This window comes from Sciurus vulgaris, assembly GCF_902686455.1.
Source record: "Sciurus vulgaris genome assembly, chromosome: 2".
Lineage (NCBI taxonomy): Eukaryota > Metazoa > Chordata > Mammalia > Rodentia > Sciuridae > Sciurus > Sciurus vulgaris.
This window is the reverse complement of record NC_136462.1, coordinates 88,628,662-88,772,840: the sequence shown is the minus strand read 5'-3', so window position 1 is coordinate 88,772,840 and position 144,179 is coordinate 88,628,662.

Below are 144,179 nucleotides of genomic sequence, written 5' to 3'. Positions count from 1 at the left end.
TTTTTTGAGATTGGCTTATCTCACTTAGCATGATATTCTCCAATTTCATCCATTTGCCTGCAAATGCCATGATTTTATCGTACTTCATGGCAGAGTAATATTCCATTGTATATATATGCCACAGTTTCTTTATCCATTCATCAACTGAAGGGCATCTAGGTTGGTTCCACAATCTGGCTATGGTGAATTGAACAGCTATGAACATTGATGTGGCTGTATCTCTGAAGTATACTGATTTTAAGTCCTTTGGGTATAGGCCAAGGAGTGGGATAGCTGGGTCAAATGGTGGGTCCATTCCAAGCTTTCTGAGGAATCTCCATACTGCTTCCCAGAGTGGCTGCACTAATTTGCAACCCCACCAGCAATATATGAGTGTACCTTTTTCCCCACATCCTCGCCAACACCTATTGTTGCTTGTGTTCTTGATAATCGCCATTCTAATTGGGGTGAGATGAAATCTTAGGGTAGTTTTGATTTGCATTTCTCTTATTACTAGAGATGTTGAACATTTTTTCATATATCTATTGATTGCTTGTACATCTTCTTCTGTGAAGTGTCTGTTCATTTCCTTAGCCCATTTGTTGCTTGACACCATGTCCCAGCATAGTGCTGCTTGATTTTTTTGTGGAACTACTCTGGTTCTTTCATTTTCCATGGTTCGTCCTACATCTATGTGTGGCATTTCAACATATTCAAAACTATAAAGCACTTTGATCTGTCTTCACCGCAAACAAATGGATATTTTATATAAACATTTATTAATGAAATAATCTACATTAGAGTTGTAAAATAGAGTTTGGTTAGACTTGTGAAATGTTATTCATAATAGTAATTATTAAACATGAATTCAGGCTTCAATATGAGGTTTTAAGTTACCAGATGTAACAATCTTCAAATAAGAGAAAATATGATTTTTTTGGATGAGTAACTGATATTTCATGTTAAGACAACCGTGGACATGGATGGGTGAGGTTGCTGTTGAGTCTGATGTAGAAATTCTTAACTAATTCAAATGAATTACTTTTTAAATATGTCCTTTTAGAAAATACATTGAAAGTTGGTACTTATTTTCAAAAGTATTTTAAGATGAAGTGCATAATACAGACTTGGAGAAACAATATGCTAGTTATATACAGTCAAGGGTCTTGTAATGATGGGATATGTTCTGAGAAATGTATAATTTGGAGATTTTGTCATTGTGTGAGCATCACTGAGTGCATATACAAACCTAGATGATACAATCTCTTACACACATCTGTTTTAGTCAGCTTTTTTGCTGCTAAGACTAAATGACCCAACCAGTGCAACTATAGAGGAGGAAGAGTTTATTTGGGGGTTCACAGTTTCAGAGGTCTTAGTCCATAGAAGGCCGACTCTATTCCTCAGGGCTCGAGGTGAGGCTGAACACATGACAGAAGAATGTGGCAGAGGGAAGCAACTGGCAACATCAAGAAGTAGAGAAAGAGAGTCTCCACTCTCCAGATACAAAATATATACCCCATAGCCATGCCCCCAATGAACCCCTCCCTCCAGACATACCCTGCCTGCCTCCAGTTACCACTCAATTAATTCCATAATGGATTAATTCACGGATTCGGTTAAGACTCTCACAACCCAATCATTTCTTCTTTGAACCTTTTTGCATTGTCTCACATGTGAGCTTTTGGGGGACATCTCACATCCAAACCATAACAACATCTAAGCTATCTGGTAGATATCATCACTGCATGAAGCATTGTATGCAGCCTGTGGCAGTAGTTTGTGCCCCAGTCTTTATTCAGCACAGATTGAGTCAGCTTTAAAAGATGTTCTAGGATTCTGTGGCATGTAGCTAATCAACAATTGTATCCAGAAATCCTTTCTCATGCCTAAACTGAAGCCTGCTATTCTATATTTCAAATGAGTTTTTCTCCAATTGATAATAATAAATCATATCTATATATACTATAATTAAACACAATGTAGATGTGAGCTATGGCTGTGTATGTTGGTGCATACAAAGACTTTATTTCCTTAAAATGCAATATTAGCAGAATGAGAATTTTCATAGTAGCCTATTTTTGCTTGTCACATTTGATGAATAGAGTTCATTTATTAAAATTTTTGTATTCTTTTTAGTTATACATGAAAGTAGAATCTATTTTGATATATTTATGCAAACATGAAATTTATCTTATTTTAATTAGGATTCTATCCTGTGGATGCATACAATGTTGAGATTCACTGTCAGGCATTTGTATATGTACTTAGGAAAATTATGGCAGAATTATTCCACTGCCTTTCCTACTCTTATTCCCCCTTTCCTTCCCTTTATTTCCCTTTGTCTAATTCACTAAAATTCTATTCTTCTCTCCACCCTGAGCAACCACATATTAGAGTGAACATCTGATCTTTGATTTTTGAGGATTGGCTTATTTCACTTAGCATGATAGTCTCCAGATCAATCCATTTACTGGCAAATGTCATAAAGCCATTCTTTATGGTGAGTAACATGGTGAATACACCTATTATGTAAATATACCACATTGTCTTTATCCATTTATCTGTTGAAGGGCACCTAGATTGGTTCCATAGCTTAGCTATTTTGAATTGTGCTGTGGCTGCATCTATGTAGGACACTGATTTTAAATCCTTTGGAAAAAGGTGACCAAAACACTATCATACATACTTCATTTTGATAATTTGTACTTTATTCCACTTTACTGATAAAAATAATGTTTGTGATCCACTGAAGTAATTTCACAATTCACTGATGGGTTTCAACCTGAATTTCTAAAAACACTTAAGAAAATATTGAATTGATATTTTCATATGTGTGAAAAAGCATCCATTTATTTCAGGAAAAAAGAATGAAGTTCTGGCTATTGAATAATAAGAAAGGAGCAAGGATTAACATGATTCATTGAAGAAGTACACTCATTAAAGCAGAGAAACATCATTACAGAAGGCAGCTATGAAGACCTTGTGTGGAACAGACCCCAAAATTACCCCAAATTGACTTCATTAAAGTCAATAAGATAATTAATACACACTTTTACTGTATCTTCTGCAAGTAAAAAAAAAAAGAAGAAAGAAGGTAAGTTTTTTATTTCCTGTTGACTTGGGCAACATTTTCAAAAAGAAACCTTTATTTAATAATGAAGGAAGTGGATGTTCTAAGAATCAAAGCCAATTTCATCAATAATGTGCTCTTGTTTCCCAAATAACTTTTGTACTTTTTAATATGTGTTTCCTTCCCTGAGAAAAATGAGTTTAGCCAGGTGTGGTGGTGTATGCCTATAATCCTAGCAACTCAGGAGGCTGAGGCAGGAGGATGGTAAGTTTGAATCCAGCCTCAGCAACTTAGCGAGGCCCTAAGTGACTTAGTGAGACCCTGTCTCAAGATCAAAACTGGGGATGTAGCTCAGTGATAAAGCACCCCTGGGTTCAATCCCTTGAACAAGAAAATAAATAAATAAATAAAAGTAAAAGGGAAAAAACGTGTTTATTGTTTGAATAGTGTGTCATTTGCTCATTCCATAATTTTTTGCTGAGGTCCTTCTATATGACCCAAACTGGGATCTAAAGATAAATAAGATGGATGAATTTTCTGCCTTCATTAAACTTGCATTTCTATGAAACTTAGTAAATCTTCACATCTGTTCAATTAGATGAGGTACCACAACATTTTCATACATGCATATAGTATGAGAAATCTTAACTAAACCTCATACAATTTAATGCATAATGAATAATCCTCAGGATTTGGAGAGATCACTTAAGATGAAGAGAGTGCATGTGTATACACCTGAGATTTTTATGTTCTAGTGTTAATAATCTGATTTGCTGTGGACAGAGGTAGCTCAGTATTGAGGAGTGAGGTGAGGTGAGATTGGCAAGTATGAAGCACTAGAAGTGAGACCTGACAGAGTGCGTGAGGGAATGTTGAATGGATTTTACGAGGCACACAGGCAGCAGACAGCCACTCTCCAAGCTCAGGGTCTATAGCCTGGCTTTTCATGGAGTGAGTTTGTGAGTTTGGAAAGGAAGAAATTATATATTTATTTTCTTTGAACTTTCACTGAAATAGGACATTTTCTTAATAAATGTGGGTAACTCATCACATCTGAATTATAACTTATGACTTTTATGCCAATACGCATCACAGATATTTCTATATTCTATTATAGTAGCTGGAGGTATCTTAAAATATTGTCTGTATATTTAAAATATTGTCAGCATATTTAAATTTTGGCACTTGTAGGTCAAGTTCTAGATCTTGTTATTGGTTATATCTAAATTTTGTACTTCGGTTTTTTTTTTTTTTTTTTTGAGAACTGTATTTTGATATGATTGGTTTACTTTTGTCGTCTTGTGGATACTCCGTTTTGTTTTTAAAGGCATTACTCCAGAGTGGCCTGTAGATTTTCCAGATTGTCAAAGGCATTTATGTCACAAAAGGAGTTAAGATCTCCTTCTCTAGGTGTAGGGTTACAAACTCAAATGCCAGAGACATCAAGGTTTGAATGGAAAGAAAGGTCGGTTGGATGGTCAGGATAATAACCTGGAGGGGGAAAAAAAAAAAAAGGGAGTTTTGTGGTAATTGGAAAATCCCATCCTTGTTTTCTGCTCAAATTTGGATCCAACTGAAAGAAAGACGGAGAGGATATCTGATGGAGTTAAAAGTATCACCTTTTTAACTAACAAAACTGATTTTAGAGTGTGGTTTCTTTTTCCTGGCTGCCATATTTCTGGAGGCCCCTCTGAGGAGGATGGTGGAAGGAGGGAGCCCCCCAGGTCTCGGAGCACTGAATTGGCTTGGCGATAGCATGCTGCAGCCTGCTTCACGTCCACGGCCACAGATGCTGATCCTGCTGGACTTGAACCAACTTACCCAGCAGGACTGGTTTGGGCAGGCCTCCTTCTTCAGTGAGAAGATTTTTTGCCCCAGGCGGCTTTGAAATGGGTCAAAACAATGCATTATTTATATGGATTCCAAGACCAAAAATGTTCTCCCTATTCTGTTTCCTTTCCCAAGTTCTGTCCTGCTACAACTGCCTCGTAGAACCCATCAGAGGTTCTGCAGTAAAATCTAATAAAAACACAGAAACCTCATTAATAAAATACTGACAATGTGGAGATGTCCCGAATTTGAATATAGTTCCTCCCATTGTGAAATCCCCTCAGAAAAGTTAAAATCTGAAGACTAATTCCTTTACATGTTTAAGTCTAAAGATGAGAAAACCTGAAAGAATTAAAGTCTGAACTAAAATTCCATTGCTCCTGTGAATCATAGGTGCACAGTAACTGCTGTTGTCCTGGCTTCTCCTCAGTGCTAGGCTGAGGGGCTTCCGCAGCCTCAGCAGAATGAGAGGCTCTTCCCATGCCTGCAGTCAGAGCGCTTCCAGGACCCACTATGGTTCCTGTAAGGATGCTGGGCTTTTTATGAACATAACGAGTTAAAATCTTTTAAAAGTTGATATTGCTACTGGTAGATCACATTTTAATAAAAAAGCCAAACCTTGACCTTTAAAGGAATTATCTCAGAAAAAAATTACATTCCCAGAATGTGGGGCTTGGTATGTTGTCCAAGATTCTGGTCCAAAATGAGATGTCCACCTGAAGGAGAGGCCGGGTGTGTGCTGGTATAGTGGACACACTAAGGCAAGCCCCACCCCCCATCAAATGTTCACTTCCTAATCCCTTGGAATCTGTGATATGCTACTTCACAAGGCAAAAGACATTTTGTAGATATCTTTAACTTGAGGATTTTGAGATGAGAAGATTAATCTGAATTATCTAGGTGGGCTCAATATAGTCACAAGGGTATTTATAAAAGGAAGGCAAGAAGTCAGAATTAGATATTTGAGGATGCTATGCTAGTTTCTTGAGGCTAAATGAAGGCCATGAGCCAAGGAATACAGGTGGTTGCTAGAAGCTGGGGAAATCAAGCAAATAAAATTTTCTCCTACAGACATCAGCAAGATTGCAGCCTGGTCAACTCATTGATTTTAGACCAATAGGTCTCATTTTGGACTTCTGGCCTCAGGAACTAAAGAGAATAGATTTATATTACTATGCTTTTGTGGTAACTTGTGACAGAAGCAATTGAAGACTAATACACAGGTGGTTAGGAACTTGGATTCTGGAATAGAACCAGCCTGCTCAGATCCCAGCTTGACCAGTTGCTAAACACTAGGCGTTGAGGCCCAAGAGCATATGCTGAGGTCTCTGAATTGCCTGCACCTTGATGGTAAAACCAGTGTTAAGCCTTCAACATATGATGGCCTGCACCTACTAACACCCAGGAATTTTCTGGGTTTTGTGCAGTTGGTGCCATTGAGGTCATTCTCGTGTGTGCCTTGGCTGAGCCCCAGGTTTTAAGAGTCTCTCAGTCACCACATTATTGAAGCCTAATTGTCCCATATTATTTCTTTCCTGTGAGACATGGAACTTTGCTTTAGGATGTCATAGTTCATAAAATGAGTGAAGAGTCACCATGTAAAAAACAGTGCATATAAGTCAATCATAGGACAAGCTGTAATCATCTATCAGGGTTGAAATATCATGTAACCTAAAACTTTTAAGGCTCTTTTTCCAAGTCACAGAATTTTTAAAAATCCATGTGCAAAATTATAAAAAAAGCAGCTGCATGAGCCAATAAGAGCCTCTACCACCCACTGAGGTCAAAACATCTCTCCCATATACAAAAACTTTCCAAGCCCCAAACCCCTCAAGATCTTCTAACAGTTTTATTTTATTTCCCCAATTGCAGCCATTCATTATGTTTCTTTTTTCTTTTTTAATTTTTAGTGCCAGGGATTTTGGTAGGGGGGATTGAACCCTGGTGTGCTTTACCACTGAGCTGCATTCCAAGCCCTTTTCATTTTTTATTTTTAATTTTGAGGTAGGGTCTTGCTAAGTTGCTTAGGGCCTTGATAAGTTGCTGAGGCTAACTTTGAATTTGCAATCCTCCTGCCTCAGCCTCCCGAGCTGGTGGGATTACAGGCATGTGCCACCACACCCAGGCCATTTGTTATATTTCTCTGTTTTCAACTAATGCTCCAAATGTTGGGCTGTTCTAAGGAAAATTGTTGTTTTTGCTGCCCAAATTCAAACATAATTGAAAAATAGGACGAGGGAATAAGACAAATGTACACCAAATCATCATTCCTATTACTGAAAACCTGACAGTAGAGGATGTGGCTTACAGGTGCTGTCAAGGGAAGAGTGAGTGGGGGTGTGGAGGGAGGACAGAAGTGCAGTGATAATAATGCCTGTTCCTCCACACTCAAAAAAAAAAAAAAAATAGCAGCAGTGGCTAAAATTCCCCTTGATAAGGATAAAATTCTAGCCTCCATTGACCTGGGGGGGAAAAGAAAAAGACCCAGCTCAGGCAATAAGTTACTTGTGCTGTTCAGGTTAATCAGGTCAATGGCTATGATCTGAAGCCACTTCCCATGGCACAAGTTCCCACACTCGTGACTCCCTGTCCCTCTGAAATCCACCTGTTAGATCCAATCAAGATATTCTCATTATAGTGGAAAGACAGTTTGTGATACTGGTCAAGTGATAATGGCTTTTTATTATGACACAAATGAAGGCAAGAAGCAGCAATTTAGGCATAGTCGTATAACATGACAAGCAGGAACATAACTCAACCAGAAGTTCCCATTGGAGGTGACACTGGATTAAGCACAGCATTTATAGAACCCTTGTGGACTATAAAGATCAAATAGAATACATCCATTCCTAAAATTAATTTTTAAGATTTGTTTTAAAGATTTGTTTATTTTTCAATAGAATTTCATTTCCTAGCCCACATTCACCTAATTGTGCAGTGAAGATATTAGCTGAAGTGTGCAGGCCAATTTATATGAAGCTGCCTTAGCTTGAAGTTTGTAGTGAGTGACAGTTGTCATGGGTTCATCGATTCCCAAAGAGTCTGGAACTGGTTAAGATGGAGCTGCTCAGAGTATGTTTACAGCTGACAGGCTTCCTCTGGTAAATCTGAATCTTACTCATTACAGGAAATGCTTTACTGGTTGTGCATTTCAAGTCTTCTAGTGATATTGCATTGTCAGCTACAGCTTAAAAGTTTACTCATGGTTTACTGATTTAGTGCCAAGGTCCATTTGTATTCTCTGGTGATATCTGAGAGTAATTTATGTTGCTTGGACACATCTGAAACTCCTTGGTGCTCGTGGGCTCTGCAAGGACTGAGCTCAGGAATAATGAAAACCCCAGAAAGCTGCTTCGTTGCCAACATCAACCCAGGATGTTGATGTGGAAGGGTTTGGTAGCTTAAGAGAAACCCATTGCCACCACTAAAAAACTTGCACAACATGTGTGTTCAACCAAAACTCAGCAAGGAGCTGTCTCTCTATGATTTCCAGGGGAATTCATTAAAAGGGCTCTTTGTGGTATTTAAAATTGTATTTAAAAATTTGAAGATACTGCTTTAGATCTAGAGAACCCTTAAGATGGTTGCATCATTTTAAGTTTTATCACCACATTCTTTGAAATAGTTGTAGTATTTTAGGTTTTATCTCTGAGAGCTTTCAGGATCTTCTTGAGGGATTTCTGGAGATGTAGATTCCTTGTGAAAATTGTTGGTCTCACTGTATTAGAAAATGTTAAGTTTTGGTGATTATTTCCTATGCCTGAGGCACTTCTTTGTTCATTTCTTGGGAGTCTTTCTTGCATTATATACTCAGAATCTAATAGAACTAACTTAAAAAAAGAATCAAAATGCAAAAATAGAAGCTGAAACCAACGTGGTTGAGATTCCAACTCCCACCACCAACAATGTGATTTTACAGCAAAGTTGTTATGGTTCTTGCAGTAACATACTACTTCCAGCCCTGGTTTGGTATGGATATACCATGACTTCCAAATGCTTCATACATGCACCTGCCACTGTGTCACCCCCACCCATGACGTGTACTTTATGGTACTAAAAATCTGAATTAATTTCTTGAATGTGTAGATATTTGTGGACTGACTCATATCAACTAGTTTCCCTATCTGCCGTTTTGTCTGTCTTATTTTCTATTTTGGTTCAATCTGGAGTAAGGCCAAGAGGCCTAAGTTCTCCTGGAATTTACTTTCTCTGTCATGGCAGGGAAGCCTGGCACACCGTGCCTGGAGGCAGCATGTCATCCTGGCAAGATGCGTGGCTGCCCCTTCCAGGGATATGGTTATGGGTTTGTTCTCTACAACAGGGTTTAGGGAATGACTAGTCACATACCAGTTTGAAATAACTACAAGAAAGAAAGACATTATTTTGGTGGCTTATAAGAAATTACCATTGTTGTCGTAGAACAGTGTCCTAGATGGACTCATAATTCTAGGGCTTGGATTAAAGTGTCCGCCTTGTGCACAGCTGCCCTCAGCATAGCACTGAGTGTTGCTCCATTGGACATTATTCTCTCAAAGCATTTTGGGAGGTTATGGAACCTCAGTGACACAGATTTTATGAGTGAAGTGAGGAGAAATGACAGCCAGGTTAGGTAACATGACAGGATACAGGAATGAGCCCTGAGAAGGGCAGCCAGCAGTCCAGATTACAATATACAAAAGGACTGTATATCAGTCCTGCTTCCCTGAGTCTGCTCCTCAGGTATGATCTGTTAAGTAGGGGTTGGTAGTGGAGGTTTTCACAGCTATAATAATAGTAGCAATTAGATTGGTGATGACTTTGTGCATCCAGGAGGATAGGTCTCCAAATGGAGGTCCCGGGGAGGGTCCTGGCAAAAGCCAAGGAGTCAGACCAGAATCAATAGGCAGGGTTTGTGGCGAGTTCATCAGGAAAGAACCACAACCTGAAGCAGGCACATGAGGCAGGAATCAAACCAAGAAGGACAACACAATAGGGGGCTAAAGGAAAGCCTGACTCTGTGAGCATGGGTTCCCATGGCCTGTCTGTGGGACTAGGTCTACATCAGAATTTCTCACCCACACCACTATTTACATTTGGGACTAGATAATTATTTGGTGTGGGGGGTTGCCCTGTGCATTATAGGATATTTATTAGCATCCCTCACCTATGCCCACTGGGTGCTAGAAATGCTTCTCAGCTGTGACAACCTCATATGCTTCTAGTCATTAACAAATATTCTTGGGTGGAAAAAATGCCCCAGTTGAAAAAAAAAATAGTTGACACATAAAGACTAATTCCTGAGTTTACTGGCTGGAGGGACCACTTTATTTATTGGCTTTGGCTCAGGAATGGGCCCAGGTGAATGTGCCAATTGAGAATATCAGGGTCTGCGGATAAGCAAGATGAGTGCTTAACCAAAATATCCAAAGGACTCTAGGTGCAAAATGGAAGAGATCATCAGTTGTCAGAAGTGTCAGAAGAAGGAGAACTATAATTTTGTTTGGAATTAAGAAGAGAGGGGAGAAATCAGGGTGACATTAGGTCTAGAAGTTTGAACCAGGGTGAGAGTTTAAGGTAAAGGCTATGAATGCTCCCTTGGACTTGTCTGGAACAAGGTCTATTATTCAGAAACTATAGTCCTTAATTTTAAAGGGTCAAGTGAACTAAACATACGAAAAATCTAGGAAATTTCAGGGTGCTTTTCATGCTGATTCTTGACTAAATATCTCTTTTCCTGAGAGAGATGGTAGCTGACTCTGAAGTCAGTGAGATCTGTCCCTCAGTTTCATTCCCAGTAATGGTAGCCAACATTGGCCTTATTCATAACTTTTTATCCAGAGTGTATTCTCAAAGATGATCTCATGCAGTCTTCCTCAATAGATCTTCAACTCCTAGGAATTTCATCACTTCTAAATTCAATATTTCTACCACTTCCTGAGACAGTTTGATTCTTCACATGGCACATCTTTTCTTTTAGAGAAGGTGTTAAATATCCCTGGTCTAAGCAGAGAAGTCAAGTTCAGATACAAGAATGCCTGTCTGGGTACCACCCAGGAAGTAGTCTGTATTGCTTATATCATGAGCATACTCTGAAGTGCGGAGCTTATATAAAGCCGGCTCCCAAGGGTGCGAAAAGCCTTGGGACACCAGGTCAGAGTCCAGCATTTCAGGAGGCAAGGCTGCCTCCCCATGCCCACCACCACCATCTCATAGGAACAAATATGTGGCAGATCAAGGGAATTTAGGGCATGATTTTGTTCGTTAAGTGAAAATGAAAGTGTTCCTTTTAAAACTTTAAAGTATTGAGAATTTTAGGTAAGTGCCTGTGAATTTCAGGAGCTTTTGATGGGTTTAATTTCATTTCTACCCTCTGAGAATTCCAGAGCAGCAACAGCTGACTTTTCTTAGCTGAGCGATTAAGAAGTTATCAATTAACAAACAGGCTGGGGCGTTTTGGGGCTTCTTCTTTCTATATACTTTATGTTTATTTCTTTGATTCCTTGGCTTCTGTGCTATTTGTTTAGAAGAAAACATTCTTTTTATTTGAATATGATTTGGAAATATTGGATAAGTTTTCTGATCCATTAGGCACTTTCTTCCTACTGGTTAATATTTGTACACATTATAAAATTACATGTGAAGGAATAATAAAGGTAGAACTTTGCTTTAATTCTGCAAATTTCTTATTTTAGCCATATTAGAATTCTTTATACTCCGGATAGAATTTATTTCATACATTTAAATGCATATTTTTGCTTTTAGTTTTTTAGTTGTTTTTTGATATTTGTTTGAAGAGCATTGCGTGAATATATTTGTGTGTGTGTGTGTGTGTGTGTGTGTGTAAAAGAGAGGAGAGAAAGAGTTAGCAAGAGAGTTCCTTTCAGCATCTCAAAATGTTTAACTTGGTTATTCAGGAATGATCTCAATTTTGTTTTGCACATATTTTGCTCAGAATTTTATCCAGAAATTTAAGGCAATATTAACTCTTCTGTGGTTTAAAGTCTTTTTAATTCTAGCAACCTCAGTCTGGTATACATTAACAAGAAAGGTCTAATATACTCAGTACTCAACATTTAGACCCTAATTTCTACTTCTGTTCTTATATATTATGCATTATTTTCAGTGCCCTGGCATTCTGCTTGGTGGCCTTTGAAACATGCAGGCAGGGTATGAAAAGGGGACCAACAGAGGCTGTGCCTTTCCATGCTTGTCTTCCAGGACTCCGTCCTGACAGTGTGCCCCAAGCACTGGAACTGACTCATGATACTCCAACTAAAATAAAATAGTGCTCCACTCACATAGGTTTCTGACTGCTCTCCATTTACCACTTAGCTGTGTGGCCAGATACGGTGAATGCAAGTCTGGCTGGGTAGATTTGAGGCCTGCTTGTGGTCTCCTCTAAGAAGGTGGAAAATCTGCAGAGATTTAAAATTCATACATTGGTTCAACAAAAGATTGAAGACTCAAATAATTGTGATTGCTGGCTCAATCTCCATATTCTCACCAGAAACCAAAGGAATTAAGTAGAATTAATAATCTATTGAATTCCAAGTCATACTAAAAGGCAAGGAGTCTTATATAAAAGCTCAATTAATAGAGATGATCTCCCCCTGCCTCCTTATTTTTTTCTTTTGGTATTGGGGATTTAACTCAGGGATGATTTACCACTGAGCCACATCCCCAGTCCTTTTTATTTTTGTTTTGAGACAGTGCCTTTCTGAGTTGCTTAGGGCCTCACTAAGTTGTGCCCAATTTCTTCGTTATCTCCTATACCTAACTTGGCTCCTAGGAGGAAGTAGGTCTGTGCAGTATTATTCAGTGATGAAATGTGAAAAATCACATAAATGATTTCTTGAATGTGCCTGTTGCTGGTAGTTTGTGGGAGTACAAAAGGGGAAACCTAGTGAGAGATTCTGATTAAGTGAGAAGGGAGGATCCCAACCAGTTTCAGAGAGACAGTCACAGGTGGAAGAAACTGCTATTAATGTTATTGGAATAGCTGTCTCAGATTTTTCCCTAAATGTTTTCATGGGAAGGATATATATAACATATATATATTAATATATATAACATATATATATTACATACACACACACACATATATATAATATACATATTTAGTTATCAATGGACTTTTATTTTTATTTATGTCTTTATATGTGTTGCTGAAATTTGAACCCAGGGCCTCATACATGCTAAGCAAGTGATGTACCACTGAGCTACAACCCCAGGTCCATGGAGAGGATTTTTATAGATCTTTTATAACACTATTTGAGTAATTTTAATAGTCTTTGTGATGCAACCTAACTTAAATATAGCAAGTTTAAAAAATATTAATTTTTAGTGCTGCTAACCACATCATTGATTTATCGGTGGCAAATGTGCTAATTATAGTAATTATAGTCAGTTCTACCATAATGTAATATATGTGTTCTTACAGCATATGAAAAGTGGCACATTAAAAACCATACTATGGGGAAAATGAAATTAGAGGAATATCACACAAAAACTCTGTCAGTGTCATATAAGAAAGACAGGGACCTGATAAAAATGGTGGGACGGTTTTACTTGTGTTAAAATGTCAAGAAATGCATAAATACCATGAAAAAGGAAGTGAGTGTTCCAAGGGTTGCAGCTGATAAGTTATTATGAAATAATGGAAAGAGGTTATTTGAAGTCAAACCAGAAGTCATGACCCTGGATGGGTGTGGCCTGTCACACAGAGAACTGCAGTCATTGGTAGATGCTTCCGGTGTGCACCTGTGTGCATTTTGGGTTTTCTTACATAACTCAGTTCATTACAGTTTTCTGGGCTTTATTGGTATTTTTCACAGACAAAATTGTATGTGGTAAGATTGAAATTTGCATCATGTTCAAATCATTCCTATATATTATTTGCACTGGGTTAAGTTCATGTGTTCAAAACAAGCATTTATAGAAGAACTGATTATACAAAGTAGCTACCAATTATCAGAGTTAGCACATTCTGAGCCTTTGTCACATGCCTGGCACAGTTACAAGCTTTGACATGTATCAGCTAACTCAATAAATCCTATTAACAATCATTCAAAGTAGGTATTCTTATTCCTCCTTGATTGTAGATGAGGACACTAGGTACTGAGAGGTGAAATAACTTGCCCAAGTTCATAGAGCTACGTGGGCAAGACTCCAGCTCCCATTCTCTTATCCATTCTGCCTTTCTCTCTGTCACAAGGAGAGTGCCTACCTTTGGGTGCTAAGCTTGTAGTTCACAGAGTATCAAAAACTGTCTGATATTGTTGGCATATCATTTGCCATCTAACATCAATAGCAAAACACATCAAATTCTTCAAACCAGCAGGGCATTCATTGACTGACCTAAACAGCCAGAGAACCAAGGGACTTAAAGAAATGTCAGATGAACCTAATTCATTAACTCACCTGGTGCATTAGTCCGCTTGCTGTGCTATGCAGGGTTTTCACCAGGAGAGAGTGGAAAACACTGGGCAGGGGAAGGACAAATAAGTGCTTATAGAAAGGTTCATACCTGGACTTGGCCAGGACATATCTATATTTGGTAAGATTATACAGTTTTATTTCCATGCTTTAAAGTTACAGAATTGAAACTTGTACCTCAGGACAGGAATTTTCCATTTACATTCCAACATTCCTTGTCTCCTCAGCAAAACTGCTGCATTGAGGTCATCTAATCCCCTGTTTTTATATTTTCCCCTTTAGCTTGATACTCTCTCCTCTTCTTTCTGATCGTCTGACCACACTATGATGGGAACTGTTTTGTTTTGTTTTCTCTCCTCCACTTGCTTTACTTTGTTTTTACTGGTGAAGGGTTGTGGTGGTAGAAAGTGGAATGCAGAGAAGAGTAGAGAAGGAAAATCATGCTAGGCTTTGAAATAATGGTAAATAAAGGGTCTACTCTCACTCATTCTATTAAAAATGTATCTTTCTTGAAATAGTTATGTAAATGTCAAAATAATTAAAAATTATAAAAATTGACTTTTAATATCATAAGTAGAGAATATTTTCCTCTCTCTCTCTCTCTCTCTCTCTCTCAGTACCAAGGATTGAACCCAGAAGCACATTATCACTGAACCACATTCCCAGACATTTTTTAAAATTTTTTAATTTTGGGACAGGTTCTTGATAAGTTGCTTAGGGCCTGGTGAAGTTGCTGAGGCTGGCTTCAAACAAGAATGATTTCTTTTTTCTAAAAATACATGAAGACTCACATGTAACAAGAATTGGTTGCATGTTAGAATCAGTACTTGGGGAAAGTTTTAAAATTACTTGAAACACAATATTAACAATGCTCTCAAAATAAAAAAAAATAAAAATAAAACAGGACACTAAAATGAGTCGACCAAGGCAAGAATTTCCATCTCTATGACCATGCAAGGGCTGCACTGGATAGCAGTCTTTCATTCATGTTTACTGAGGTCTCACCAAGTGCCAAGCATAGTGAACAAACATAGACTCTGGAGCTAGAAGATGCAATGATCTGAAGGATGTGCAAGAATAAGCTGGGCGAAGGGAGGAGCAGCACCAGAGCATGCTGGGAAAGAGTAATTTGAACAAAGGGGAAAAACTCAGGTAGGAAGGGAAAGAGACTTGGGAGGAGGTTTTCCAAAAGGAAGTGTGACTGCGGATGGAGGACAGGAAGGCCCAGCTCTCACCTCTCAGGGGAGCTTTCTGCCTAATCTTGGGTCTGTGTTTACAAGCTGCCTGAGGGAAAACCCAGCAGGATATTCTTCCATCTCTGTGCCCTGAGTCTCCCTGGAGCCTCCCATCTGTCACAAGTTGCTTTCTTCACTGACTTTGTCTTAGCCTTTCTCTCTGCTGCTCTGCTCATTTTAGGTTTCCTCTGCAGTGCAGCAGCATCTTTTCCTCAACTAATCAAATACATATCAAAGGGTTTCATTTTGACATATTCATAGATGGATGTAGCTTCATTTGCTCCATTTCCATCATCAGAACTTCCCCTTTCTTGCTCCTCCTCCCTTCCCTGATCCCCTTCCTCTAGCTACTGGTCTTCATTCCATTTATTAGTTTTTAAATGATGCATCATAGTTATACATAAAAATGGAATTTATTATGATATAGTCAGACATACACTTAGCAACTTTTGGTCAATTTCATTCTGCAATCCTCCCTGTTCCCATCTCTCCTTCCTCCTCCTTGATTCCCTTCCTCTACTCCACTGCTTTCCCTTCAATTTTCATGAGATTTCTTTTAAAAAAAAAAAAAAAACTTAACTTCTTTCTAGCTTTCATGTATGTATGAGAGAAAACATTTGACTCTTGACTTTCTGAGTCTGGCTTATTTCACTTAGCATGATATTCTCCAGTTTCATTCACTTACCAGGAAATAACATAATTTCATTCTTTATGGCTGAGTAAAACTCCACTGTGTCTACACATTGTCTTTATCTGTTCATCTGTTATTGGGCACCAGGCTGGTTCCATAACTTGGCTATTGTGAACTGTGCTGCTATAAACATTAAGGTGCCTGTATATATCACTATAGCACGTTGATTTTAGTTCTTCTGGATAAATACCCAGAAGTGGGATAGGTGGGTCATATGGTAGTTCCATTCCTAGTCTTTTGAGGAGTCGTCATACTGCTTTCCAGGCTGGTTGTACTAATATGCAGTCCTGCCAACAATGTGTAAGTGACCCTTTTCCCCCATGTCCTCATCAGCATTTATTGTCATTTGTATTTTTGATGATTATTGTTCTAACTGGAGTGAGATGAAATCTCAGGGTAGTTTTGATTTGCATTTTCCTGATTGTTAAGGATGCTGAATTTTTTTTTCATAAATTTGTTAACTTGCACAATAATTCTAGAGATAAGAAGGACAGATAACTTTTCTCTTGTTTTATAGAAAGAAAACAGATTCAAAATTTGGTCCAAGGTCTCAGGGTTCATTCATGGTAGAGTTAGATCAGGTATGTAAACTTCTTCATCCAAGGGAGACAGTCCTTGTGGGAGCAGCTTTCATAGTGCCTGATGCATAGAGGTGCTCAAAAAATGTCCTCTGAAGCTGGATCACAGACAAGTGCCTTTCTAATCCCTAAAGGCTGTCATGTTGCTGTGAGAGTGAGAGACCATCTTCTCTGGTAATCTAATGTTCCTAATGGAACATGTGTATTTTCTCTTCATAGTGGAACAGAGATGAACCCTGATTTAAATGTCCTGGAAGCTGCCAAAATACCTGTGGAGAATTGCATAACATTGTCCCTCTAGGGCTTAGAAAAGAATGAATCAGACCCTCAATTCTCAAACTTAGTGCCCAGGAAAACAGGAAGGTTCACTTAGGCAGAAATCCATGTATGTGACCTTGGATAAATCACTGAACTTCTTTGGGAGCAATAGCTCGAAAGATGAATTTGAAACTCCAGACTTAGGACCATGTGATCCTTCTGTGGTTAGCCTTCTGAGACACCTAAATTTTATGTCTCCTGTACGTATCATTAGATTCTCAATATTTTCAAGGGCATTGGACTGCATTTCAAACTTGATGGTTCTTTTGGTATAATTTAAGATCAAAATTTACTTAATGTAATTTATAATTTAAATATGGATATGCTCAATATTCTGCCTGTCATCACAGTTCAGAAAGGAGATGAAACAACCAAGTGACATAAAGAAATCAGAGGCCATATCCAACTTCTTAACCGTGTTTCTTTAAAAAATGTACAATAGAATTTTCTGTGTCAACATAAAATTCCAGTTATTTATGATGTGGCTAAAGAAAAGATAAGAAGTCCTACAAATGGAATCTGTTATTGCTGGGATAATAAGAACTTAGGACCTTCTTTGGGGAAAAAATGGAGAACATAAAATGCTTTGATTTAGGGTTTGGCTGTGATGTCAAGGTCAGTCAATGAGCTCAGAAGGAATCTGAGAAAAATAAAGGGCTAAATAGAAACAGATGTTTGGAAAATCTTCTTGAATATTGCTAGTGAAACTGTATGATTAGAAATCAAAATTTTAGTGTTATACCCATCATCCAAAATAGGTTATAATAAAAGCCATTTAAATGGATATTCAAAATTCTCATTGGAACTGTGGTCAGCTATACTCTTTGATGAAGTGTGTTTTGAGCTGAAGTCCTTGTTAGGGTATTACTCAAGGAGGTTAGTTGTCATGGGATTCCTATTAACATAAGATCTCTATTTTAAAGAGAGAATTTTGATTAGAAAGGGAAAGGGAATAAAGATACAAAATATTTTGGCTTCTCATTGGTCAGAATTTATGTTCTCTGGAACAAATTTCATTTTGTCTATAGATGTTGCTGGTGGCAAGACATAGAAAAGTCCTATCTTATATGCAAGTTACCAAAGACTAAATTTGAGTACCTGATAGAGGATATAAATCACCGATAACTGAGTCAAAAAGGAATAAAAGCAGCTTAGAGAAAGGACCCCTGGAGGCACTCAGATTTGAAGGCTAGTCAAAAATCTAAGCACAAATGACCAAGAAGAGCTTCTGAATCCAATATAGGATTCAGGGAGTTTGAAAAAGAAAATGATCAAGTTTAGTGAGAAGGGTTTGAAAATATAGTGGTGATACTTATTTAACCATTTGCTTTAAAAATTTCATATTTGCTTTACTAATTATTTTTCAAACTTGCTAACTTTCATAAAAAGAAAGTAGAGGAACTATGATTATTTCTATCTTGATATAAAGTCTGGACTAATCCAATTGAATTCTTGCCCTAATACTAGCTTGAAGTGTTTAAAAAAGCTTCAAATTATAAATAAGATTTTATTTATCTTGTTTATACCATGACTTGCTTAAAAAATGATACTGAAGAAATTTTGATAAGGTTATTTTAAAATGAAAAAGGAATAAAGTTACAGAATTTATAGAGATGGAGCCAGAATAAAAGATAAAATAGAAAATGTGAACTAGTGGGTCTGTTCCAGTCAAAGACAACAGAAAATGGTTGACATTCAAAACAGGGTTATTTGAGGAACATTTATTTGCAAAGGGAATATTTACAAAGGTGGAATTACAGGAGAATCTTAAGGGATAATTTACTCCTTGACCTGAAAGAGGGTGAAGTTGCAGGATCCGTTGCCTTGAGTGAGCAGAAATGTCTGTTGAGGGATATAACCTGCCTGAGGTGACTTCTTGGGAAGGAACTGGAGAAATGCACACCTACCTGAATTCACTCTTTTCTTTCTTTCTTCCATCTGTTGGGTCTCCCCATTAACTGAAGAGAATCAGAAGTCAAAGAGAATTCCAGCCATTGTGTTATCCGCACAGAACCTCCTGTCTCTAGCAGCAGAGAGAGGATAGAGAAGGGTGGGCTGTGGATCCAAAGAACAAACAGAATCGTCTGCAGGGTGGGCCCATAAAATGCTAAATCAACATTGAAATCTTAACTAGAATCCAAAGCAGAAACAGGGTAGGATCATATACAAAGCCTGTCATCAACAAGTGATAAAAAACCAAAAGTGTCATTTCCTCTGGAACTTTTCTAGTTAATTCCAATTTTAAGTGACATTCTGCAAATTTCTCTCAGTTGCCAAGTGTTACCCAAAACTGATGACACCAATTAAATTTAGAATTTATTTAGAAAAAAATAATGATTTTTGTTTTAGAATTTTCCCCCATCTCTTGTTTCTGACAATGGATAATAAAAAGATCTATAAAGGTCACCCTTACATTGTGACAATAAAATGATTTATATTTTGTCAAGGAGATTTATTTTTTCATTCACTATCAATAATACAAGTTCAGTTCATGAAAAATACAGTTTCAGACCATTAAGACAGATATTGAAGAAAGGAGACCAAAACATACCTATTTATCACAACAAAATAGAGTATTCCTTAGGCCCAAGTCTCATGATGGTGAAATGCAAGAAAAGGCATTAGGAGACAGTTTTTAAGCTGAGTACACACAGGTGGGCCTGTGAGCTGTTCTGGCTCACAGAGATGAAATCTAAGTAAAAGTTATCAGCCAGTGTACACTGATAGTGAGGTCCTCCCTAGAGGTGAAGAGACAGCAAGAGGAGTCTGTGGTGGAAACAATATTCCCTGTACTTGTTCTGATATTTTAAAAACCAAATCTGACCTCTCCCTACCAAAAAATAAAATATAATAAAATAATAGGCCAATAGCACAGAGATTTGCATAGCTGCCTTTTGTAAACCTCTATTTCTTGTCAATCTGATATTGGATGGATGGGGGAAATCCAGAACTAGACACATGGTTGTTAGTACCACTAACAAATGACTTTTGCATATTGTGTTACACTTTATAAACACTTTAATAGATGGAATTATGGAAACCTCAGAACAATGCTGTGAGGCACTTCCCTCTTTAGAGGTTAGAATTGTAAAACTCGAGAAGACTGAGAACATTCTCCAGATCACCGACTGGTAAGGATTAATGTGGGAATGATGGGTCCAGGGGTGAGAATCAAGCGTGGGAACATAAACCAGTCTTCTAAATGTTTGTAAATCAAATCAAACATCTTGCTCTACCAATTTTTATCAAATGAATGCCTTTTGCATTCATGGTGAGCATATAATAAATATTTATTGCTGAATGAATAAGTGGTTGCATGACAGTTCTGTGCTCATTTAGTTCCTGAGAATGTGATTTCTGCAGACTACACACACAGATTTAGAGGCTCTGCAGGAAAGTTGCACTGGGAGAGGAAGAAAGTAGCCATGGCAGAGAGGGTAGCAGGAGCTCTGGGTGGTTCAGGCATTCAGGGGTTGTTGAAGCCTGCCAGCTTTCTGGAGTCAGTCAGGCAGGAGTTGCTTAAGTTAAGTCCAGGTCTCACTGTCTGGGAGGCCTGGAGGCCTAAATACCCCTCAATGATAGTCCCAGCCACAGGCAAGCATCACTCATCTGGTCACAAACTACCCATGCTCATTGTGCCGAAGACCACAGATCAGCTTGGCAGCCTTGATAAGCACTTACCTCTAGTGAGTTCTCTGTGTGAGGTGCAAATACAGGAATAACCAGAGTCTCTGTTGGCTCTTCTTGGATTCTGTACATGAGAATCCTTAGACAGCTGTCAATACATGTGCTTCTTATTCAAGGCAGGTAGGAGCTAGGTGACCATTCCTTTACAACCTTCCTCAGAATTTTGTAAAACAACTGGACTCGTAAATAGGCGTGTGGCATGCCTGGCCAGGGAGACACCTTCTGCCCTTGTTAATGGGCTTGTGGAGATCACTCAGGCTGCCAGATTATCTTGTGGGAATCCTTCCCTTTTAAAACAGGAACATGCCTTCAGTGATGAGGGTCTTGGGGAGGAGTTAAAGAAACAACTCTGCCTTGACTAATCCAAAACACTGCCTCTAATGCCACCATTGTGGCTCTGGATATTCCTTTGTGACTTTTTGATGGGACTTCTGCAGCCCCAGAATGATTTAGCTTGGTAATAAGACACTGTCTCCTTTACTGTGCTTAGCAAAGCCCCCTTGAGGAGCTAAAGGTCCAGAGAACCCCTCAAGCTCTTATGCCATGGCCTCCCTAGTGCTAGTGTAAATGAGAATGACCACAGAATGACAACAACTTATGAATGCCCCATGTTTTCCACCTGGAGGCCTTGGGTCCCTATGGGACTGAGGAATACACTCTTAGCTCAAAGTAGGCCCTGGATGGGATTCTAAGGAACTTCTCTGAGACTGCCATATGGAGTCACTTTGATTCCATGACCAATGTGGGCTTTGTTTTCTTGGTGGAATGGATAGGGTATGTGGAGCTGACAGATCTTGGTTTGAAGTCTTCTACCAGCACTTCAGAGGAGTAGTGTTTTAAGCAACTTCTTAGTTTTTCTAAGCTTCAATTTTTCATCAATAAAAATTAGAAATGGTAATACCTGACTTATCAGTGATTAAGTGCACCCTTATGGAGAGGGTGGGGACAAATGGATTCCCTAGGCATGTCTGACTATGGAATAAAGATAATCTCTTGAATCTCTGGAGCATCAGTTTGTTCTCCAGGTTCCCATAGCTTTAGCCTGTATGTTCTCTTTGAGCCTTACAGGACTCCCAGGACAGGGTTAAGAGCAGCTCTGGAACCTCATCATGTAAAAAGAGGAGTACATTACTGACAGATTCGATGACTTTTCCCAACATTAAAACATCAGGCGGAACGAGGACTGATTGCTCTTCCTACTACTTTATCCGGGAAACTTGGCCAAATTGTATTTTATAAATATTCCTATGCTATCTGAACAGGAGATATTCAGGTGAAACACAGCAAGAAGATCTGCTCTGCCCTGAGATTAACCACAAAGGGGAAATTTTAGTATCTTCTCTGAAGCCACAGAATTTAGGTAATACGAATCATGAAGGTGGGATTCCTATTGGAAAAATTACACTCACACCACTTCACTATTAATCTATTAAAATGATATAGTAAATTTTACTGTTAGAATCATATGCTATGAATTATTAAAATGGTATTATGTGATGTGATATTATGATATATGAGATAGTGACCTTATGAAATACTATGAAGCCATTAGAAATGAGACAGATCTATATAAACTGAGAATATGAGGGCATTTATGAGACATTGTTTACTGAAAAACACAGCAATATGTATAACAATTGCATTTTTGAAATAATAATATATGCAATTTGTATGATTCACATATTATAGGATGTTGATAAGAATGTACATCAAACTGTGGACTAGATTTATTCTAGAGAGTATCTTTGAAAGGCGGAATAATAAAGGGGCTTAAAATTTTACACATATATCTTGTTTGCATTTTTATAATGAAACGTATTAGTCTTTTTAAATTGTAGAACATCAAAAGTTGAAAAAAGTGAAAAAGTCATGTCCAGTATATGTTTATAGGTAAATATGTATTGAAAGTGAACTTGGTGAGTTCTGCAATAATTTCCTTACAAAATGTTATTATTATACTGTATATTTAATTCTGCTTTATAATATGTAAAGTCTCTTATATGTGTCATTTCATCTTGATTTTATATGAAATTCCAAGTTGGAAGAGAAGAACACCTTACAAAATAGAATTTGGAGGTTCTAGAAAGGTAGATCACCATTTGAAGATCATATGTAAGTGGTACTGGAAAAAAATGATCACTACTTGACTTTTTATTTATTCTTGTTTTCAAAAGATTTTTTGAGGGCTGGGGAGATAGCTCAGTTGGTAGAGTGCTTGCCTTGCAAGCACAAGGCCCTGGGTTTGATCCCCAGCACCCAAACCCCCCCAAAAAATAAAAGATTTTTTGAGACCACTCTGTACTTGAATTCCCTGCCCCCCCCATATACTGCAATTGGCAAATAAGGATGTTAAAATGTAGAAGCATCATATAAATTAAAGCCTGAAAATCTCCCTCAGCAATGGATAATGTTTAGATGCAAATTGTGTTTTGTTTACTTTCACCGTATGCCTTTCTAATAATGAGCCACAGAAGACTTTATTTACCAAGTCAAAGTTCTAGATTTTCTGAAGTTGGTTTCAACTTTTGATTTTCTTACCTATGTCATTCACTTAAAGAACAGTCCATGAAATGGTTTTTAGTTCATCTCCACTTTCAAATATAACCAAATGTCTGCACAATCCTTTGTTTCTCTTCCATAGCAGACTCTTTTTCCTTCGTTTTTGTACAGAGGAAGAGGAAAGGATTGAACTGAAAGGATGGGCCAGTCATCCCAGGAGACATGAGAAACTTATAAACTCATCCCTAAAGGAAAATTCTTCTGCCATAATGTCTCAATTAACTTAATGCTTGTGGTCTGGCTTTGCAAACAGAAACTTGAGTCCATGGATGTGCTCAAAGTTAAACACCAAGAAACTGCAAACAAGTGAACTGTAGGTGTTGACTCTGTACACACAGAGAGGAACCAGAGGGAGAACTCTGTCCACAGTCCTCCACTAGTGAAGGGCAATGCATGCAAATATGATTTTGAACCTCTACTACAGAAGCATAAGTAGGCAGGGGAAGGAGTCTTGCAATGCAATGGAGTTGAAGACAGCTGTTTCCTGAGGATGATATTTGTTTACACATTTGCTTTTTCGTCCTAGATACATAACCAAATAGCTAGCTAGCAAGACAGGTAGACAGACAGACAGATAGACAGACAATCTGTAGGTACTACCTGTGATACACACATAAAGATGACAAAACAGTTTTTGCCTTTCTGGTGCAGTTTTTCAGCATGAAGATGGGACAGCAAACCAATTTTTAACAATTCATTACAGATTGTGATAAATGTTAATTAAAAAATAAACAGTTCTGTCATGACTAATAACAATAGTGGAATGGAAGCAGGGACCTATTCAGATAGGGAGGTCAGGAAAAACCTGAAAGGCAAAATGACAAGCCTCTGCCATACCTCATTCTAAGCCCTCCCCTCTGGCAGACCTTCCTGGTGGTCTCTTCTAGAGGCTGGGAGTCAGGTGCCAAGTGGCACTTTTCTATAGTGCCAAGTGACCAGCTCCTGCCCAGTGTGGGCTGAGGTTGCGCTATGGACAGTCGAGGAATGCCGTCTGTGCTGGGGAGAGGCAGCGTTCTCACTTCTTTACGTTCACCCTTCTCCTCTGCTTCCATTCTGACCTCCCCACAAGGCAGCAAGAACTCTCTCTGTGGTGGCCATTGTGCAGTTGTGGGAATTTGGAGAGTGGCAGGCACCTGCTGGGCTTATGACTTTGTCCAGAAGTCTTGTACTCAGAGAAAGAAAAATGGGCTTAACAAGGAGGATATAGGTTCCTAACAGAAGAAGTCTTCATGACTGAAAAAAAAAAAAAAAAAAATCACAAGGATCCAAGATGAATGGCAACATAGAACTTTTTTTTCCTAATTTACAGAGAGTGAACTCTCTGGTAATTGTTTTGGTACAGTCCTACCTTGAGGCAGAGGACAATCCCCAGCAGAATTCAGGTGTCCCTTCAAATACTAGGAACAACACAGAGTGCCTTTTTTTTTTTTTTTTTTTTTTTTTCTTAACTGTAATATTGTGTTCCAAAGCTCTCCCTGAAGATAGAACCAACAATGAAGGGAAAAAAAAAATCAAAAACAAAAAAAACATATATTTGGAATTCCTTAAGATAGTCTTTCCTTAGTACACTGCTTAATTGCATGAACTTTTCCAGATGTGAGTTTCACTCCATGGGAAATAACAAAGAATTTGTGAATTAAGGAAATTATCCTGCTTTTATGCTATTTTTTTCCTGCATGGTTATATATTATAAACAGAATGTTGTGGTTAATCATCAAAATTTGTTCAAAAATGCACTCTCACAATTGTTTTGCTTAATAAAAATCAAATTTCTTAAGGAAAAAGAAACCAGCTGTTTTATACTTACAACAAAATTGGGGGTTACACATTTAAGATATCTGTGTTGAGTCATTTTAAACGAGGAAACTAGTTTTATTAAGATGAAAGAACATATCACAAAAGCTATAGTAAGTAGAAAATATTATAAAATATATTTTATATATCTCAATTTACAAAAGAAGGTTTCGACTATTATCTATTTTTCCTTTGAGATCTGCCTGGTTTTATTAAAAAAAAAAAAAAAAAAAAAAAAAACTGCTTCAGACAAATTTCACTTACTTGTGCTTGTTCTCTTTGTCATGATACAATGCTAAGTTTGTCCAATTCAGATTTGAAAATCTACTTTTTCCTGGCCCAAGTGATGATGATCCTTATGGTTCATTTAGATATAAGTAGTACTCAGAGCTCCTTGGTATGAAGAATCCACACAAATATTCTCAGCTGCTGGGTCCCATATCCTGAGGCTTCCCTCCTCTTTTGCCACAAGACATATGATTCCCTTGGATTTTGTCTGGAAGGTTACATAACCATAGGGTCTGTAGCCTTTCCAGCAGTTCTTCTCCTAAATGAACACCCAAGTCTTGGAACAAACTTTTAGACTTTTGTCTCTCAGGCAGAGGGTGAATTTATTCTGTATCATCCCTGAAATACATGAACAGTTGATCATTCTGAAGTTGATGACTTGTATCTCCCTCTTCCTTCAAACTAGATTCTAAGAAATGCAAGAAAGGAAAAAAAACTTCTATCTGCACATGTTGGACCAGGAGCACTACTTAGCCAGAGGTGTTGTGATGGTTCTTCCTGGTGTAGATAGCCAAATCCTGCAGAGATCAGGCCTGAGAGGCAGTAGCAAGAAACTCAAGGTGCAAAGCAGTCTCAATGTCTTTGAAAGTTTCTCTAGTGTGTTTTCCTGGAGACTTTTACCTGGGTGTTGTGCTCATATCTATTGAAGTACCGAATAGAATAAAGAAGGCAGGAATAGCACCCTTGGTAAAAACAGATGAAATGAATGCTAGTTTGGTGTGTAGATAAGATTCCTGTGATCCTAAGAGCATGAGACAGGTGGGATAGCTGCTTTGAAGCTACCACATGGAACCAGGTATTCATGCACTTGCATTCATATATTTCAATAACATTCTTGGCTTTCTAGCTCAGTGAAGAAAAATATGTTGGAATGTGAGTCCATTTAGGAAAAACACAAATGTTTTTGAACCATGTTTTTGTGTTTAAAATAAAAATAAGTTTATTTAATCCTGTGAAAAGTGAATGGTCATTTATTGAGATTACTAATGCAATAAATGTAGAATTTGAGTGGAAATATAGACACTGCCCTGACTAAAAAAATGAACATTTCACAGCTTTGAGAAGTAGAGTAGAGGCAGCGTTTCCATTTTTCCGTCTTGTTGCCGGAAGAGGCACAGAAAGCCAATTGTACAGATTGCTCATTATTTGACTGGGTTTTTCTCTCATTTTTTTGGATTACCCCTTGCCTCTCCTGCTAGAGAGAACTTGTAGTTTAAGTATCCACTTTGCCTCTCAGAGTTCAGTTGCTGTCTCAGAAAAAATTCTCAAGAGATCCTTCCATTTGTACCATTTAGTGTATTCATGGTTTAAAAAGGAAATTAAAGTCATAATTACGATCATTAGGACAAGTTGTCTCAATTGAATTGACTTAATGCTTCTTTGGACCCAAACAAGTCTCATCCACAAGCTTGGCCAGGAGGCATTAACTGAGGGAAAGCCAGAGAAGAGAGATTGCCAGAATGGACTGAAGCCAGAGCCTGGGTCTGAGAGCAAAGCTATCTAACCTGAATAAGACTCGCCAGACAGCCTGGAAGGTGAGCTGCCCCACCCAGCTCCCTGACCTGCCTCCCTTCATCTCAGACCAACCCACAACTTATCCTTTTTTTTTTTTTTTTTTTTTATTTATCTTTTAATTTTTTTTACAGACTGCAGTCTGATTCGTTGTACACAAATGGGGTACATCATTCCGTTTCTATGGTTGTGCAAGATGTAGATTCATACCATTCATGTAATCATACATGTACATAGGGTAATGATGTCTGTCTCATTCCACCATTTTTCATACCCCCCTCCCTCTCATTTCCTTCTACATAATCTAAAGTTCCCCCATTCTTCTCTCACTCCCCACCCACCCACCCCCATTATATATCATTCTCCACTTATCAGGGAAAACATTAGGCCTTTGGTTTTTGGGGATTGACTTATTTCACCTAGCATGATATTTTCCAATTCCATCCATTTATTTACAAATGCCAAAATATTATTCTCCTTTATGGCTGAATAAAAATCCATTGTGTATATATTCCACAGATTCTTTATCCGTTCATCTGTTGAAGGGCATCTAGATTGGTTCCACAATCTAGCTATTGTGAACTGAGCTGCTATAAACATTGACATGGCTGTGTTACTGCAGTATGCTGATTTTAAGTCCTTTGAGTATAAGCTGAGGAGTGGGATAACTGAGTCAAAAGGTGGGTCCATTCCAAGTTTTCTGAGGATTCTCCACAATGCTTTCCAGAGTGGCTGCACCATTTTGCAACTCCACTCCACTAGCAATGTAAAAGTGTGCCTTTTTCCCCACATCCACACTAACATCTATTATTGTTTGTGTTCTTGAAAATAGCCATTCTAATTGGAGTAAGATGAAATCTTAGAGTTGTTTTAATTTGCATTTCTCTAATTACTAGAGATGTTGAACACTTTTTCATATTTTTATTAATCGCCTTTATGTCTTCTTCTGTAAAGTATTTGTCCAGTTCCTTGACCCATTCATTGATTTGGTTCTTTGTATTTTAGGTGTAAAGTTTTGTAAGTTCTTTATAAATTTTGGAGATAAGTGCTTTATCTGAAGTACATGTGGAAAATATTTTCTCCCACTCTGTAGGCTCTCTTTTCACATTATTGATTGTTTCCTTTGCTGAGAAAAAGCTTTTCAGTTTGAGTTCATCCCCTTTAGTGATTCTTGCTTTGATTTCTTGTGCTATGGGAGTCTTTTTAAGAAAGTCTGACCCTAAATCAACATGATGAAGATTCGGGCCTACTTTGTCTTCTGTTAGGTACAGACTCTCTGGTCTAATTCCTAAGTTCTTGATCCATTTTGAGTTGAGTTTTGTGCAGGGTGAGAGATAGAGGTTTAATTTCCTTTTACTGCACATGGATTTCCAGTTTTGCCAGCACCATTTTTTGAACGAGCTATCTTTTCTCCATTGTATGTTTTTGGCTCCTTTGTGTAGTATGAGGTGACTATATTTATGTGGTTTTGTCTGTGTCTTCTATTCTGTACCATTGGTCTGCCTTTCTATTTTGGTGCCAATACCATGTTGCTTTTGTTATTATTGCTCTGTAGTATAGTTTAATGTCTGGTATTGTGATACCTCCTGTTTCACTTTTTCTGTTCATGATTATTTTGGGTATTTGAGGTCTCTTGTTCTTCCAGATGAAGTCCATGATTGCTTTCTCTATTTCTATGAGGAATGTCATTGGGATTTTCATTGGAATTGCTTTGAATCTGTATAGTGCTTTTGGTAGAATGGCCATTTTGACAATGTTAATTCTGCCTAAGAACATGGGAGATCTTTCCATCTTTGAAGGTTTTCTTCAGTTTCTTTCTTTAATGTTCTGTAGTTTTCACTGTAGAGGTCTTTCACCTCTTTTGTTAGATTAAGTCCCAAGTATTTTACTTTTTTTGAGGCTATTATGAATGGAGTGGTTTTCCTAATTTCTCTTTCAGAGGATTCATCACTTATGAATAGAAATGCATTAGATTTATGCATAGTGATTTTATATCCTGCTACTTTGCTGAATTCATTTATTAGTTCTAGAAGTTATCTAGTGGAGTTTTTTGGATCTTCTAAATATAGGATCATGTTATCAGCAAATAGTGACAACTTCAGTTCTTCTTTTCCTATTTGTATCCCTTCAATTTCTTTGGTTTGTCTAATTGCTCTGGCAAGTGTTTCAAGGATGATGTTGAATAGAAGTGGTGAAAGAGGGCATCCCTGTCTTGCTCCAGTTTTTAAAGGGAATGCTTTCAGTTTTTCTCCATTAAGAATGATGTGGGCTTAGCATAGATAGCCTTTACAATGTTGAGGTATGTTCCTACTATTTTTTTTTACCGTTTTACGCATGAAGGGGTGCTGTATTTTATCAAATGCTTTCTCAGCATCTATTGAAATAATCATGTGATTCTTAACTTTAAACCTATTGATGTGATGAATTACATTTATTAATTTCCAAATGTTGAACCAACCTTGCATCCCTGGGATAAACCCCACTCGATCATGGTGCACTATCTTTTTAATATGTTTTTATATGTGATTTGCCAGTATTAAGGATTTTTGCACCTATGTTCATCAGGGATATTGGTCTAAAGTTTTCTTTCCTTGACCTGTCTTTGTCTGGTTTTGGTATCAGAGTGATGCTAGCCTCATAGAATGAATTTGGAAGGGTTCCAAAGGAGGCTTTTCTATTTCCTGGAATACTTTGAGGAGTATTGGTATCAGTTCTTCCTTAAAGGTCTTGTAGAATTCGGCTGAGAATCCATCTGGTCATGGGCTTTTCTTGGTTGGTAGGCTTTTGATGGCTTCTTCTGTTTCAGTGCTTGAAATTGATCTGTTTAGATTGTATACGTCTTCCTGATTCAGTTTGGGAGGATCATACATCTCTAAAAATTTGTCGATGTCTTCTATATTTCTATTTTGTTGGAGTATAGATTTTCAAAGTAGCTTCTAATTATGTTATGTATTTCAATGGTGTCTGTTGTGATCTTTCCTTTTTCATCACTAATTCTAGTAGTTTGAGTTTTCTCTCTCCTCTTCATTAGTGTGGCTAGGGGTTTACCAATTTTGTTTACTTTGTCAAAGAACCAACTTTTTGAATTGTTTCTCTTGTTTCAATTTCATTGATTTTAGCTCTGATTTTAATTATTTCCTGTCTTCTACTTTTTTGGTGTTGTTCTGTTCTTCTTTTTATAGGGCTTTGAGATGTAATATTAGGTCATTTGCTGTTGACTTTTTATTTTATTTTTTTTAATGTATGAGCTCAATGCAATGAACTTTCCTCTTAGTACTGCGTTCAGAGTGTCCTAAAAATTTTGATATGTTGTGTCATTGTTCTCATTTACCTCTAAGAATTTTTTTATTTCTTCTCTGATATCTTCTGTTATCATCACATCATTCAATAGCATATTATTTAGTCTCTAGGTGTATGAGTAGTTTTTGTTTGTTATTTTATCCTTCATTTCCAATTGCATTCCATTATGGTCTGATAGGATACAGGGTAGGATCTCTATTTTTTTTTTTGTATTTATTAATGGCTTCTTTGTGGCATAGCATATGGTCTATTTTGGAGAAGAATCCATGAGCTGCTGAGAAGAAAGTATGTTTGCTTGATGACGGATGAAATATTCTGTAAATATCTATTAAGCCTATATCATTGATTGTATTATTTAGTTCTATAGTTTCTTTGTTCAGTTTTTGTTTGGAGGATTTTGTTTGTGGTGAGAACAGTGTGTTAAAGTACCCCATTATTAATGAGTTTTGGTCTATTTGATTCTTAAAATTGAGAAATGTTTGTTTGATATACATAGATGCTCCATTGTTTGGGGCATAAATATTTAAAATTGTTATATTGTGCTGTTTTATGCTTCTCTTAAGCAGTATGAAATGTCCTTCTTTATCCATTCTGACTTAGGTTTGAAGTCCACTTTATCTGATATGAGGTTGGAGACCCCTACTTTTTTACTAAGTCCATGTGCATGGTATGTTTTTCCCCATCCTTTTACCTTTAGTCTGTGGATGTCTTTTTCTATGAGATAAGTCTCTTGAAGGGTCCTTCTTTTTAATCCAATCTGCCAATCTATGTCTTTTCATTATTGAGTTTAGAACATTGACATTCAAGGTTATTATTGTGATATAATTTGTATTCCTGGTCATTTTGTCTTATTTTTGGTTTTTAACTTGACTTGGTTTCTCCTTTGATTGACTTTTCCTTTAGAGTATTTCCTCCCTATGTTGTCTTGTATTGTTGCCTTTCACTTCCTCCTCACACAATATTTTGCTGATAATGTTCTGTAGGGCAGGCTTTCTATTTGTAAATTCTTTTAACTTTTGTTTAACATGGAAAGATTTTATTTCATTGTCAAATCTGAAGGTTAGTTTTGCTGGTATAGGATTCTTGGTTGGCATCTGTGTTCTTTCAGAGCTTGAAATATATTGTTCCAGGCCCTTCTTGCTTTTAGAGTCTGGGTTGAGAAATCTGCTGATACCTCTATTGGTTTCCCCTTATATGTAATCTGACACTTTTCTCTCACAGCCTTTAAAAATCCTATCTTTATTTTGTATGTGAGGTATTTTCATTATAATGTGTCTTGGTGTGGATCTGTTGTAATTTTGTGCACCTGGTGTTCTGTAAGCCTCTTGTATTTGATTTTCCATTTCATTTTTCAGGTTTGGGAAATTTTCCGATATTATTTCATTGAACCGATTGTTCATGCCTTTGGTTTGTATCTCTGTGCCTTCCTCAATCCCAATAATTCTTAAATTCGGTCTTTTCATGATATCCCATAATTCTTGGAGGTTCCGTCCATGACTCCTTAACATCTTCTCAGTTTGTTCAACTTTATTTTCAAGATTAAATATTTTGTCTGCATTGTCTGAGATTCTGTCTTCCATGAGATCTATTCTTTGGTGATGCTTTCTATTGAGTTTTTAATTTGGTTTATCGTTTATTTCATTTCAAATATATTTTTTTTCAGAATCTCTATCTCTTTATTGAAGTGTTCTTTTTCTTCCTACATTTGCCCTTTTAACTGTTTACTGGAATGGTCATGCATTGTCTGCATTTGCTCTTTTCTCATCTTTTGCTTCACAGATCATTTTAAGTACACAGATTCTAAATTCTTTTTCTGTCATTTCTACTGTCATGCTGTCATTGGATTCTATCACAATAGCATCTTGGTTTGTTAGGGACACTTGCTTCCCCTGATTTTTCATAATTGTTTTTATATATTCCCCTCTAGCACTGAAGATCAGAGATACTGAAGTTCCCCCCTGCAGGCTAGTTATGACCCTGCACTTTTCCACTACCTCTCCTTTGAAGGGGAGATCAATACCAGTAGCACCCAAAACAGAGAAAATGCAGTCCTGAACTAGATAGCCCCTATAAAGGCTTTAACATCATTGCAATGGACAGGATGAGTTCAATTACTATTTACAGTATTTCTAGTTGTGAACAAGAGGATGGGGAAGGGTGTAGGAGGTAAGTGAGTAATAGAGGTACCTGTCAAAAGGCCTCCAGTCTCCTGTAGGTGTCTCAGGAAGGGAACCACCCTTACAATGATGATGGCCATGCCCTCAGGAATAATTCAAAATGCCTACACCAGCCTCCAAAGAAGCTGGGGAGCCCCAGCTAGGGTGTGCTGAGTCAACACAGAGGCAGGCACAGTGTCCCTCAGCAGTAGGGGGGCAGGTGGGCAGACTCAGCTACTGGCCTCCATCCTTGGTGTGGGGGCAGGCTGGGGGGCTCAGCGTTGGGTCCGTCTTCTGTGGGGGATGGGCTGAGTGATGGGAGTCCGACCTTGGTGTGGGGTGAAAGGCTCAGCCCACAACTTATCTTGATAGGGTATTGAGTTAATTAAGAAAAAAAATATTGTAGATATCCAACTGTACATAGACACTTTGTTTTATATATCTACCAATGAGGTAACGGCAATTATTTTTTATAGCATGGAAATGCATATAATAACTAATGAAATGAATAAATATGGAAAAAGAGATCTTTTAATTTCGGAAATGAATAAAGACAGCTTTGGAAGAGAAAGTAAAAGGAGATGGTAGTTTGCATCTTGAGACTCGGCTGATGCCGTTAGACCTGCTTGCTGTTTCTGCCAGGACTTGACTCTATGCCAGACAAATGTGTTAAAGGAGGCATCCAGGACACTGCAGGCACACCATGTATCTGAATCCTGTGGCACATAGGAGAAGTGAAGGGTTGTACAGTTACAGAGGGAGACAAGGTCTGGTTATGGGGAGTTATGCCAGGCTAACGGGTGGGCCTGTTTTGTAGGGTTGGATTTTTATGATTAAATGTTTCTTAGGAATTGACACTGAGTCAGATGGTGCTGATTTGACTGAATATTTTGACATTCTGGGTCATATCTACTGCAGAAAGTAACCCAGAGGGTTGCAACTATACTGAGAAATAGGTAAAGGAAAGTGCTCAAGAGACTTACAATAATCCCTTGTGTCTGCACATCTATAATCATAAACTTAAGAACAAAGGCAATGATCTTGAAAAAATAAATAATGAATAGCAAGTGCTCCTCTCTACACTAGGACTACATACTTGAGCTTTGACACTGATTATCTGCTAGGGATATTGGACCGAAGCATGGTTTTATGCAATTATGCCATTGACCTGGAAAATTACTTTTTCCTTTCTTTCTTTATAACTATGGATGAATCCAGTAACCTTTTCATACTCACACAATGGGTATTACTCAGAGAAGCTCATCCAAGTGTGGGAAACTGAGAGTGAAGCCCTTGCTCCAACATGAGTTAGAGAAACCACAAGCATCAACATGGCTTGCACCCGCCCAGTTGGCAAAACCATGGCCTTCGACAGGCCTTACTCCTGCCTCTGCTTGTTGGCGATTTCCAAAATGCCTTGGATGAATCAGCTGACTTTTCACTATAGCTTTCAGCGTGGGCTGGGCAATTCCTTGGAAAAGACTTGGTCTGATTTCTTTGTATGCCAGTTGGATAAAGTGATATGTGAAAATGGGGGAACTTCCCTCCTCTGTCCGAATACACGTGTGTTATAAGGAAATCCCTAGAGAAGAAATCGTGTTGACAATATACTATTGTTGGAAGTATACCTCTCCAATTAAAGGGGCAGTCTGATTACCCCTTACTCTTCTGTTCAGCTCTGATCTTCTGAAAAACTGCTTATTGAAATGACCCTTGGCACAACTTCCCCAAATTGCGCACCCATTGCCATTGACTGGGCCTTTTGTCAAGAAAGTTACTAAATGGATGATTAGTGACAAGAGCCGCAGAGGTGGATGTAAATGAATTCTTTCTTCTCTAGCAATAGGCATTTGCAATAGTCCAAACTGATGAGTAACCAAAACTTGTTTTCAATTGGTTTTCATCATTTCCTTAAATGACAGATAGCACATTGCTCTTAAAATAACGAAAACATGCAAATGTAAATTATTTTGAATATGATAAAATTATGAATTGGATTAGGCTGTGGACTGAGCCCCATATTTTATGGTAAACAAATCATTAGGTCCATAGATAATTTCTATTGTAGTTGTTTCAAAGTGTCCTCAGACCCTGGATGCTCCAAGTTTCTTCTGGGTGGTTCAATGAATCCAAATGCCTTTCATAATAATACATATTAATTTTTAGCTCTGTCAAACTTCCAACAACTGTACCAAAACAATTGTGTTGCCTGAAAGAAATCAAGGCAGTGATACCAAACCACTCATCAGTCATTGTATGCTCCACCATGTCATGCTTGCAGTAAAAATTGATGTTGCTCTATCTTAAAGATGTTTTAATAAAAATAGGAGGGCATAATTGATTTAACTAAATTTTGATATTGAATAACGGCTTTTAAAAACTATTTTATATAGCGACATGAGGAGTAGAATATATATAATACCTCTGCTATGTATTGGCACATGATGGTTGTTCCAAAACAAAAAACAAAAAACAAAACCTGTGCATTTAGTTCACTTCCAAGGTAAACTTGACCTTTTTTAATGGAGCACCAATTTTTACTGAATGACAAAATTATTCAAATTTGGGTATTTAGGAGACAAATTCTTTTCTTTAATGATGAAATTAGTCACTTTTATTTAAAGGAAACAGTACAAATAAATGTGCAAAATTAAAGTTCATGATTAAATACACATAGGTAACAGACATACTTGACAGGACCACACGACAGCAAGGAAACGGCAAAACTGAGAACTTGCCGCGACACAGATTTTTAACTTTACAACCTGAAATCAAAACCACGAAAGTAAGATTCTCTAACAGGAATTTAAGAAAATTAAACACGTAGCTCAACAGCACAGACAGTGTGAAGCCCATGACCTATCGCAGTCACCAAGTCGTGAAAAATTGGCGAGAGCCTTTGGCTTCACGAAGGTAGTGTGCAGCTACTCAGGCAAGTGCTAGTGAGGGAGGGTGGTAGGAGAGGGAGTGGGTAGGTGGGCAGAGGCATTCTGAAAATTAACGAAGTCAGTCTATCATTTCAAGGAAACAAAGCTATGTTACCAATGAGAGGGATTTATACTTTTAAGCAAATTTAATTTTTAAATGTGTAATATGTCACCAGGAGGCTCCATAACTCCCCATATTTAAGCTGTTTCTGATATATAGTATAATGAAATGTATCAAATCTGGAAGACTTGTACAACTCGGTGAACAATATTTTCTAAATGAACAATGTATGATGCTACAGATTCTAGTGGGGGTAAGAGCTCCTTCAAAGGGCACAAGAGACCCCTGGTTTGAGTGAAGTGTCAAAGGTTATCAGCAAACCACTGCCTATCAAATTTTGATAGTGTCATGATGGATCTGAAATGACCATTAACCCTCCTTCCTCCTCTAACTACATGTAAGCATAAGGCAGGATTTTACTCATGTTTCAACCCAAATCATAATTAGATTAGTATAGAAACTTGTATGGAAATCCTGCTGTCCCCTAATCAATTTTTTTTTTTGTTTAGAAAATGCAGCTCTTTTCATTAAATATGTTAATTATATTGACAATGGAATGTGTTTATATTATTCGCGTTAAAAATAAAATTAACAGATTGTTTTAAAATTAACTTTCAGTTTCTAGTGTGTTTAAACATCCACAGACATAACCCACATAAACTAAAGTCTTGGAATTCCTCAATAATCTTCAGAGTGTAAAGGGGCCCTAAGATCAAAACATTTGAGAAACTCTATTTTAAAACTAGCAGAACTGCAGCTACTATCATCTACTTATTAAAAAAAAAAAATCTTGCATTGAACTGAAATCAGAGACGTTCTATTGACTGATCAATTTAGTAACCATTTTTTTTGTTTTCTTTAAAGTTGGTCACAGAGTATCTGTTCACTGGGGCATGAATAGCAATCATTTGGAGATAATTATTGGAGGTAGGGAATTTAAAAAAATCTGATAGTCAAGATTATACTTATTGAAACAGACATTTAAACACTATTTTAGGCACTCTGAAATCTTTACTTCCTTAATCAATAATCAATGCTCTATAATCAATGATCAAACTTAGCTTGGAAGTAGAAATAGTTGCTAACTTTAAAGACTGAAGGTGCTCCTTGCCTCCACTCTCACTCTGCATTTCTGATTATGACTTTCCTCTGCTCAGACATTCAGATTCCTTCCAGGTTCGGAGAATAAAGCAGGTCTTATCTCCAGGGTCCTGCACGGTCAGATCTCAACCACCACCAGGCTGATCTGATGCTTTTCTTCTCACCCTCGTCCATTCCCCATCCCTTGGCCTCTATACCAGCTGTGCTACACTTTCTCCATTTACTCCCTTGCCTCATATGTCTTGGAACTTTTGAATCCCTTATTTTTGTTCTTGATGTATTTCTACTCTTTCTCTTCTCATTCAATGAATTCTCACTTATTCTTCAAGATCCAGGATAAATATGCCTCCAGTGACAAGTCATTGTTTTTCATTCACTCACTCAAAAAATGGGAGATACCAGGCAATGGTCAGACATGATCTCTGCATTCATGTGCTATATAAGTATCACATAAATGAAAAATAGTACAATCAAGAGGGATGCCTGTGTAGGGAAGATTACGGACACTGTGAGGACCTGTAAGGGAGGTCGGGGAAGACTCACATGAGGAAACAGCACTTGATCTGAACACCATATAATGATAGTGATAAACAGGGAAGGAGAGAAGGAAGGTGTTCAAGGTGGAAAATAGCTGTGGCAAGAAGGAACATCTAGATATAGGGACTTGAAGAAAAGCCACTACTCCTGGAGTGCAGTGCGTGCAATGAGTGAGTGGAACACAAAACACTTGAACTTAGAGGACATAGTACCCAGAGGAGGCAGGACCTTGTGAGCGAGTTAGTGAATTCTTTCTTTATTCTGAGAGATGTATGAAACTATTTAACTGGAAGGATGTAGATTTTTGATATGTAACTTGAAAAGATCACTGTGGTTGCTCTAGAATAGACTAGAAAAGGCACAATTGCTGCAGGGAAATCAGTCATTGAGGTTGGTGTAATAATCTGCTAGACTAACTTGGTTTCTTGGATCATGGAGATGAAGGAAGTGGTGGTTTAGGGATGTTAGGCAGAGAAATTGAGAGACAGTGCATATTGGGATTGGATATGTGGAGTAGGGAGAGGCAGGGGTCAAGATGTTATCTGGCATTCTAGCTTATGTACCTGCTTGTGTGAAGGGTCCCATTCATAGAGCCAGGGGGCCCCTGACAGAGGATGGGGCATAGGAGGGAGCTTTTCACTCTCCCATTAAAACGTATTGAGTTCCATGACCCTAGCGTTCATACCTCTATCACAACTCTCTCATTTTTATATGTGAATTTGTCAATTTTAATGTATTTTGGGCTGGGTTGCCCTTCCTACAACGGCACATCCATTGTTTTATACAGACAATACTTGTCAGAATGGAAAACCAAATACACCAGGTACAATTTTGGTCCACCCCTTCCTATTGTCTTTGACAGGAAAAATTGTGCTTCCCTGTAGGATTTCGAATTGGGGGACAAGTGAAGAAAAAGTGCATTTATAATTCATTCACTACAGCAGAGTACATGGAAATGGCCAGCTTAGATGGCAGTGGGTGTCCAGTATAACTAGTGACATGGTTCCAGGGCCAGCAGTTTCATCAGGCTGTTTCTGCAGCATAAACTTTGCTATAAATCCCACTTCTTAGCCTCCCTTGATGCTTACTCATTTTCCAAATCTTCTCCTATGGTCTTCTTGATGGAGGGATAAATTGATGATGACAATAGCTATATCTACTGAATGGTATAATACAAGACAGGCACTGCTCCAATTAGTTCAGGTATATTCATCATCTTTTAATTCTTATCAGGGATGCCTACTATCTTGGCCCTCATTTGACAAATGAGAGTCTGAGTCAGAGTGGTTATGTATTAGCATACAATCCTACAGCTAGTAACTGATAAAGGCAGAATGGAGACCTCGGAGCCCGGCTCCAGAGCCAGCCTTCTCACCAAGATGAATTCTGTGGCTTGTAACCAAGAATCCTGACGTACATTTGGTTTTGTGGTCTATTTCCTCCACTAAAGTCCTGAATATATTAAGGTCAAACATTGGGTATCACTTGCTCTCTGCCTGACACAATGTACATGCAGTTGACACACAGAATATCCCAGGGTAGCAGCAGAAATAGGTCTTCCTTTCCCCTTGTTTCCCTGCAAGCATGGCACATTCCAGCTACCTTCCTGTGCTCAGCTGCTGCCTGGGGCGGAGTCCCCAGCACTGTTCTCTTTACGAAGCACTGTCTCTGCTCTGTGGTGGTTGCTGTTTAACCCATGGCTGCAGGTGCCAAAGCAGGAGAAAGCTCCTATTGTACAAACTCTGTGCAGGGATGCGTGCTGAGGTTTCTGTGGGGACAAGGGAATGCTCAAGCCAGCTGACAACACAGCATGACAGTGAAACTGTGTGTTTCGATTCCCCCAAGCGGGGGAGCCCATTTGTTCAGAGCAGCTGCAACAGTCAGGAGACCAAGTCGTGTCCGCATTCCATGTGAACCAAGCTCTGTGCACCAGAGCCAGTGAGGCAGCAGTCCCTGAAGGAGACACTGCCCTTCCCCAGAGACCTCCTGCTGCACATTTGGCCCTTTAGTGCTGAGCTGGGAAGGTTAAAGAGACTGAGTTTGGGATGGAGGTTCATATGCTGAGAAACATCTCAGGGATGAAGGGGCTGGGAATCGGGGTTTGGGCTTACTCTGCAACCTCCAGGTTGCCCATGTGGGACGGTATGTGGCACAGTCTCTCTGAGGCTTCATTACCAGAGTTAGCTGTGTAGCTGCAGCTTCCCTGACATTTTGGGGTAACTATTGTTCTAAAAGCCATTCAAATCACGTTGGAGAGGCAGATTGATTGTCCCTGGCCTAACATCTCTGTGAAGTCTGAAGGATCCCCTTACTTTAACCTACTGATGAAGAGAAGTTCTGAGCTGTCCTTGCATTTTACTTCTCTTCCTAAAATTAAGACGGGGTGAGAGAGTGCATGTGCCTCTGTGATGGTAGGTTCGCATTCCCAGCTCCACCACCCTCACTTCTCCTAAAGGAGGGAGGCAGCTTGCCTAACTATTCTAATGTATGTGGTGCTCTCTGCTGGCAGCTGCAATCTTCTTGTTCCTTGGAGCAGGATGTCTTTGTAATCCTGTTCAGGGCTCTTACTAGGAGTTCCTGTACCATAGAAAGCAGCTTGGAGGGGATTTGATCAACAGCCAGTGTCTAAACCTGTCCCCTCCCTGCAGCATATCTTTTATCCCTGTTAGGATTAATTATCCTGCCTGCAAAGATTCAGTCAAAACGAAAATGAACTACTCCTTGACCTCTTCTCTCAGGAGCCTGCTCCTGGGGTTGCAATGTTCTCTCCACTGGGCCAAAACTGCAGTCCATCTTCTACAGGCAGGGGGCAGCAGGCAAGTCAGTCTCATTCTTGGTTTTTTCACCTCTCTTTTATTTTTCTAAATGGTAGTACAAAGGCAACAGTGACATCAGGCAGCGGTAGGGCCTAGGAATGCCTTGAAGGACAGGCAAAGAGGTATAGTGCCTCTCCCTCATAATTTCTATCAGCGAACATCCCCATTCTGTATTAAAACTAGGTGAAAACAGTATGTTTGCTATGAAAATGCAGCTCTAAGAAACCCCCATTGGCTGCTCCTTGCAAGTGGATCACTGACACTTTTTCCCTAGATAGAGAAATTCAAGGCACGGCCACAGTTAAGTAGATCAGAGATCAAAGCAATTTTCAAAGATCAGAACCTACGCTATCATTCGTTTTTCATTGACTGACTTTATTGATCTCATGTTGCTCCCAGAATAGTTGCTCCTCCTGAATTTCTATCTTAATAATGAGAAATGATAGAAAAGTGCATGAAACCTTTACTTTTCTGCAAGCAAAGACGAGAGAGCACTGGAAAAGCTGATTATGGGTTATATCAAAAGAATCTTTGTGTGTGGGTTTATTTTTAAATTATAGTTTTATGATTGTGATATGAGAAAATCAAGGTACTATTTGTTAAAAATGGAAAGGAGAAGGGAATGGGTGTGTTTTTATGACTATGTATCTGGAAATACGAATATAGTGTCTAGAAGGATATACAAAATTAATGGTAGTAAATATTTATTGGCACTTATTTTGTGATAGGTACTATTCTAAGTATTTTACATGTGTTAATTTAAACTACTCTTCACAAAAAATTCATGAAGAAGATGTTTCAATTTCCCCATTTTTCAGGCAGGAGAACCAATGCAAGCAAGATTAAGCATTCTTCTCAAAGCAATGTCTGGAGAGGGCAGAGCCAGAATTAGACCTGATGTTTTGTGTTGGCTGCCCCTAGGAAAAAACTGGCGGGAGGACAGGAGTGGGAAGGAGACTTTTCATTTTATAATTCTTTGTACCTTTCGAATTTTGAACTATAAATTTGTAACACATATTCAGTACCTAAATTAATATATGCTAACATTAGTTATAAAATAAGTTATAAAAGTAAAATTAGAAATGAATATTGAAAATGAAAGGAAACATTTTCTCTAGTGTCTGTATGATTGGAGAAATTTTCTGAGAGATTCAGTAACAGCAAAGTGGTTAGTGATTGAGAGACAGGCTGCCTGATTTCAAATCCTGTTTCTACCACTCATTGTGACTGAAACTGTTTTCTCTTGGTACCACTGATAGTTATTCTGAAGATTAAGTTAATGTGTGTTAAGTGTTTAAAAGAGTGCTTGGCACATACTAGCTGATAGGTACATACTAAATATCATTATCTAAAATTAAGAACCTAATATAATTGAATAGTCAATAAATATTAAGCATTTGCTATATACCAGGCCTTGTTTTCAGCTCTAGAGGTACTGCAGTAAACAAAACAAAACGAATAACGTTTGCCTTCATGGGGCTATTAACTTCTCAGAGACCAAGAAAGAACATTACTTGAAATGAGAAAATAAAGAGGCATAATAAAATAGGTGAATAAATGACTAAAAAATAATGTAACTTGGGTACTATGTATTCAAATCAGTGGTGTCTCATGACATATTCACCTTAGGCAACAAAGAGTATTCATATGTTACATAGTGTGAAATCATTATTCATTATTCACAGAATTTATATAAATCCCTATATAAATCTGTAACACCTAGAAAAAAGTAAATATAATTTGTATATTATTTATTTACATGCCTAATCTACTTCCAAAGGGTCTTAAACATGGAACATAACCCAAAATCTCATTTTTAAACAGAAAAAATAACTCATATAGTATATTTTGAACAAGAGAATATTCTAGAAAAATTCTAGTGGTAAATGGTCTTGTGAAGAATGAGACTCGTTCCATTTCTGTGTGATCCAATGGCCAAGAAAGCGCTGTGATGGTCATGTCTCAGAAACACAACAGGGGAATATATTAAGAGCTTTTCCGTGGCTTAGATGATCTAATAGCAACACACATTCATTAGTTTCACAGTCAATATTTCAGGGAGTGTTTTCTAAGGCTTCAGAAACTTCAAAACAAAAGTTGGAGAAATCAGACAGTAAAGGGATGGCTGTGGAAAATATTCTCTGGAGGAATCAGCCTGGGTTGATGGCCCCTCACTACCTCTTGTGGTATAGCTTTCTCCCATACCCAGGCATTCCCCAACCCAGTTCCTCTTTCATATCATCAGCTCTACCGAATACCCAGCAGGAACCATTGTAAGTAGCTGGCAGTTTCTCTGCTCCAATTTATACCCATATAGTTTCTTCTCTGAGATGGGCTAAAGAATTTTCTCCACGATTTATGCGAAGCATCACTAACTGAAGCTCTTATCTGAAGAGCAAGTTGAAGTAGAACACAGAGAAGACATATATGGTAGATGTATACTAATAGTGATGCTACTTCAAGAAGATTTCAAAATAGCATTTTGTTTGTTTCCATTACAAGAAAATAAGGTGAATCCATTTTTTTCTGCAATAGATGATGTACTATCCATGTAAGCTCCATTGGGCAAGAATTCTTGTCTCTTTTTTTTCACTGTTATAGCCCTAGCATTTAGAACAATGTTGTACACAGCAGGTGCTAAAAAAAAAATCTGTTGAATAAATGAATAAAATGGTAGAATCCACACAGTGTATGTTGTCAAGTTCACCGACAAGTTGAGGAAATTGAAACTCAAAGAGGTTACTAGACCTAGTCCAGGTCATATAACTAAAATACATCCCTTGGTGCATGAAGATCTGGAACCTACCCCCTCCTCTAAATGTCAGACGGCGTCATACCAACATCCTCTGGCTTCATCTTGGATATAGAAAAACAGAATGCCTACCTGGACTATGATGGTTCACTGGGGTTTAGTTTGTGCTGTTCTTTCATTAGATTGAGAATTAACTTATTTTTATCACAATACCCATGTTCTGCAGTGTATGTGTCTAGCTCACTTATTCCCCTGTGCATGCCCTTTTCCTGTGTGCAGAGAAAATACAGGTGCCATCGAAGGACAGCACCTATAGACCAAAGTGACAGAGCAGGTGTTTCTAGGAGTACCTGAACTGTATCAACACTACTAATTAAACACACAGGAGAAAGGGCAATGCAAACTCCATGAAGGCAAAGGTTTTGATTGCTGATGAATATGAAGCACCTGGAATAACATCTAGGACTCAATAAATATTTGTTAGAAGAATGAATGACTAAAATGAAAAGGAAAGAGGTAAAAAGGAAGAAAGAAATTAACAGTGTACAAGAGAAAGGGAGAAATGCTTATGTGCAAGAGGTAGAATATAAATCTTGAGGGGTGGTGAACCCACTTTTCCTCTGTTTCCTGAAGGACTTGTACTACCGGCACAAAAGAAAAACTTGACCTAAAAGACTGAGGGAAACATTTTTATGTGGAATTACTCACCTTGGTTTTAACTCCCTGCCAGAGCTAAAAAAGCTATTTGAATTCACTTAGCTCATTTTCTACACCTTGAAGGTTTTTTATTTTATTTATTTATTTTTTTGTTATGCATTAGAGAGCATCAGAAAAAGAGTCATTGAAAATTCACTGGAAGGGTTAAGAAATCCCTTTATGCTATTCTGATGGGTGATTCTGAAGCAGTCTCACAGATTTTGATATATTAGACATCAGTAGCATGATCAGTAGAAATTCTGCTCAATTTCTAAATAATATTTACTGAAGTTCTTGGTTGTGTTTCTTTTGTATCCAAGGCTGGTTTCAATATTGCTGCATGGCTTTTATCCCTGCGGGCCACTCCCTGAACCAGAATGTCTAATTCTGGAACTCAATCCCTTAGAGGTTAACAGTGCCACAAGCCCAACAGACCAAGGGGAACCTAGGTTGTGAAGTGCTTTCATTCAGTGGGAATTCATGGGACGTAGCCAACAGGTCATTTTATCTTTGACTAGAAATGATTGCTACGTTTGGCATTTATCCTTTGCTTGACCAAAATCCTACCACATAGCAGTGGGTTGCTTTTGCCAGTTGTGATAACCAGAAAAATTGTCCATACATACAGGTTAAAGAGCAGAGAGCTCAAGAAAAACAATTCTAGTCATGTAAGAGGTGGCCCTTGTGCAGAGGAGGGAGGTGCTGTGGGCTTTGGTCCCACCCCTGATTGGGACTTCATGTGACTCCAACAAAGGCTCCTAGCTCTTTCCTGGAAACAAGTGTGCTTGTTGGAAACAAGAAAGAACACAATGAGCCCCATCTATATCTAATAAAGTCCTCACTTCTGGCTTTGTTTCCTCTATAATCAAGACCAGTTTTGGCATTTGTTAAATGGCTGCAGACCTTCCTATTGAGGTGATAAAGAGGTGATTAGTTCATAAAGTCTGATGATTCATAAAGTATGGTAACATTTTAACAGTTCCTAAGCAATATTTTATTCTCATTAGAGTCCTTTGAATGGAGAATAAAAAATATGTAAGAGACTGATACATTATTTAATCTGCCACAAAGAATCATAATTCAACTGGAAACAGACATTGAGTTCATGTCTTTTAATTTTATGTCTACAATTATTTGTTCGTAAGACCACAGGTGATTTATAGAAAAAAATCCATGCTTGCTGACAATTACTTTGCTTAAAAATATGCCCTGTGCTCCCATTTCAAATATTGCATCAGTGAAAAAGAAAGAAAACATTTCATTGAAAATTCCCTTGTGCTTTCTGCTCCATCAATACCATGATTAATTTGCTTCATGAAGAACTAGGTGTCATCAAAATTTCAAAAATATTTTCCAACTGTTTTTAGCAATAGAAGGGCTGATTTTTCTGAGGCTTTTATTTTGAACAACCCAAACCAACTTCCAAGTGCATTTTTATGTAGTTTTGGGAGTATCTTTCTCTGCTTTTCATTACATCTTTCCAATTTTTGCCAAGCTGATTTTGAAATTATAAGAGGACAATCTAGCCACTTCAAAATCAATTGATATCTGGCAGTATTAGTTAAGCAGGCAGGTTTGTAATAGGTGAGGATTATGTTTTAATGTTGAGTTAATCACTTGTGAACAAGGAACTTGTAACCAGAACAAATATCCAGGAATCAATGAATATTATAAATTTGTGTATTGGTTTTGATATGTCTGAGAATTCTCACTCAATACTATTTTTCTTTCTTCATTATCTTTTTCACCATCTGGAGAGGAATGATATCATTGTCTGCTGACTTTAAGACCTTTAAATGATAAAATGACAATATTGTGCTTTTCTTTGGGGGCATAAATACTTCAGTGATGGACAACATTTTGGTAGTAATGAAAACCAGTAGTCCTATAAGAAGTCCTTTGCTATGGTAACCCAAAAGTAATAACAGACAGAGAGCTTCGACTCATCTACAAGTTTTTTTTTTTTTTAATGTATTTTTATTTATTGTAAACAAATGGGATACATGTTGTTTCTCTGTTTGTACATGGCGTAAAGGCATACCATTTGTGTAATCATAAATTTACATACAGTAATGTTGTTTGATTCATTCTGTTATTTTTTCCCTTCCCCCCACCCCTCCCACCCCTCTTTACCCTCTATACAGTACTTTCTTCCTCCATACTTGCCCCCCTCCCTAACCCTAACTCTAACCCTAACATTAACCCTTCCCTCCCCCCCTTTATGTGTCATCCTCCACTTATTAACGATATCATTCGTCCTTTGGCTTTTTGAGATTGGCTTATCTCACTTAGCATGATATTCTCCAATTTCATCCATTTGCCTGCAAATGCCATAATTTTGTCATTCTTTATGGCTGAGTAATATTCCATTGTGTATATATACCACAGTTTCTTTATCCACTCATCAATTGAAGGGCATCTAGGTTGGTTCCATAGTCTGGCTATTGTGAATTGAGCAGCTATGAACATTGATGTGGCTGTATCTCTGCAGTATGCTGATTTTAAGTCCTTTGGGTATAGACCAAGGAGTGGGATAGCTGGGTCAAATGGAGGGTCCATTCCAAGTTTTCTAAGGAATCTCCACACTGCTTTCCAGAGTGGCTGCACTAATTTGCAGCCCCACCAGCAATGTATGAGTGTACCTTTCTCCCCACATCCTCTCCAACACCTGTTGCTTGTATTTTTGATAATCGCCATTCTAATTGGGGTGAGATGGAATCTTAGGGTAGTTTTGATTTGCATTTCTCTTATTACTAGAGATGTTGAACATTTTTTCATGTGTTTATTGATTGCTTGTACATCTTCTTCTGTGAAGTGTCTGTTCATTTCCTTAGCCCATTTGTCGATTGGATTATTTGTATTGTTGGTGTAGAGTTTTTTGAGTTCTTTATAGATTCTGGAGATTAGTGCTCTATCTGAAGTATGATTGGCAAAGATATTCTCCCACTCTGTAGGCTCTTTCTTCACATTAATGATAGTTTCCTTTGCTGAGAGAAAGCTTTTTTAGTTTGAATCTATCCCAGTTATTGATTCTTGCTTTTATTTCTTGTGCTATGGGAGTCCTGTTGAGGAAGTCTGGTCCTAGCCCGACATGTTGAAGATCGGGACCTACTTTTTCTTCTATAATCTGCAGAGTCTCTGGTCTGATTCCAAGGTCCTTAATCCATTTTGAGTTGAGTTTTGTGCAGGGTGAGAGATATGGGTTTAGTTTCATTCTGTTGCATATGGATTTCCAATTCTCCCAGCACCATTTGTTGAAGAGGCTATCTTTTCTCCATTGCATATTTTTGGCGCCTTTGTCTAGTATTAGAAAGTTGTATTTATTTGGGTTTGTGTCCGTGTCCTCTATTCTGTACCATTGATCTACCTGTCTATTTTGGTACCAGTACCATGCCGTCTTTGTTACTATTGCTTTGTAATAAAGTTGAAGTTCGGGTATTGCGATACCCCCTGCTTCATTTTTCCTGCGAAAGATTGCTTTAGCTATTCTGGGTTTCTTATTCTTCCAGATGAATTTCATGATTGCTTGCTCTATTTCTGTAAGGTACGTCATTGGGATTTTAATTGGGATTGCATTGAATCTGTATAGCACTTTGGTAGTATGGCCATTTTGACAATATTAATTCGGCCTATCCAAGAACATGGGAGATCTTTCCATCTTCTAAGGTTTTCTTTAATTTCTTTCTTTAGTGTTCTGTAGTTCTCATTGTAGAGGTCTTTCACCTCTTTTGTGAGATTGATTCCCAAGTATTTTATTTTTTTCGATGTTATGGTGAATGGGGTAGTTTTCATAATTTCTCTTTCTGAGGATTCATCACTTATGTATAAAAATGCATTGGATTTATGAGCATTGATCTTGTAACCTGCCACTTTACTGAATTCACTTATGAGTTCTAACAGTTTTCTGGTGGAATTTCCTGGTTCCTCTAAGTATATAATCATATCATCCGCAAATAGGGATAGTTTGAGTTCTTCTTTTCCTATTCGTATTCCTTTAATTTCCTTGGTCTGTCTAATTGCTCTGGCTAGAGTCTCAAGAACAATATTGAATAGGAGTGGTGAAAGAGGACATCCCTGTCTTGTTCCAGTTTTTAGGGGGAATGCTTTCAGTTTTTCACCGTTTAGAATGATATTAGCCATGGGCTTAGCATAGATGGCCTTTACAATGTTAAGGAATGTTCCCACTATCCCTATTTTTTCTAGTGTTTTGAGCATGAAGGGGTGTTGTATTTTATCAAATGCTTTTTCTGCATCTATTGAAATAATCATGTGGTTCTTGACTTTAAGTCTATTGATATGGTGAATTACATTTATTGATTTCCGGATGTTGAACCAACCTTGCATCCCTGGGATAAAACCCACTTGATCATGGTGCACTATCTTTTTAATATATTTTTGTATGCGATTTGCTAAAATTTTATTGAGAATTTTTGCGTCAATGTTCATTAATGATATCGGTCTGAAATTTTCTTTCCTCGATTTGTCTCTGTCTGGCTTGGGTATCAGGGTAATATTGGTTTCATAGAATGAGTTTGGGAGGGTACCCTCCTCTTCTATTTCATGGAATACTTTGAGAAGTATTGGAATGAGCTCTTCTTTAAAGGTTTTGTAGAACTCGGCTGAGAACCCATCTGGTCCCAGACTTTTCTTTGTTGGTAGGCTTTTGATGACCTCTTCTACTTCATTACTTGAAATTGTTCTATTTAAATTGTGTATGTCCTCCTCGTTCAATTTAGGCAATTCATATATCTCTAGAAACCTGTTGCTGTCTTCGAAATTTTCTATTTGGTTAGAATAAAGATTTTCAAAATAGCTTCTAATTATGTTTTGTATTTCAATCGTGTCTGTTGTGATATTTCCTTGTTCATTCCGAATTTTGGTGATTTGGGTTTTCTCTCGTCTTCTCTTTGTTAGAGTGGCTAAGGGTTTATCAATTTTGTTTATTTTTTCAAAGAACCAACTATTTATTTTGTCAATTTTTTGTATAGTTTCTTTTGTTTCAATTTCGTTGATTTCAGCTCTGAGTTTAACTATTTCCTGTCTTCTACTAGTTTTGGTGCTGTTCTGTTCTTCTTTTTCTAGGGCTTTGAGCTGTAGTGTTAGGTCGTTTATTTGTTGATTTTTACTTCTTTTATTGAATGCGCTCCATGAAATAAATTTCCCTCTAAGTACTGCTTTCATAGTGTCCCAAAGATTTTGATATGATGTTTCTTTGTTCTCATTTACCTCTAAGAATTTTTTAATTTCCTTCCTAATATCTTCTGTTATCCATTCATCATGTAATAGCATATTGTTTAATCTCCAGGTGTTGGAGTAGCTTCTGTTTTTTACTCTTTCATTTATTTCTAACTTCAATCCATTATGATCTGATAGAATACAAGGTAGTGTCTCTATCTTCTTGTATTTGCTAACATTAGCTTTGTGGCATAATATATGGTCTATTTTAGAGAAGGACCCATGTGCTGCTGAGAAGAAAGTGTATTCGCTCTTGGTTGGATGGTATATTCTATAAATGTCCGTTAAGTCTAAATTATTGATTGTGTTATTGAGATCTATGGTTTCTTTGTTCAATTTTTGTTTGGAAAATCTGTCCAGTGGTGAGAGAGGCGTGTTAAAATCACCTAGTATTATTGTGTTATGGTCTATTTGGTTTCTGAAATTGAGAAGGATTTGTTTGACATACATGGATGAGCCACTGTTTGGGGCATAGATGTTTATGATTGTTATGTCTTGCTGATTTATGGTTCCCTTAAGCAGTATGTAATGTCCTTCTTTATCCCTTCTGACTAGTTTTGACTTGAAGTCCACATTATCTGAAATGAGGATGGATACCCCAGCTTTTTTGCTGAGTCCATGTGCATGGTATATTTTCCCCCATCCTTTCACCTTTAGTCTGTGGGTATCTCTTTCTACGAGGTGAGTCTCTTGTAGGCAACATATTGTTGGATCTTTCTTTTGATCCAATCTGCCAGTCTATGTCTTTTGATTGATGAGTTCAGGCCATTAATATTCAGGGTTATTATTGAGATATGATTAGTATTCCCGGTCATTTGGTTCATTTTATTTATTATTATTTATTTATTTATTTTGAGACGACTTGGGTTCTTCCTTTATTGACAATTCCTTTAGGATAGTTCCTCCCATTGCTGATTTGTTTCTTTGTTTTTCATCTCTTCCTCGTGGAATATTTTGCTGAGAATGTTCTGGTAATGCTGGCTTTCTTTTGTGAATTCTTTTAGCTTGTGTTTATCATGGAAGGATTTTATTTCATCATCAAATTTGAAGGTAAGTTTTGCTGGGTATAAGATTCTTGGTTGGCATCCATTGTTCTTTCAGGGCTTGAAAAATGTTGTTCCAGCCCTTCTAGCTTTTAGGGTCTGGATTGAGAAATCTGCTGATATCCGTCTTGGTTCCCCTGAATGTAATTTGATTCCTCTCTCTTGCAGCCTTTAAAATTCTGTCTTTATTTGTATGTTGGGGGCATTTCATTATAATGTGCCTTGGTGTGGGTCTGTTGTAATTTTTGTATATTTGGAGTCCTATAAGCCTCTTGTACTTGATCTTCCATTTCATTCTCAGATTTGGGAATTTTCTGATAGTATTTCATTGCTAAATTGTTCATTCCTTTGATCTGTTTCTCTAAGCCCTTCCTCAATTCCAATAATTCTTAAATTGGCCTCTTCATGATATCCCATAGTTCTTGGAGATTCTGTTCATGATTTCTTTCTTACCATCTTTCTCTGTTTGTTCAACTTGTTTTCAAGGTTAAATATTTTATCTTCAATGTCTGATGTTCTGTCCTCCAGGTGTTTCTATTCTATTGGTTATGCTTTCTATGGAGTTCTTAATTTGGTTGTTTATTGTTTCCTTCATTTCAAGGATTTCTGTTTGTTTTTTTTTTCAATATCTCTAACTCTTTATTGAAATGATCTTTTGCTTCCTGTATTTGCTCTTTTAACTGTCGATTGGTGCGATCATTCAGTGCCTGCATTTGCTCTTGCATCTCGTCATTGCTTCCCTGAGCATTTTAATTATGTACATTCTGAACTCCCTTTCTGTCATTTCTTCTACCAATGCTGTCGTTGGGTTTCATTGATGTAAACATCTAGATTTGTTTGCAGCATTTTCTTTCCTTGTTTTCTCATATTGTTAAGGTATCAGTTGACCGCTGTGATATTGCAGATTTCCTCTATTGTCTTATAATATCCTTGAAGATTTCTATTATATCCCCTCTTAGTCTTCAGTAGCCTGAAGTCTTGGAGAAAGTTGATAATGCAGTGCTCCACAAGGGAGCTGACTCCCTAGGGGTGGTGGCCTTCCGTGGGGTATATTCCCTGCTAGTGGGGCAGAGGTACCTTCACTTGCTGATGAATGGTCATCCCAAAAGGGAAGTAGGATGTGGGCTGATGCAAGACCAGTTTGGGCCTGTGTCTCTGATTTTACAGTCCTTTTGGGAGAACCTCACCCGACAGGGAGGAGTCACCCGGTGGGGAGGTCTAGCTGGTCGGTTTTCCTCCCAGAGGTTCCGTTCAATTCACAACTACTGCCTGGGCTGGGCAGCCTTCTTCTGCAATGTTCCCAGGGACCCGGACCTACCTCCTGGGCCTGGAAGCCTCACCCTTCGCAAACGAATCTCCTTAGGCTGCCTCTCCTCAGAGAAGCTGCCTGCAGTCCTGGAGCCTTCGCTCCGCCCCTCAGTTTGTCTGTGGGGCTCTTCCACCAAGAAGCTGTCTAGGACCCTGCTCTGCACTTTTCGCCTGGCTATGCGGCCCCTCCTCTAAGCAGCCACCCGGAGCCCCTTACAATCGCTCCGAGTCCCAGTGACCCGCCACACGCCTTTTCCTCCGGTAGCCACCTGTTGTTCCAAGCGGTCGCTCTAAATCCAAGTGACCCACCACGCACCTCTTTCTCCACCAGGCAGTCACCCAGAGATCTGGTGCGTCATGAGTCCCAAGAACTCACTGTGCACCTTCTTGTCCCGACTGCCACCCGTAGCCCTGGTGCAGTCACTTTGAGCCCAAGCACCCCGCCGCGCTCCTCCTCCTTCTCCAGACAACCCCCCTGTGTTCAGGAGCGGATGCTCTGGGACCAAACCACTCACCACGCTGTTCCACCGGATAGCCGCCCAGAGCCCTGGCGCAGCTGCTCCAATTCCAAGCGACGTGCCGAGCCCGTATTTCTCCTTCTCCTCTGGGCAGCCCCCTGTGTTCAGGGGTGGTCGCTTTCATTCCAAACAGCTCACCAAGCACCTACTCCTTTGGGCAGCCTCCCAGAGCCCGGGTGGGTTGCGCCGAGTCCAAGCGCTGTGATGAACAGCCACCTCTCCAATGCTCACAGTTGTCTGCGTTCACTGCTCCGGCGGGGGGAGGGGCGTCTCGCCGGCAGCTCTACTTCAGAAAGTTCCCTGCTTTCGGGGCTACCGCCCCTTCCGGGACGCCTGCCCAGTGGGAAACACTCACCCGGCTGCTTTGAGTTGGTCCCAAGTCTCTCAATATCTCCTCTTCTTGAGTCCTGAGTCCATGCTGCTCCTCCGAATAGCCGCCCGGAGCCCTGGCGCAGCTGCTCCAAGTCCAAGCAACGTGCCGAGCCCGTATTTCTCCTTCTCCTCTGGGCAGCCCCCTGTGTTCAGGGGTGGTCGCTTTCAGTCCAAACAGCTCACCAAGCACCTACTCCTTTGGGCAGCCTCCCAGAGCCCGGGTGGGTTGCGCCGAGTCCAAGCGCTGTGATGAACAGCCACCTCTCCAATGCTCCCAGTTGTCTGCGATCACTGCTCCGGCGGGGGGAGGGGCGCCTCGCCGGCAGCTCTACTTCGCAAAGATCCCTGCTTTCGGGGCTACCGCCCTGTCCGGGACTCCTGCCCCGTCTGGGACGCCTGCCCAGTGGGAGACGCTCCCCCGGCTGCTTCGAGTTGGTCCCAAGACTCTCTATATCTCCTCTTCTTGAGCCCTGTGTCCTGGAGCAACACGAAATGCAGCCACCCTCTAGTCCGCCATCTTGAATCCCCCTCATCTACAAGTTTTAAATGATGTCTTCCCCCTAATTCATACTGATCACAAAGGAAGTTAGATAAGGACCACCAAAACACAAATAAGAAGAAATTAGTTCTGGTTTCCTATGGCACAGTAGGTTATCTATTGGCCATATGATTTATGATACATTTCAAAATTGCTAGACTTGTATGAAATTTATTAACACATAGAAATAATTAAATATCTGAGGAGATGAAAGAGCTTCTTGTTCTGAGTGTTACACATTGTACAAATGCATTGAATTATTATATTATACTCCCTAAAGGTGTACAAATATTATGTCTTGAGTAAAAATCATGATACAAAGTCCATGTTGGTTTGAGGAATGCACATATGTAGACATACAAAGCAATTTTAATACATATAACTTCCCAAGTAGGGTCTATGTTCAGATTTATTTTTAGTGCAAACAATGTGGAAGTTACAAGAGTGGGGGAAATTTAATGTATTTCAAATAGACCTCAGTTCATGGACTTCTGTACACATATGAATCAGGAGCAAATTTTATTTTGATTTGTCTTGCTTTTCCTTTTTTATATGCTGAATAATGGAAGAAGAAAAAAGATAAATTATAGCCCCGAATGCATTTAAACTTCAAGTTTTTGCCATTTAAAATGAATTTTATCCAACTATTTTTTCAGAATACTTAGGATAAAGTCAATGGCCTTTGATAGTTCTGTTGATGTTGGAAAAACAGCAAAGAAGAGAAGAAAACAGCACTTACGAAATGATTTTTGAGGTCACAAAAGGAAGTTCACCTTTTCCCTTCTTCACTCTCTCAGCGTCCTTCTAGTAATGGCATCTAACATAGGAGATGGTGAGCTGGGCCAGTGATTTCTTACCAAAGGAGACTTTCAACACTGTGCACTCCAGCAGGAAGGGACAAAGGCAGTCCCCAGAGACTAAAGGCTCTGACTTTATTACTTACATCGTGATTTGCACCCTTCACAGAAGAAGATGTACAAGCAATCAACAGATATATGAAAAAATGTTCAACATCTCTAGTAATAAGAGAAATGCAAATCAAAACTACCCTAAGATTCCATCTCACCCCAATTAGAATGGCGATTATCAAGAACACAAGCAACAATAGGTGTTGGCGAGGATGTGGGGAAAAAGGTACACTCATACATTGCTGGTGGGGTTGCAAATTAGTGCAGCCACTCTGGAAAGCAGTATGGAGATTTCTCAGAAAGCTTGGAATGGAGCCAACATTTGACCCAGCTATCCCACTCCTTGGCCTATACTCAAGGGACTTAAAATCAGCATACTACAGAGATACAGCCACATCAATGTTCATAGCTGCTCAATTCACTATAGCCAGATTGTGGAACCAACCTAGATGCCCTTCAGTTGATGAATGAATAAAGAAACTGTGGCATATATATACAATGGAATATTACTCTGCCATGAATAATGATAAAATTATGATATTTGCAGGCAAATGGATGAAATTGGAGAATATCATGCTAAGTGAGATAAGCCAATCTCAAAAAACTAAAAGACGAATGATCTCGCTGATAAGCGGATGAGGACATATAATGAGGGGTAGGAGGGGTTAGGGTTAGGTTTAGGGTTAGGGATAAGGAGGGTGGTAAGAATGGAGGAAGGAAGGACTGTATAGAGGGAAAAGAGGGGTGGGAGGGGTGGGGGGGATGGAAAAATATCAGTATTAGTATTCTATTGCACAGTAGGGTGACTTACAAGATAATGATAATGTACCACATAATCCAAAAAATATAGAAGAGTTTTGAATATTTTCACCTGAAGATAATGACCAATGTTTAAAGAGATAGATATACTTACCATGATTTGAACATCATACATTATGCATACGTATTGAAACATTACATGACTCTCCATAAATATGCATATTTTATGTCAATTTTTAAAAGCTCAAAATATTTAAAAAATTACTTCTGTATTGAACATATTCAGACCTTTCTTGTCATTATTCCCTAAATAAAATAGTATAGCAACAAATTAAAAAAAAAAAAAAAAGAAAAGAAATGCTCAAAAGGAAACCAGCAAGGACATCAGAATTAAAAATGAAGAGAGGCGTGAGAGTGAGAATGAAATCAGAAAAAATAAATCGCAGGGAAATAAAACTTACTAGAAAATGCTTATACTAAATAGATGAAAACTATACTGCCACAGAATTTAGAACATAATTAAGAATGTCTATTTCTAGCAGTATGGCTGATTTTATACTTTGTCTAACCCTCTCAGTTGAAAAGTCTAATTTAAACATATATTTATGTATGTTAATATATAATATACATGTATAATATGTATATTCCGACATGAAATTATTTATATTATATATAAATAATTTAAATATATATGGCAATGAGCTAGCAGCAATGTAACTAATTCTTGGACACCAAAAAATAAATGAAAATGGGAATCTGGAGAGATAAGTAGGTCCGTTAAACTGGCTTCTACCGTAAGTGAATTTATAAAACCACTTCATTTTTTTGAGGCAGGCTCAAAATGCAGGAAAACAGACAAAAAGCCTAAAACTGCCTTAGGTAGGAGGCCTCAGAGGAGACTTCCTCCCATAAACAGGATACCTCAAATGGTACACATCAATATAAAGGTGAAGTAGCAAAAATCTGCTGCTTGCCCATTGGGAATGGAATGATAATTAAAATGACCTTTCTGTAATGCTGAGAAAGCAAATCAACTAAAGAAACAAATGAACCCGAACCCTTCTCTCACTATTCGACAAGAACCAACTAAAATAGATTTAACTGCTTAAACATAAACTCTGAAACTATAAAACTAGTGGCAGAAAACATAGAGGAAACTCCAGGATCTTGGACTGGGCAGTGATTTCTTGGATATGATCCCTAAAGCACAAATGCACAAAAGCAAAAATAGACAAATGGGATTGCATCAAACTAAAAAGTCCTTTATGCAATAATAAACAAACAGAGATAAGAGACAAGCTATAGACCGGAAAAAGATATCTGCAAACCGTACATCTGGCTTAGTATTCAAAATATATAAGGAACCTAAACACCTCAATAACAAGAAAACAAATACTTGGTTAAAAAACAAACAAAAGAACGGAATGAATACATTTCAAAGAAGACAGAGCCAGGTGTGGTGGTGCATGTTTATAATCCCAGTGGCTTGGGAGGCTGAGGCAGGAGGATCACGAGTTCAAAGCCAGCCTCAGCAAAAGTGAAAGGCTAAGCAACTCAGTGAGACCCTGTCTCTATATAAATTCAAAATAGGGCTGGAGATGTGACTCAGGGGTCGAGTGCTCCTAAGTTCAATCCCTGGTACCAAAACAAAAAAAACAAAAAAGTAAAAAAGGAAGGCAGAAATGACCAATAAATGTGAAAAAATGTCAATATCACTAATGCTTAGGACAATGAAAATTAAAACCCCATTGTACTATCACTACTTTTGACAGTAGTCAGTAGAATGACTACTATCAAAAAGACAAATGATAACCAATATTTGTGAGGATGTGGATTAAAGGAACCCTTGCACATTGTAGATGAGAAAAAAATTATTACAATCATAGAATCACTTAAATGACTTCATAATCCCATTTCTGTGAGTGTTTGTGTGTGTGTGTGTGTGTGTATCTCCAAAGCAATTGAAATTAGCATGTTGAAGAGATGTCTTTACTCCCATGTTCATTGTAGCATTTGTCACAATAGTTATAGGTAGTAAATATGGAAACAATCAATGAATAAGTTTTAAAAAGACACACACACACACACTTGAATACCACTTAGTTTTAAAAAAAGAAGTTCTGTCATTTGCAACAAGGTGAATGAATTGAGTGAAATGTCAGACATATAAATACAAACACTGCACAATATCACATACAGTTGTGAAATTTAAAATTTTGAACTATAGAAGTCAAGAGTAGAATGATGGTTACCATATGTAGGGGAAGAGGGGGATAAATTGGTGAAGGGGAAATGTTGGTCACTGGGTACAAAGTTTCAGTCAGACAGGAGAAATAAATTTTAGTGATCCACTGCACAGTGTGGCAACTATACTTAATAATGATGAATTGTATATTTTAAGATTGCTGAATGGATTTTAAATGTTCTCACCACTAAGAAATCATATGTAAGATGATCAATATATTAATTAGCCTAATTTGATCATTTCACAATGTATGCATGTATTAAAATATCATATGGTTTGGTATCACTTGACAAATAAACAGTTATTATTTGTCAATTAAAAGTTACATTAGAAAATATTGTGTCTGGGTCTGCTATGTCAGCATTATTTAAACACTTTGATATACATATATGTATGTGTGTGTATATATCCATATATATGCATATATATATGAATTAAGGAACAAGCTTCTAAATAAGCTGTAGATCAAAGAAAAACTAACAAGAAAAATTAGATCATAGACTGTATTTTGAACTGAATGTTAATTAAAAAGCATATTACCAAAATTTGTAGAATTGTAATTAGTCAGTAGAGGATGACTTATAAATTTAACTTTTAAATTGAAACAGAAGAAATGCTTAAAATCATTGATCTGTTTCCACATTGAGAAGGCCAATACATAAAAGTAAATTAAACCCCAAATAAGAAAAGAAATAGTATGGATAATATGATATATCTATAAAACATAAAATAGAAATATCACAGAGAAAACTAACACTTTTTTTCACACAGTTAACAACATTTTAAACCTTTAACCCTTTGAGTCTGAGATGGTATGGAGTCTGGCTAATGTAAGCCACAGGGTAGCACCCTGTCCTTTGTGATTTCCCTATATTTCCTTTCAGTTCAGTAGACCGTCCCTTCATTAAATGCTCCTTAAATTTTATATATTTCTCTAGGGTAAAAACTTATGATCTGAATTGATGGGATATATGATAAACACGTGTAACTTTATAGGATATTTCTAAACTCTATTCCAAAGCCACTGTGCCATTTTGTATTCACAGGAGCAATGTGTGAAAGTATGGTACTCCATGTTTCTATCAATATTTGGTATTGTTGAACTTTTTTATTGTATGTATGTGTAGCGGTAATTCATTATTTTGACAATTTGCAACTCTCTCATGACTAAAGATGTTGGTCATATGCTTACATATTTGTGTTTATTTAATTTTTTTAACTGAAGGTTAATTAAAAGGCAGGATTGAACCCAGGGGTACTTTACCATTGAGCTACATCCCCAACCCTTTTTATTTTTTTATTTTGAGACAGGGTCTCACTAAGTTGAGGCTAGCCTGCCTCAGACTCTCCAGTCACTGGGATTATAAGAGTGTATCACCATGAAAGCTAACTCTTATCTTTTATTTCCCACTGCAGTGATAGATTTTCCTAATGTCTATCATGATCTTTATAACTTTCATGCTAATACTTGACAAAGGTCAGATGAGAAAGGAAAATTAGAGGTTGATTTCTCTCGTAAATACACAGATCCAAAAAGTGTTAGCAGAACATATTTGGAAACCCAGGAAAGCATTAAAAATTTTTTGCAAACCAAAATTGCAGGCCAGCTTAATATTAGAATATTAAAGAAATCTATCATGTTAACAGAAAAACATTCTGATAAAATTCAGTGTTAATTTTTGATTAAAAGAAACTTTTATTCAAATAGGAGGACAAGACAACTTTCTATAAAGGGCATCTGAAAGACTAAAGCTACATTACACATGGTTCTGAAACACTGAAAACTCACCCTAAAATAGAAAAGGACAAGAGTGTTTGATATTTGAGTCTTCATTTATTGTGTTTCTATAAGGGCAGAGTAAGTTGAGCAAGGAGCAGAGATATTAGAAATAAAATTGTGATAAACCATATCAGTATAATTATCTATATTGAAGAGTCAAAAGAAACTTCAATTAAATCACTAGAAATGAAGAAACTAGTAAAGTTGGGCATGAAAAATGTAAGTATCCATAGACTTTCACATCAATAAGAAAATGTTTTAAAATATGATTTTTAAAAGATTCACTTATGTACATAGGAAATTAGATCAACTTTATTCCACTCTCTTTCTCTAGCCCATCTCTCCTCCCTTCCCTTCATTCCACTTGTCTAGTGCTCTGATCTTTCTTCTATTGTTTTTTCAAGAAAACATTCTACCTTTGACCTTTAGGGACTGGCTCATTTCACTTAGCTTGATAGTCTCCAGTTCCATCCATTTAACAGCAAATACCATAAAGATATTCTTCTTTGTAGCTGAGTAGTATTCCATCGTGTATATAGCACATTTTTAAAAAATTCATTCATCTTTTAAAGGGTACCTAGTTTGGCACTACAGCTTGACTATTGTGAATTGTGCTTCTATAAACATTGATGTGTCCTATGTATTTATATGAATATATCACAGTGAATATCAGGATCATGTACATCCACAAGAAACTAATTGAAAAAAACCTACCATAAATAGCAGAAAAATCAGTAGGGTAGAGGAAAGGGAACCAGGAGAGGGATAAGGAGAGGGGAAGGGGAAGTATTGAGGACTAAATTAGAACAAATTATATTCTATGCTTTTATAATTATGTCAAAATGAAACCTATTTTCTTGTTGTATAGCTGAAAGGAATCAATGAACAAGATTTACTTATAAAACAGCAAACATTGAAAATAACTGAGAATAAATCTAATGAAAGCCATAATATATTTATGATAAAATGATAAAACTTTATTGTAAATATTGAAGGAGACCTAAATAAATGGAGACGTATATCATGTGTGCACATTGGAATTCTAATGTGCCAGGAAAGTGTTAATCAGTTTCAAAAAAGTGTTAATTTACACAATCAAAATCCCGATGACAAGAACAAATCAACACCAAAAACAGTAGAAAAGAGGTAATAATTAAAATCAGAGCTGAAATCAATGAAATTGAAACCAAAGAAACAATTGAAAAAATTTGACAAAACAAAAAGTTGCTTCTTTGAAAAAATAAATAAAATTGATAGACTCCTAGCTAAGCTAATGAAGAGAAAGAGAAAATACTCGAATTACTAAAATAAATGATGAAAAAGGAAATATCACAACAGACATGACTGAAATACAGAAGATAGTTAGAAACTATTTTGTAAACTTATACTCCAAGAAAATAGAAAACCTGGAAGACATTGACAAATTTCTAGAGACATATGACTTACACAAACTGCATCAGGAGGATATACATGATTTAAACAGATAAATTTAAAACAATGAGTTAGAAGATGCCATCAAAAGCCTGCCAATTAAGAAAAGTCCAGGACAAGATGGAATATCAGCCAAGTTCTATAAGACCTTCAAAGAAGAATTAACACCAATACTCCTCAAAGTATTCCATGAGATAGAAAAGGAGGGAACTCTTCCAAACTCATTCTATGAGGCTAGTGTCATCCTGATACCCAAATGAGACAAAGACATATCAAGGAAAGAAAACTTCAGACCAATATCCTTGATAAATATAGATACAAAAGTTCTCAATAAAATTCTGGCAAATTGCATACAAAAACACACTAAAAGATAGTGCACCATGATCATCCCAGGGATGCAGGGTTGGTTCAACATACAGAAATCAATAAAACTAATTCATCACATCAACAGACTTAAAAACAAGAATCATATGATCACCTCAATAGATGCAGAGAAAGCATTTGAAACAATACAGCATCCCTTCATGTTCAAAACACTAGAAAAACTAGGAATAGATAGTAGAACATAACATCATAAAAGCCATATATGCCTATTCCAAGGTCAATATCATTCTAAATGGAGTAAAATCAAAAGCATTCCCTCTAAAAATTGGAACAAGACAAGAATGCCCTCTTTCACCACTTCTTTTAACATTGTCCTTAAATCTCTAGCCAAAGCAATTAGACAGAAGAAAGAAATTAAAGGGATATTAATAGGAAAAGAAGAAATCAAACTTTCACTGTTTGACAATGACACAATTCTATATTTAGAAGAGCCAAAAAATTCCACCAGAAAATTTGTAAAACTCATAAATGCATTCAGAAAAGTACTAGGGCATAAAATAAACACCCATAAATCAAAAGCTTTCCTATACATCAGTGACAAATAGAATGAAAGAGAAATTAGGAAAACTACCCCATTCACAATACCTTAAAAAAAAAAAATACTTGGAATCAATCTAACAAAAGAAGTAAAAGACCTCTACAATGAAAATTACAGAACACTAAAGAAAGAAATTAATGAAGTCCTTGGAAGTTGTAAAGACCTCCTAGCTCCTGGATAGGCAGAATTAATATTGTCAAATTAGCCATACTACCAAAAGCACTAGAAAAACTAGAGATAGTAGGAACATACCTCAACAGATTTAATGCAATTCCAATTAAAATCCCAATGACATTCTTCATAGAAGTAGAAAAAGCAATCATGAATTCATTTGGAAAAATTAGAGACCTAGAAGAGACAAAGCAATCCTCAGCAAGAAGAGTGAAGCAGGAGGCATCACAATACTAGACCTTAAACTATATTACAGAACCATAGTAACAAAAATGCCATGGTACTGGCACCATAATAGACACATAGACCAATAGTACAAAATAGAAGACACAGAGACACACCCACATCAATATGGTTATCTCATACTAGGCAAAGGTGCCAAAAATATTCACTGGAGAAAAGATAGCTTATTCAATAAATGGTGATGGGAAAATTGGAAATCCACATGTAACAAAATGAAATTAAACCTCTATCTATCACCCTGCACTAAACTCAAAGTGAATCAAGGATTTAGGTACTAGATCAAAGATCCTGCATCCAATAGAATAAAAGATAGGCCCAAATCTTCACCATGTCAGCTTAGGATTTGACTTGACTTCCTTAACAAGACTACTAAAGCACAAGAAGTAAAATTAATAATCAATAAATGGGGTGGATTCAAACTAAAAATCTTCTCAGCAAAGGAAACAATAATGTAAAGAGAAAGTCTGTAGAATGAGAAGAAATCTTTACCACATGCACATCAGATACAGCACTAATCTCCAGGACATATAAAGAACACAAAAAATTTAACACCAAAAAAAAAAAAAAGAAAAGAAGAAGAAAAGAAAAAAAAAACCCAATCAATAAATGGGCTAAGAAACTGAACAGACACTTCACAGAAGAAGATACACAATTGATCAATGAATGTATGAAAAAATGTTCAACATCTCATTTTTTTTCTATTTTGTATTTTATTTAGAGACAATTCTCACTGAGTTGCTTAGCACTCGCTTTTGCTGAGGCTGACTTTGAACTTGTGATCCTCCTGCCTGGGATTACGCCACTGTGCCTGGCTGTCCTCTTTTTATTAAAATTTTTTTAAAAAAATTTTTATTTTTTTACATACTGCATTTTGATCCACTGTGCACAAATGGTGTACAACTTTTTGTTTCTATGCTCGTACACAATGTAGATTCACACCACGCATGTAATCATACATGTACATAGGGTAATGATGTCTGTCTCATTCCACCATCTTTCATACCCCTGGCCCCTCCCTGCTTTCATTTCCCTCTACATAATCCAAAGTTCCTCTATTCTTCTTTTACCCCTCATCCCCCTACCCTTATTGGTATCATCATTTACTTATCAGGGAAAACATTCAGCCTTTGGTTTTTTGGGATTGGCTTATTTCACTTAGCATGATATTCTCCAATTCCATCCATTTACCTTTAAATGCTATAATTTTATTCTTTTTTATGGCTGAATAATATTCCATTGTGTATATATACCACAGTTTCTTTATGTGTTTATCTAGGTTGGTTCCAATCTAGTTATTGTGAATTGAGCTGCTATAAACACTGATGTGGCTGTGTTGATGTAGTGTGCTGACTTTAAGTCTTTTGGGTATAAAGTGAGGAGTGGGATAACTGGGTAAAAAGGTGGGTCTATTTCAAGTTTTCTGGAATCACCATACTACTTTCCAGAAGGGCTACAACAATTTGCAACTCCATAATGTACAAGTGTGCCTTTTTCCCCACATTCATGCCAACACCTATCATTGCTTGTGTTCTTCATAATAGCCATTTTAATTGGAATAAGATGAAATCTTAGGGTGGTTTTAATTTGCATTTCTCTAATTACTAGAGATTGTTCAATATCTTTAGCAATTAGAGAAATGCAAATCAAAAGTACTCTGAGATTTCATCTCATCCCAGTCAGAATGGTATCCTTCAACACATTAATGGATAAAAAAAATGTGATATATATATATATATATCAGATATATATATATAGATGTATTAGCCTTAAAAAGTATGAAAATATGGCATTTGCTGGTAAATGCATGGAGCTGGCATGCTAAGTGAAATAAGTCAATCCAGAAAAAACAAAGGCCAAATGTTTTCTCTGATAAGTGGATGCTAATTCACAATGTGGGGGTTTCTAGGGAAGAACAGAGTTAGTAGATTAGGTCGAGGGGAGTGAAGGAAGGGGGTGGGGTAGTAGAATGAATCAGACATTATTACCCTATGTACATATATAACTATACAACATGTGGTATTTACATCATGTAACCTGAAGAAGAAAACATTATATTCCATAATATATGATGTATCAAAGTTCATTCTGCCGTCATGTATAACTAATTAAAACAAATAAAAAAATCCCAATGACAGTTTTGAAAAACTTGAAATCTGACTAAATAACGTGGAAGTTCAGAGGGTCAAAAATAGGCAAAGCACTCTTGAGGAAGAACATACTGGAGTCTTATAACACCAATAAAACAACCAAAACTTATGATATTAAGACAAATCCATGCTGTCCAAATGATAGAGAAATTGACCACTGTAATAGAATCTAGAAACTGATTCGCACTTATGCAGATTTCTGACCTTACACTGCAGAGCAGATGAAGACTTTCAGAAAAGACTGGAGAAATAATTAATTATGTAAATCAAATTTTAATCTTATATGTAAATCAATTCCCATTAAATACCTAAATATAAAAGGCAAAACTAGGAAAGATTTAAAAAAACATAGGACAATATTTGTATGACCTTAGAGATGTGTGGAAACAATTCAAGAAAGAAAAAAAGGAAAAAAAGAAACAAGGGAGTAAAAAAGGGAGGGAGGGAGGGAAAGGAAAAAAGGAAGCATAAAGATAAAGACTGAAAAAATGAACTACCAATAAATGAAGTCCCCGGGCACGGTGGCACACACCTGTAATCTCAGGGTCTTGGGAGACTGAGGCAGGAAGATCTCGAGTTCAAAGTCAGTCTCAGTAACTTAGTGAGACCCTAAGCAACTCAGGAAGACCCTGTATCTAAATAAAATATAAAAAGGTCCAGGGTTGTGACTCAGTGGTTAAGTGCACCTGGGTTCAAACCCTGGTACAAAAAAAAACTAAACTAAACTGAACTAAACCCCAAACCCCCAAAAACAACAAAAAATGAAGTCATCAAAAGACACCTTACAGTGAAAACGCATGGTGTAAACTTGGAAAATATATTTGTAATATATAGGAATGATACAGGACAAAGATGCATGATATTTAAGCACCTCATAAAGACCTCATCAGAGTAAAGATTTTTGTCGTTCATCAGTGAATGAATGTATCATTATTCCCTTCTCTACCCTAAGTAAGCACAGTAAGTACTCTCGCAGATGTCCCTACAGTGTTCTGTCTAATCTGTCTATTTGGGTGTGTTTGCATGCATGTGTATATATTGAGAATATACTATATCTACAATTTTAGATTTGTGTTTTTTTCACTGAAAATAATATTGTGGCTGTAACTTCTAAACTTTAGGCATTCTGCCAAAAGATGATACTTAACAACAACTATTATAAATAGTATTAACATACTATTTTGTTTTGTCAATGTGCATTTATTTATTCAATCATCCCCTTCCACTTAGGAAATTAAAAGGTTTTGTTTGTTCTCATAACTAATTATTTCGTTAGGATCAATTCCAAGTATGGGAATATTGGGACAAAAATTTGGATCATTTTTAAGAACCTTATTTCATATTGTCAAATTGCTTCCCAGAAAAGTTACATTACTTCATGCTTCCATGAAAATTATATGCGAATGCCTATCTTGGAATCCCCTTTCACAAAATCTTAAGCATTTCTAAAATTTCTATTAAATGTGGAAACCACAGCTGTCAATGGAAAATGGAAGAGAAAGGAGGAAGTAGCTCTTTTGAAGGCTCTTGTGGCTTCAGACCTTTTAGAATTAAAATCAACTACATTCTTGCTCACAGAACCTCATGCCTTCTATGATCCAAAATGATAGGTAGCCTTTTCTTGACATGTCTAGAATCAGAGTCACTCAGAAACCAGACACGCCATGAATTTCTATGCTTGGCTTCAGTATTCTTTAGAAAAAAAATTTCCTGTCTGTCGCTCGTGTTTTCGTTTGGTGTAAAGTATTAATGCCAAATTTACTTTCCCATAAGAAATAACAAATCTAAACATTGACCCAACAATGATTGTTTCTCCCTCTCATTGAATTCTTGCTTTGGAGTGAAGAAAAGTAGGCTTAATTAGCATGACACAAAATGAGTGGGAGGGAAGGTTCAAGTTGACAAACTGGGCACAATGAGCTGGCTTTTGGGTTGCAGTAGAGTTCTATTTCTCACCTTCTGGGTACACTGAAAGTTATTCACAATGAGGAAAAGATTAGGGAATCATTTGCTATAGAGAAATGAAAGAATATCCCAGGTTGGTGCCCCCAAAATCAAGTTATGTTGTTTCAGGAGGCCTCGAGAGAGTCATGTTGGAAAAAAAAATCAAAGTTTATCCCTCAAAACGTGGGGTAATCGAAACTCTCACTCTCTAAATACAGACAGGAAAATACCACTGGGCATCTGTCTGCTGTCACCATGGAGATTTCCTGATGCACATCTGGTTACAGGCAGCAGAGCTTTTCATCAAGAGCATGACCATCGCTTCACCCTTCTCTAATCTCAATAGTATTTCATGGCCGTGCTCCAGGAGCTTATAAATTCTGTTTGTGTACTTTTCTTTTTATTTCCCTTTTAGATATTAGACTTCAACATATATAAGAGCAGACATGATCATTTAGATTTGCATCATTCATTCAGCTTTTAATTTTGCATGTGAATTTGTATTGTGTATGTGTGGGGGGTATTGGTGGATTGTTTGTGGGGAAATAAGATTCTTCATTATCCATATTTGAATGAATAGAAAATGTTCTCCATCCCTTGCCAATTTATAATATATTACAGGCAAATACTGGAATCCATTTCTTATGTCTTTTTGCCAAAGTTCCTTTCTATACTAAATTTGTTTCTTTTGATTGTTGAAAAACCATCATATAAGATTGTTCACTTACTCCCTCTTAGTTGAGAATTTTGTAAGCACCTCAGCTGCATACACTGAGGATCTGGGCTCCAGAAAACAGACTTTGTTCTATTGCTCTTTCTTTTTTGTAAAGTAAGTCTGAGTGAGCCTTGAATAGATTGAATAAGTATTTTGGACTCTGGAAGCCTGTATTAAATGCCAGATGTTGAAAGGGGAGTTCTGAGAAATGGTGATTGCCACCAGCTGGAGATTTTGGGTCCCTTGTATCTGCAAGACGTTGGGTTTGGGCAAGGTCTCTCTATCGTTGGCCAGGGAATCTAGGGTGCCGCTCTATGTTGTCAGTAAACCAAGTGATAACCCCTGGGGTCATTAATCAGAGAATCTGGCTTATTTCCATGCCCATTTCTGAACTGGAAATACACTGCTGACACCTATTTTCTTATTAAACCTCTATGTTGGTATAATTACATATCACAGATAGATGGTATTGATTTGTAAAAATTGGACTCTGCCATAACTGAAGTAGAATTCCATGCCATAGTATGCTGGTAAATGTTTAACAACTGGCTTGTGGGAGGATGTAGAGAGATGAAAAGGCCTGAATTGTGGTGTTTGCTAATTTCTCTGGTGTAAATGTAGACTGGTCCCCAGCTTGCGATTGTGTGAAAGTTTATCTACGCAACAATTCTGATTTTCACTTTCAGTACTGCATTCAATAAATTACATGAGAAAGTCAACAGTTTATTGAAAATATGCTTTGTTTTAGATAGTCAGGCCCAACTGTAGGCTAATATCAGAGTCCTGAGCACATTTAAGGTAAGCTAGGCTGAATTATGACATTCAGTAGTTAGGTGTATGAAATGCTCTTTTAGTTTTCAATATTTTCAACTTGTGATGGGTTCACAAGTCAAGAAGCATCTGCACTTTCATCATGGCCAATCTCAAGTTATTGATGTAAGATCACTGAATGCAAAATTGGGAAGAAAAACACCTACTCAGCTCCTGCTACCTGGTGCTAGTACTTCATTGATTCTGTTTTATCTGAGTCATTTTTCAGTGCTGGGTATCATTAGTAACAGCTAGTTATTATCTTTCTTTCTTCTTTTTGTGATGCTGGGGATTGAACCCAGGGCCTTGTGCTTGAATGACAAGCACTCTACCATATGAGCTTTATTCCCAGCCCATCTTTATTTCTTAAAATGCAGTGATTGATTTTCCATTAGAATTTTGTTTACTTATTTTTGGTATTCAGCTGTGATATAATTTTTTTGCTTTATAATTTAGCATTTTGGAGATCCTATTTTTATAAACATTAAGAAAGGAATATATAATTTCACTCACATCCTAAGTGAGTCTGTTCTGCTAACTATGGGAAATATTTTTAGATGTCTTAGGATAAAATCATCCCATTCCAGCTGCACTAAGCTCTTCATTTAAAAAGGAACGTTTAGGATGTTAGGAGTCATCTTTGTCTGTTTTGCTCAGGATTGCTTTAACTATTTAGAATCTTTTGTGGTTCCAAGTGAATTTTGGGGTTTTTTTTTTTCTATTTATGTGAAGGCTGTCATTGGTAGTTTTATGACAGTTGCACTGAATCTATAGATTACTTTGGTAGTATGGTTGTTATAACAATATTAACTCTTCCAATCTGTCAAAGTAGAAAAAACTGGAGGACATTTTGTTGGGTGAAATAAGTCAGGCATAGAAAGACAAATATTACATGTTATCACTAATTTGTGAAAACTAAAAAAATCAATCTCATAGAAGAAAAGAGTGAAAAGGGTAGGAGGGAGGAGGTACAGAGGGGTTAGATCAGAATAATTAGTTCTGATATTCTATTCCTAGTAGGGTAACTATAATTATCTATGATATACTTCAAAGTAGCTGGAAAGGAAAAGGCACTACTAATGAATGATCAATGTTTGAGGAAATGAAAATGCTAACCACCCTTATTTGATCATCGAACATCGTACACATGCGTTAGATGATTGTTACTATTCCCTGTAAATACGTATGAACATCATGAATTAATGAGATAAATAAATACATACCTAAGTAAGAGAAACATTTAGGTGAAACCTTTAGCTCTTATTAAATTAAAATATTTCTTTGAGTATTTGTTTTTACCTCTCTTCTTTTTTTTTTTTTTTACTCATAATCATGTAGATTCTACCTAGGAGATAATAAATAAAATTATGAGAGAAATGAATTTTTATCCAACATCTAAGTTGAGGGTGGCCCTCCTCAGGCCTCCATGCAGATCTTCCCTAATCACAAACTCTACAGGGAGAATGAGCACACAATTGATTGATTCAGTTGGACCAAGCATCTATTGCTCTATCAGAGAGCAATGGGCCTTAGGGGGGTGAAGCTGAGCCAGCAGGGCTCCAGCTATGACCTAATAACCTCAGTGCTGGTCTCAGGCACCAGCTGACCTCTGAGAAAGAGAGCTTGGAATTTTCTTTTCGTCTCAGCTCCAGGGTCAGCTCACATTGGCCAGTCTTTTCAGAGCTGTCTTCAAACTTGACTGGCTTTGTCTCAACATTTTTTTTCTTACTTGGGGAATTTCCCTTTTACCCTTTATGTCCTAATAGGGAAACATCTTTTACCCTTGCTCAGCCTTCACTGAGTTTCTTCAGACAGTTTAACCAACTTTGCTTATCTTTTCTCACTGAATATCCTCTCTCTGGTTTGTTCTTTCATGTGTGCACAGAGCAGATAAATGCCTCTGCTTATATGTTGTACTTGTCCATTCCTTTGCTGAAATTTCTGAGAAGTATCAAGAGCCTGATTCCTTGAATTGTAATCCTCTTAGTCTAAATCAGGGCATCACTAGGCTTGTAAGGATTCAGCTGATGCTCAAGAGAGGGTAGCCAGGACTAATACCACGTGATATGCTGTAGCAAGTTCTTACAACCCTATGTGATCTCTTCTTACAGGAGGATCCCTTTGCAACCTGAATGAGAGCTTGTGGTTCAGAAAGGCAAGGGTGTTCAAAGGAATGAATTATTGTTAAAAAAAAGTGCGTGTGTACATATATATATATATATATATATATATATATATATATATAATTACTAACTGCCAATATTTTTATCTTGACGTTGTTGGTCTTATGGTTTCATCTAATGACTTCCAGACCTGACCCGTGCCCTCTCAGCTGTGCTGAGCTGAGATTACTCACTGCCTTCGACTTTATTTGTAGGATGTCAAAATCTTGTGCTTCAATCTCAAAGTCCCTAGAGTCCTATGAGTTGACTGCAAACTACAAAAAGTAAATAAAAGATAAAATTATAAGGCAACAAGTCAAATAAGTCTCTGGCCCCACCCTGAGGAGGACTTACTTCACCTCCAATCAGTGGTCACATGTGGGAAAGAGAAAAGAGGCAATAATAAAAACTCATAAATCCTTCCTAGTGCTGACAAGGGTCTTGATAGTTTTTCTCTGAAAACTGGTTCCTTGAAAGTGTGGGCTGACCACTTTCCCTACTGATTGTCTCCACTTAAGAGGTTAGGAGGAGTTCATGGTAAAATGACCTTGAAAAACCCAACATCCTATCCAACCTGAGGGACTGAGCAAACTATGGAAATGAGGTATTCACTTAAACCTGAGTCAATCAGCTGTAGTTTTGTTGAACACATTGACTTATGTTTCCCCAAAGAGCAATTAAAGCTCATCCAAAAGACCTACAACCTCTGGGACTGGCCATTGCTTTCTATTTGTTACACAATTGAAGACCACACACCTGGACTCACTGAAGTTGAATAATCTGACCATGGGATTTGGTTTTATCCAATATTATAGAGTAGAGAGCTCAACAATGCTTTTAAACCAAAATTATGGGGAAAGTAATAAGATTTCAGACAATCTTGATGATCCCAGGACCCTAGACAACCCTAGACACAATGTACTTTTGCAGTAGTTATTTCTCTCCCATCTGATTCTTGATATCATCTTTTTCTTGCCTTAGAGAATTTATATGTGAGAATTCCTCATCTAACATATATTAATATATGAATCATTTTTTGTAGAACAAGATTTTTTATGCAATATTTCAGGATAATTATGAATTTAAAGATTAACTCTTTGCTGTGTCTTACTATGAGAATGGAATTGTACCTCAGTAAAGTGAGAAATTCCACTTCTTTTTCATTAATACTGGCAAGATTTTGTCCTGGATTCTTTAAGGATCGAAGGAAGATATATAAAATATTTCCAAAGATCATCAGTCTATCCCAAGAAAAGAATGTGGTATGTGTGCAAAATTTCCTTCTTAATTGTATTCTTATCAATAGATTGTTTGGCTGAAGTTACTTGTAGAAATACATTAACTTTGTCAATGTGGCCATTTACTTGATCTGTGGACCTTACTGTATGTATTAGTTAGCTTTTTTGTCTGTGACCAAAATATCTGATAAAAAACAACTTAGAGGAGGGAAAGTTGATTCGGGGCTAATATTTTCAGAGCTTTCAGTCCATGGTCAGCTGACTACATTGCTCTGTGTCTGAGGTGAGGCAGAACGTCATGATGGAAGGGTGTGGTGGAGGAAATCTTCTCAGTTCATGGCAGCTCAGAAGCAGAGAGAGAGGGAGCATGAAGATCCAGGAACAAAATGTAATCCCCAAGTGCACACCCCTAGTGACCTACTTAACCCAGCCGTGCCCCACCTACCTATAGTTACCACCCAGTATTCCATTCAAATTATTAATACATCAAATAGATTAATGTACTGATTAGGTTACAGCTCTCATAATCTAATCATCTCACCTCTAAACATTCCTGTATCATGTAACATGAATCTTGGGGATGCCACATATCCCAACCATAACACTGTAAATGACGAAATGGAGCGATGCAAAATACAACTGTCTCAAGAAAGCACCTTAGAGAAGTGAGGGAGCTGGGTATGGTGTCACATGCATATAATCCCAGCCACTCAGGAGGCTGAGGCAGGAGGATTACAAGTTTGAGACCAACCTCAGCAACTTCGTGAGGTCCTAAGGATGTAGTGAGACCCTATCTCAAAATAAAACATTAGAAAAGGGCTGTTTATGTGGCTCAGTGGTTAAGTGACATGTATCTCCTTTAAAAAAAAGAAAGAAAGAAAAGAAAACTGAGGAAAAAGCTGGTGTAGGTCAGGAAAGAAAGGGTAGTGACACTGGATAGGTTGATCTGATTGTGAGGAGATGTTCAGAAAATGGAGGAAAATTTTAAGGCAAAAGGAAGGTAGAAACAAATAAAGGTGAAACTAAGGGGACAGGTTTTTAAGCTGTCAGATTGGACTCTGAGCATAGTGTGACCGTGTCTTACACATGGCCCATGGCCTGTGCCCTCTAGTACAGGGGCTCTTGGGTGAGAAACAGCTCCTAGAGTGCCTAGTCCTCTGAAAACTCCTTATTCAGGAGACTTACTAAGCAGGATGAACAGCAAGACAAGTCCCAAGGGTGATCCAAAGAAGCAAATCTTTCTTATTCCTTGTTTGGTAGCAATATAGCTGACTAGAAGCTAGGACACCATGTTCTAACTACTGCCTCCAGAGACGAAGTCCAGAGTTCTTTTGCCAGAAACTATAGGCAAGAGCCACAGGTTCCTCTATCTGACATAGATGTTCTTTCTAGCAACACTAGCTATGTTGAACAAACTTCTTCCCCTCTAAGTGATGTAAAAAAATGTTTGTATTGCCATTGTTCATCATTTCTCTAATTTTAGGAACAAGAAAATTAAATTTCATGATAAAAATTTTTATACTTTTATTTCCATTTAGAAAACATTCTCTTTGATTTCTTAATTTTGTAGAGATTAGGGAATTTTAATAATGTCACATTCCAAGATGATAACAAGCTCTTAAACTGATGCATGCTTCAAGTTCAAACCTTGTGACAGGTTTGGCAGAAGGAAAAAGTTTATAGTATTAAGTGGCTTTGCCCATCCTGGTGCTCAGCAGAGTGAAGGGCTGAGGTAGTAAAAGTTTCCTGGTGATGGCCTTGACCAGTTCCAAACAAGTCTATTCCTGCTATCCATTTTCTGTGTTCAGGAGGTGGTAGACATAGTGCTTGTCTTTCCTGTAACACTTATGGAGGTTGTGAGTAATAAAAAGAATAACAGAGAAACACTCATCTTACATTGTCTATATTCTATCACCTGGTTTTAGCCTTCTTCATGTTTATTTATCTTAACACCTAAATTAGGACAGTTCTTTGATATTTTAAATCATCCATATTTAGTATGATTAGGTATTTCTTTAGTGGGAGCCAAGAAAATATTTTGTACTTAAAAAGCAAATGAATGTGTAATCTTAGATGCAATTGTGGATGATAAATAAACATTGTTGGGGCTAATAGTTTCGTAGTGATTTACAATTTGTAAAGCACTCAGGTATATTTGCTTACATAATATTTTCAGATTTCCAGAAGAGCATTCATTTTCATTTAATGCAATTTTTACAGGGGAATCTTTAGGGAAAAGGATCTATTGTCACTGATGAGATCCAACCACACTTCCCTTATCACCACTTCACTCCACCAGTACCATGTCCAGGAAAAAGCTAGACTTGTATAACAATCAGAAGAGACTATGTTAGCTGCAATATCATAAACCACCAAATATCAATGGTTATTAACAAAAAAGTTTATTCTTTAATCATGTTTCATGACCATCAGTTGAGGTCTGCTCTTTAGTCTTCATATTTTGGGGTACAGTCTAGGGAGACTCTACATTTAGCATTAGCAATTGCTATAGCATGGCTGGGAATGTGGCAATCACACTGGCTCTTTGAGATATTCACCTGGATATAACATGTCATTTCCCCTCATTTTGTGCCTCTGCCCATCCTGGTGCCAAGAGGTTTCACCAGACAAACAAGTCACTTAATCACACCTAACTTCAAGGAATTGGGAATGGCAATTCTCACAAGTGATAGAAGGGAAGGTAAGTGGAAATATCAGTGAATGATGCCAATGATTACCAGAGTTTCATTGACAGTAGGACTGCAACTTGGCAAAACTGTGAAGAAAGAAAATTTTATTTTGGGCCCCTGACATTCAAAGTAATTTCTCTTCTCTGTGCTCTATTCCTTCTCCTGGCCCCTTTGGAAACCCAAGGTCCTTTTTATTCCACCATCAGAACTGGTGACGTCAAATACGTTTTTGCTAGTTGGTCTCATTTTAGTCAATGCTCTATCGTCTAAGATTATTTGCATTTTTCGCTTTATCGTGGATGAAGAAATTGTTTGCCCCCTGGTAATGGTTGGGAAAATTTTCTTTTCTTGGAGTAGTTATAGGTCAAGAGGGAGAGGTAAGGCAGAGATCGCCTGACGTCACACTCTGTAGATGGAAGCACACACATAGCTGCCTCAGAGATCACCAGCTGTGGAATGACACAGTTCCTTTGCTCAGATTTTCCATTACAGTCATAAAGAAACACAAAGCCATGTCTATAAGTCAACATGACTTTTCTGAGAAAAGAAGAAGGACTTTTTTTAGTGTATCATAGAAAGAATAATGGCCTCCCAAAGATGCTAACCCCAGAATCTGTGAACATGTTATCCTACATGACATGTGGGACTTTTGCAGATGTGATAACATAAGTACCTTGAGAAAGGAAGATCTTCCTGGATTATTCAAGTGAGCCCAAAGAAATCACGGGGGTCTTCATAAGAGGGAGGCAGGAAGGTCACAGAGAGAGATGGAGATGTGACAACCACAGCAGAAGTTGGGGTGATGTGACCATGAGCCAAGGACTGTGAGCAACCTCTAGGTAACGGAAAAGTCAAGGAAAAATTTCCCCTTTGGAGCTTCCAGAATACATCCCACCAATACCTTGATTCTAGTTCCTAAGACTCATCTCATCTTCTGACTCCAGACCATAAGGTGATAGATTCATGTTGTTTTATGCCATTATTTGTGATGATTTGTTTTAGCAGAAATAGAAAACTATTACATAGACTTTAAAAAACATGGTTGCGTGATGAGTCTGAATCTTAGATTAGCCAATCCCTCATTGTGGATATTGGGGTCCACACACAGCTTCTCTATCCCTCAGTGTTCCTTCATCAGTAAAAGCAGAGCAGAGTAAACAGCTACCTATGAAGGCTATTGAGAGTAAGTCGAGTCATTCATTTCACCCACAAGGACCTCAGTGCCTGTTAAAATATAAACATAGACTCATCAGCATGAAATTTATGTGGCAACAGATGCATAATAATATATGTAATATAATGATGCTTCAATACTGCATAGAAATTTATAACTGCAGAGAATTTTTACTTACATAATCTCATTTAATCCCTAGTTATAACTATGTGTGATAAGCTAATCCTTCAAAGGTCAAATGGAAAAGAGCTCCCAGAATGATTTGAGACAGGTATGGACTGGCATGCGTAGCATAGGTGGAGGTCAGTCACCCTGAGCCGTTTTAATGGGAGGTATGCATTTCAGTTCAAAAACACCTACCTAACACAAAGCATACATTGTACATGCACTCTATGGGCTTCACTGTGTTGGGCCCTGATATGAAGGTTACAGGTGGCAGAGTGAAGCAAAGTGCATTAGGCAAGAGAATGGCATTTATGTAGATGGCCCAGCATCCCACACATCTTTGGTTAATGGGCTTCATTTCTGGCAGTCATTGCCTCTGAAGACTAAAAATGTTGCCTCCTGTGCTGTGGTTGGTTGCAATTTCAGCAAAACTTTCTTCATAAATGTGTTCCTGCATTTAAGTGTATGATGGCTCTGGAGAGTTAAAGGCAAGTCAAATGTAGCTAACAGGCTTTGCTGTTGATTAGAAGTTTATATTCAGGGTTCATTGTGTGCACTTTGATGTGAGATAGACCAGGACTCAAACCCAAGCTACTCTTTACTACTATGTGAATCCAAGAAAGTTGCTGAGCCTGAGCTTCCTCCTTGGGAAATAGGGCCAACGACAGTACCTATCCTCTCAGCCTGTTCTGCTGGCTATAGGAAGCACTCAAATGTCACACACTTTAATAATTTTTCCATGCCAGGACTTTAAGAAAGATGACAATTTATTAAAATGACTATAACAAAAAATGTCATGATGATACTTCTTAGGGTGACTTATTAGGAGAGAGTTTTCTATTTCCTTGCTCTATTTCTAAAAAAACATTCTGAAAGCACATTTCCTCTCTCATGTACTTCTCTAGTATCTATATTTGTTTCTTTCTGATTTGGGAGAAAGAAATTCAAGAAAACAAAATACTTTTTCTTAACTCCTTTGATTTCAGGGGTAAAATAAAGTCAATGACAACAAGAGTCGGGAACAGTTTGTTGTTATACTTTGTTTTTACTTGCTTCTATTAGAGATAATATCAAAATCATGTTGGAAACAACCCTACCACCCTTTTTATCTTTAAGTTTTGGTCTCCAGATTGAAACTTAATTTATATCTTTTTTCTGATTAGGACAATTAGACTTTTCATTCCTGGCTCTCAGACACTTGCTGAAATTGTATTGCTGAAATTCCTCTTCAAATCTGGGGGACTCACATGAGCATGGTTTTTTTGGCTTCCTTCTCCCCCCCCCCCCCTTTTGCCCCCACTGCCCCCAGTAATGCTGCATGTTAGGTAAACACTTCCAGTCTGCCTCACACAGATTCCCGTACATTTTCCTCCAGAAACTTGTTTTGAGCCTGAATACTTTCCATTTATGTCCATTCCACATTTCCTACCTCTTGGCCAATTTAGACCCCATGCCCTAGTGTTCTTTCCATTCCATGAGCTGGGTGACAGCTGACGGAGGTGAGTAATGGATGGGCAGCTCACTTCAGACCAAACTTCGTTGCAAAGCCGCCACATTGAGTGACCAAGTTGCAAAAAAGAAAACACTCCATCTTGTGGGGTCCCTCTCCTTTCTCTGGACCCCTCCTGGGTAGTGGGACCATTGCCACAGCCAAGTTGACAACACAGTGACTTGTCTATGAGCTGCTTCCTAAGATGAGTTCCCTCTGCTTATTTCTTTTTCTTAATTTTGCCATATAGACATATAATTAATGAATAAAAAAGAGACATACTCATGTGGTACAAGTGATGATTTGCTCTATGTATACATTGTAAAATGATTAACACAATCAAATTAAATAACACATCCATCACCTCATATAATTACTACATAATTACTATTTTCCCCCTTAGGGAAGAAAAAAATTAAGATCTACTTTCTTGGACTGGGGTTGTAGCACAGTGGTAGAGCACTTGCCTAACACATGTGAGGCACTGGGTTTGATCCTCAGCACCACATAAAAATAAATAAATAAAATAAAGGTTTTGTGTCCATCTGTAACTAAAAGAAGTTTTTTAAAAAGATATTCTTTCTTAGCAATTTGAGTTATACAATACAATTGAGTTAATATTATTAATCACAGTCATCATGATGTATATTAGATTCCCAGAGTTTGCTCATCTCAAAACTGAAGATTTTTACTCTTTGACTAATGTCTGTTTCTCCAATACCCTGACAAACACTGTTCTACTCTCTGCTTCTGGGTTCAACATTTCTAGATTCCACATACAGATGAGATCATGCAGTATTTGTCTTTCTGTGGCTAACATTGCAGTTAGCATAATGCCCTCCAGGTGTGTTCCTGTTGCCACCAAATGACAGAATTTCCTTTTTAAAGCATGAATAATATTCCATTGTGTGTATACACCTTATTTCCTTTATCCATTCATTCATTGATAGATGCTGAGATTATTGCCATATTTTGCTTATTGTGACTAGTGCCACAATGAATATGAAAGTGCTAATATCGCTTTGATATCTTTTCTTCAATTCCTTTGGATATATATCCAGAAGTGAAATTGCTGGGTGATATGGTAGTTCAAGTTTTAATTTTTGAGAAACTTTCATAATGCTTCCAGAATGTCTATAAGCCTATTTCTAACAGAATATCTTTGAGAGACCAGACACTGCTCACTGTTCCACCAGGATGTGGGTAAATCATACATGTGCATGTGTGATTTTAAGAAGATTAAAAAAAAATAACTACAGCCCTAAAGAAAATTTAATAAATTCAGTTTGGAGATATATGGAGGAGTCAGAGATTCTTCATTCTCAGCTTCTGAATCTTCATAGGTTTGCTTCTGAAGAGTCTCCTCCGCCAAACGTTCCACATGCAGTTTTGAAAATGAAGCTGTGTGTTAACATTTCCACCGAGTTGTGCTTCACATCTCAGCTAACACACCTCCTCAGTCGTGTGTGGAAGGAAATGGGACTAATCCATCCAGAAGGCAGAACACGTGAGGGATTCATTTAAGAATTGTTCATGAGAAACTATGAAAGCAGTTAATAGTTTTATGATAAAAATTAAACTAGCTACATTTCAATGGGTCATATTATGTTATATTTTGAACTGGCTAACCTTCAGAATAAATATCAGATCTAGCAAAATACAAGCAGTTGTCTCCATTTGGGCCATGTGACAGTATGATGACTCCATCAGAAAACCCTATATTAAGACAGTCCAGAAAATTCTTCTGACCATAATAAAGAAAAAAGAAAAAAAAACTCTCATGCGCAATGTTGGTAAACAAAGTAATTATTTTCTGTAAATTGTCTCATTTAATGCATAAGAATTTCTGTTCTTGGAATGATTTCAAATTATCGTTTAAGGAAAAATTATAGCAAAGTGAATCATCTTATATTCTTAAAATTTCGTTTTCTGGATTTTTAATAAAAACATCTGGAAGCCTGGTGCCTTGTCATATTTTAACCTGACCTGGATAGAGAAGACCAAAGGAAAAACCTTTGCTATTATAAGACTAGTAGAATTTTATGATGGGCCGTGGTTCCTCAGGTCTGGCCAACACTCAGATTCTGCTTGAGTTTACTGTGTAAAAGTCAGATGACTCATGTATTCTCCCATAGGAAAGCATTCAGTGCAAGGTACTGTCATTAAAGGAGCTATTTAATAGTAACCTCTAAAAGTTAAATGTGCTTTATATTTTCACATTTCTTTTACATGCTTAATCTCAATTTGTAGGGTTAAAATCTCTTTTGCTCTCTTGGCCCTTGTGTATCTTTGACTGGGGTTTTCTAAAAGCAGAGATTCAGATTTAGATAATGTTTTCTGAGATTTCATTACATTTACTTAATCACTTTAAGCAAGCAAGTTTTAAATGCTATATTGTGTGCTTATACTCATCATTATGTAGCAGGTGCTGAACTCTTCTGTAATGTTTAATACATTTCTCTCAAGCTAATCACAGTCAAATTTTGTGGCACATTTAATGTGTCATTTTATCACATTTTATGCCCCCCTTGAATCTGTACATACCTTGTACCTAAGAGGGTCAATAAATTGGGTATATTGATTATATTCTCAGCTTTAAGCATGAGGTAGCCATTGTTTCTGCTATGCACAGTATGGCATAGATCCAGACAGTCAGAGTCCCCCAGAGCTTCAAATGTCATTAATCATTGGAGGTGATGAGATTCCACAGGGTTGAGATCTGAAGAACAAGCTTCCCCAAAAGAAGAGATGTGATCATTAGTTACAGTATCTGTTAATGGTCAAGTGAAGATTTCAACTTGGACTTTCTTCACTTTTTGGGGGAAGCAAATCTGTTCAATTGTCTTTCAGTTATCAATTTCAATTTTTTCATTTATTTTTCAACTTACTCTCTACTTCTTCCCAAAAAGACCTATGAAACAGAAACAATAAGACCTCCAGAACCATCTATTCTAGAGCTATCTAGTCTGGAGTCACTGTTTCTTCTCCAGAAGAACATATTGAAACCCATTGAAGATAAAGGGACACCAGAGATTATAATGAAGTTATTTTTCTAAATCATGCCTGTAATATTATTGTATTCATCTTCCTGAGAAAAGTTCAAATTCCTAAATGCAAGAGGCAGATGCGCCCAATGGGATACTGTCTGTTCATTCAAAGATACTTCTGGGTATACAGAAAAAGTCAGTCCGAAGTTTGGCCAAGATTCTCTTCTTTTCATACAAAGAATTTTTGAAAGGTTTGGAAGCAAACAATTCTTTTTGAAACAAATCTTGGCTATAAGAAAAAAAAATTCAATTTTCCTCTCAACAACAACTAAAAAGCCTTACAAATAGCAAATAAGATCAAATCACCCTTTATTTTCCATCTTCACTGCATCCCTGTCACTTGGCAGAGAAAAATTGAAACTCCTTATTATGACATATAAGATCCTTTATGATCCATGCCAGGCACTACACCAGGCCCATCATGGGCACTATCTGATGTTATTCTTCATCAAACACTTACAAAACAATATTACTGAGTCAAGTTTAGAGCTGAAAAACCTGAGGCTCAGAAAGGTAGACCAAGATGTTGCATCTAGGTGGGCTTGGCTGGGATCTGCACGTTGCTAATATCCCAACTTCCTTGCAGATGATAGTTTAAAAACTGTCCTAAAGAAAGGGATATAGGAGGAATTATTTTCTCATACCAATAGAAATTCGAAGGAAAAAATAGCTTGAGAATATTATAGTAAAGATGGGCTAACTCATTGTCTTAGTATTTTCATTCCCATGCCCCAAAGTATGGTAATTCTGGAGAAAAAATTAAATCCCTAGAGAAAGTTTTCTTTCTTTTTAGCTCATAGTTATGTTGTCTTGACAATTATTCCCCACATAGGAACAGGTTTTATTTTTCTAAAAAAATTTCCAAACATCAGGTAGCAGTAATTAAAAGGATATCCTACCAACCCTAGAAAACGGGGAGTGAGGCCTTGCCATGTATCCAGCAGCCACTTAGCCACATATGTGGCTGTTCTCAATTGAAATGTGCTTTAAGGTAAAATGCATATTGGGTTTCAAAAACCATGATAAAAAGATAAAAAAAATCTCACCAATTTTTTCATCGTTAAATTAGAGCAAGAAGTTCTATTGCACAATAGAGTGACTATAGACAACAAAAATATACTGTACATTTCAAAAAGCTTGAAAAAAGTTCTTTGAAATTTTCCCCTTAAAGAAATGGTAAGCATGCTTAACCTGATTTAAAAATGACATAATGCATATATTTCTCAAAATATAACATGGACTCCTGTTAATATATACTTTTAAATTTTTTTTATGTATTAGTTAATAAATAAAAGAAAAACAATATTTTTATATTGCATGTAGAAACTTTAATATTTTGGATACACTGAGTCAATTAGAGTGTATTATTAAATCTAATTTTACCTCATTTTTATGGTCATGCTGTACAATTTAAGATTACATTTGAGACCCACTTGACATTTCTATTGAGTTCAACTTTAGGCAGAATGGCTTCTTTTCAGATTTCCATCCCAGGAGGCTTCGACTTCAGGGAAGTGTTGGAAGAGAGAAAAATCTTATAAAAATGCAGAACAAATTTGCATTTGTTTTTTATTCTGAGGCTTACTGGGGACAGCATCTCTCCAACACATGTGGCCCAAGAACACAGTTGGATGCAAAGCTGCCAAAAGAACTGGCTGTGGCCTCCAAGAGCTGTAATTTCTTAAAGGAGAGTAGGCTGAGTGTCCTAGAAGAGTTTTGATCACATTTTTCTGGGTCTTCAAGTCAAGGCAATATCCAGAGTACAAAGGAATACCTAGAGCAGTAACAAGTGCTCAAAAGCCATAAGTAATAATTTCCTGTGCTGCATCCCGTGTGAGGCAGGATCACTCACTATGCTGAGAGTAGAAATCTATAAACCCATCAAGTATGTCTTAGATGGTCTCCCTTCTGTACACTTTTGCTCTCCAGTACTCACCTCGTATTAGAGAGCTTAATGTTCATGTGCATCTAACACCAAACATGTAAATGTAGTCACTATGAAGAAATGCTTTAACATGACGAAAGTTAATTTTTCACTCATAATCCAAAATAAGAGTTTTCAATCAGTGGGAGGTTCTTTTCCAGATGGTAATTGAAGATCTTGACCTTTTCCATCCTGTAATGCCTCCCCCTTTAATATATGACTTACAAGGTCACAGTACTCATCTTTGTCTGCTCCATTAGTTAAAATTTAGTTGTTTTGTTGTTATCTGTTTATGGGAACTCAAAGAAGAAGACCATTGTGGTGGACCAAAGCAGTCTCTTACACAGTCCACTCTGCCATACATCACATAGTCTCAGGGCTGGGGATGTAGCTTAGTGATAGAGTGTCTGTCTTTCATGCATGAAACTTTGGTTTCAATCCAATTCCCAGCACTGACAAACAAACAAACAAACAAACAAATAAACAAACAAAACCCAATCTCATTCCCCAGGGCAGACAATACAAAGCTTTCTCAACCTGCTATATCCAGATCAAAGTCCAGGGTGTCCAGTGGTATGCAGTTCTTTTTAGATATTTTGAACTTCAGTCTCAGATGCTCACCCCAAAATGAACTTTAACACACACATACACACACACACACACACACACACACACAGAAAAGAGAGAGAGAGAGAGAGAGAGAGACAGCCAGAGACAGAGATGCTAATGAGAGAATGCATGCAATGAAATGTGACTCAGAGGAAGAATCACAAAAATTGTTATTATAAAGTTTGAGTGAAGAGATATGTAACCCAGAGGATACTTTGAACTGAAGAAATGTGTGTGTGATACAGAAGGGGAAAGAGAAAGAGAAAGAGAAGCCAGTGGGATGTGTCATTGAATTACTGTGAAAAAAGAGAGAAAAAGTTAGGAATGAGGTAAGGAAAGGAAAAAGTAGATTAAAACATACATATGTATGTGAGCTTGTGTTTATTTAAACATAGATATAAATTTACATCTATATATAGGCATAAATATGCACACATTCAGTGAAATTGACTCATGAAAAATAAATTGCCTGTTTCAAAGCTTAATAAGTTAGGGGTCAATTCAGGAAGAGAACGCAATGCTCTATATACACCCCCTCTTCCCCAGGGATAAATGTAGCCCAAGTTAAACAACCTATATATAGAAAAGGCCAGCACCCTTGGTAGATTATGAAGGTTTGATTCATGAGTAATGATGGCCGGTGACCATTCCAGGAAGCTCTGCATCTGCTTTTAACCACAATCCTTTTAGGCTAGATGCCATAGCCGAATATGGATCTCTCTTACTTCCTTTGGAGATAAGATCTCTCTAAGTTGCTAAGACTGGTCTTGAACTTGCGATTCTCCTGCCTCAGCCAACAGAGTAGCTGGATTGCAGAGGTGTGCCACTGTGCTGGGCCCATATATGGAGTTTTATAGGGAAAAAAAAGGGGATATCTTTCTGGAGTTCCCATAAATATTATATGTGTGATCCAGCCCACCTTCAAGTCACATCAGGTTCAGAGGAAAGCATTTTGTTTCTCTCTAGACCAGAGAGAAGGAAACAGGCACATAACACAAGCAAGCCTTGCTGAAGGAAGCTTGCTTGGCTTCTTTTTTCTGTAGAAAATCTCCAGTGGTTTGTGGTGGTCCATCCTTTGTCTCAGATGGGACTTTCTTCTGGTATTAACCCCATTACTGTCCTGTTTGCTCTTGGTGACTCACCCTGGATGAACTGTATTCCCAGAGCTTCGTCACTGATGGGAGAGTGAGCAGCTGTCACATAAGCCTCTCTTGCTCCTTCTTGGGCTTCCCTTCTGCACCAGCTATTTCCAATGTAGAGGCACTGAGACAATTCACAGGGAAACAGATCACATGAAACATGTGCTTTGAACAGGTTCTGGTCTCACAAACTTCCCCGTTCTGGAAAGTGAGGAAAGCCCTCAGTACAGTTAACAACACTGACAACATGAACAACCACCAGTGCTGTTTTTGCTATATTACTGTTAATGTTCCTATATACAGGGAAAGGGAACCAATGCCACCCATACCAATCATTTTCCTGGAACATTAGTATCTTATTTGGAAACAATTCTTATTCATTGTCAAGAGGCAAATGGACACTTTGGTAATGTTTTTAAAGTCTTGCCAAAAATGGATGTGAAACTTGATTTGGCAGTCCTGTTGCACTTTCCTGGTGGAATACAATGATGCAACTGAGGCAGATGCACAAGAGAGAAAGTGAAAAGTAGCTCAAGGCCAGCTCCAGCCACGGGCCTTTCATCTTGTCATTCCCTTTCTGTCACTTGGTGCAACTCTTCAATTTGTGTATCTAAGAGATATCCTGAAGGTTATAGTGTCACTAATGGATCACCCTAAAGGTGATTGGATTCACCTGAGGCATCATGAATCCTGGTAAAGGAATTGGTCATTTTATTATAAAGGTTTTACTTGAGACAACCGTAGATACACAAGAAGTTGTAAGAAATATTCCAAAGAATTCTCATGTTCTCTAGTTCTACTCAATAGTAACTCTTGGCAAAAGTGACTTGTGCAGCTGGGTGTGGTGGTGCACGCCTGTACTGCCAGTAACTCAGGAGGCTGAGGCAGGAGAATTGTAAGTTCAAGACCAGCCTCAGCAACTTAGTGAGGCCCTAAGCAATTTAGCAAGACCCTATCTCAAAACAACAATAAATAAATAAATAAATAAATAAATAAATAAATAAATAAATAAATAAAAAAGGGCTGGGGATGTGGCTCAAAATTTGAGTATCCATGGATTAAATTCCCATTACCCCAAAAGTTACTTGTGCAAAATTATAGTTAAATATTAACAAGATAATGACATTGACACAACCCACTGATCTTGCACAAATTCTGATTTCCTAGTTTACTTATACTCCTTTTCATAATATCCCTGTATTGTCCTTGTATAATTTTGCCACATGTGTGGGTTTGTGTCTCCACCACCATGATCACAATACGGAAGAGCTTTACCACAATGAACTCTTTTTGTTGCTCAGTCAGGTGACCATTTCTCATTGAGTGGTAAAGGGGACTACTTGAAGTTGAGGTACTAAAAAAAAAACTGAAGAAAATCTGACCACATCCTGGCCTTATAAATCAGTGATTATAAAGCTTGACCTTTTCCATCCTGTAATGCCTCCCCCTTTAATATATGACTTACAAGGTCACAGTACTCATCTTTGTCTGCTCCATTAGTTAAAATTTAGTTGTTTCAGTTCATAAAGTAACAGTTCATTTTCTTCCTTTTTAGTTCTCCTGACAAATGTTTGGGGAAGATTGTGCTAGACACCAAAAAAAAAAAAAAAAAAAAAAAAAAAAAAATTGTGGGTGGAGAAAAGAAAACTTTGCTAAGACACATGGTTCTTAAAGATGGAGGAATAAATAAACAATGGTATTCTGATGAATAGTATAATGGAAAAATGTACTGAAAACCAGTAAAAAAAAATTCAATCAATGAACATTTGCAGCTCTGGTCAATATGCAAAGCTCTAGAGGAACACAAATGTGTTAGAATAAATCCAAGTTTCTCTGGCAGAGAGTGTGTGTGTTTGTGTGTGAGTGTGTGTGTGTGTGTGTGTGTGTGTGTGTGTGTGTGTGTTCTCTACTCAGTTATTCGCATCAGAATAAATTCAGGCCAAACACACACAAACACAGAAATATATAAAGTTAGAATAGGATCAAGGATGGTACCCAGAGCCCCACCAAGCAATCTGATATGCAGAACTTTTATATTTTTACCTTTGACCCACTACAGACCATCAAATTAGTCAGAATACACACAATCAAGTTGTTTAATTAAATGAATGAACTCTGCTGTTGCCTTGTCTTGAATAAATTTCTAATATTTACACTAAAATTGTGTATGATGAGACCCATATTATCTGACATATATCTGAAAAACCCAGCACTGATATTCCAGAGGTAACAGGGTCTGTGTCTGTTTCTTTCTTCAAAATTGTACTGATACAGTATTTGTGGAGACTTCTTGTCTATATAAAAGAAATGTGAACACAATCCTATACAATCTAAGGGAGTAGAAGCATTCAAGTAAAGCAACCAGTTAGATAATAGGAGATGCAGTAGGCATTGGGAAAACAGTGAGATGTGCATGGCTTGTAACATGGGTAAGTGTTTTTTGGAGAAGGTGGGACTTGAATTGGACCCAAGAGTTTGGTAGTCAGAGAGCAGGAAGGAAGGATGTTCTTAAAAGGGAAAATTACATAGGGAGGTAAGAAAATGGGCCCTACAATTTCAAGACCAATGAGAATCCAGGTCAAGTTAGAGTGTGGAATTCAACCTGGGATTAGTTCTCTCAGATTCAAATCCCAGATGCTCCATTTACTAGATATGTGCAATGGGAAGTTAATTAACTTCACTCTGTCTCAGTGCTGCCACCTATGAAATGGAGGTCATAACTGTACCCATCTCACAGGAGTCTAGTGAATATTAAATATGATAATTTGTAAAAATCCCATGCCTTGCATAGAAGTGATTACTTTATTATGACTATATTTTTGCTTATTATGAGACACAATATTTTGGAGAATCTTAAATGTTGTCTTAAAAATCAAACTTAAATTTTAATTTGTAGGCAATAGTCTGACCGTTTTAAATAGAGAAGTAAGATATGAAGTCTTTAAGTAGACAATATTGAAAGAGGGTACACACTGAGATGAAGAAAGCTCTTAGGAAGAAGGAAAATCAACTCAGCATAAGGCAAAGGGAGCCTGGTTTGCACAGTTTTCAAAGGAAAACTGTGTGAACTTAAGGGCTGCTGAATATTATAGATTAAAATAAATAAATGTCCTTCTGTTTTCCAAATTCCAAAAAAGAGAGTATTATGAGTTAGATGAAAAAGGGAGTTGGTTTTGGTGAAGAATGAGGAAAAGGATAAACAAGTTTTATTCTGGATAGGAGAATTGAAAATGGAACGGAACATATATAGGTCAAAGTTCAACCAGAGGAGAAGAACCAGTAGACCAGCTGGCTGGCTATCTATCTATCTATCTATCTATCTATCTATCTATCTATCTATCTATCTATCTATCCATCCATCCATCTATCACTATCTATCATGTACCTAAGTGTTATACATACAAATGGATAAAATATATACTGGTTTACTTATATCAGATTTATTCCTATAGTTGTGGAGCCTGGCTAAGCAAGCCTAAAATCCACAAAGCAGACAAGAGGAAAAGAAGATCACAGCTGGAAGGAATCCAATGGGCTACAGGTCAAGTTTGAAGTTCACAAAAGAGAAGATCTTTGGGGAAGACCTGGTCCTTTTCTAAATGGTTTTCATCTGACTAAATGAGGCACATCAGGACAATCTCCATTTTTTATTGTTTTTTTTTTTAATTATACAATAGAATTCATGTTGATGTAATTATATAAGTACGGAATATAATTTGTTCTGATTCCTTTCCCTCTACTGACCTTTTTTAAACATTTTTATTTTATTTGTTCTAATTAGTTGTACATGATAGCAGAATGCATTTATACATTTTGATAGATCATACATAAATAGAGTATACTCTCTGATTTTTCTGATCATACATATTGCAGGATCACATTGGTCATGCGCATACTGATCTTTCTGCTATTTGCTTATCTTTTTTTTTTTTAATTAGCGTCTCCTGGATGTACACTGGTGCTTCTGTTCCACCTGTAAAATTTCTTTGCAGCAAAATGTAGAGTTTTGTTAAGTAACTGGGAGAAGTAGTGCTTGTGTGTGTGTGTGTGTTTGTGTGTGTGTGTGCATGTGAACACACATGCACCTCTGCCTCTCTTCAGTTTCCCAAAGGGCATGTGCTCTGCAGTCTGCCCTAATCAGAACCAGCAAGGAAAGTCTGGGGAATGTGGTGCAGCCCTGCCAAGTTGACACATCATGAAGCCATCTCACATTCCAATGGAGATGACCCATATGTTCTGAGGAAGATGGACAAATGGACTGAAAATGAGTGAACCATGTAGACGAGACAGATAAGGGTCTGAGTTATCAACAGGGAAGTGAGAGCTAGATTGAGAAAGAGGACTTGTTCATCAGGAAAGGAGAAAGAGATAAGAATCAACTTTGATGAAACACCCACAATTAGGCCACATGGGGAGGAAGAGGAGTGGTGAAGGAGCAATGTAGTTAGCGTGGTAAGGAAAGAACCATTAGAGATCAGGGACACTGAAGGAAAGAACACATACATAGGCAAATCTCCCTCCAGCTTAAAGCATCTAATGGATCCCCTCTGTCCTTAGAAAATAAACTGTGCACAGTGGAACTGCTGGTATTCAAGGCTCTTCCTTCAAGTTACCTATTTTCATCAGTCACTCTTCTGTGTTCATGACCCTCTCTTTGATCATAGTGGACTACTAGCTATTGCTCAGCCACAATGTTCATGTACAATGTCCTCTCTCAATACCCTTCTCCCTCATGTTTACCTAGAAATTACCTACTTATTATCTACGGTCCAAATACCAAATTCTCTGTTTTGCCCTTTTCCAATCCTCATCCTCTGTACAATTCAGAAATAAGAACTTTGTGTATTCTTTTACTCTAGCACTTACACTACACATATTAGATATCATGACTACTTTACACAGTCAAATTTCATGAAGGCAAAACTGTATCACATTTAAATTGAATCCCCAGCACAATGCTTGGCAAATAGCTAACATTTATTCCATATGATTTAGTGCATCAGTGGTTGAATGTGTCAACAACAGCTCTCTGGAAATGATGTGTTCCTCCCTCATTGTTTTCTAACCTAGAGACCTGAGGAATAAAACCCTTGGTCAGGTTTGGAAAAGCAAGTCATCGTTCATTCATTCATTCAGTCATTCATTTATGTGTTTAAAAAATGCGAACTTACCTTATTGAGATACACCTGAAAGAGGCATTTGGGAAGATTTAGCTTTACATTGCCTCTTGCTTGTCACCTTAATAGTCAAGAAAGATTACATGTTTACATGTAAATAAACTCCTCAAGCTGCTGTTCAAGTTCTTATAACATGTTTCTGAATTAAAAAATGTGAGATATCATTCAGGAAAGAGAATTCAGGTAATCCAAGAACATGGACGTAAATATGTGGTCTTGTCATCTCTGGGCTTTGAAACAATCTCTAGAAAGATAGAGACAATTCTGATTTGACAGCTTCTTCTCATTTTTATGAACAAAGTTCAGACAGTATGAACAAGGTTGGTGTTGATGTCCAAACTCCCAAAGAGACCCCTTAAAGGCTGCCATAGGAGACATTTCTGAATTGACTATTGTCCTGTGTCAACTGTCCTTTCCTCTGGCACTTTTTTGTGTCCAGTTACTAGTTTTTTCTAGCTACTGTTATTTACCCACAATTCTATAATTTTTTCCTCATTAATGGATTGCTAAGACCCTGATATCATGCCCTTATGTTGTCTCTGATCAAATACTGTTCAAATGGGCAGAGGAGAACCAGGAGATGGCCTATGGATCATCTAGGAACCAAATATACTCCTCCAGAACTGCACTGGGGCAGTCCTGCTTCCTCCAAGCAATTAATTTACCTTCCTGTTGTGGTTATTCCTTTCCTTATCTGATGGTCCCTTGGCCAGGGAAATAAGTGGCTGGGTGACACTCATACTTTAAGAATTAATGAAATTCTTACTGTTTATATACCCTGGTAGAAATGTTTCTTCTGTGGGGAATAAGAGCTCTAATAGTGATCCAACCTCAATATTGATACCCAATTTTATTTTTTCATTCATATATATATATATGAATATATATATATGAATATATATATATATATATATTTCAAAGCTAGTTTTAAATTGAAGGCTAATAAGAACAGGAAATGGCAATTTCAACAAAGGAATCTTAGAATTTAGACAATGAATTGGGGTGGGGATAGATCATTCAACAAGAAGAACCCAGAGATCTGGTTTCAAATCCTGATTCTGTCACCAACTATCAGTGTGACAGCGGACAAGTTACTAAACCTTGATTTATGTGCACCTGTTGCACAAAGTCAATACTATCCACTTAACAGAGTTTTCTGAGGACTAAAGTGGAATTGCCTGAAGCATCTATATTAGGTTCACATTCAGAACAACAATGTTGAGTCCTCCCAGGCTGTGTTCTAAGATGACACAGGGGTTTCTCAGGAGGAAAAGGATGTGTTTACCATTCGGCTTCATCTATGCGCTCTTCCTCTCTTAATTACAATCCAGAGTGACCTCTGGAAAAGATAACCTAGGAAACCACAAAACAAATATAGGAGTGTTTAAATTTTCTCAGTAACAAAAATAGCCAGAATGACTGGTCTTTCTCAAGACTCCTTGATGCATGACTAAGAGAATTTTGAAATATCTTTTAAGTTTTCCTACTAGGGATGCTGGTATTTCCCCACCATCCTGCTTCTATCATCCAAAGAGTTGTGCCATTTCTCAGAGGAAATAGATCCTATTCAGCTATCTTTGGAAATGAAAGAATCTCTTTGGAGTGCTGAAATCTGATGTGCGTAAATTTTAGTACTGGGTTCTATGATGACAGGGAATACTAGGTATATAGAAATGTGCACATATAATAAGAGGCTACATGTTGAAAGTAAAAGAACAGGTGAGAGTGAAAAATTGAGAACCAGAGTGAGCTAGAGAAAGGGAAGGGCAGAAGGTGGAGGGTTTTTTGTGTTGATGGATGGAGCAGGTAATGTAAACTGGAGGTCCCAGGTGGTTAAGGGTTCTGATCTTGAGTTTATAGCCCAGCTCTACTTTTCACTATCTGTGTGTGCTTGGCACACATCTGGAACTTTCTAAGCCTTTATTTTCTCTTCCATAAGTTGTTAATAACATAGTACTGGCTTCATAGAGTTACTAAGCAAATTGGATCATAAATATTAAGTGGTCTGTATAGTGTCCAGCACAAAATAAGCACTCTTTATGAGGAAGGTATTATTTTTGAATAGGTCTTTCTTTCATCATCCAAAAATTCATCTTCAAACTGTGTTAGATTCTTGCAAAGCAAAGTTATATCTGAAGTGTCCCACTGTTGACACATGCTGAATGTTTATTGCAGTCAACATCAATTTCTACCCTTTCATTTACCTACTTGTATCTGGAAGGCTACAAATGAACTAACACACAACTAGGTCTGGAAATGACAGTTCTATCAATGAAGTAGACACAGTCCAAGGGAGGTCAATCTCCTGCTGCTATGGGGACTAGTAGGAAAGTCAGGAGAGGAAGAACATTTTGGAGGCTGGACTTCACATTCCGGAGGTGACAGATCACAGCTATGGCACTGGTGACCAGTGAGGCTGCATCGGAGCTCCTAAGACCTCTTGGAACTGTAGCATGCTGATGTTACCTTGGAACAAAGTGGCCTCTGCGCCTCCAGTCCTTCTAAGGATTCTGCATGTACCTGTTATTCTTTATGCATGGAATCTCTTCTGCTTAAATATCTGGAGCCATTTCCAGTTATTTTACCCTAAATCCTGAGTGTACAAAATGTATCTGAACTCTTTCAGTGCTCTGTACTCACTGCTGTGGAAGCTGGAGACATAGGATAAAATGGTTATTTCCTAACTAGCAACTACTAGGTGTGGGCTAATGATGGACCTTGAAATAGAAAACAAAAGAAATAACCTCCCAAACAAAAATCAAACAATAAGCACTCAATCCAACCTCTTCCTTCACAAAATTTTGCACAAATAAAGTATCAGACCTGTTAAAAATATTTTTGATTTACAGACATTTGTGTTGTGACCAAACGCAAAGGTTCTTTATTAATCTATGGAAATCCTAAAAAAAAAAATTGAGTCTGCAATGGATCACTTTTAGAATTATGATTCAGTTCAAGTTTGGAGGCAAGGGTGCCTACCAACCAGAGTCATTGTCAGAATACTTCAGATTGTCATATTTTTTGTTTAGAAAATCTGCATACTTAAAGGTTTCATTTATCTAAATTTATTCAGTTGGTGGTTTGCTGAATGCCTATTAATATAAATAAGTCTTCTTTTTTTCTTTTTGTTGCTGAGGATTAAACCCAGGGCCTCATGCATGCTAAACATGTGCTCTATCACTGAAGTGTACTCCTAGCTCATCAGTGTGCCTTATTCTAGCAGTTAATTAATAATAGAATGCTGGTCAGTGGTGAGGAATATGCAGACAGATTAAACATGTGGGAACAGAGCATAGTTTCATCAAGAATGGACACAGAAGACCCTCTGATAGCTGACTAAATATTTGAATGAAGAGAGACTGCAGACTATTGATCATCTGGGGTTAAGTCCTCTAGGCAAAGGGAACAGTGAGAGGTGAGGCCCTGAGTTAGGGCACTGCTTGACTGCAAGGGCAGGTCGGCAGGAAGGCTGGCATGTGTATGACTAAGGGGAGCAACAGCAAGAGAAGAGGCTAGAGGAGGGGCTCGAGCCCTATAAGGACCTTCAATTTTAAGGTGATGGAAACCAGGAGATGAAATAGCATCTGACTTACTTTTGGCAGCTGAGTGGAGGAAGACTTTAGGGAGCAAGAGTGGAGGAAGAACACCTCTGAAGGAATTAATGTGATAAGTCCTCCATCAGACCACAAATAGGCTTTGAAAGAGAGATTTGAGTGCAGGTGGTTTGTTGGGAAGTATGTTTGGTAACAACCCATGTAAGGGTAAAATAGGCAGGACTGGACAGAGGGAGAGTTTTAACTGAAATTCAGTTGGTACAAAGGCCTTGGTCAATCCCACTGCAAGTTCTAAGCTGGATTAGATTTCCAGCAAGTTGGAGCAACTTTGCCATGGCAACCCCTCATCAAACAATCATTCAATGCAAACTGCCCCTGGGAAGAGGTATAACCTTGCCTGGGATATCTACCTTTGACGAAGGGCAATTTCTGAGAAGGGAGTAAGTTGTGAGCCATCAACAAGCAACACTTCAACATCTGGGGGAATGAGTACTTCAAACAAACAGGGGACATATGGGTATCTACCCTAATTTACCCCTTGTGCCATCTGCTTGCACTTGCTTCCTCTCTCTTCAGTCCATCTGGAACAGCTCTTCCAAGATCCAGGAAAGACTTGGTCTCATGACTACAACTGTAACTCATCTTCATTACTACTCATTTTAGATTACCATGCTTGGCTAGCTTTTCTGTATGTCCCAGCAGCTTATGTGATAGGGTGACCCAAACCTTCATTTGTAAGGGATTTAACTGGTCACTATGACCTTCTGCTGTCCTTGCCCATTAACTGTCAAGATGGGGCAGAGGAGAACCAAGAGATGTATTCTTCCTTAACTTCACCATGGCAGAACAGCCCTACTTCCTCGAGTGGTGATCATTGTCCTTGCCTGCTGGTTTCTTGATCAAGAGGCCCAAAGTTAGTGGGTGGAAGTCATACCTTAAGGTATAATAACTGTTACGTCCATTGCTGGAAGAGTTTCTCTTCTGGGAAACATAATCTCCAGACCTCAAAACCTAGAAATCTGGTAAGGGAAATCACAAATTTCCCAAGTGGGTCAATGGAAATGTAGGTAAAAAATTACTTTTACTTCTACCATATGGTTCCCAGATCCAGATTCTCTTTTTCAGTAATACAGTTCCATATAATGGCTATCAATTTAATTTACATACTTTATCTTCATCTCCAAGCTGGCACCAGAGTTGTACATGCACAAGAGTGGTTCACAGTTCCATCAAACCAAAAGTCTCTGGGTACTGTGACATGCGATAAGTCTGATGTATCATATGGTTACTGCTGAACCACTGAGGCTGTAGAGTCTCTAATCTGAGACTGTGTTATGTTGCATCCTGCATTGGGTGAATTAAACTCTCTCTACACCTTTGAGTATGATATAGTTGAGTTCCTGTATGAAAGATAAAGTTGCACCTGGAATATGAATTAATTCTTATTAAGGTAATCATACCCATTTCAGGATGAAAGCTATCCTATATGAACTCACCAACATGTGGTTGACTTATCTCTTTGAGATCTTCTACCACACTTGGGACTCAAGTTTGATCTTCATTGCTGGAATGTTGGCAATTTAGTGTCCATAATAGCTAAGTCATCCCTGCTGGGTGATATCCTATACTTTAGGGCCCAAGCATAGCTTTCATTCTTGAGACCATAGCTATTCCACAAATATATCCATTGTGCAAGCTGTAGAGTGGACATTAACAGGATGGTTGATGTCGTCTAGCCCATACTTCACCTGAAACGAGCTATCTGAGCAGTACAGAACAGTTGGGTAAGAGATATTAGTGCTTTTATGAACTACACATAGAGTAGAGGAGAAAGAGAAGAGTCAAAGATGACTCCTAGGTTTTCTACCTAAGCACCACAGTTAATAGTGGAACCACTTGTGAGACAACAAGACTAGGGGAAATATAAACTTCATAAATTGGTAGAAGGATCTTGAGAACTTGGTTTAGGACATACGTTTGAGATGCCTATTACCCAACAAAAGGAAGGGGTTGGTCAGTAGTTGGATGAATCATTTTGGATTTCAGGGTGAAGATTGGGGGTAGACATGAAACAGGGCTTCATCCATGTAAAGTTTAAACCTCAACAATTAAGATGGAATACAATATGGTTCTACTGGCGATCTTCTTCTAAATGTCCCACTGCTTTCATTTTGAAGAATAAAGCACAAACCCTTAAGGTGACAAGACAAATGTAAGACAAAATCCTAGCTAATTTTGCTAAAGTGGTTTAATTGAACAAGCTAGATTAGAAAACTTCAAAGAACCTTTACTAAGTCAGTATTTTTCATTCCCTTTTCTCTTTGACTTTAAGAGTATAACAACCTTACTTAAGCCCCACTTGCTTTAGCCAAATACCTCTACCAATAATAACTTCTGTTTAGTAAGCATTTACTATGTGTTAGGTCTATGCTTAGCAATTTATACAAACCTCTCTTAATTTTGACATAATCCTTAAAGTAGGTTGATAATGCTTATTTTACTCATGGGAGAAGTAAGACCTAGAAAGGTCAGAAGTGTAGTAAGTAGCAGTTCTGGGGTTTAATCCAATTAAGCCCAACACTAAAACACATTTTATGATCATTTTGCCATTTTTCCTTGGGGACATTTCTTAATGTCAGTGACTTCATGGACATGTTTCCTCTTCCAGCCTGAAAGAATTGAGACCGGTTGATTTTATTTTAAGCCTTTGCAAAGCTCTTTGTCAGGGAAATACAGTTCAATAATGCTAAACAGAGAGTATCACAAATTGTTTGGCTTTTCAAAATCTGTGTCTGTTAACTTGACCAAAACAAGCAAACTTCTCTTTACCAGAAAACTTGCTCACTTGGCACGGAATGACCTCCTGTAGCCAATGACTGAGTCTTCATCACAGAAAGAGAGAAGGAAAGACTTTTTCCCTCCTTGGTTAACAGTGAGTTGGCCTGCAGTGTGACCTCAGAGGCCCAAATGTGGAACACAAAGGTTACCTAGAGTATTTACTAAATGACTCATGAGGACAAGAATGTGGGCGAAGAGCCTCTCAAATGGTGACATTCTGCAGCTGTGCTCTTGTCTCTACCACTGCAGTTGAGAGGGGAGGTGGGTCTCCCTGGACTGAAGTAGGGACCCACATCATCCAAGCTCTCTGAAGCCTTCATGTGACTAAAGTGCACTCTTTTCTACTCTAAACATTTTCTGGAATTATCTTCTACAAGAAATAAACCTTCTGGATTTAGAATTTTTAATATCTTGCTCTTTTAGGAGTCTTGGTATTTCCCAGTACTAATGTATATCTGAATGACTAGGAAAAATATAAATAATTAAATTCCATGACTCTAGCACAGGAATTGTTGATTTAACGGGCCTGGGAAAAGTCCTGGAAATGTATACAATGTATACTTTTTTTTAAGGTGAACTTTTAAAAAATATATAATACATACACAGAAAACTTCACAGAATTACATGTGTATAGTTCAAATAATTGTCACCAAGTGCATATACATACCAGAAGAGGTGTGTCAGGTCTGAGTTAATGAGAGTGAGATTTGTTCTGTCATCAAGAATGTCTCCTCTAAAGCACTGCACAAAGTGAGAGGGGACTTAAAAACCAAGGTCTGATGCCAGGGTCTGTTAAGGATTGATGGGGTGAATGGGTGGACAGTACATAGAGTTAGTGCAAAGTAAGCAAGGTCACTTTGCCATGTCAGAGTCAAATTTGGGAAGCAGAGATGAGCAGTTTCTCAGTTTTAGATTCACAGACTAAAAGGAGATAGGGCTAGTGAAACAGAACTCTAAAGGAGAGGAAATTTGGCCTTAAGTTCTAGGGCATACTGGGGGTGTCTTTCCTGTATCTTCATGATTAGCCCCCCTTACCCTCCTTACCTGCTTTGACGAAGTAATTTTAGACCCGTTGCTGAACTGAATTCTTCTGATCTTTTAGAAAGTTGCACTATTCGGAAAAAAATTTTGGCTAAATTTTGGTGAACCAGGCTAGTAAAATATATTCTACCTTGGGAATGAAAACAAAAAAATAAACAGAAAACTAATTTTCTCTCCCAGTTTGACTATATTTTTCATTTAATTCCTAGTTTGATATTACTTTGGAACTACTGAAACCTCAGTTCTGGAGTCAGACTTGCATGGTTTAAAATCTCACATGTGATCTTGGACAAATTACTTAATTTTTCTGTATTTCAATTCCTTCATTTATCAATTAGAAATAATGATAAACAATTTTTAGGATAGTCAAGAGGATTAAATGAGTTAATAGATACAAAGTTGCTTGCTAGATACTATGTTACTATACTCTCAGATTTAATAACATATGAAACATATTTGGACATCCTTAAAACTAAAATTTATATAATTATGTGTTTAAAGTATTACATTTTAAGGAATATAAGCTCTCGATTCAAAATTCCTTAAATATTGCTCACATGCACTTTGAATAATTTAATCTGCATCCCTTATTTACTGTTTGCCAAGAGAACTATAAGTATTATCCAGGGATGATTACTTAAGACCTACAGACCTGAAAGGTTGTCAGAACCTAACAGGAACAATTCAAGGAAAATCAATCTGAACTACAAATGACTGTGGGACACTCCTTATAGGCAGTAAAGAAAAGCAGCTGCATCCTCACTCTTCTTCAGATAACCAGTTAGCCTGCTCCTCCTTTTGTTAAAAGGAGTCCTGGAGATATCTAAGGCTGATTTCACAGACATCAGCGAGGCCCACGACAGAGCCACAACTGCTCCCCCTGATGGCTGTGCCTAGAATTCCATTGTATGTCTTGGAAAATCCCTTTAGGTTAAAATTTCTTTCTTAAGAACATTAATTCTGTGTCAGTCCTTGACACTTTTATATTTCCTGAAATTACCCTTGCTAAGAGGTAGATAAATCTTTAGATAGAATCTCAAGATGAAGTCCAAGGGATTCCAGAAAACTAGAAAAAAATACACCAAGTTCAGCTTTACTGACGTCATAATTTTATGCAAATCTAACACTGGTTACCTATAGGCAGTGAGCATACTCACATGCTCACCCTCATATTTGGAATAGACAAAAGATAATTTTCTTGGCTGGAAGAGTGACTGTTTGTCAAACTGAAGAATTGTTTGATCCTCTTTCATGACCTGTCATACCATCTGGTGAGTAACAGTGAGCTCATCCTACTTCACTGGTTCCAACATCTGATGTTTAAAAAATGGTCATAAAAACCTTAATTGATTCTAGTTAACTTGGATTTGACTATAAACCATATGAAAGGTTCCATTTCAAAAGGAAATTCTTTTAGGAGGGTGCTTCACAAATGGCTGCCCAACTTGAGACAACACTGACTTTGTAGTCAGTTAAATGGTTGTTTTTGTGATGGTGGCCACAGTGAAATCACTCACAGCTCTCAGAAGTCATCAACAGAGCTCACTCTTGGCAGCCCCGAGCATACTCTGCTCCAGAGAATTACTTTGTAATTATTAAAAACATGATATGGAAGAAACAAATGTTGTTGGCTCCAACCAAGTATATAATTGATTGAAGAGTTCAGTCCCAGTGTAACTGTAAAGTAGCTCTGTCTGTGGGACTGTAGCTGGGAACATGTGAGTGGGTGGGGGATGGATTTTCTCCACTTTGTGGGATTTGTGAGTTAGATTACACACCCTGTCTTTGGAAATTAAGAACTGTGGATATTCAAGGATAATAAAGGAAAGGCACTTCCAGGAACGGAAGGGTATGTAGGCTAATAGTATCAATATGGCCTGTTGCCCTGGAGCATTGGCAGCTGAGGCCTTATGATATAAGATGTTAAAATAGCAGATGAACATGTAATAGATGGAAAAAGCTTATCCTCATGGCCAGTTCCACTCTCCTGATTGGAAAAAGAAAAAAAAAAAAAGTTGTTGGCTCTTTTTCATGGGAGTGTTCACAAGATAGAAAATAAAATAGGCTCTGTGAAGTGGGTGGGAGGATGAGGAAGAATAATCATCCAACCAAAGTGGCCAGAGGAGAAAAGGGTCATGTGAGGAAGTGGAAGAGTTGAATGATCTGGAAAAGAGTTCTGGAGGAATTGTTCTCCACCTCTGCACAGTTGAATTTGGAGACAGTGAATTTGCAGAAATGGTCTGACAGAAGTTCTCAGGCTCCCCAACTGTTGGTATATCTCACAGTGCCAATTCCCAGGGTGTTACCCAGTCATTCTTGTGGTTTGTCTCAAAATGGCAAGAGTTCCTGGGAAATATTCAAGGCTACACTACTTGGCTATTTGAATTGTGAGTCCAAAATATGGTTTAGCCATTACAGTAGCATATGTATTTCAGGGTGAAAACAAGTCACTACACCTGTTCAGAGATATTATGAAATTTGAATGTGTTCTGCTCCTAGTTATGAGATTTTGGAGCCTGGGTCTGGTCTTCAGCTTGCCACTGCACTGTCATCTTTATAGCATTATCACAAAGCTATCTCATGTCCCTAGATGTCTTCCTTTTGATTTAATTTGGGGCTTGCCCTGTGACAAGCAGAATCATGCTCGTTCTTGCTTCTGCTTCTGCTGTTCCACTTCTTGAGATGGCCTCCATGCTTCTGTTCCTGTCTCTTCACAGTTCACTTCACAGTTTCCTTCTGACAAGTACCTGTGGACTAACTAGGCAAGTGCCTGATCTTAAGAGCACAGAGATGACTTGTATCCTATTAAGTTTCTTCACCTCTCATCACATGGTCTCTTCTTCAGAGTTCCTGGGGCTCCTATCTCTGCCACTCAATATTTGTGTGACATTGGGCAAGTTTCCTAGCCCTTCTGTGCCTCGTGTCCTTTATCTTGTGATTATTATGAGAATTAAATGAGTTAATACATGTAAGAGTTTAGAATAGATACAGTAAGTACTCAGTAAATATTACCTATTATTATCCTTATCCCTTATATTTCATTGCCTAGAAAAAGTCTTTATTTTATATTAAGTATCTCTCTTATTTCCTATCTTACACTTTACTAGATGTATTTTATCATATGTTGTTTTCCTTGTTGTTCCTGGTAGAATATCTCAAAGCAGCAGCTGGACTTCATGAACTTTGGGGAAAATAATCACATCTTTTACCCTCTCTCTACCTTCCTAACCATGCTAGACATTCAAAAGGCATGCCAAAAACACTTGCTAATTGAATGAACTATCAGTAAAAAGATTCTTTCTTCATTATAACTTACGTTGAAATTCACTCAGCAGAATGGCCCCATAAGTTACAGCTACCTCCATGCCTTTATCTAAGACTCTTTCCTCAATATTCTTTCCTACATCCTCTGAATATCTTTCCCCATTGCATCAGCCCAGGATCAAGGAAAATTCTGTATGGCATTTGATACCATTTTGTGTCTTTCTCAGTAGTGATCTGTTGACTGTTTAAAGCTGTTGACTACATTTCTAGACTTATAAAGCTTTATTTTCATGGGCAAGTCTAATTGGACTATCCATGTAAATACCATTTACCTTTCCAAAAGTATATTCCCACATGCTTCTACCCCAGCTCAGGTAGTTTTGGGGGCCCTATTAATAATGACTTACATGCAACTTTCATACAACATTCATTGTAAATGCAAAAGTGTCAGAGGCAGACAGAGAATGGGGCTGAGAGTTTCACAGATTTGACCAGAATCACAGGATAAATAAGAAATAAGGCTCAGGACTCACATAGGAACTAGAACTCTAAGCCAAGTTCCCTTTCTTCTATGACAGTCTTACACAATTGAAAACCTGAGGTTGTAATAATAAAGGAAGAGGGCAGCATCAATTTTCTGCAAAATGAAACTAAGCTACATTTCTAAAAATGAGCCCTGTCCAGAATTCAGCTTCTCTGCCAATTTGCCAGATACGCCTTTTTATTGGAGCTGAAAAACACTTATTTAGAATTATTATAAAGTACTTCCTCGAATGACATATTTAAAAAGTCCAGTTTCTGAAACAGGACTGAGGAGGAGGTCTCTCTCTTCTCTGGGGTTTGGAGGCAGGAGAATTATTCTTGAGAAGGGACTTCTTTCCTCCTTGGTGGAGACATGATGAGCATGGATGACTTGCTGTCTTTCTTTGGTCTGAGATAGCAGGTCATCGCTATCTTAGAGAAGAGAGCAATTCCTCTGCCATGAATATCCATAGCTGCAGAACATATAGGGCACAATAGATAACCAAAGGCCACACCCATGTTTGCAGATGGCCCCAGGGATCAGAGCAGGGTGCTTTGCTGGACGTGATTTATGTGGTCTTTGTCTCATGCCTTCTATCTGTACAATTGCCTGGCTTTGTCCACAGTGGCCCCTGAGCTGTTCCTACAGCTGTGGAGCCAAGTCATTACTGTGGCCCATCCTGCTACATATTGAGATGTCCCTCATAGGACACAATCTGGCAGAGAGACACTGCCACTGCACATTCACCAAATTGCTCCTGTGGATTTTGGTTTCCTTCGTCACTTCCCAAAGAACCCAGAGATGCTGCCTGAAAGACCCCAAGGTCCTTGAAGCAGACTTTGACTTTGATGATATGAGATGGAAGACTTCTCTTTTCTGCTTCCTAGACAGCCTGTTTTCAGATGATCCTCCAGCCAGAGTTCTTTTCAGTTTCAAATAATCGGTCATGCTTATTATCAAGCAGTGATCAGCTTGCTTATGTATTCCTTTGCCTTCACTCTTCTTTCTTTTGTGATACACTCTTCACTTCTCCTGTAATCCTTTAAAATGCTTCAGGCTTTGTTACTAGAAATCTTAGCTAAGCCCAGAGGTATGAGATGAGTTCAGATACTGAAATAAAATTGTTCAGCCCCCTTCATTCCAACCTGTTCTGGTTTCTACCCCTTCCATACCCCTAACGATTCTCATATAACAAAAATCTTCCTCATCTTTGGCTTTTAAACAGGCAACATGAACCATGTAAACACGAAGAATGAGCTTCCTGATCCTTTTTAAAGCCACCTGAGGCTTCTGAGTCACCGAGTGTCCCTGTTCTCCTGTCCTCTGACCCTTCCTTCTCAGGCCTCTTCACTGTTTCCTCCCCGTCACTCTACTCTGACCTGGTGTTCTGGGGTTTGTTTCTAACTCTCTTCCTAGATAAATTCGTCCACTAGTCTGGCTTTAAATACTCTGTGCAGATGACTCAGTGTTTTCTTTTGCTTTTCCTTTGGGTTCCCCTAGCCTATTTTCCATCCCCATTTGTATATCTTGAAACTAACATATGTAAAACTGAGCATGTCTTGCTCCCCAAACTGCTCACCTTCTGGCCTTTTCTCATTTTAGTAAGGACCTTTATTCACCATTGCTAGTGACAAAGCCCAGGAGTGATCATGTTGACCCCTCACCTAATCCATCCTTAAATCATAGAATTTATGTTCTAAAATGGATTTCAAATATGTCCTCTCCAATCTCACACCTTAGCCCAAGTCACCCCCACGTCTCATGTACATTTCTACTACAACCACCTGGTGGACTTATTATATCTAACTGCCCCCTCTCCAATTCGGCCTTCACTCAACCATCAGGCATTCTGGAAAAATAAGCCATGCTGCTCCTCAGTAAAATCCTTCGACAACTCAGCATTGCATTTAGAATAGGAAATTAAAATCCTTAATGTGGCCCACTTTAGCTGCATGACCTGGCTCTCACTCAGTTCTCCAATCTCACTCTATCAGTGCTGTTCTGACCCTTTCTCCCAATACTGTAGCCACACAGATTTGCTGTCTGTTTCTTAAACATCTATGCTATTTTTAACTAGTGCATATTAATTATACAGAATAGTGGTTTCACTGCGACATACTCATACATGCATACGCCATATTTTGAATAATTCTACTCCCATTACCCACATCCCCTTCTTTTCTCCTCTTTCTCTTCACTAATGGTCTTCCTTTTACATTCATGTCATTTTCTTTTTTCTAGATTCTATATAAAGAGAAACTTTGTATATACTGTTCCTTTCTGTAGTTTTTGCCTGCTAATTACTAATTATCCTTCAATCCTCAGTGAAATGTTATTTCCTCAAAAAATTCTTCTTTATTCCTCTCCAATATAAATTATATGGCTATTGTATTTGTGCATGTTTTGTTTGTGCTTTATTAATAACTACATATTTTCTTAGCCACTGGTGTTTAAACTCCCTGAGAATGAGGATTAAAGGACTAACAGGGCACACTCTGCATTGCATATCCTACTGTTAACCCTGGCCCGGCACAGAGTTTTCACCCCATACATCTGAATGAATTCATTGACTGAATTCAGAAGCTCTAGTACCTCCAAAGAAGACTCTCTGGTAAGAAAGCAGTTGCAGAATTCTCTCTCCTTCATTTTCACTTCAAGTATTCTCAGCTGCCAGGTGTTTGGTCTTCACAGACTCTCTGGACCATAATGCTAAATTCTTCTGTGAATTTCTTACATGGAAACATAGAATTGCATGGTGCATGGAGCTCTCATAACTATCCAGGCAAATTCTCAACTGCCATGTACATTCTTTTTTAAAAAATCATCATCATGTAACTGCCCCTTCTCTTCTTGGGCAAAAATTATGTCTACAGGGACATAGACTGTTCTCTTAGGCAGAACTGATAGCATCTTATACATCTCTCATTGTTGTAATGTTGTTTTTTTTAAAATTGCTCTAATTAGGTATACATGAAAGTAAAATGCACTTTGATACATCATACATAGATGGAGTATAATTTCTCATTCATCTGGTTGTAGATGATGTGAAATTCCACCGATCATATATGTACATAGAGTAACAACATTTGATTCATTCTATTATCATTCTTACCCCCATGTCCCCTTCTTTCTCTTCACTCTCCTCTTACTAATCTAAAGTAACTCTTTTCTTCCCTACACACTCCCACCCTTATTGTGATTTAGCATCCGCATATCAGAGAAAACATTTGGTCTTTGATGCTTTTAGATTGGTGTATTTCACTTTATATATATATATATATATATATATATATCACATTTTATATATTATATATATATCACATTTTCTTTACCCATTCATCTGTTGAAGGGCATCTAGCTTGGTTCTATAGATTAGCTATTGTGAATTGAGCTGCTGTAAACATTGATGTGTCTATATCACTGTAATACGCTGATTTTAAGTCCTCTGGATATAAACCAAGGAGTGGGATAGCTGGGTCAAATAGTGGTTCCATTCTGAGTTTTCTGAAGAATTTTCATACTGCTTTCTATAATGGTTGCACCAATTTGCATTCCCTCCAGCAATGTATGAGTGTACCTTCTTCCCCACACCCTCGCCAACATTTATTGTTGTTTGTGTTCTTGAAAATTGCCATTCTGACTGGGATGAGATGAAATCTTAGAGTAGTTTTAATTTGTATTTCTTTAATTGCTAAAGATCTTGAACATTTTTACATTTATTTGTTGATCAATTGTATTTCTTTTGTGGAGGGTCTGTTCATTTCCTTAGCCCATTTATTGATTGAGTTATTCATATTTTAGTGTTAAGATTTTCGAGTTCTTTATATATCCTGGAGATTAATCCTCTATCTATGGTGCATGTAACATGTATACTCCAATAAAATAGAAAATATTGAAGACATTGAAAAATTTCTAGAGACATATGACCACCCAAACTGAATCAGGAGGACATACATGATTTAAACAGATCAATTACAAATAATGAAATGGAAAATGCCATCAAAAGTTTACCAATCAAGAAAAGTCCAGGACTAGATGGATTCTCAGCCAAGTTCTACAAGACCTTGAATGATGAATTAATACCAATAATCCTCAAAGTATTGCATGAAATAGAAAAGGAGGGAACACTTCCAAACTCATTATATGAGGCTAGCATCACCCTGATACCAAAACCAGACGAAGAAACATCAAGGAAAGAAATGTTCAGACCAATATCCCTCATGAACATAGATGCAAAAATTCTCAATAAAGTTCTGGCAAATTGCATACAAAAACATATTAAAAAGATGGTGCCCCACAATCAAGTGGGGTTCATTCCAGAGATGCAGGGTTGATTTAACATACAGAAAACAATAAAAGTAATTCATTAAATCAATAGACTTAAAAACAAAATTACATGATCATCTCAATAGATGCAGAAAAAGAATTTGACAAAATACAGCATCCCTTCATGTTCAAAACACCAGAAAAACCAGGGATAGTAGGACCATACCTCAACATAAGAAAGGCCATATATGCTAAACCCAAGGTCAACATAATTCTAAACAGAGAAAAATTGAAAGTATTCCCTCTAAAGTCTGGAACAAGACAAGGATGTCCTCTTTCACCACTTTTATTCAACATTGTCCTTGAAACTCTAGCCAGAGCAATTAGACAGAAGAAAGAAATTAAGGATATACAAATAGGTAAAGAACTCAAACTATCACTATTTGCCGATGATATAATCCTATATTTAGAAAATCCAAAAAATTCCACCAAAAACTTCTAGAACTAATAAATGAATTCAGCAAAGTGGCAGGATATAAAATCAATACCCATAAATCAAACGCATTCCTTTACATAATAATGAATCCACTGAAAGAGAAATAAAGAAAACTACCCCATTCACAATTTCCTCGAAAAAAATAAAAATAAAATACTTGGGAATCAATCTCTTCAAAAAAAAAAAATACTTGGGAATCAATCTAACAAAAGAGGTGAAATACCTCTACAAGGAAAACTACAGACCACTAAAGAAAGAAATTTAAGAAGACCTTAGAAGACGGAAAGACCTCCCATGCACCTAGGTAGATCGAATTTACATTGTCAAAATAGCCATAAAACCAAAAGTGTTATATAGATTTAATGCAATTTCAATTAAAATCCCAATGACATTCTTCATAGAACTAGGAAAAACAATCATGAATTCATTTGGAAAAATAAGAGACCCAGAATAACCAATGCAATCCTTAGCAAGAAAAGTAAAGCAGGAGGTATCACAATACCAGACTTTAAACTATACTACAGAGCCATAGTAACAAAAATGGCATGGTATTAGCACCAAAATAGTCTGCTAGACCAATGGTACAAAATAGAAGACACAGGGACAAACCCACAAATCTGGTTATCTCATACTAGACAAAAGTGCCAAAAACATTCACTGGAGAAAAGATAACATTTTCAGTAAGTGGTACTGGGAAAATTGGAAATCTACATGTAACAAAATGAAATTAAATCCCTATCTCTTCCCACAACATGAAACTTAATTCAAAGTGGATCAAAGACTTAGGCACTAGAACAGAGACCCTGTGCCTAATAGAAGAAAAAGTAGTCCCAAATCTCCACCATGTGGGCTTAGGACCCAACTTCCTTAACAAGACTCCTAAACTGCAAGAAGAAAAATCAAGAATCAATAAATGGGATGGATTCAAACTAAAAAACCTCTTCCCAGCAAAGGAAGCAATCAATAAAAGAGAGCCTACAGAATGGGAGGAAATATTTACAACATATACCTCAGATATACCACTAATCCACCAAAATTTCTGGCCTCCAAAAATAAATAATCATTCCCAATTCCTTTAATTATTAATCAAATATTTTTGGAGCATCTTCAGAATTCCATTCTTGATTATTTTGGTCACTAAAACTTTTTTTAGAAAGCATCAAAACTTGTGCTACTCAAAGCTGACCAAAACAGTAGAACTTCATGAGAAGAATGGAAGGGAAGAAAACCTATCCCAAGACACCGCTTTTTTATATACAAGATACATTTCATTTAATTGGTGGCATTATTGACTTGGTGAACTTATATGTGGGCATACAAGGTTGGCACTGGGAGAGGAGGTCCAGTGGGTAATATCCCATTCTGGATTTTTGTTTTGGAGATGGGATAGTAGGTTCAATGTTTGTTGTTTGCAATTAAATTCTTCACACACACACACACACACACACACACACACACACACACACAAATATGTGAATCTGGCTCTTTAAAGGTAGTAAGCTCCAGAGTTCAATCTTAAGGGCATGTAGCCTTCGAAATCAGAGCAAGAAGTTAATATGAAGTAGGAAGAAATTAGGGCACTATTAGATTCTGATACATTGAAATATACACTTGAAAAACCCAAAGCAAGTTAATTTTAATGATGGGAAAAACTTTCTTCTGTAAGAGGACAAAAATAATGTTCCTTATGTGCTGAAGGAAGGGCAGTGTTGAGTAGTTCTTCCTTGTGTGTTTGGAGAGGCTGGCAGGAGGACATAAGATAGCAGACATGGAATGCCATGAACTTAAAACCACTGCTTGATACTCCCTGCTTAAATCGTGGCTGGTCAGGACAACTTTGTACTATCTTCCATATTTAGAATCTGATCTCTGAGCTCTAAGCCCAGGAGAAGATGTGGGTAAACACAGCAGATGGAAAGGAGCTTTTGCTCTCAGCATGAACTGCTTCCTTGACCAGGAGTCAGCAGATCTGGTTTTTATTTAACTGCTTCCTGCTTTCATAGCATATTAGAAATAAAATTACACCGACAACCAATGTAGAACAAACATACTTCATAATCAGTGAGACTTATCAGTCTGCTGTTTTGCTTTTGAGCAAAGATCTTTAACAGTCACAAAATAGGTTGCAACCGGCAAAAAAGCAAAGGACCTTCTTATTAAAGTGGATGGCAAAGCACAAATATGGGGGAGAGAGATTTAAAATCTCCAATACACAGTATATATTTCTTGACAGTCTTAATGAAAAATGTCTACTAAATTTCCTAGAATAAGTGGTAGGTCCTTCTCTCCATGATCCCTGCTGATGCTCTTAGACCATTGCCAATAGCATAGAAGTATTCTATTCTATCTTTATACTGATCTGTTAAAAAACTCTTCACTTGGAGACAAAAGCTGTTTACTTGGAGCCCATAATAGGTCCAGAAAAGGTCACCAGGATCAGACTTCATCTGACCATAGTTTCATTAGTCAGCCTGTCAATTTCTGAACACGTTCGACATGCTCCACAGGTTATACAGGGGCTACATGTTTGGCATTGGAACCAGACTACTAATAAATGAGATCATGGGGAGTTACAAAACTGTTGTCATGTACCACTCTCAGAGTCTATGAAGGATTAAATATGGTGATATGTATGAAAACCCCTGGAATCCTGCCTGGGATATAGTAGGTAGTCAATAAGAATTAACTTATTTTACTGACAAATATTCCTAACTTCTTCACCTTTTCTTCAGAATATAATACACAAGTTTGACCATACTTATCTCCCTGATATGCTGAACGTTTGGTTCTTGTCCACAGAGTGAAATCAGGCATCAGTATTTGAGGTAGGGTAGACTCATATTGAGATACTTGATTGTCACCTGCCCAGAACTTTCTAACATCTTTTCCCCAAAACTGTGAAAGGCATTATGGAAATAGATTTTGAACCTCTAAGCACCATAGACATAAGGCTGTTGCTAATCTGGTTTCCATTGGCTGCCGGCCCCTGATGAAAGGCCAATTTTGATAAAGCCAGAGAATCCAAATCTTCAGTAAAGTTATTGAACTCATGAAATGTTATATGAGTTTGGTGCTTGGTGAGAATCATGAGTCTAATCTTCATGCCTAAAATGATGTAGGGAAGAATTGAAACCACATGCAAGGGCGTAAGTGCACAGAGCAGAGAGAAATATGGGAAAGTGGCCCGGAGACTGTACAGGGAAAAGGGAAGAGCTGTGGGCAGTTCATTTCAAGCTTAGTGAGATCTCCAAGGTGCTGGATGACCCTGCTGACATTCCCCACCTAAAACTTATGCCCTGATTCACAGCATTTACCTAGCTCTTCCTTGTTCTCTTATATTAGCAGAGGAACTGGGACATGCTTATCCATTGTGTTAACTCAGGCCTGCTCTTCACTGACTTGTCCGTAGGTCCTTTGAAGGATCTCCTTTTTTTTTTTTTTTTTTTCTTGTCTCTTCTATGTGTGCCCTGGCTTTCCTCTCTGTCTTGCAAAAATCACACCTAAGGGAACTGTAGTAAAATATTACTTCATGAAAAATGAACCCAGTTTTTATAACAGTGCCATAGAATCTCAGGTTGGACAGAAGAAGCATCACAGATCATTTCACTGATGGCTGATCTTAACTCTTCCTTCAGTTTCTCTTTATTCAAACCACATTCCCAAAGATCAGACACTCAGGACTTTAGATGTTCCACCATTCTACTGTTGGGCAGGTCTAGTAGTTTCAAAAGAATAAGTCTAATTATTAACATGAGTCAGCTTTCCTATATTTCTGAATGTTGGGTGTTTCTATTTGGATATACACAGAAATAGCCTGTTTTTTCTTGCACATAGCAGAGAAAATGTGGGAATATAGCCCTAAAGTAACAATCCCCTCTTCCCATTATCTCTTCCTGTCCTGATTAGAAAAGAGGTTTAGTGAGAAAGAGGAGTTGGGAGTTTCACTTTCATAGAACACTAAACAGATTCTCTTCCACCCTTGACCTGATCCACTCAGAAATCACAGCCACACCCAGAAACATAAAGCTTCCTGACTTGATCTTCACTTGCTATAAGGTTGAAAATTTTTGTTAGTCAGCTTTCCATCACTGTTGACACAATACATGAGAAAAGCAACTTAACAGAGGAATGATTTATTTTGTCTCACTGTTTCAGAGATTTTGGGTCCATGGTTGGCTCCAAGCAGAAACATCATGGTGGAAGGGTGTAGCAGAGGAAAGCTGCTTGCCTCAGGGCAGCAAAGAAGCAGAGAGAGACAGATAGATAGAGGGATAAGATATATGCTGCCAGTGCACACCCCCTGTGACCTCCTTCCTCTAAGGAGGCCCCACCTCCTATAGTTTTCACCCCCTTCCAATAGTCCATTCAAATATGAACCTGTCAGTGAATTGATCTGTTGATAATATCAGAGCCCTCATAGTCCATTCACATTAAAAAAATCCCCACCCTTGTACACGGCTGTGTAGGGGACTTTATCTCCAACACATGAAACCTAGGGGAACATTCCAGATTCAAACCGTAACAAAACTCATGACACCCTGCAATGACTTTGCTTCCCACTTTGGGTTTTCAGCACTCGGCAGTCATCCTTTCTCTTCAAGACGTTGGGTTCAGGTCTGTTCTTCCTACAGATGTCATGGGTTCAGGTCTGTTCTTCCTACAGATGTCATGGGTTCAGGTCTGTTCTTCCTACAGATGTCATGAAGATCTGGACTAAGAACTTCCTTCTTCAGCATCAGGAATACAGAAAAAAATTTAAAGCCTGGACATTGATCTGGCAAAGCATTGTTGAATGGTGAACTCCTTCCTTTGGGGAAGTAAAGGGAGAATATAGGTAAGGAAGGACAATTTTATCGGTATTGTCCTTGCACAGGCCTTGAGGACAGGCACAGAAATAAAATATAGCCTTTGTCCTCTCAGTTCATAAAACACTGGGCCGTCAAACTCCACATAATCCTTCATAAGAATGGCAGTGGCGTCATGAGAAGGACTAGGTCGGGAGTGGAAAACTATTAATGACACCACTAATAAGTTATTCCACCTTTCTTGGTCTCCTTTTCCTATAGATAGATAAGGAAGAAGGCACAGACTGAAAGCTCTGTGGGATATTGAAATGAGAAGATTTTGGGATTCTAAGGTTTAAACAGTGTCTGAAAGATAATAGGGTAAATTGGAAGAAAGTCTCCAGGACTGAAGTAGTTAAATAGTAATTCCACATTAAAAAGCATTTGCTGAATATTTAACATTAAGTAGGTATTAGCTGTTAATCTTTAACCAGGCTGGTTTCAATATTTGACATTAAAATTAAATAATCATACCACATTTAATAATAAAGTCACTGTATGTTAAACCAATACTACTCTGTTATTAAAACCATATGTTACTCCAACCACATTGTGAAGGATTCACATGTTTTTAATAACCATCTGATCTTTATTTCATGTGGAGCACAATGCATGTACTGTACCATGAGAAGTAGAAAAGCTATTTATATCAGCCCCCAATGATTATTTTAAAATAAATGTACTGGGTTTGACTTTCCTACTGATCCATCTACGGAATGAATCTCTCTGCCCATTGTTTAGGTGCTGTCAGTAAAGGAGGTTTACTCGTCCCAGTCTGTCATCCTGAGTTCTTATCAAAAGATACTGTGTTGCCCAAGTTGAACAGAACCACTAGTGCCAATCAACCCTTCACTTCACCCAAATGAAGCCAGCCCATTTTATTGGCAGGAATGGAAACATCTGAATTTTCAACAATTAAAATGTTGCCTTCCACGGAATAATCCCATTTCCACACTTCTCTTACTACAACTTGGCAGTTACCAGATGAGAATGTAGGTGTGCTGGCATTGGTTAAGAATACTCCATTTTCTCATGTATCAATAATGTGCATTGTTAGTATAAGTGTACTGGCAACATCTTTGCTGCTCTTGTCGAAATTGAAATAGAGGGACCATGAAAATAAGGTGTTTTTTTTTTTTTTTATATAGCAGTTCTTCCTAGTGCAGAATTGCCTGGCATTCTCCTTTTGTTTTTCTTGTTTTCCTCCTACCCCATCTTCAAGGAGGAGAAGGAGAGTTCCAGTAGAACTCTAATGACTTGGAAGAGCTGGTGGAGGAAGCAGGGATGTAATTGCTATAGGAGAGCTGACTTGATTTGGTTAAAATGGCAGCCTAGATGTCCATAGTGCTGATGGGTCTCTCATATCAATGGCTCCTCTTTATTATTATTATTTTTTGATTCATTCTACACAGATGGGGTACAGCTTTCATTTCTCTGGTTTTACACAAAGTAGTGTCACACCATTTGTGTAATCATACATGTATATAGGGTATCTTTACTTCCTCCCAACCCCTCCCCACCCCTCATTTCCCTCTGCACAATCTATCCTTTCTCCATTCTTCCCTTACCCCTTCCCTGTTATGTATCATCTTACAGGTCAGAGGAACAACATAGAGTGGTACCACATCTTTATTCATCTAATATCACATCTGTTATAAATGGTAGATTTATTTATGTAGCATTTTCCAAATTACATGACATACTAGGAAAAAATTAACTCCATTTACTTGGTTTAATAATAATTTTGAGGTATATTATCAAGAAATGTCACACTATCTGTTTCCTTTTCCTTAGAAAATGTTAATACAGTTCTCAATAGTAGCTATGCCTCAGAATTAGCTGTTGCTTTTGTTTAGCATAATTTCCTAGACCATATCCTAGACTCAGATCAGAAGTTCTGAAACAACAGGGAATCATATCTAAGTAAGGAAATGGAAGGGTCATATTTTGTTTTAGAAAGAATATTTTTTACTGATTTTTAGTTGGGGCATTATACTTATACATGAAAGTGGAATTAATTGTGATATGTTCACACATGCCCATGACATAGTTTGGTTAATTTCATTCAGAAAAATAGTTTTGATAACAGTGTGAAAGATGAACAAAATGAAATGAAGGGAAACAATAGAGAATCCAGCTGGAGGGATTTATAGTAATGTAAGTGAGACTTAATGTGCTACTGTAATAATGGAGTGTGACTGGGGATGGAAAAGAAAAGGTGACTTTGAGAGATTTCTGAGATAGGAACAATAGATTTTTATTAAGTAACATGAGGAACTGAGTAGCAGGAAATGTGTAAACAAGAATAATTCTTGGTTTTCTGTGAAAACAGGTAGAAATACAGAGATGAGTCTTCACCTTTCCACTATCTTCATCCTTCTATTTTAAAGAGGACTATTCCTCCAATGAGATGCTCATTCTTCCTTTTCCAGGAAGTAAGGAAGTGGGACATAATTTTCATGGTCTTATACAATTTGATTGTAAAGAAGGAAAAAATAAGTAGAGAAGTTCCCAGGAAGCAACAAGTTGTGCAGATTCTCCTCCATCCAATGACTGGGTCCTTTATCCCCTTAATTCGCTCATAGTGATGATACCAAAAGCGTACCACTGTCCTCATGTCCATGTCTGCCCTGCACATGAATGACACCTTCACAGCTCCCTGAAGCTCTGGCTAATCTTGAGGATTGCCAGCAGCTCTGAACTTTCCGTACATGATCATGGCTTTGGCCTTGGTTCCTGCCACTGGAACCCCTACAATTCCCCAGGAAGAAAATCTGAGACTCTTTGTTTTCCTACATAAACCACTATATTCTATACATAAAATTTTTAGAATAAAAACATGTATGTTTCATTCCTATGTAGGTCATAGCTAAAGAATGTCTCAAAACAGAGAGGTGCTCTTCACAATCTAATTAACCAAGGTTCTATATATTCTTTCACTGTCAAATATAATACCTAGGTTTTCAAAAGCTTATTGAATTCAAAACATCCTGTCAAGTAAAGATGCAGAAGCTTAAATTTATAAGCACATGTGCCCTGGGTGAGGATTGTAGCAGATGCCCAACTTTTGTTAGCATTTCATAAAAAGGAAGGCTCTCATGAAAACTTATGATGGAACTTGAGCTAATAGCTGCCCCTCTTGCCCAATGGTAACAGAACTTGGATAAGTGGTTTGGGTAAAACTTAATATAGACTTATTAACTTAGTGGAAAATATACCACAGTTGCCATTCTCTGTGGCAAAACCAGTGGGAAGCCTGTAATATGGTGATGACTTGCCATCACTGGGTGGATTCCTGGAGAATGAATGAAAGAGAAAAATTATAGGACCATGTCTTGGACCATTCTCCTCCATTGAAGAGAACAGCAGTGTAACTGTTTGTTACCATTAGCTGTCAGTCTATTCCACAGTCAACGGTCAGGATGTGTGCTGACCAGCCTTGTCAGATACAGCAATGCATTCTTTCCATGTTGGGAGTGGAAAAGTAGAGTGGGTAACAGTATTTGTCAAATTGTTTACTAGCTTCTCTGCTATGAGGAACATAGTCTAAAACCTTCCTGGTAGGACTTTTTCCTCACTTTGAAGGACAAATGTTTCTTAAAACCTATGTCTCAGGGCCTTTTAACACAATAGAGTCTTTAGTGAACACCATGATTCCAATTTTGTTTAAAAATTCAGCAGTTTATTTTATGATGTCCTTTAGGCTCTTCAGAAAAAGGTCCAGAAAACTTCTCATGGGGCTGACTTTGGCTTGTAAAGTCTGACCTCACTCTCTGTTTGCACCCAAGGCTTCATGAGCTAGTGCTTTTGGACTGTCACCAAGGAAATTACAGTGGACCCTCTCCAGCATTTCATATTGCTCTCCACAGAAATTCTTTGCCGTTGCAATCCTGCTCTGTTGTTGTACATTTTCTTCTGATATTAGTGATGGCCTTGGCATCTTGAGGGATGAGACCTTTTGTCCATTGTAATCCTTAAAATCCTGTGAGTGTAGCACAGGTGATTGGTTTATACAGCCATAAGTACCTGGGTATTAGGTGACTGTCCTTGACCATTCACGCATCTAACAGTTAATACTGTTGTGACTTCCACTGATATAACAGAATTTATCAGGCACCAAAATGTAAAAATGACAACACTTCTGAGACTCCATCTGTTGCTTATTATGATCCAATTAGGTTGTTCATTATGATCCAATTAATTTGTTCTGTATTTCTGGCTTACTTCTTTCCTCTTACTAAATCTTTTGGTTTATTCATTAGGAAAACATTCATATTCCTTATCTTGAATCAGAATATAAATGCATCCCCAATTATTTTGAAGCAAAATTCAAAACTACAGAAATATCTGGAGTTTTGGTCTGTTATCTTGGGCAATCTTGAAAGTCTGACGCTTGAAGAGAATTACAGCTCATACTGTATAATAATTCTGAATTTTAAGCAGTATGTAATCAGGTTTTGTTGTTCTATGGCTAATTAGTCCATTGCATTTTTTCTGTATGTGCTCACACTGAACTGTAATTCCAGCTACATAACCTTTGATCTCTATAATGTTAATAATAGTCAAAATTCTTTGACTAATCACCACATGTTAGGCATCAAGCCAAACAACTGAAATTTATTGTCCTCCTTAATCCTCACCATAACCCTGTCAAATAGCTTTTCTTATTATTTTCATCTAACAGATGAAAATATCTTGGAGAAGTTAAGCGATTTAACTAAGTTTACACCATTAGACTCCAGTGTGTTTGAATCAAAGCTGGTTACTATCATGTTTTCCCACTTTGTCATACTAGGGTGAATCACATGAGCCCTGATTGCAGTAGAGTGCTATTTTGGAAAGACAGGCTAGGTATGGCCTTGTCATGTTACTATAAGTGAGCACCAAGTGACCCACTAGGTTATTTCCAACCCATCATCATCTATTTCAGCCTTATTGAGCTACAATGCAACTGGAGGTCAAGAAATTTTCTAAGATTTGTAATTTACATGTTCACATTTCATGTTCTCAACAGCTGAATTCCTACTTTAAAGAAAAGGAAATGGAGACCCTGAATAGCAAAATGATTTGTCCATGATGGGAACTAGTAAATGGTGGAGACAAGATGTGGATTCCAAGTGCAGTACTTGTCCCAGTTCTCCATATTTCTTCCTAGGACACATATACCCACTTTTATACTCCTATGAAGTCTAATCTGCAGGAATTATTGCTGTGAATTTTATTGACTTCTCTGCATATTCAACATTTTGCTAATTTCCTTGATATTTTAAAGAAAGTCAATGTTTTCTTATTTCCTTTTGAGAACAAAATGCTCCCATAGAATAGTGTTTTCAGAATTAAAGTGTCCTGAGGCCTTAAAAGTTGAAGAAACCATTTGTAGCATCACAGTGTTGGAAGAGGGAACCTTGTCTTTCATTTACCCTCTGGGTACTTACTGACTGAACCAGGATCCCATGTACAGTGAATAGCAGTCTTTGTTAGCACTTTAATAGGATGTCCTATAGAATTGAGTTAGGCTTCTGGTCTGTCCATGTTTTGGATATTTGTGAGTCAGTGTGATTTGTTTTCCATTAAATTGCTCCTTCACAGGGATCAGGGGTGGGGGAAACAACAACTCACCCTCCCTTTAGTGGTCTGACCAGTTTAAAGTGAGTAGGAGCCCAGAGAGATTTCTCACTTTCCACTTCCCACTATCGAAGTAGGCAATGGATCCAGGGGTGTGTTTGAAAATGGCAGCTGTCTGGTGCCTCCTGGGCAGCTGAGTGGGAACTGTGAAAGGAAATCTGGCCTGGAGAGACCCACAAGTGTCCCATTTCATTCTGAATTTGGGTTGACCTGTTGAAGGTTATTCACAAAAGCTGAACTAGTGACCCATAATTTGATTCCTTCAAGTTTGTATGTTCAGACTTTGAAAAGACTTTGCATTCTGTGCTCTCTGCTTCTCCCTTAGCTTCCTCAGGCTGTCCATCCCCCTTTATTCACACTACACCCAATCCTTTGAGCTGTAAGAATAGCCTCAGATTCAGAAGCCTGGGGGTACCCAGCTGAACACATCTTCCTCAGGGATTATTGTTCCCTTTCTGATTAACATCTCTAGGCAGTTAAAACCATTTCTTATTGCTAGAAATGTCTGTAATCATTCCCACATTTATGCTTAAATGGCAGCTCGAGTGTTTAATTTCTTAAGTGATAATACTGAGATGAACATGCTGGGCAAGGGAAAACTTTCCTAAAAGAATCACCAACAATACAAATATTTTCTCCTTTGTGGATGTGTGTCAGACTCAAGGAACACAAAAAAGGGAAAAGAAAGCAATAGCAAACAGTGGCATGGGGAGACGAACTCAGCTCCCCTTATCCTGAATCACTTCACAATGCTAAAAACCCCAAATAAATGCAAATGCTACCTCTGATTGATCCATGCTTTCTCTGATGCATCTGGCATTCTTCTTTTCCAAACCTGCACAGTCTTTCCACCTTATTTCTGACCAAGCATCTTTTGCCTGTATATTCTTTTACTTTTTTACCTCACTTTTTTCGACCTGATATATGTAGCACCCTGCTAGTTATTTTAACTTATTTTAATAATTTCTAATAACTTAATATTTTATTATTTTGGAAATAAATGAAAATACACACTACATTTGTATGTATAAATTACATATTTACATAATATAGATTCACAAATTCTTGACATGGTATATTAATTACCAGTAGTGGGCCTTTTCTTTATCTGAATTATAAAAGTGCCATTGTTTCTACCTGCCTATAATTCAGAACACCTAGGGGGATTTCAAATATATAGTTCTATATCCTAAGACCTATTAAATCAGAGTGGATATATATAAAGTCAGTAGTGGTAGAAATGTCAAGTGACTTCTAATTAGCAGTGGTTAGAGAAGAATCATTCCTTTTTGCTTCTTTATCTACTCTTATCATTTATTTATCCATGAAATTATACATGAATGCATGTATTCAAAGATACAGAGAAAAAGTAAACACATTTCCTCTTCTTAAAGAGCTCATTACTTTATGATTCTGTGGAGTCTTTACAACACAGAGTGAATTGACACCTTATAAGAAAAATTCCTAGGCTCACACCCTTAAAGGTATTTTGGTGTAGTTTATGAACATGATAGGCAATACCCAAGGTGAATATGCACTCTGATTTTGAATGGCCCCAAGGGTTGACTTCGTTTATAATGTGAGTAATACTCTTGAATCAGCTCCATATTTCCTATTAAAGGAGAGACTATCAATTCCCATTAAATGAACAAATGGTAAGTATGAAAAATAAGTCAGACTGTAATCTTGTCTCCTAACTCTTCAACTATGTCTTAAGGGGATATTTTAAGTGCTGCTATTAGTGCATATTCTTTCATGAGAACACCAAGGTTCTCTGCTGTAAATAGTTTAAAAATCATTAATCTTCACTTTTTATGCATTTTGTTTGAGGCTTATAAGTGTGAGTGGTGACACCTCAGATAAGGATGCATTTAAACATCTGAACTAAATGCAGACCCATCATCAGAAAAGAAGTAAACAATAGTCACAGTACAAGGAATAAGGAAGTTATTAAAACTGATCAACACGGACTTTACTAGTTCTTCACCTGGGATGTTTGGATGAAACCATGACAATCATGACAAAAATTCTTAACCATCTACCTGGAGGAAATTAACATAAAAGAAGAGACCTTAGAGGAGCTATTTTTAATAGTCTTGAAATATGCTATGCTCTTTTGTGTTATTGTTCTTTGTAAAATACTTTTTAAATACCCTGGGATACTGTCTGGTCCATGCTCTTGTGTAAATACTCTAAGTCAATGGCTCTGACCCTGACCTCTGGAGTCAACCTGTCCTGGTTTCTTTTGAAGGGTCACATTCCTCAGTCCTCCCTACCACCTCAATCTATCCATGCATAAAATTGGCATCATGATAATACCTGACTCTCAGGTTGTCATAAGGATGATGTAGTAAATGCAGTAAAGCAGTTAACATTCTGTCTGACACATCACAAGCGCTCAATATATTTCATCTATAATATTATCATTATTATTATTAATGGTTTACTATTATTATATGTGCCTTGATGAAGAAAATTTGGTGGCAACGTGGTAGTTTTTGTACATTTGAAATTCCTCGTGGAAGTTTCTCTGTGTCCACCTTTTTCACAGCTAGTATCTATAGGAACAGCTGTGGTTCTATGAAATGTATGCTATTTGATTCATTTGAAGAGGATCTTGAAATAGATACTTAAGATTGTCTTCATAGCATGCTTTAAGCATCTAACAACATAGACATCATAGAAATTTCAGCATCTGCCACTCAAAATACCTAAAAGACACATCTCTTCAACCTTTAAAACCCAGGAAATATTTGCTTTCCAAAAAGATACTGAGGAAATGACTTAAGGTGTAGATGTATTTTGTTTTGACTCTATTCTTATTTTTTTTCCCCCTTGGAGTATTCATTTATTATTCTTTTTAAATTAATTTTTTTCTAATTAGTTGTACATGACAGTAGAATGTATTCAGACATTTTGATAAATCATAAATGGAGTGCAATTTCTCATTTTTCTGTTTTTACATACTGCAGAATCATATCATTCATGCAGTTGTATGTCTGTTTCACTCTACTATTGCCTCTATTCTTGATCATTCTTTGCTTCTATGATCTCTTGCAAAAATCAACTGATGTTCTAAATGACAGCAGCAATTTCTGTTTCCTTCCCCCAAAATCAGCATATAGTTTCTTTTACCACTACCTTATTGCCTGAGGCAGCTAGAATAATTCAAATACAGTCCTTTATCACAGTCTTCTAATTCTACAGAAAAACCTTTTCCATCCTTTTAAAGATTGAGCTTCTTTAAATTTTGAGTTAAAGAACTTGAAAAAACAGTAGATATAATAAGGACTCTCTGAACCTCCTTTTTCTTCCTGAAAACTGATGAAACTTCTGTGTGAAAGGGGCCTTCCTTGTATCTGTGGAAAGCAAATAACTCCTTTCCACAGGAATGGGAAGAGTTGAGACCAAGAGAAATATGTACCAACATACCTTGTGAAGTTAACACTCACCTCTCTGGTCACTTTTCCACAATTAACTACCCTAACTCAATTCCTTCTGTCATGTGTTCACAATTTACTACTTCATCCAACCTAGAATTTAAGCTTTTGTTGTGTCTTCATTTTTCTTGTTAAGGCTCCCATATACATGTTAAAACTCCAAATAAAATTTGTGTCTTTTGCTTCTGTTAACTGGTTTTGTGTTGATTTACTTCTTAGGCCCTACTGGAAGGCCTAAGAGTGTAGAGGAGAAATTTTGCCTCCCTTACACCACTGCAAATCTCATTCCTGATCACTGTTCTCCTCCATCATCCCACTCTTTGTTTTTTTTTAATAATTTATTTATTTTGATTCATTGTAAACAAATGGGGTAAAATTTATTTCTCTGGTTGTACATGAAGTAGAGTCGTACCATTTGTATAATCATACAAGTACATAGGGTAATGATGTTTGTCTCAATCTGTTATTTTTCCCTTCCCCCCATCCCTCCCACCCCTCTTTCCTCTATACAATCCATCCTTCCTCCATTCTTGCCTCCCTCCCACTCCCCATTATGTATCAACATCTGCTTATCAGAGAGATCATTCAGGCTTTGGTTTTTTGGTATTGGCTTATCTCACTTAGCATGATATTCTCCAACTTCATCCATTTGCCTGCAAATGCCATAATTTTATTCTTCTTTATGGCTGAGTAATATTCAATTGTATATATATACCACAGTTTCTTTATCCATTCATCAACTGAAAGGCATCTAGGTTGGTTCCACAATCTAGCTATTGTGAACATTGAAGTAGCTGCATCACTGTAGTATGCTGATTTTAAGTCCTTTGGGTATAGGCCAAGGAGTGGGATAGCTGGGTCAAACGGTGGTTCCATTCCAAGTTTTCTAAGGAATCTGCACGCTGCTTTCCACAGTGGCTGCACTAATTTGCAACCCCACCAGCAATGTATGAGTGTATCTTTTTCCCCACATACTTGCCAACACCTATTGTTGCTTGTATTCTTCATAATTGCCATTCTAATTGGGGTGAGATGAAATCTTAGGTTAGTTTTGATTTGCATTTCTCTTATTACTAGAGATGTTGAACATTTTTTCATATATCTGTTGATTGCTTGTAGATCTTCTTCTGTGAAGTGTCTGCTCATTTCATTAGCCCATTTGTTGATTGGGTTATTTGTATTCTTGGTGTAAAGTTTTTTGAGTTCTTTATAGATTCTGGAGATTAGTGCTCTATCTGAAGTGTGTGTGGCAAAGATCTTCTCCCACTCTGTAGGCTCTCTCTTCACATTGCTGATAGTTTCCTTTGCTGAGAAAAAGCTTTTTAGTTTGACTCTATCCCAGTTATTGATTCCTGCTTTTATTTCTTGTGCTTTGGGAGTCATGTTAAAGAAGTCTGATCCTAAGCTGACATGATGAAGATTTGGACCTACTTTTTCTTCTGTAAGGTGCAGGGAATTAGAGCTTTATGATTATACACAGTAGTTGGGTTTATCCCAACTTATTCATGCATGCAAAGCAATTGACTTCAGTTCATGGTTTCCCCTTTTCCCTGCCCCTTGTCCTGCTTTGTCCTCCCTCACTGCCTGTTGTCCTTCCTCTAGTCCACTAGGCTTCCTTTCACTCATCTTTTAATTTGTATTTGATTGGTTCCTTATGTAACATTATTCTTCCCTCTCCCTTTCCTTTATTTTACTCTTGTTTCTGCATATGAGAGAAAACATTTGACCTTTGAGTTTCAGAGTTTGGTTAATTTCACTTAGCACAGTATTCTCCATTTCCCTCCATTTTCTGGCAAATGCTATAATTTTATTCTTTCTTAATGGCTGAGAAGAACTCCATTGTACCATTGTATGTGTGTGTGTGTGTGCGTATATATTACAATTTCTAATCCTTTTATCTTATGCAGGACATCTGGGTTGATTCCATAATTTAGCTATAGTGAATTGTGTTGCTATAAACATTGGTGTGGCTGTGTAGCTGTAGTAGGTTGATTTTAGATGTTTGGGGGAAATACCCAGGAGTGGCATTATCCCATTCCTAATTCAGACTGATTTTTGTCACAGCACAGAGGTACTACTGAGTGCTGCCTTCTATCTCAGAGTGGAAAGCTTCTAATTTTATTTAGTTCCTCCTACCCCTTTTTGTTTCATCATCGTCAAAATATCTGTGTTCGTTTTGTAATTTCTACCACTTCTGTTCTTTATTGACTAGACTAAGTATATTTTGCATTGTGAGATAAGGGTGAGCTTTTGGGGGATGGGGCAGAATGTTATGGTTTGGATATTAGGTGTTCCCCAAAAGCTCATGTGTGAGACAACATAAGAAAGTTTAGAGGTGAAATGATCCGGTTATGAGAGCAATCCAGTCAGTACATTAATATCCTAATGGGATTAACTGGGTGGTAACTGGAACCGGTAGAGTGTGCCTCCAGGAGGTGGGTCACTGGGCGTGTCCCTTTGTGGTTTATATGTTGTCTGTGGTGAGGGGAGCTCTCTCTGCTTCTTGATTGTCATGTCCTGAGCTGCTTTCCTCTACCAACCCCTTCTGCCGTGATGTTCTACCTCACCCCAGGCACAGAATAATGGAGTTAGACATCTGTTGACCGAGACCTCTGAAACTGTGAGTTCCCAATAAACTTTTCCGCCCCTAAAATTGTTCTCATAAGGTCTTTTGGTGCTAGCAGCAACCCCCCCACACACAACAAAACAAAACAAAAACAGAAACAATGAAAAAGAGGACTCATTGCTGAGAAAAAGCGTTTTAGTTTGAGTCCATCCCATTTATTGATTCTTGCTTTGATTTCTTGTGCTTTGGGAGTCTTATTGAGGAAGTCTGATCCTAAGCCAACATCTTGAAGATTTGGGCCTACTTTGTCTTCTATTAGGTGCAGGGTCTCTGGTCTAATTCCTATGTCTTCGATCCATTTTGAGTTGAGTTTTGTGCAGGGTGAGAGGTAGAGGTTTAATTTCATTTTACTGCCAGTTTTGCCAGCACCATTTGTTGAGCAGGTTAATCTTTTCTCCAATATATGTTTTTGGCTCCTTTGTCTAGTATGAGGTAACTGTATTTATGTGGTTTTGTCTCTGTGTCTTCTATTCTGTACCATTGGTCTGCCTGTCTATTTTGGTGCCAATATCATGCTGTTTTTGTTACTATTGCTCTGTAGTATAGTTTAATGTCTGGTATTATAATACCTCCTGTTTCACTATTTCTATTCAGGATTGTTTTGGCTATTTGAGGTCTCTTGTTCTTCCAGTTGAAGTTCATGATTGCTGTCTCTATTTCTATGAGGGATGTCATTGAGATTTTAATTGGAATTGCATTGAATCTGTAAAGCACCTTTGGTAGAATGGCCATTTTGACAATGTTAATTATTTGCTATTATGATTGATGAAGCATTGTATTAAATTTCAGAAGTTATTCATTTTATTATTATATTATTTATAAACATACACAAAGGAAAATGGTATTTCAGAGTATGTATTTAGCTTTAGTAGAAATATATTATTTAATGATAGACATATAGAACTTTATGAGAAAAATTAGTGACTGCTACTTGAAAGTATTTTTATACCCTGGGCATGATTTTATTTTCTTATTGCCTAATTTAGTAAAGTAGTATATTTGAAAAACAATATATGAACTTAAAGTCTAATGTTTACTATAATGCTCCCAATATCTGCCATTTTTACCATTATTTTTAAGTAACAACTTTATTGAAATTAAATTTGATCCTTTAAAAGAAAAAGGACCCAAATAGAACCTCACTGTAGTTTTGATTTGCATTTCCATGATGCTAAAGATGTTGAACATTTTTTCATCCAATTTATTGACCATTTGTACTTCTTCTTTTGAGAAGTGTCTGCTCAGTTCATTTGCCCGTTTATTGATTGAGTTATTTGATTTTGGTTTGCTTTTTTCTTTTATTTTTGTTTTATTTTTTGGTGTTTCTTGAGCTCTGTATGTATTCTGGATTAATCCTCCCTCTGGAGAGTAGATGAAAAAGATTTTCTCCCATTTTGTAGGCTGTCCCTTCACGCTGATAATTGTTTCTTTTGCTGTGCAGAAGTTTGTGATCTGATGCTGTCCTTTTTGTTGTTGCTTTTTGATTTTTGCACAGGAGTCCTGTGCTTATCTCCTGAAGTGTTTCTCCTAAGTTTCCTTCCAGCAGTTTCAAAATTTCAGGTCTTATATTTAGATCTTTGATTTATTTTGAGTTGACTTTTATACAAGGCCAAAGACGGAAATCTAGTTTTGATCTTCTATGTATGGACATTCAGGTTTTCCCAGTACCTTTTTTTTGTTAAAGAGACCGTCTTTTCTCCGACATGTTTTTGGCACCTTTGTCAAGAATCAGATGACTGTAGCTGTGTTTATCTCTGTGTCTTCTCTTGTATTCCATTGCTCTACATGTCTGTTTTTATGCCTGCATATTATCTTCATGCTGTTTTTGCAAATATGGTTCTTTGGTATACACTGAAATCAGAAATCAGGTATTGTGATGCCTCCAGGTTTGCTCTTTTTGTTCAGGATTGCTTTGGCTATTTGGGGTCTTCGTTTCTTCCATGTGAATCTTAAGACTTCTTTTAGACTTTTTTTTTTTAAAGTTTGGTGAAGAATGTAATTTATATTTTGATTGGGATTGTATTGAATCTGTAATGTAGTCATGTTACTAATAGTAATTCTGTTGATATTTAACAAGAAGTACATCTTCCTGTGCCTTCTTCAATTTCTGTCTTGTTCTGTAATTTCCACTATGCTATAGAAGTCCTTTACCTCCTCCGTTAGGTTTATTGCTTGGTATATTTTTTAAGTCACTATGAATGGAATTGCTTTCCTGATTTCTCCCCCAGAAGGTTCATTGTTTGTGTACAGAAAAAACTATTGAATTTTGTGTTTTGATTTTGTATTCTGCTACTTTGCTAAATCTGCTTATTAGATCAAAAAGTCTTCTGTAAGTGTCTATAGGGTCTTCTAAGGATAAATCACAACATTTAAAGATAGGAATGATTCGACTCCTTCCTTTCCTATTTATATACTTTCCCTTCTTTCTCTTGCCAAATTGTTCTGGCTAAAATTTCAGTACATTGAAATTTGTATTAATTCTATGATCTTCCAATTGTCAAATTTGACCCTAATGATTATGTAATACCACAATTATTTTTTACTACATTGCACTATTTGGAATATGTGTCTCTACTTAAATACATCTGAAAACAATAAAATAAAGCTATTTAAAAGCTTATGAGTCTTTCATGGTCCTTTGGCTTATTATTTTTTAAATTTATTTATTTGTTTTTTATTTTTACAGACTGCATTTTGACTCACTGCACACAAATGAGGTACAACTTTCCCTTTCTGAGGTTGTGCTCAATGTAGATTCACATGGTTCATGTCATCATACATGCACATAGGGTAATGATGTCTGTCTCATTCCACCATCTTTCATACCCATGCCCACTCCTCCCTCTCATTTCCCTCTATATAATCTGAAGTTACGCCATTTTTCTCTCACTCCCACCCCTGGACTCCCATTATTTATCATCATTCACTTATCAGGGAAAACATTTGACCTTTGTTTTTTGGGGGCTTGGCTTATTTCTCTTAGCATGATTTCCAGGGAATATATGAGTTCACTGATATATTCCAAATACATATAAAGCAGCGTCTAGATGTAAGTGCTGAACAATTATTTGCTGAGATATTTAAAAACCGAACAGTTTCTGTAAAGTATATTACTTGGAACAGTTTTATTAGAGACATGTATGGATATGTTTTCTCAATTCAACTTTTTTTGTTTCTTCAGTTAAATATTGGCTTTTCTAAGTAAAGGAATGGAAAACACTTTTTAAAAGATCTGCTTAACTTTATACTGCTCTTCCTCATATTGTGTACTTATTTATTTCTAAAATGAATAAACAATGCAGAAAATTGAGAAAAAAAACCATCTGGTCAAATGAATTAAATTTAACAATACTGACTTGGGAAAAACTATAAAATAAGTGTTTCCAGTTAACAACTCTCTGTATGTTTTCACTTTTTAGACCCTTTGTATAATCAATGCTTTCTAGAACTGGCATCAATATCACTTGGGGAAGATCTTAAAAATACAGATTCCCCAGGTATAACCTCACTCTAATAACTCTGAGTCTTTGGGTGGGAACTAAAAATGTTACTTTAACTCGTTTTCAGACCAGTATTCTTAGAGAACCGTCCTAGTGCCAATCCTAAAGTTTTACAAATTAGTGAGTGGACCCTGAAGGAGATGTATTGAAATGCTAGAAATCAAAGCCAGAGCCTGACAGGTCAGCACACACCTCTAATCCCAGGGGCTTGGGAGGCTGAGGCAGGAGGATGCCCTCAGCAACTTAGCAAGTCCCTAGGCAACTCAGTGACACCCTGTCTCTTTATATAAAATATTAAAAAAGGCTGGGGATGTGGGTCAGTGGTTAGGCACCCCTGGGTTTAATCTCTGGTACCAAAAAAAAAAAAAAAAAAAAAAATCAGAATGACTTCTCTGTGCATATAACACCTACCCTCCCAACACACACACACACACACACACACACACACACACACACACACACACCATGCAAAATACATAAATACTTATGATGTCTGTGTGTGCCTGAGGGGACAGGAGCTGAGTGAAACTGAAATACCACTTCTGATCAGCTCCATTTATAGAAATAGCTGTGTATAAATATCCTGTCCTAAATGTGTTTGACCTGCCAAAGTTCCGTTTACTTTTCCAGTTGAAGTCCTCAAAGGGCTCTGTGCTTGGGCGAGTTTGCTCTGCTTTCAGCATTTCTGGTCTTTGGGCTATATTAGAGACCTTCTGTTCTGGGGACACTTCCAGGGTCTGGCTCCTCCAACTGAGATTCAATCACCCTCTGTTGCTTACCTCCTATCTCTTTTCTTAGGACCATTCCAGAATCCTGGACTGAAAAGTGCCCACTCGGCTCAGGCACACAGCTCCTGTTTGTTTGCGGACCTCCCTGGAAAGTGATCTCTGTTAATCACCCATTGGCGTGGACACAGGGAATAGAGGGAGCATGTGTGTTTAGTCTTTCTAACCAACTGAATTACCTGGTTCTTTTTCCCAGGGTGGATTTAAAAAAACAAATAGACTACTGTTTTGTGACTTCAGTTTAACATTTTGATTTGGTGTAAACAGGGAAGAAAGGTGAACAGGAGAGTAGGAAGCCCCAGTTAATGTGAGGATCCTTCTACTTTGGTTTTCCCTTGTCCAACAGCCAGGCTACCATTCTCTTTATTGTCTTTCACTCCACTTCAGATTTCACTGAGTTGATTTTGTCCCCAGGGTCTTTGTTCACTCTACTGAAGAAGAGGATTAGAAAAAATATCACTAATAATAATACTTAGTTCCAAATCACTTTTGTTGCAAGCATTTCAATGGTAGCTTAGTTTGCTCCAGGTTATTGAGAAAGGAATGCTGTGGAGGATAGGCAGCAAGGTGTGTTTTCCAAGTAAAGCACTGCTCCAGGTCAAGGAAGTAGCTGTCCTCAAGCCAGTGGGCAGGCAGGAGGCCGGCAGGAGGCAGGCGACTGGGCCCAGAAATCAACCACGTGAACAGAGGTCTAGCAAGGCTGACACAAAGATGCCCTGCTGACCATTTGAGGGGAACAGAGATTTTTTTCTTATGGTCCAATTTAAAGTGGACTATTAGCTGGGACTCTCCAGCCTGGCCATATCACTCTGGACAGATCTGGTATCTGGTCTCATCTCCTGATTTCTCATTTTAGACTTATGGAAACATATTTTTGGACATACAGTCAATTTTAGACCTCCTAACAATAAAAGTGTTTTTCTTATTCAATATTTATATATTCTTTACAAAAACTTGCACTCTAATTTATAGATGCTAGAGAAGTAACAACCATTATGTTATAATTTGTCAAAGGACCAGTGCTCGGATACAAGTTCCAAATTTTACTCTTGTGCTCTCCTAACCTCTGTTTGGTATAGTAGTTTAACATCAAAACCAAAATAGGTCTGTGGTCTTTAGAGGATTACTCTAAATCAAAGTTGTTTCTAAACTTTCTGCTGAGAACCGAAATATTTAGTTGCACATATGAGCCGTGTGTTGCACGTCAACGGAAAGAAACTTCCATCTCTGACATTCCAAAGTTAAACAATTAGTTTAAATGATTAGTTCCATCAAATCAGAGTGTGTGTGTAGAATCAGAGTTACTCCACTTCAATGTGTGTTCTGCAAGTGAACCTGACTTCAGGTTGTGTGGTTTCTCTCTCCCAGTTACCTATGAAGAACTTCCCTTGTCTCAGTCAGCTCATTTTTGAGTTGTTGGAGACTCCTTTCTGCTGGGTTGGTCAACAGTCCATAGGTCAGATGCTTTCCCCTCTGAGGAGCCCATGCGGAAGCACATGCAGCGCTCTCTCCTCTTTGACCCAGTCCTGGAAGTGGTCCACACTCATTAGCTACCGGCATGTCCTCCCACCGGGCTCATAATGCACCAGGCCCAGCCATGGACGAGCTTTAATTGCAGACCAACCATCTGTTTAATATAACCCACATCTGCCAGCAGCTTCTTGGCAGTCTGAGGAATGATTTTTCTAAGGGAAAATGAGAATTACTCATCAGAGGGCAGCAGGGAAAAGATTTTCTTGAAGCTTTCCCACTTTGACACCCTCAGGTCTTCTGAGGCCAATGCCATACTTGGAAAATAACATTGGTGTTACTAGACTTCACAATTCAAAGACAGTTCAGTGTTGACCAGAAATTTAAATCAATAAGGTGTGATTATTCAGGCATTTTATTTTTCACACTAGCTCAGTCTTCAAAGAAAGTAGGCTAAACAAATGACCTAAGGGATAAGAACTGACCAAATGTGGGCACGATTTCCCATGCAGTAATCTGGTCATAATCCCATAGCCTGAATCAGCATCTTGTCGTAAAAGGTTGTCATACAATAAAATACGTAGTTCATATGATGGTTAAGGTGGACAAAAGCACAGAAGTGTGTGATAATGAGGTTGGCTGTCCTCGTTTCTTCATGACATTTGGCAAGTAGATTTTTATCTGCTTCTAGAAGTTTTTTAGGGGAACTGCTGGGAACACCAGTTCAGTCTATATGTGTAGTGCTGCTCATCCTCTGGATATGATGGAATCTGATTAGACTCTGGTGAACACCTCAGCTGGCAGCCCCAGATTGGCCAGTACCTCATAATTTGGTTGATGTAAAAGATGGATAGCCCTAACCAACTGCTGTCCAAATTAGGATTCACTGTTTCTTTCATTCTAAAATACACAATTCCCTGAAGATTTTTATAAACTTGAAGTCAAGTGTGCTATGTATGTATTTAGTAGGATTGTATTTATTCTCCAATATTAGGCTTCATCAAAATGATAGTACATTAATCAATGATGTCTTTGCATCACAGTTGGTACTGAAGCTCACAGGACTTTCTTGGGGTAGTTCAGACCATAATGGAGAATAAGTAAAAAATGTGAAGTTATGAGTAAACAGAGGTACCTGGCCAGGACAAAAAGTAGAGCAAAGTGGATAAGCAGAGAGACACCACAAGGAGCTGAAAAGGATAGGAGGGATAATATTAGGTCTCCAGGGTCCTCACAACCAGCTGGTGGCATTGAGACTCCTTCACTGCAGTTTTTAAACAACCCAACCAGGACATGGGGGTCTCTGATTCTTGACAAGATTCTGAGACTCAGTCTCAAAATACTTTGGGGACCTTTGAGATTGACAGGTTCCTATGCCTTGCCTAGTTTCTCATTACAAATAGTAACTGAAAGCTGGTGGTTCTTTGAGTATTTTTATTGATATGAGAACATAATTTAGAAGTGGACACTTAGATTCAGTTCCAGTGATGGTGTGGGGGTATTAAAAACAATTCTTTGCTGCAGTTGGCCAATGTGAGGTTAGAGGATGGACTTTAAGCTGGTGTTAACATACATACGGACTGAATCTTTTGACCCAAATGAGTTCAGTGATTTATAATTCCTTTTCTATGATGGAGTTCAGTGGCTGATTCCATGAGCTAATTCAAGTTGAATCACAGTGATGTTTACAAGTTTCCAGAGATAATGATCTAAATTGTCTTTCCCTAATTATTCTATTGAGCACCATGCCTATTGCTTCAGAACACTTACCACAATTTGTTTTCATTGTCTATTTGAGTATTGTCTCTGTCATTAAAATATTTGTTTTGTTCACAATCTTTCAGCATAGTACATAGTAGGCATTTAATATACATTTGTAAGATATGGAAATGATAGGAAAGACATATTTAGAGAATTTATTGAACATGCTAGACTTAACAGGAAGAATGCAGAAAGCAATTTTATAGATCAATCTATGCAACTGTTTTGAATATAGTAACTAAATAACATCTGTACGATAACTAAATAATAATGACTATCCCTAGATCTCATTGCCCATACTCTTTTGACTGGTCCTACCTACCCAGATTAGAGAAGTTCCTTAGATTTTTCTGGTCACCCTTGTTTAGTAGGTAACCAAGGCTGACCTTCTCATTGAGCATATTCGTGGGTTATACAGAGACCCCAGCTCATCACTGGAGCTCTGTAAGCCTGCAGTTCTACCAGTGTGAAAAGCAGCTCTTCCACAAAGACACATATAACCTGCTCTTCCACCCTGGTTCCTGACAAATCCCCCTCTGCTGTGGTCACTTTGCCATCCAGGCAAGCTTCTTGGGTGCTTTGTTAATGTGGCCCAGTTTTGCTCCCTTTCTCAGAATTTACATGTGGCCCACAGACAGCATCAAACTAGGAGGGCAGGTTATTCCCATGGTAACCATTTCTCCTACTAGCATGCAAATGTAGCCCCAGCCCCAGATTATCATGTTTTAGATTTCCCCACGTTGCAGTTGGCTGCAGTGACTATGTTCTCGAACTGCAAGTGATACATGTTAAGCTCTCACACAGTCTATTCAAGTTTCTCTTCAGCTGACAGAGATGAGAGAAGAACCCTTCTGTTCATTCCCACAAGAGGGGACAGATATCGCAGCACGTCATGAATCTTCCCATAGACGCTTTCTCTGCCAATCTCTTCAACCTCTTTCCTGTAGCTAGGAGGTGGGTGATGAGCTCATGTTGGCAGAACTGATTTTACCATCTTGTAGTTTGTTCTGTGGAGATGGTCTAGCACCTCACTTTAGGACAAGGGAGTTTAACATCTTTGACCTTTGTATCCGAAACCAAAAGTTCTATTTCAACATCCTGTTACATAAATTCAGGTAAAAAAGACTATGGTAAAGACTTATCATACAGCAATTTACAGTTAGACTGATCCAAATTACTTAGTGATTATCAAAGTGTTATTTGATAAAGTCTAAATTGTTCTGTATTTCACATTCCAACCCTAGCAGTGGTCACAATCGAAGGGGATGGAAAACTAAGGTATTATAAAATTTGAGGATTTATTTACAATTGAAATTAGTAAATGTCAACTAAATTTAAAGGAGAAGAGTAACATTCCTGGTTTGTAAATCCTGGCTGATGGAGATCTTAAAAATCAGATTATCCATGAACAAAAATTAGCAAGTTAATTAACTTATTGATAATGGCAGTTCAGATTATGTCAATTTTCATTCTTGGACCATGCACTAAAAATTATTCTAAAAACTTGGCTTGCCTCAGTACCTTTTACAAAGGGTAGAGAAGAGAGCATGTTCCAGAGAATGCTAATGTGATAGTACTTTCCCCTTGTAAATATAACTTGATAATATTTTCTCCTTATACATGAATAAATTGAATATGTGTCTTTTTATACTCAAGTGTCCCTGGGTTTTATCAACACTGACCAAATCTGAATAGAAGATGATTTGACCCTGACTTAGCATAAAGAAAACAAAGGGTTTTGTGCCATCTGTGATTAAGAGTTATTGGGTCTGAATTGGTTTAGGTTGCTTTGGCTACACGGTTACAAGAAGGTTTGTACCCTTCTTGTAGATACCAGGGAGACCAGTGTGAGAGAGGAGTGTGAGGGAGATATTCTAGCACCTCACCGAGGACTGTGACTACTGTTTGGACACCCACACAAAGCCAGAGCTGAAGGGGGTGCAGAGCTCTGTTGGAGTTTTGAGCAACAGGAAAGGGTCCCAAGGATAGTTTGCATTTTTCTGAAGTGTACTGATGGCAGACATAGAGGGGCTCAGGGCATGAAGCCATTGCCCAGATAAGGTGGCAGATCATGAGACCAGGTCAGCAGGAACAACAGATATGAATCACCTGCTTAAATACATCTAAGACACTTGTGGGGAAGCAAGGCAATTTCTTGGGTAATAATGTTAAGGTGAGTCTCTGTGCCCACAGGCTGCTGGACAAAGAGACATTCAGGTTGTGTGAAATTCTGGATCCACAACCTTGAGGACCAGATCCCAATAAGGTGTTTTGAGTCCCTGTTTAGAAATCAATCGGCCTCTTTCTAATCTTAGCAAAGTCAGATTTGAAGAAAAATCAAATCACGTCTTTTTCAACCTGTTTTTCATTCTTGAAAATCCTGAACAAAGCTGTTATCTAACAATTAATATTTCTATTTTAATAGAAGATGCAAAAGCTAGAGAAGTCCTCCAAGAGCTAGAGCTATAAATAACAGTAAAATGACAGCATCTCTGAACCTTTCCTGAGAGGCCAATATAGAAGAAATTCCCTATTATGGGAGCCAGGGGGAAGAAGCAAGGTCGGGCAAAAGTCCAGGGCTGTCTCTGGAAGAAGTAAAATGAGCTTTAGTAAGTTCCCAGCACAGAGGTGCTAAACGCCACAAAACTTGAGTCATGCATTGGTACATCATCAAAGATAAACTGTTACCAAATGAATTGAAATTCTTAAGCCACTGAGGTAAAAGAGCATTTTCTGAGCTAACGCTGTCTAGTCAAGGTTTTGACTTTTTTCTTGGATGGAGTCCATCCTCATCTACTTGCTTTAGGTGGCAGACTACACAACTGTCGGCTGAGAGTGACCCCTGGACGGGAGGTGCTGGAATGGGTTCATCTGCTATGGGAAGAGTTTCCTTCTCCCACTTTCACTGGTATGAGAGGCAAATGCCAGGTTGTGGAGAATGTTACTGCTTCCTTTCCTCTAATGCCTGCTTCCCGGGTTAGGTCAGCAGATGCCATGGGCGTTGGTTAATCATCTGTCTGATCAGAGTCCTGCCCCAGCAGGTCTGTTCAGCTTGTCTGTTGCCAGGCTTTCCAAAGACGCTCTTTAGAAAAGAAAATGCAGGTGACCTGGGCAGCTGAGGAAGGAAGATAGCAAGTTCAAGGCCAGTCTCAGCAATTTAGGGAGACCTTCAGCAACTTAGACCCTGTCTCAAAATAAAAACTAAAAAGGGCTAGGGAGTGTTTCAGTGGTAGGGTGTACCTGGGTTCAATCCCTGGTACCAACATTTTTTTTTTAATTAAAGAAAAGAATGGAGGAACCGTAGATGACATAGAGGGAAATGAGAGGGGAAGGGGATATGAAAGATGGTTGACTGAGATAGACATCATTATCCTATGTACATGTATGATTACACGAATGGTATGAATCTACATCGTGCACAACTCTAGAAATGGAAAGTTGTACCCCATTTGTGTACAGTGAATCAAAATGCAGTCTGTAAAAATAAAATACAAATAAATAAAAATTCAAAAAATAAAATAAAAATTAAAAAAAATATACCACAGTTTTATTGTGGTATAATTCCTATACTGCAAATTGTCCTCATTGTTTTTAAGTATATTCACAGAGGTATGCAACCATCACCACAATCGATTTTAGAACACTTTCATCATCCCAGAAAGAAACCTAATACCCACTTGCAGTCACTCCGCATTTCTTCTGAACCCCTTCAGCCCTGGCAGCCACCAATCTACTTTCTGTCCTTATGGACTTGCCTATTCTGAAAATTTCATAAAATGGAATTATACAATATGTGGTCTTTTGTGACTTGCTTCTTGCACTAGCGTAATGTATTCAAGGTTTCTCCAGGTTGTAGCATGTGTCTGTACTCTGCTTTTATGGATGAATAATTCTATCGTGTGGCTACACTGCATTTAAAAAATTTATTCATAAAGGGAGAGATGCTTGGGTTATTTCCACTCCTCGGGTATTATGAACAACCAACTCTGCAAGGAGCTTTTTTTGTGTAGCAGTTTTTATGTGGGCATATGCTTTCACTTGTCTTGACTATACACCTAGGAAGGGAATGGCTAGATGAGATGGTAGCTCTGTTTAATCATTTGAAGAAGTGCCAGACTGCTTTCCAGAGCAGCTTCACCAACTTACATTTGTGTCAGCAGTGAATGAGAGTTATAATTTCTTCACTTCATCACTCATGCTTGTTTTTAGCAGTCTTCTTTGTTACAGTCATCCTACTGGGTATGATGTATCTCATTGTGGTTTCTATTTGCATTTCCCTGGTGACTATTGATGTTAGACATCATTTCTTGTACTTGCTGGTCATTTGTTTACCAGTGGGGAAAATGTGCATTCAGATCTTTTCAAAGAAGCTCTTGAAGTTTACCAAAAATGTTTGTGAGGGTCTTAGACCTTGTGCCTGGCCATGATAGGACAGCATCATGCATCAGGTGCTAAGAGCAAGATCCCTGAGTAATAAGGGCTGACTGAAAGGTTGGAATGAGGGGCATGGAAGGATGTTCTCAATAAAACACCAGAGCCTGAGGAGTAGCTTCTTGGACACTGTGGTGGTCAGTTTTACTTGTTAATGTGGCTAAGCTATAGTTCCCATACAAAAGTCCTCCATCCCGATTCATAAGATGAAATCCTCATCCACAAGGGGAGAGTATGAATAGATGGCTGGGTCATAAAGAATAGGACTATTGATTTTTTAAAAGAAAGACCCTTCACTCCTTCCACCCTATGAAGTTACATTGAAAGGACAACCTCTTGGAAGAGAGCCCTCATCAGACATCAAATCTGCCAGCTCCTTGATCTTGAACTTCCCAATCTGCAGAAGTATGAGAAATAAATGTCTGTGGTTTATAAGCCACCCAGTCTATGGTATTCTGTTACAGTAGCCTAAACAGACAGAAGCACTACCATTATTCAATTGAACGCTACCCTATCAGCCTTGGTGTGACTGCGAAGGTGTTTGTAGGTGTGATTAGCACCTATGGTCAATGAAGAGGGATGTAAAGGAGTTCATCCTAGAGGATCCAGCAGGTCTGATCTAGTCAGCTGGAAGGCCTTCACAGCAGAGCTGAAGATTTCCTGAGGAGGAAATATTGCCTGTGGCCTGCAACTTCAACTCAGGCTCAAGAGTGCCGTTCTGCCCAACAGATTTTGGACTTGCCTACATGAATTTGAAAGTCTATTCATTATCATTTATCTATGCGATGTACAGATATGTAGATATCCCACTCATGTTGTTTCTTTGGGGAAACCTTAGCCAATGCCAAGATATCTCAAAGAACTGTTCTTGCCGGCACAGGAAGATGTAGGACATGTGACTGATGAAAACTCTTTCTGTAAGTGGGTCTAACCCCATGAAAAAACTGGCATTGGTTATGCTGCCTCTGGTGTCCTGGCCTTCTAGATCACAGGTCCTCCTCTGCCACCTTTCTACCCAGTCACTCTTACCTCTAACCTGGACAGCAGCAGCAGTTCTCAACTGGGAGTATCTCCCACCTGGGGATACTTGTCAATGTCTGGAGATGCTTTTTGTCTCCACAGCTGGGAAAGGTGCTATTAGCATACAGCAGGTAGGGGTCAGGGATGCAATTAACCACTCAGTGCACAAGAAAATTCTCACAGTAGATGTCACTAGGACTGAAGTGGAGAGACTTTCCTGCTATGGGTTTGCCTACGTGCCTCCTGCTCCCTACCTTACATAGGTAAGACTAAAGAGGACATCTCTGATACCTGCAAGGGGTATGGGCACTTTAAAAAAGAATTCAGAGAACCAAAAAATCTTCAAGTCACCTACATATTAAAACTATAAAATGGAATTGCAGATCTTCTCAAGGAGACAATTTACTTGGAACAGAGTTTATTACTTAAATGACTGGACCATGTGGTGTAGGACTGCATGGATAGAAACAGATTCCTGACCCCACAAAGGCTGTTGTAAAAGATCCCAATAATCTTATTGCTTTCCTGAGGAGTAAAACTCTTGAAATCAACCATTAAAAGTGGTCTGCTTTACCTTCATTTATTTATGACTGAATCTCAGTGCAGGAAGGAATTGCAGAGGTTGTCAAGTAAAACTGCCAATTTCTTTTAACATAATAATGTAACAGTATAACCCAGGACTTAGGTTATGCCTTTCAGGTTGTTGCTCAGCCTGAGATCCAGGGCTGGAACACTCAGCAGGTACCTTCTGAAATTACTTGTTTTCCACTCTGCCAAAAGCAACTCCGGTTTCTAGAAATTATTTTAAAATTGAGATAAAATCTTCAACTATGCTCAACCTGCAGTTCTGAAATTGAAACCATGGACTTTGAAGGTATAATTATCTGTGTACAGCATTCGGTATTGTGGGAAGATTAACAGTTATGTGAGTCCACAGAATTTTAAAGGGTTAAAATTTTGCTCCTCATCTCTCTCTTATTAAGGAGGTGTGTCAGAACAGCACTCATTTGAATTGAGGTTGCTGAAGAAGTGGGGCATTCTGGTGGGTGTTGGAACGCTGAGGTCTGCATGAGAAGCAGCAGAAGGCACAAAGTCCAGGGCTTCTGGCTGGGTGCCAAACAAGGCACTCCTTGGTCATTTCATATCTTCAAAGTCTTGTTCCAGATATCTCGGATTTGGCAAAGTATGGCTCACCCTTAAATTTTCATCCCACATGACTTTGAAAGGAAACTTCTTTCTCTTTGTTGGGAGAAGATGTTTCTGATCCCCTTACACTTACCTCATCAAAGTGTGTTTTCACTCTGCCTATTTGATGTCTGAGAGGCCTCATTAGGAGCTTATTTTACGAGTCCTGTTAAAAAGATTTTCTTTCCTGTAGGGACAAGTAATATTCTATAGCATGAAAATCCCTAAGGTCTCTCAAGGATCTAGACAAATTTGTATTTCTAGTCTCAGAGGCTCCAAATCCAGGGGAAAAAATTTTCCCTCATTTGCTCCCCAAAGTTCTGGGGAAATCAGTGGACACCTGGGTTCTGGCCTCTTTGGCATGCCCACTTTATAGGCTCTGCCTTTCATGAGATCGAGGGCTTTGCTGTTTGCGGCATTTATAATGTGCTTTTGGTAACCTTGAATTCTCTGCCACCATTTAAAGGGTTCTAAAAAAAGAATACGTTCTAACAGATTATTGGATCAACTCAATAAGTTCCTGGCAGGTCTGTCTCCTTCTTTAGAAAGGAGAGATGTTGAGAAACCAAACTCCTTGAAGTAGTCATGCCTTTCCATTTATAAAATGGGAAAGATGAGGACTAGCCAACTTCCCAGGATCTAGGATCAAAGTAGTCAGCAATGCCATGGATTTCTTTTTATTCTGTTTTTTTTAGACCTGTTCCTAGATCCTTCATGTGACCCTAGGTTCTTACAGGGTCTGGCTCTCCTGGAACAGCCTCTGGATCCTATCTGCCTTTTGTGATCTCTCTCTCTCTTTTTTCTCTTTGCCTTAGGATCTTTCCTGTGGGGTCTCCTCACATTATGCATAACTCTACTCCCTATAACCCTTTGCTGAATCCTGTAAAATCTTTTGTGATGTGTATACATGTATACATGTATTTATGGATGTACTTGTGTTTATATCTCTATCTCTATTAGTCAAACCTTGGTGTTACGACTTATGAGGGAAGAAAATGAACACCCACAAAAATAATCCTTCAATGTTTGAAAGGAAAAGGACTTAACCAGTTTATCTTTCCACCTTGACTCATCTAATGTCCCACATATTTGCTTCAATTCCTGGCAAAGCATGAAATTGTCCTATGATGGAATCTTTTGTTCTGAGTTGGTCAAAATTCTCTTTGTGGATAAAATTTCCAAAGTTTACTCTACAACTTCCAGGGTATGATTATTTTATGAGTAACCCAAGTAACATTTGTTATCTTCAACTGACAAAAATGGTTTCATCTACTTTAAGGTACAGTATTATCTATTCATATTTTTCAAGTCTTCTCCCAATTTCTCTTTCCCAGATCCATTTCTGTCTCACACTACAAAAGGCTCCTAGGAGTTAAATTATGAAAATACGATTTTGCTTTTTGGCTTCACCTGGAACTTTCAAATTTATAGGAACTTTTTGTGTTCATTTTTTCCAGAAGGAAAAAAAAAAAAAAAAAAACAATGTTAATAGGTCAGGGCCCTCCTTCACATCTCTACTCTCTGTCATCCATATTTTCCCAATGAGTCCACATCCTTTCATGATACTATAAAGTATTGAGGTGCTGTCATTGTAGGAGATACTTATGGGTCTCTAGGCAATTGTTCCTATGAATCAGCTTAATAGTCATTTATTAAGTGCCCCTCAAATTTTCAAAGAAAAATAAACAGAAACTAAAGCTTTATGTATTGATTACATCTTGAATTATAGAGCTAATTTGCTATACTCCTTCTTCTAAGAAGTCTAAGATCCTGTTTCTCATAATACATGTTTCCATGTATTGTGTTCAGACTTTTGATGAAAAAAAAAAAAAATAACCACCGAATACTTGTGGTCTCATTTGTCATGACTGATGCCTTCATTAATACAGAGTCTCCCCACCCATTCTCAGGGGTTAGAAAACATCAGAACTCAAGGTACTGGCGACAACCTGGGCTTTGCTAGCTGGTGACCTTTCCCTTACATGATCCAGTGAAAAAGGAATTCCCTACATGAAAGCAAATGACTCTAGCATAGCATGAGCATCATCTTATAATGAGTGCTGCTTTGATGTTTTTCTCATATTATGGGGATTTAAACAAGTTGATGCTTTTATAAAACTAAGGAAAATATCTCTAAATCTCCTCTCCATGAGAGTTTGAGCGTGTAACCATGAAATGTACTAATATTTCTTTAGCCTTGGTTTTTCTGGCTTAGAGTTCAGAGATGTTCAAGATAATTTTTGTATTTGTAAAATGGGATTAGTGATGGATACACTGGAACAACATAAATGGTTAGACAGCTAGGCATCCTAGATTATTCTAAAATGTGTGATGTAGGCAATGGTTGTATGGAGGGATGAGCTGAGTGTTGATATGATAGTGGATAAAATGTTTCAAGGAGGAGATGGTACATGAGAGTTCCTGCAGATTGATGAGAGGTAACACTGACATATTAAAGAGGAACATTCCAAACACATAAAATAACAATCATCCATTGAAATAGAAGTGTTGAACTTTCCTCACAGCACAGTGTTTTACCGGGGACAAAACTGTTGGTAGGAAACATTTTCTATCTGGGTGGCTGAAATTGAGTCTTTATCCCTACTACTTCCTTTGGAACATATCAAATATTTCTCCAAATTTCCATCAGACTAAAGTCTGTTAGATGTTTCTTTTGAGGCCAACTGGATTGATATGCAGCTGGTACTTATTAGAAAATCAAGATGACTTACAAAGTTGGCTAATCAACCAAACTAAATTCTTGTAGGTCTTAATATTTATAATAAGAATGAAGAGTACTGACTTCTCCTTATATAAATAATCTACATGTTGTCCTAAAAAAACATAGAAAGCCCAGTTGTTTTCCAGGCAGAAATAAGCAACATCAACAACAAAAAGATTGAAAGGAAAATAAAGAAAAATACTTTAGATTCACTCTTCAGCCTTGAAAGTTATGTCCACCTGGTTTTCCTGGGTCCATTCAGGACAATTCTTACAATGTATTCATTGGAAAAATCAACTTGTTTCAATCCTATCAACCTCTCTTGTAATTTATCATGTAGTCATTTGATTCTAACATGATGAAATGCAAATTCTACAATAACAATTTTCTTCTTCGCTCATATCGTAAATCCTTAGACTCTTATTGGTATTTTATTTGGGCAAAATACTCTGTATTAAGTAATACTAAATACGATTAAATCACATCTTCCTTGAGAGAAGTCCAAGATAATTAAGTTTTCCAGCAATGCCCATCTTTCAAGGACATGAGATAAGCCATCCAAAAGAGTCCTTTTGACAAGTTTCCCCTCTAATGCAGCCTTATTTCTTTTTCTAGAGGAGAAGCAATAGCAAATAACTGCAAGTTTTATTAGTTTCGTCCAGAGGAATTGAAATTTTGCTCCACTTAAGGCTTAATTTAGAAATAAAGTATGAAATTGAATGCTCAAACCTGCATTAGTGCTATTTGGGGACCTGAGTTAAACCACAAGAGGAAATTCCCAAGTACCTTTCCCAACAGATACTAATTGGTTTTCATTTTCCATGGTTCATGGAGGAAGCAATTTAACATGCCAAACAGTAACCTGAATGCCCCATAAACCTGCATGTTTCATTTGAAACCATGAGCTGAAATTCTGGCCTCTTTTGAACATTGTCCAGTGACTGGAAAATTCTCCCACCTGGCCCCTGCTATTTTTTTTTCAGATGTCTTCCATAACCAGAAATCCTCCAGGGGTGTCACTTTCATTCATGGACTCAAACTTCAGTAGCCACATTGCCTGTCACTCACTCAGAGCCACCAGTGAGTGTCAAGGTAAAGAAACAATCTGCTATTTGCAATTTAAATCCATCAGTTTATGGAATCCTAACACCACATTTAGTTTTGCAACTCATTCTTATCTTAAATATCACAGAGTAATTATTTAAGTCCTATTTTTTTTCAAGGCCCACTGAAGTCTTTTCTCAGTATTTATTCTAAACATAGCATCCTCTGATAATAACTGCTTCACATAAATTTACTATATTTTAAAAATATATTACAAAAAGACCTCATGAAAATAGAAGGGAGACTAAGAGAATTGAGGAAGCAGGTGGAGGAAGAAAGAAGGGGAGGAAAAGTAGAGGTAGTGGGGAATGAAACTGAACAAATTATGTTATGTTCATGTATAAAGATGAATCCTCACTCTTTTGTATAATCATAATGTACCAATAAAAAACTAATTGAAAAAATCCATTGGCACACATAGGCTAGATATATTAGTTAAGTCTTTCAGTATATATGACTTATTTCTAATTTCTTGTTTCCCTTTAGAGTCAAGAAAAAAATGGAAAAGGGGTTTAAAATTTGTTTTGAACTTTCATTGACTATAAATTGACAACTTCTTTAACTCTTGGAAATTCTAGCCTGGTGATACTGTAGGAAGGAATCAACCAATAGTGAGGATGTGAAGTAAGGGCATCTACAGGGAATTGTGGTAACCCAGGAAACCTCTGGGAGACATTGAGAATCTTTTTAAAGAAATAGAAATGAGCTGAATTAACAATGGAAGGAAGAAGTTCATTTTAAAAGATAGAATAGAATTGACAGAGCCATGGGGATATTGGAAAGAGTGGTACATATTCAGAGTCTGGAAGGTTGCTGAGTGTGGCCAAAGTCCAGGTTGGAAGATGAAGGAAATATTAGGACATGAAGACGGCTAAGCCATACTAAGTAGCTCAAATCTTTTTGGCCATTGAGAACCCATGAAAAATTCTAAGTGGGGAATGATGCTATCAGAGTTGGATCTTAAAAATATTGTAATAACTGTAGCATTATAGGATGGTTTAGAAAGCAGTTAGATTGACACAAAACTACCCAAAACAAATAAGATAAAATTGATAAGTATCAGAGCTAGAAAAATAGTTGATTCAGGGAAACTTGAAGTAATAAATAGGGCTTGCTAAAACCATGACTGTATGAGGCTTCTTGGATGACCTATAGATCTGTAATTAGATAAAAACTGATGCATGAAAATACATAGGGAATAAAGGATGAAGAGTACAAAGAAAGGTGAAGGGAGACAAGAATGTATGAGAACGGAGTTTAAAAAGAATTTGTTTTGAACATATACTTTTTGGCATGAATTTTTGATATCTAATAGAATATTAAAAGTAAATCTCAAGAGAGCTTTATGTTTGTGAGTTATTGGCAGAGAAATGGACACAGAGTCATGAAAATGAAAAATATTTCCCCAGGAATGTAAAATAAGAAAATGACCAGAATTCTGGAGACTGCCATAATTTAAGTTGTGGACAGAAGAGAAGGGAAAACAGAAGAAAAAAGGAGTGTTTGTATATTGGTAGAGTTGTAGGAGAGCAGTGTCCAAAAATTAAGAGAAAGTGAGTCTCCAACTAGGTGAATGTTTTAGTGTCCTAGGGCTGCTATAAACATGTATCACAATCTTAATGATATCTATTACTTAAGAATCCTTGAGGCTAGAAATCCAACATCAAAGTGTGCATAGGGCTGTTCTCCCTCTGAATGCTCTTAGTGGCCCCCAGCCATCCGTGGTGTTTCTTTTGGCTGCATCCAATCTCTGCCTCTGTTTTCACATGACCTTCTCTGTGTGTGTGTCTGTGTCCTCTCCTCTTTGTACAAGGACATCAGGCACAGGCTGAAGGGATCATCTTAATTCCAGTATGATCCTAACTCCATCCCCACTTAACTGTATCTGCAAATCCCTATTTCCAAATAAGTTCACAGTATGAGTTTATAGGTAGATATGAATTGGGGGTGGGGGCACTATTTAACCTACCTCAGTGGTCAAGGATTATGATCTTCACTTACCTGTAATATCCTTTATCCTCATCAGAAACCATGACTTTTTCTCTGGGACTTCCTCACTTCCTCAGCTATACCAAAGAGAATATGGGCTTATATTGGGTTTATTGAGAGAGAGAGAGAGAGAGAGAGAGAGAGAGAGAGAGAGAGAGAGAGAGAGACAGAGAGAGACAGAGAGAGAGAGAGATTGATTTACCTTTTCCCTAGGGCACACTTAGATGTTCTCTCTTTCTTTGCAGCCAGGGAAATGTATTGCACAAGTATCCCAATATGTAGCTAAGACCACCACAATGTGGAGGCAGGCCTAAGAATATAAATCAACCTCAGTCCTTATGACTCAGGAAGACAGAAGAGTGAAAGTAGCTGTGTGGCTGTAGGGTCAGGGCCATAACATCCATACTCCCAAATGATTTCTTCAGCTATCTGATGTGCAGGTTATCCTTTCAAAGTTATCACTTTGTGGTTTGTCTCACAGTTACTGTAGCTGTGTAACTCTCATTGATTAAGGCAAAACACAAAATATAAGTTATTTCCCATTATTGCCAAAGTAGAACTGGATGTATAACAGCATTCAAAGATTGTTTTTGAATTAGTACCTTATAAAGACAGACCCAACAGTGCATAGGTAAATATGCAGATCTGCTACCACATCAAAAAATGAAGACCTTAATGCTGACTCCATTCCTTAGTCAAACATTAGGATCCGTGCTATACCACATGTGTAAGGAAAAGAGAATGAAATCACTAGGTTTAGAGAATTCTAAAAGAAAAGAAAGAAGTCCAAGAGTGGGCCTTGTGTGAGTTGGGCAGAAATGATCAGTGTGGTGTACAGTGAGGTTCACACAGGAGAAGGGCCTTGGAGGAGTGGGTCTGGGGAGAAGAAGGAGAGGGGTTCTGCCTGCAGCTCAAACCCCCTAAAGTTTGAAAAGGTGTTCCCAGAAGTTTGCATATATATAATGACACCATTTTCAACTTTTCAATCAATAAGTAAAATAATTATTTTAGCATTTTTTTTCTTTTAATCCTATAGTGTAGGTGACCTGATTGTGCACTGAGTATGAGCAATGATCACTGGCCATCAGAAGAGAGGGCTCATGAGTCACTCACTACTTCGATTGTTATCATTTTTCTCAGCATGCTATTCCTTGATGGCTTGAACATTATGATCCTTAGCCATAAATAGTCCGAGTAGATCAAGGAGAGGGAATATTGCTATTCATTATATATCTTCTGGCACTATTTCATGTTTAATCATTTGCATAGATCATTTTACTTATAAATATCTTTTTAAATTATTCTAGTTTCTTTTGAGGAAATGAATAGAGGAACTAGGTAGACTATAGGAATTTTTGCAATAGTTAATGGGCTAGAAAATGGTGTTTCCAATCAATAAACAATGAAGTAGTCAAAATTAAAAAAACAAAACAAAACAAAACAAAACAAAAAAAAACAAAAAAAGGAAGTTAGATGATGATGCAAAGAAAGAAAGAATAAGAACAGGACATTCCTGGAGAGAAGAGTCTTGATGCAGCCAAAGGCTGACATGTTCATTAAATTCAGGGTGTTTTCTTACTATTTCCTATGGTATTTTTGACACTTACCGAACAAAGATTTGAGGAAAAGGCATCTAGATTTTCCTTAGGGTCTAAAAATCAGCCCAGGGAAAAGGAAGACTTTCAGAGAAAGTCCTTGCTTGACACAGACCCTGCACCTGTCATACCTATGTCCTTAGCTAATATAAATAGGATGTCAGAGACAATTGGAGCATGTGCAACCCCAGTAAGAAAATTCTTAGAAAGGACATGTAATAAAATTAAACTAGTCCATCTATATGCTTGAGGAATAAAAGTTGATATTTCCTGCTCTTTCAAAGGTATGCAATCAAGGAAGACCAGGGCATATTATATAATTGTGTTAATGCTCCAATTGGCAGGCTTCAGAGATATTAAGTTCTCCCAGGGTGCACCTATGACTAGAACTCAATGTCCTAGGCAAAACTTTAATTACGCAAATTATCAGATTACTTTTACTGCTGACCATAGACTTACTGCTCTACTTGTTTCCTATTTGTTTTTTTCCTCATTTTCTTGCTTTTTTTTTTTTCATTTCCCCAGATATTCAGACAGGAAAGGTAGTGTGAAGCCTTCAAGGAAGACAAATGAATGTTAAAAATTAATTAAATGCTAACTTTTCTTTCATTAAAAACAAATGTTATGAACTCCTGACCAAATTTTCTGCAGTAAATTTGAAGGATAGTATAGTGTTTCCCCTTTACTCCAGATACACAGCAATAGGATATAAAATAGCAAATAACACACTGGAGATGGACTCAAACAAGAAAGTCATCTCTAAGACCTGAAACAGAGTAAAAGCATAAAAGGCATGAGCAAGGCTAAAGGCACAGATAGGCTGTGCTCTGACTCTAGAAGCAAACAATGAGAGTAGGAACTCAGCTTGCACATAGTACATAGGACTAAAATTGCTCAATGCAAGACACGGGAGCACTGGAGGTGAGGTGCTCAAGCACCTGTGTTCATAATAAAAGGTGAATAAAACTGACCTTGAATCTACAGCATTTAGCAGCCTATATGTCTACCATTGCTGGAATACATAGGCATAGCCTGACAATCCAGACACCAAAATAAGGTCCCACTGATTAGGAACTGCTGTGGTATCCTCACAATCCACACAAGGGAGACATCCTCACAGCAGCCCCCAATGCTATGAGAGCAATCATGAGAGGAAGTAACTGCACATTCTATAAACTGGGACAGTGATACATGCTCAGTGCTGACTTCTGTGTCAAGTCTGGAGTCTAGCAAGAAGAGAAAGAGAGAGAGGGAGAGAGAGAGAGGGAGAGAGAGAGAGAGAGAGAGAGAGAGAGAGAGAGAGAGAGAGAGAGAGAGAGGGAATTCATATATAAATTCATTCACAAATTATAAAATTCCAACCCTCTAATCACATGTTTGTCTCCCATAGCAACCAGTCACCATCTTGGGAGTTTTCTGAAAGTCATCTCATTAATATAAACATTAATATAAACACGAATGTGTTTGAAAGAGTGAAAACACAATTTATGGAAGAGTTGGATATCCACAAAAGCACTTTAAGGATTGGGATGGGAAACAATTGCCAAGTTAATGATGTAGCTATTATAACAAGACTCAAGGAGAAAACCAAAGTTATCATATTATCAGTAAGACATGGGCTGAAAGTAAAGGACACTTTACAATTTTGACTGTTAAACAACTTATTAGGATTTCTAACAAAAGTTCTCTGCTAGGCAAAATTTTTTCTAGAAATATTAAGAGAATGTCCCATAGGAGCATGATATGCCCACACTCTCTATAATTAAGTCCAAAGAGAGTAAAGCAAGTCTCTGAAAAATTTGTGGGTATACCTTTTAGTACTCTGAGATTGACCAGAATTTTTAAAAAATCTTACAAAAGAGTTGCGCCATCAAAAATATCACCAGCTTGAATAAAAAGAGGCTGAGGTTAATTGAGATACAGAATATACTTCTAGACTCCAACTTTCTACAGGCAGGAAATAGACTGATAAAGCTGCTCAGCTTCTAAAAACACTTTCGATACCCTTTTTAGATCCAAGATGGCGGACTAGAGGGTGACTGTATCTCCAGTCGCTCCAGAACCTAGGATTTAAGAAGGGGAGGCATTGAGAGACTCGGACTAAAATAGAGCCTTGGGGTGAGTCTCCCCCACCCGGTGAAGCGCTGCCCGGGCGGCAGGCCCGGATTCGGGTGGCTTATTAGAGTAGGGCAGAGCAGCTAGAGTCCTCCCCAGGCAGCTCTGAGCACTCTGGCTGTGGGCTCCTCCCACAGGGCCAGATTCTCCAGCATCTTGGAGGAGAAGGCCCCCCAGTGAGAGCCTTTCTGCACAGAACCAAGCTTTAAGTCCCTGAACCAGGGTGGTGAGTTCCTGCCCACATGTTTCTTCAAGGACCAGGACAGGGCAGCCAGGGACTTCCCCAAGCAGCCCGCAGCCCAGCCTCCTCCGGCAGGAAGCACCTTTCCAGGCTAGCTTCTCGGAGCAGACCCCCCAATGAGAGCCTTTCCACACAGAGCCAGCTCCAAGCCCTGGAACCAGTAGCAGGCTAGGGGCAGCTTTCTTCGGAAGCACTGCATATCAAGTTACTCCAAGACTTCAGGCTACTGAAGGCTGGGAGGTGATACATTGGAAGTCTACAGAGACACTACAAGCCAATAGAAGAAATTTGCAATATCACAGAGTCCCACTGACATCTGACCAATATGAGAAAACAAGGGAAGAAAATGTCCCAAACAAACCTAGATACTATATCAATAAAACCCAATGACAGCACAGCAGAAGAAATGTCAGAAAGGGAGTTCAGAATGTACATTATTAAAACAATCAGGGAAGCAAACGAGGAGATGAAAGAGCAAATGCAGGCATTAAATGATCGCACCAATCAACAGTTAAAGGAGCAAATATGGGAAGCAAG